The sequence below is a fragment of the Opisthocomus hoazin genome, chromosome 2 (assembly GCF_030867145.1).
Source record: "Opisthocomus hoazin isolate bOpiHoa1 chromosome 2, bOpiHoa1.hap1, whole genome shotgun sequence".
NCBI classification, from domain to species: domain Eukaryota; kingdom Metazoa; phylum Chordata; class Aves; order Opisthocomiformes; family Opisthocomidae; genus Opisthocomus; species Opisthocomus hoazin.
The window spans coordinates 21,590,649-21,734,827 of record NC_134415.1 but is presented as its reverse complement, the minus strand read 5'-3'; the positions used below and the strand labels follow the sequence as shown (position 1 = coordinate 21,734,827).

Below are 144,179 nucleotides of genomic sequence, written 5' to 3'. Positions count from 1 at the left end.
GTATTCCCCAGAAATCAACCTGGGAATAAGTCTTTTGCACCCATAACAGCTCTTGATTTGAGCACCATTTTGGTGATAAATGCCAGTTCAGATCACAGACACATGATGTGTTAGCATTATGCTTGAGTTTTCAGAAAGCAGAGATGAGGTCAAAGGTTTCAAATCAATACCTACCAGAACAATGAGATACAACAGCTCCTAGTATATGACCTGCAGGTTCTATGCCAGCAGTTGTAACAGGAGATAAAAAAGAAAATCGAAGGGAAGAGATTTTGAAGCAGAGTCACAGCTATTTCACACTCAGTATCTGAAGGAAGTTGAAATAGAAAAGAAATGATGCTCAGATGGAAATACTTATCAAAGACAAAGGAACCTGTGCCAGCTTTTACGAATAGGTGATGGTTTCTCAATTAGCTCAGATAAGCTTATTGCTATGAACAATGTCAGAGGCCTTTCAGTCTTTATCTGTATAGTCTGATATTTTCCAAAAAGGGGAAAAAGCAATGTGACTAGGCCATTGGATTTACCTGTAGGTAACCCATTAGGACAATGTATGGAAAAACATGTCTTAAATGAACATTTGCCAAAGCTGATTAGAGAGCTTTCGCTGCCAAACAATCTGGAAGACTTGGAACATCTTTGAAGCATGAAGATCACAGGAGATTATATACAGCTGGCAAGAATGTCGTGGCATTCAGAAACAAATGAAAAAAAAAAAGATAACTAAATGTAAAAAGTGTTTGAGGAGGAAATGGAGAAGGTATGCCGATAGTCAGCCCACAAATCAGTAAGCAAGGATGGGAAAAGGAAGGCTGGGCAGGACACAGAAGGAAGTATCACACCCGGCTCAGTTGTCAAATGCTTCTGCATTTTGCTAATGTCTCCTTGCTTCAGAAAATACTCTTCAGAAATCCTCTTAGCCAGTTTGAAATTAGATTGGGGAATATGCCAATAGTGCCAACATATTCACAGCCAAAGCCAAAACACTCTTTCTTGGGAAGCTCAAGTGGACAAGGTAGGTTATTAAAGTATGATGAGTTCTGCCCTGAGGAAGGAAGGTTAAAAGTTCAGAAGAAAAAGATATTAAAACTGAAAAATTGTATTCAGACTGCTGAGAATAATTCACTTAATGGATGACTTCAGTGTTTTTACCTACCTCCTAAGGACAGTTAGCTCACCGAAGTGATCATCTGACATGGGCTGTTCAAATCCTTACACCCTCAGGTCCTCATTCCCCCTTGCCTAACAGAGCATCCAAACTCTAACTGCTGTTGCCACGGGCCTATTACGTATTTTGTGTATTTTGTCCAAAATAGAGCCACAAGAGCTGCCTCCCTCTTTGACAATGCTAGTATCTACTAATCCAGTGATTAGACTGCTCACTGGGAGACATGTGGAGATCTAAATTCATATCTCCACTCCAAATCAGATGAAGGATTCAAACAAATCCAAATTCTACATTTCAGTTTTCTGAAAACTGTCACAGCTTGAAGCCATTCTCTCTAGCAAATGTGAATCCTAAGGGGAGAACAAAAAGCGACCTCTGAAGAAACACAAGACAAAGTCTATTCCTCCCCTTAGCATTTCCAGACGGCTATCTTGAAGTCTCAGGTTACTGATCAGCAGCTTTTAAATTCCATTGATTTACTGTTGAATGCTATAGTTCCAAAGCCTCTCTCCGGGTTTTGTTCTTCATGTACCTCCCTCAAAAATTTAGGGGGCAGGTTCCTAAAACTATCGGGGAACCTAATAACATCTCCATGATCATGTGAAGGTTTAGTCTGTATAATTTTTCAAGAGCAAATAACCGTCTTAGGTGTCTGTCTCTCATTAGCTAAAAAAATACAGGTGCCAAAGTCATTAATCAGGTATTTGCACCAGTGCAACTAAAGATGACAAAAAACATGGATCCTATAGAGCTAATGGGCAAGATTAAGAAGAAGTACTTAGTGTTTAAAAGATGAAGATCTGACAAAAATCTCTCAGAATTCAGTTGATTTTTGTGGGTTGTTAGGGTTGACCTTAGGTCGTCCATGGTGAAGAGAAAATCTGTGGAGGTCTAGACAATAAAACCAGAACAACTGAGTCTATTCTGTTTTTCAACCACATGATCATCTAATGAGATCCACAACTGAGCTGACACTTAGTTCAGTTTTTAAGAAGATAAAAAAAACCCAAACTGTGTGTTTTGGTTTCGGCTGCCGCCGGCAACAAAAGCGCCACGCGGCCGCCCCTCCCCCCGCCGGCGTGCGGAGGAGAATGGAAAGAAAGAGGCAGAAACTGGTGGGTCGGGATAAGGGCAGTTTAACAGAACAGCAAACAGAGGGAAAACAGGAACAAGAACGATACAAATAAGGAGAAAACACAACCACGAACCGTACAACAGCCGCTCTCCCGAAACCGGACCGGCGCTGCGCCCGCCCAAGCCGCGAGTGCCTTCCCGCCGCGCCGCTCCCCCCCCACCGGAACCCAGCGTGACGTCACATGGTATGGAATACCGGGCTCTGTTTGGCCAGGTGGGGTCAGCCCCCACCCCCCGGCTGTGCCCCTTCCTGGAGTCCGGTGAAAATTAACCCTGTTCTGGCCAAACCCAGGACACTGTGTAACTACTGTATTTAGCAGCCCTATGTAATTTACTGTCAGTCAAAAATGTAACACATGGTGGAGAAGCAAATAAGATTTATTTTTAAATTTTTGAGAATGATTCAGTTGTAGTAGGTCATTCCCCCCACAAAAGGCTACATTCTTCTTTCTCCACAGTGAATTCTGTAGAAATTTCTTTGAAATGTTTTCATGCAATTTATCAGATTATTTTCAGTTAGTGAAGGTTATTCAGCATTTTCTTGCTCTTCCCATACAGTATTGGATGACTTTCATATACATACACTTCAAGAAATTTTATCTAGGCTTTCTTTTATCATTGCTCATGACATTTTCATATGAATAGTTCTTAGCGCCATTGTTAAAAATGGGAGATATCTGCAGTCCCTTGTTTTTCTTTGTCACACAAAGTCAATTGAAATTATCTCTTTCCAGTTGAAATTTTCATTGCCTGGACTCAATCCACCAGTGAAACTCTTCAACATCCTAAAAAGTATTGCCATTGTTTTTTGAATAGTGAGGTATTTGTCGACAAAGACTGATACACTCTACTTTGAAGAGAAGGAATCAGCAGGTCAAAGTCTGATCCAGTGACCACTGCAGTAGAGAAAGGTTACCATCAAAAGCAGTGTATTTCGGCAGAGATTCACTTCAGTCCTAATTTTGTCCATATTACACAAGCTCTGTCCTACTAGTTCAGCTGATGTCTACAAGGATGCCATCAGTTCTGGTAAGATTTCATATTCTTATTCTGGCATAGCTCTAATGTAGGTGACAGATCGATGAGACATTCCCTGGAAACACCATTTTCCATCTGAGTCCTGGAAACAGACTCTTTGTCCAGCTTGGGACAGCAGTCACCTGCACTGAGCATCTAGCACCTGCTGTGTACATTGTGCAAACCGTCATCCAAACTGAGTGGGTAGCAGCAACCCCACATGATTGTTTCTGTCTGCTGTTCTGGACACCTCCCACACACAGGCTTTTCTAGCACCTGCTTCTTGTAGTAAAGTGACTGTATAAATGACCTCTTCCTTTTAATTTCATTGGATTCTTTTAAGGCTGGCCTATGGCCTCCACCGATGGACAAAAGGGTTGGCCTATTTTGTCTTGCAATTTTTCCTCCACCTTTTCTTTCATTCCCCAATATGCCAGATGCTTTAATTTATACTTCCTTAGGTTTCTTCCTCAATAGTGATTATTTCAGTGCATGCATGGCAGGCTCTGCATTTAGATGTTTCAGTGACGTAATGTGACAGGAGGTACACTTTCAGAATCATCAAGGGAATGTTCCAAAAATGTCTTCCACTGTGCAATTCTCTGAACAACTCCACTGTCATTGGGGCCTAACCAGCTTTACAGACTCAAGGCCTTTCAGTACCATGCTTTTTGCTAGCACACTTTCATTGCACAGAAACCCAAGTTTTTGTATTTTTATCTTTCCATACTCCAAGTATATAGAATAGATATGTTCTGTATCCTGTGAGTCTTGCTGATACCGGTAATGTTAATGTTTTAGAATGGACCATGCTTCCTTACATGCTATCTCACTTTATTTGTGCCTTGCTATGGTACTTCTGCATCCGTTAAAAGAATTCCACATAATTTGTCACTATTTGGTAAAAATATGACAGTATCACTGTTGCTGAGATTCTGTCCCTTGAACTGTTCTCCAGTTACACACAATCTATATCTTATGGTTTTCTGCATACTTGTGAGGTGTATTTGTGAAAGAGTGAAAACCATTTTGCACTCCATATGTTTTCCATATTTTCTCATGTGCATGACATTCCTGTTGCTGTGCATGAGGCAACTCACATCTACTGTAAGCCTTCTGTCTCTATGCCCTTATGTGATTCTTATCTTATAATGATGGATATGGCTGGCACCTACCAATTCTTTCCTTACCCCTTCCCTCGTGATGAGTCTGACTGCTGGCTATATTCACATTTCTATTACATGTGTATTGTGATAGTGCTACAGAGTACTTTCATCTGCTCTTCTGAAATCGCTTTGACACTATTTTTGTTCCTCTTTTAATAGTTTTTTCTGTATATCCTTTGGACACCCATGAAGTTATCGAACAACAACTACATCTGCCAAAGTCCAAGCTTTTATAGCTTTCCCCATGGAAAACAACAGGCTTTGACAAGTTTGAGCACCCTCAGTTCTTTATGTCTGCTTCTGTGTGCTCGCCAGTGTAGACTCACACTCTTCCAAGATTTCTTTTTGCCCAACGTCTATTACGAAAGAAGATTGACTGCCTGTCAGATATCTTCCTTCCTCAGTTCCTGTTAAGGTCAGTTCTCATGATTACTTCCTCTTTGTTCAATTCTCCAAGTCTGTTTCGCTTCACATTCTGCAAAAGGGAGCGCAGCTCATCTTTTCTTCTTTTGGCAATCTCTGTTCTCTTGAATAAAACTGTTCATAAGAAATGGAGATTCTAAGATGGGGCAGATTAACCAGATATTTCAAAAGTACATTTATGCTTAGTTGTTCGGTTCAGAGGGAGGAAAGAAACAGCACGAAGGAATCAATACCTTAGAAACACTTTGTGAAACTCACTTAAAAACATTCACAATGTATCTAACTGTGACAACACTTCAGTGCTTGCTGCAGGTCTGTTATTTTAATCTGGTTAAGACTCAAACTTCTTCCCATTTTCCCTTCTGTCTCCTTCTCCTCTCATCAGGGATGACAGCATCATCTTCCTACTCACTAAGCATAAGCAGGGCACCATCTTTCCTCATTCCCCCTCCCAGATTGCCTTATATCTTGGCTCTGTTTAAATCTTACCACTCCTTCCTCCACAGCTTTGCAAAGACCATCATGTTTTGCCTGAGAGACTGCCAGAATGTTTGTCGATGGGCTGATTATCTTGTTGCTTGACTACTGTCACCTCCACTTTTCCAGTGCTGTTGCCTCCAGTCATTTTGCCACTCACGTCTATGCCAAACACTACTGCTATTTTCTACTCAGCCTTTTGCTTATGTCTCCAGCTCCACCTTGCTTTCTTTTTACCATCTTACTACTTTAAACATAAGCTTCTTTCTTGAGGCTTTAAAGACTGTTACCAGGTAGCATCACTATAATTAGATCTCCTTTGATACAAAAATGACAACGCCAGTCCATGTTATTCTGCTAACAAACACCTCTGTGAATAACTGTCCTGATCTCTCATGATTGATATGTGACATTATATGAAAATCCCTATCAGAACCCAGGAAAACTTCACCAGCACATTCTTCAGTTTCCTTCTTAAGTCTTCTCTTCTCCAAGTCTTCCAGTTAATCATGAGTATTTTGGGGGGTGAACTAAGACCACTCTGTAGCACGCAGAATCACATGCATGAAACTGCATCTTCTCCACCACAGAAGCCAGGAAACAGGAGGCAGGCAGCAGAGAAAATAGGAAAGGTGGCTTAGTAATCACAGCTTTAAATCAGGTCTCAGGTAAACTGCACCCTGACCTGGCTCTACTTCAGACTGCATATATCAAGGAAACTCAACGTCATCCAATTTTCCAGGCTGGTGAGACAAAGGGCTCCAGAACCACGCGGAGACAACGCTTGTGCAGCAGCAGGCAGTGAGAGCAGCACAATGGCCAGCGAGGTCAGCACGGCCGCTCCCTGCGCCTGGCGCTGGGCTTGGACACGGGGTGCTGAGTTGACCTCAGACAGGCTTCATGGAGTCCTCTGCAGGGAGAATGAGGGTCTTGAGAGTCAAAGTCAAAGTTTATGATTCCAGCATTAGTTTCTCTGATTTTGTATCTTACTTCTCAATAGCAAAAGCAATACTGTCTAGTTTCACAATTGCTTAGTCTTTTTCATGTAGACTTTGAATTATAACAGAATTTAATACCTGTGACAGGGAAAGTTCACTTTTCCTGTTTGATATTTTTTTAATGAAATCTCTTGTCCTGGTTTCCTGCACTTATGTGCTTCAGACAACATCCATCAACTTACCTCAACTGACATCACTTTGAAAGGACACGGAATTATGCAACTTTACACATGATGATGAAAGTACCTGACAGTCCTTTCTTTAAAACTTTGTACGCAGCTCTAACTAGACACCTCCAGTTATACTCAATATGAAATTGTTCTCTTCCGAAAACAACAAGAAAGGCTTTCAAGGTTTAGCCATGAGGAGACAGGGCCTGGAGGACAGAAGAAGGTCCAAAACAAAAGAGTCTGTGTGATATAACAGGACTTAGAAGTGAGATAAGCTTCAAAAAACTAGGTGGAAGAGAAACAGTCTAGTTTTCTCTAGCTTTTTTTCTGGTTATAAGCACAAATGATCGTCAATTGGAGAAAAGGAAGGTAAGCATGCCATAGTCATCCTGCCAGATGTTTGTACCATCACTCAGAGCTCAGTCCCACATTGCTGATTTGGCATTTGGCACAGATGAAAGGGGAAGACATTTTAAGCAAGGGAAGGGACAAGAGCCTCTTAAATTGATAATGAAGCTTGTGAAAATGATAGTCAATAAACTGAATAAAATTGACAAGCTCTGCTCCACACAGCTTAGATATGCTAAAATACTCAGAAAAATGCAAAAAACACAATGTAAGAATGTAAAACACATGGTAACTCCAGCTAAAAAATGCTGTAGCATTAATAAGCTAAAATTTTCTTATATTGAGAGAGTAGATGTACTAATGACTCTGGTTTCTGTACGGCTGGTTCCTGCTGTACCAGTACTGTAAAGTGATGGCCTTGAGTTAAATCTGTGCCCTGACAAATTTGACTTTTATCTCATTCTCAATTTCATTCACTGTGTCCTCTCTGCCTTTTTCATTCTGATGTCAGGAATCCGGGTCTTCAGTTTAGTTATCCTTCTCTTATCCTTGTCAATAACAGAATGGATAAAAGACAAAGCAGCAGAGAAACAAGCAGAAGCTCCTCTGTCACTCCTCAGCATAGCTTCCTCCTGACAAGCAGTGACCCCCTTTTCCCTCTAGCCCAGCAGAGCTGGAAGAAGCTTCCTCTTGCCCACCTTACAGTCTTCAGCTCCGAGATTTGACTAAAGGAAGAAAATTCCTTCTCCCTTCCTCACCCGAAACTGTCACTCTTTCCAGATGCCTACTGGATCATCAGTGTCCTCCAACAGGCAACTGCACTACACAAAAATCTTCTGTATTTTCCTTTCCAGCTAACTTGCTGTGTGATACCTTGAAGATAGTGCCATACCCTCTGCAAGGAGGAGAGGCCCACAGCCCATTCTCTCCTACACTCCCTGTGGAGTGTTTTCATACAGCCACTCATCTTTCCAGAATTCCTCACTGCAACTGCCTGCCTGGAGTGTGTAGCCCCAAATTTCTTTGGTTGGAGGGGAATATATGCAAGGCACAGCTGAGTTCAAAACCTATACTACAGAGGTCACATTTTTTCCTGAGGCAAAGGTCACATTTTTTCCTGAGGCAAGGGAATACTCATTCAGTCAGTTCAAAAATACCCTGTGACTGAATAGATTCTGAAGAAACTGAAGAGGAGATTAGAGGGCCAAATCCCAGGCAAGGGAAAACAAGCAGTTGTGATGGTTAATAGACACAAGGACAGCTCATAGAAAAAGAATAATGAGACATGGAGCATGATGTAACAGAAACAGGCCAGATGGCAGTACAGCCGTGGGGAAACTCGGCAGTACAGCTGTGGAGAAACTCCACTAGCTCTGAAATGTGTCTTCAGTTATTCAGACTGCTGACTGCAGATCCAAGCCACTGACTGCAAAAAAAGCTCTGGTTGTCTCAAGCAAGTGGCAGTGTGTTAACAATGACCCAATTGAAAGCAAAGCGGAGCAGGTGATACCAAGAAATCTATTATGGCATGTTTGATGAAGAGCCACACAAGAGTGTTTACAGCCTCTCTTCCTTCCAGTGGCACAGATGTAGACATACTTTAGAAAGCAGAGTTATAACTTAAACCTTAAGTAACACAACAGCTAATAACTTTACTTTGTATCAGATTATCCAGTGGACATCTGTTCCAGGAAGTCTTTTGAGGTCATGCCTACCTCCGTAGAGGACTCAGCATGAAAACAGGCAAATTAATCCATGAAGTACTGTTGTGAAATAGTTTGAATATGTAGTAATATGGAATTTCTGTGATATCGTGTATTTCATGAACGCTTGTAGTCTACCAGTGACAAAAACCACAAAGGAAAAACTTAACGCTAGTCTAATTCACTTCTCATGTGAATCATAATTATTCTTCAGGGACACTAGTGCTCCCATGTTAGACTCCTAGCTTTCATGCTAGATTTTAAAGTAGCTACTAGCTACCTAATATACAGCATGATGCTATTCTTACAGTAGTTAAATGGAGCAGCATTAGTGCAGTGTGCTGAATGTAAAACACAGACGTCTCTTCTGGGTGACTGGGCTATGAACCAGGAAACAGTCTTCAAAGGAGTGAAAAAGGAGTAGCAGCAATGACCTCAAGTGACTTCACTTACAAGTTCCTAGAAACTCTATTTTATTTAATTCATCGACTGGGATTTAAAGAAAAGTTCAGTAGCTGTTATAAAAATATCCAGAATATTGCTGTTCCTGTCTATGCCACTAGAGCAGAAAAATAGCTTCAAGGACAAGAAAGGCAGAGTTCAGTGCCAGAATATTCAGGTATTCAAAGACATTTTAGTGTACGCCATCAAACACTAGCTGAAGGGTTTCCCTAACTAAGTAATGCCATCAGTCTGCAATTCACTGGCACTCTCCCATGCAGGTCTAGATTTTCAGCAGATCATGACAAGTGTCATTGCCAAGTGCTTGCCCTTGAAATATTCACAGCTGGATCAGGCGTGAATCTTACCAGATTCAGATGGGAGATCAACTGTCCACCACTGTATGAGCAGTGCCAGGGAAGGCAGAAAGAATACACTGGATTTCCCCACCTAATTAAATCCTGCTCTGTATATCATCTGGTTTTGCTCTGTTTTTCCTACAGCCTATTGAAACATTACAGGACATCTATGTGCCCCAAGACCAGATTGCTTTGTTTTTGTACTGCTTCATCGTCACACTTCTTATCTACACAGGAAAGGAACTGCTGTTCTTTTTCATTGAGAGGCATCAGCTCTTTGTTATTGTACTGACTCTGCTATACCAAATTAAAAATCTCTGGAATCATTTGCTTGCTATCAGTTCTTCCTCTCCAATATTTGAGAGCCGTGGATGTTGTCTGACTTCAGCAAGGCTTTCGACACAGTCTCCCATAATATCCTCCTAGGGAAGCTCAGGAAGTGTGGGCTGGATGAGTGGTCAGTGAAGTGGATAGAGAACTGGCTGAATGGCAGAACTCAGAGGGTTGTCATCAGCGGCGCTGAGTCTAGTTGGAGGCTGGTAACTAGTGGTGTTCCTCAAGGGTCAGTACTGGGCCCAGTCTTGTTTAACTTCTTCATCAACGACCGGGATGAAGAGTTGGAATGTACCCTCAGCAAGTTTGCTGATGACACCAAACTGGGAGGTGTGGTAGATACACCAGAAGGCTGTGCTGCCATTCAGCGTGACCTGGATAGGCTGGAAAGCTGGGCAGAGAGGAACCTGATGAGGTTCAACAAAGGCAAATGCAGGGTCCTGCACCTGGGGAGGAACAACCCCATGCATCAGTACAGGCTTGGGGTGGACCTGCTGGAGAGCCGCTCTGCGGAGAGGGACCTGGGCGTCCTGGTGGACGACAGGTTAACCATGAGCCAGCAGTGTGCCCTGGCTTCCAAGAAAGCCAATGGGATTCTGGGGTGCATCAAGAAGAGTGTGGCCAGCAGGTCGAGGGAGGTTCTCCTTCCCCTCTACACTGCCCTAGTGAGGCCTCATCTGGAGTACTGTGTCCAGTTCCGGGTTCCCCAGTTCAAGAAAGATGAAGAACTACTGGAGAGAGTCCAGCGGAGGGCTACAAGGATGGTGAGGGGACTGGAACATCTCTCCTACGAGGAGAGGCTGAGGGATCTGGGCTTGTTCAGCCTGAAGAAGAGAAGGTTGCGAGGGGACCTAATATATACTTACAAATATCTAAAGGGTGGGTGTGAGGAGGATGGGGCCAAGCTCTTTTCAGTAGTGCCCAGTGACAGGACAAGGGGCAAAGGGCACAAACTGAAGCACAGGAAGTTCCGTCTGAAGATGAGGAAGAATTTCTTCCCTCTGAGGGTGACGGAGCACTGGAACAGGCTGCCCAGGGAGGTTGTGGAGTCTCCTTCTCTGGAGATATTCAAGACCCACCTGGACAAGGTCCTCTACAGCCTGCTGTAGGTGACCCTGCTTTGGCAGGAGGGTTGGACTAGATGACCCACAGAGGTCCCTTCCAACCCCTACCATTCTGTGATTCTGTGATTCTGTGATTCTGTAATATCAGCCTACACGGAAATTCCTGACCATAATCTACAATATATTGAGATACAAGGATGAAAGGCATCTTATGAGACGGATTAGCCATGTTATATGAGCCATTGTTGTTTTTTTCTGGTACTTCACTTTTGGAGAACTCATCCTGTCTTCCTGATGCCCTATCAGCCCTGTAAACTATTTCACTGATAATAAACTGTTTCCTTTACAAAAAAAAAATTGTTTAACCAATTTAGTATGGTATAAGAATGGATGAAGCAAATATGTACTACAACATTTTGTCAGCTTCTTGGGAGCTAATAAACTGTCCTCTCCAATTCTATGTGCAATGCGATCTTAGATCTCCCAAGCAAGAAGGATTTGAATTTACCATGGGAGGTTATTCTAGAGTATAACAGCTATTGCCAAGAACATCTGACATTATACACTTCTCTCTCCATACTTCCACGTTTTCTTTTCCCGGTATTAGTCTTAAAGGAAACCACCACCAAGCAAAAAGAAGACCATCACTTTTAACAAATAATGGCATTATCTTGTGTTGTTCTCACTTCAGACAGCACTGACCAGTTAGAATCTACATTAAAGAGATTTCTGTCAGACTCCTTGACTTCTAGATGATTGCTAAGCCAAAAAAACCCAAAAAGGCAATGACTAAGCAAAACAAGCAGAGAAGGATAAATTAACAGAATATCAGGGGAGCAAAGAATAGATCAGGGAAGAAAATACTAGGAAAGATCTGTTTAAAAGGAAGGCTGAAGTTCCCAGGTAAAGCCCTAATGCACTGCTGAGATCAATAGAGCATAACAAGGTTATTCTGGGAGCCAAACCAGTTCACTGAGACACTCTTCAATTTTTTATAGTGATTAGAGCCAACTGAAGGGTATAAAAGGGATTACATTGCATGGCTGCCTACAATACCCACGAACAAAACTAAGGAAGTCAATTCTAGCCTCATCTTTCTAATTCAGCCTGCATTAGACAAAAGCCTCACTGTGGGCCTAGAAAGCAAATATTCACACCTCTCTTCAGTCATAAATCATACTGCTCATTTTTAAAAGTTCTCTATAAGCCTCAGCTTGGCACAGCTGTAAACATATTTAGACTATGCAAGTTTAGACTTTGGCTCAAAATGAGCAAGAAAAAAAGAAGAAACATGTATCAAAACCTAAATCCTCACTCCCAAACTCAATTTGGTAAATAGATCCAGCCATAAATCCTGAAAACGTTCTTGACTGGTTCTTTTTCATTAAGATTTATCACCCATGCAACTCTGGGTTATCAGCTAGACACACACACACTAATAAAGAAGAAGAACTCTTACAGCAGCTAGAACGTGAATAAGGAATGTTATGCTTGATTTAGAGTTTGATGCAGAAGAAACAGATTTTACATCTGTATTACTGGCTGGATTCTTTTGCTTTGCAGCTAGGTTGAGATTCTTCACTTCAGGAAGAAGAAAGTTACTGCCATGCTGCAGCTCCACTCCACTAATTTGCTATTGCAAGGCGAAACCTCCACTAGGTACCTAAGTTCAAGTGTATCATCCCTTTGCACCTTCAACTGTTTCTGTCACTCCTCTTGTGGGAGTCTTTGTGGCTTATAAGATCTCTACAATCTTTGTCTCTGTCCACCCCATCCATGACTTTCTGGTCCATCCAGGTGTTCACTGTCTACTAAAATCTCTCTTTCCTAAGGATAAGTGAATATAAACATAAATATTTCATAATCTGCAAATCTCTTAAAATCCTGGAAGAGGAATGGTAGGCATGATTTCCTTGACAGACTCTGGTCTCCCCACACAGGTTGGCTTGGTCTTTTGTAAAAAACAAACCAAATCAAACCCAAACAGATTATTTGCTTTATTGAGAGAATAACCTCGATTTCAACAGAAGGCCATAAAGAAGATTCCTAATTCTGTGGAAGATCTAGGTCCTGAAAGGATTTCTTACCAGGTGAAAGAAGTAACTCTAGCTGATCTAAAGGACCGTGGACAGCAGTGGGAGAGCTAAAGAGTGAAGAGATACGCTGCCAGATGTTGGTATGGCCTGTGGCCTTATCTGCATCTTAGTCCTTTTCAAGAATGTGTTGTCACATAGACTTCTCATAGAACAATGCCACTGGTGATGGTTTGACTTACCATCTCACTGAAAAAAGTATGTTCTTACACAGAAACTGTGATCAGCCCTCCTGCGGAAGTTTCATACTTGCATATGTTTCTCAGGGCAGAAAATGACCACACTATTATCTACAATTATAAACAGCTACTGGGTTTTTTTGCAGTCCAGTCCTATGACTTCTAAGTTGTAGCTGAAACACAGCTTATGGTAGAATAAAGGATAGACATCTTGCACTGAGCAATATGCAGCAGCAAGGATTCTTAGCTATTTTCAAGATTACAAATTTTTGGGGACACTGTAAAGACACTGACAAAAGCCTAAACATTTTGCCATAATAGAAAGCCAAATTTGCTTCTGGACAAACAGCTGCCTGTTACAAAACAAGTGCCTTGGCTATTAGTAGAACCTTTTATATGGCAAGATCTACAGAGTCTACTTCCTTTCTCTTTACAGGGCAAAACACTGAGAAGACCTGACTGGACTTCAACCAACAGATCTCTGTAAGCACCCTGGCAGCTCAGAGGCAAGAAGAAGGTTAACTGTTTGAAAGCAAAATTCAGAACATGTCATATGATTGCCACTGCAGAAAACCAGAAACTAACCAATTTAGTCTCTCCAAACAGGTCTTCCTGGAGTCCCTTGTTATCATGCCCTAAAGCACTGGTGAACTGTGACAGTTTTCTAATTCTTTTCCAAACATAGAACATTGTCCAGCCATTTAGACTAAGCTCTGAGATGATTATTTGCACAATATCTATCCATTAAAGTCTAAACTTAGATGCTGCAATAAACAGCAGAAGCAGGACCAGGGTTAGGCACAAGTCGATCTACGCCTTCCTATATTTTTCAGATCCTGGGAGCAGAAAGGATGCAGTCTGGTCTCTGGTATGATTCAGAGCAGCTTTCTATCTCCTTAAAAATAGCGCCTGCTTCACTGAGTCAGTGGCCTTTGTGGAACTGCCTCCTTTCCTACTTCCTTTCTCTAAGGGATGTCACCTTTGTGGGTGAGTAAGAGTTGATTATCTCCCCTCAGTAAAGCACTTTTTTTTTTGTAATGGAACCGTGTTAATTATCCAACTTTTGTAGCTGCAGAGTGATGGCAGCTGAAGCAAATCCAAGAGTGAGGTCCTACACATGTTATTAAGGATTCCTTTCAGGACAGGAAACCAGCCTGCTACTCCTCCACTCTTAATTCACTTTCCTGAGAGATGAAATGAGCTACATGGCAGGTGCTGGCATGTGTAGTGGAAGTGTGTGTAGTAACAGGAAAAGTGGATGAAAGCTGCTACAGTAAAGGAGACAAGAAATTAAAAGAAGGAGTAGTGCCATGAGGACAGGAAGGAATTACACAGCAGATTTAGTGTGACAGGCATGACGATGCTATAAGAAAAGAGGAAACACTATACTGTTCCACATACGTAAATTATGCATAGCCATAAAATGAGGATTGAAACAGCCTTCATTAGAATGCCTGAGAGGTGAAGCAATCCCTATGGGATATAAGGATAACAAAGCAGGAAAGGTAACTGGCAATCATTTTAAAATACTTTTCACCATTTCAAGTCAAATGATTTCGTATTTTCCAGATGCCACCTCTTTGGGAGCTTACTGGGTATAAGGAGAGACAGATATCTGTGTATAAAACCCATGTAACAACTAGTTACTAAATGCATCTGACACAAAATCCATTTCGGAGCCTGTATTAGGCAACGTGAGGAAAGGGCTTTACTCTGCTCGAAACGCGTCCCTGCACCGAGCGGAGTACAGGCCGCGATGGGTGAAACCCAGCTGTCCTGATGTGACAGCTCTGTGCCTTTCCTAAGGATCCCCAGATCCTTAGATATACTTAGATATCAGTAAGCAGCGTCTTTCCAGCCACGACTCCAGTGTCCCGGTGAAACGCGAAGACCCGTTTTCCCTCACCCCGGGGCCGGGGGATCGTTGGAGGGAGCAGCCAAGCCCCGGCTGGGGAGGCACGGCCGGGACGCCTCAGACGCCGACGGGGAAGACGGCAGGCGGCGGCGGCCGGAGCGGGGTCCGGGGGGGTGCGGCCAGCGGCACGCAGAGCCCGATGCAGCGGCGCAGGCTGCTGCGCCCGCAGCCCCGCCCGGCCGCCCCCGAGGCGCCGCCGGGGCCGAGGGGGTGCGGGCGCCGCAGGGAGGCCCGGCCCGGCCGACGTGACCTGCGCGGCGCGACGGGCGGACCCGCTACGTGCGCCGGCGGCCGCCGCTTCCTGGGGCCGCCGCGCCGCCCCCCGGCCTACGTGAGCGCCGGCAGCCGCCCGGGCCCGGCCGCCGCGGGGCAGCTGTCGGCCCGCCGCCCCGCCCGGGGCCTCCGCCTCGCTGGCCGGGGCTGCGGGAGGGAGCGAGCGTCCAGGCAGGCGGCGGGGCCGGCCCGGGGGCGCGCTGGAGGCGCGGGCACAGGCGGCGGGGCCCCGCGGGCGCAGTGTGGGCGCGGTGCGGCGGCGGGATGCGTTGGCCGCCCGCAGGGAGAGGGGCACGGCGCGGGAGGTAGCGGCCTGCGGGGACCGAGATAGCAGCAACGGGGGGAGTACGAGTCCGGACGTTCAGGGATGGATAATCACGGTTGCTGCTGTAACCTGGGGCACCGCTGGTTTGGAAGTGGGGGAGCAGGAGGGACCCAGGCTGCGAGCTGCCGCTGGGGCCGCTGCGCTCCGAGGTGTTTCCAGTGTGAAATGCCGAGCAGAAGTGCGTTCAGGGGACGCAGCCGAGACGCTGCGTGCAGTTCTGGTTCAGTGTGGTCGCTCACATTCAAACACAGGTGAACTGGGACTAGCTTACCTGCTGAGAAGGCTTAAAAGGGAGAGAATGGACAACCTGTGAACCTTTGCAAAACAAGGACTGAGAGCAGATACGATCACTTTGCATAAATACCTTGGGTGACCTAAGCCTGAGAGGGGACAAGAACGAAGTAAGCTAAAGGTGAAGTGTTTGCACAGAAGCAATCAGGGTACAAATCAGTTGCAAATGTGTTTGGGTTGGAAATCTGTTTTGTTTTGTTTTCTTTAGAGAGTGATAGCCTGCAACAGCCTTTCTATGGAAGTAGGTGGGGGAAGAATACTGAATACTTAGCTAGCTAGAGCTCTGTCAGGTCACGAGAGAAATTCTGTATATATCTGCAGTAGCAGGGCAACTGCACTTGGCGCGGGGTGGCCCTTCCAATCTTCTTAAATGGGCCAGGAGCACCTAGATACCGCAGCGATAAACCATGCAAATAAGTAAATACATAAATAGTAATGACATTTCTGATGTACTTATCCAGGGATCTCCGACAGCTATGCAAACATGAATGCCAGATACATATCTATCACTCAGGAAAAAGCTAGGCAGGTATTACCAGCTTCATGTCGAGCTGGGAAGAGAGGCTGCATATCTGGCCTGAGTCTATGGCAAATGTTTTCTTTTCAGTGATCGCAAAGCTCCATTGGGGCTGAACAAGTGGCAGAAAAGAAGGTGTGGAGTGCAAACACCCATGTAGAAAGCTTTCCTAGAGCAAGAGGTCTATACCTGCCTGCCTTAAGAACCATGCGCTGCTTAAGACTGGATGAGGGCCCAGTCAGCGTTTCTTGGGAGTGGGTTGTACTGTAATACAGTATTCTTTATATCCTGGGGATAATAGAAAATAATCAGAAGCAGCTATGTCAATTACAGCAGCCTTGAAGTGGCTCTATATTTCGCTTGAGGACATCACAATAATGGAAAAGTTCTCCCCCTGAGTTGAAAGAACAGTATGGCTGAAAAATAGGCCATGTGAATAAGTGGCAGAACTGAAAGAAAGCCACAGTAACCCTAAATTCTCTTCTAACCACAGTGAATGCATGTCTTCATTTACATTCAACCAGCAGCAAAAATGAAAAAGCCTATTACTTTGCATCAGCCCTCATTCACTGGCCTATACTTTCCAGGTATTTGTCTGTGCTCTCAGCCCTAGCCTGTAAATATAGGCAATCTTGTGAAAAAAGCAGACATTTTCCTTTGGTAAACTTGGCCCAGAAAAAAAAAAAAAAAACTGGAAAAGCTCAGTAACAGGCTTTTAACAATTTATCAAAGGAGAAGTGTTGGTCTACCTCTGTAGGCACATACCTCATAACAAAGGTCAGCTCTCTGAGTGCTCATCTGCAGTAAGGAAAAAGATGAAGTCCGTCCCTGCTTTCACACGATCCTTTCTCTTCCACACCCCAACCCTGTGGTCTCATGCAAAGCTAAGACACTTAAAAATCATCTCACCAAGGAACCATCACTCTCCCGTTGTATCTGAGTTCTGGGTTGAAAACATTTGTATACAGCAAATAATACATCTGTCTATAATGGGTTCTCTGTTGTCTTCACTCTTCCCCTGCACGTTATTTTTGTGTTCCCTAAATACTCATCTTCTTCTCTTAAACATGAGAAGAGCCCAGCAGAGCCCTGCACCTTAAGTTTGTAGCACTTCCGATACCTGCAACACTGCACTTAGTGGTAAGCTGAACCAGACCTTCTTCTATGATGCTGGGTAAACCTTGGGAGTTTATCCCTGTTCTTTCACTGATTTGCTGCCAGGTTTGTACAAATGAGTTCCTTTGTGTCAGTTTTCCTTGCTGGAAAAATACTAGTTCAGTTTAGTCTCATGATGTAGGAGTGCCTCTTGAGTCACAAAAGGCTGTCAATCTACTGGAGAGAAAAGAATTCCCATGGAATGGCATCTGTTTACATGCAGTTTTGTTACAGGTGAGTTACTGGACAGCTTCACCTCAGAATTTTTGATACTATCTATTTGTGTTTCTGCAAACAAATCTCCACACTTAATCCTTTACCTGGAAAATGAAATGGAAGAAATGAAAAAAATGGCTTTAAGCAACCTGCTTTCTACAGCAGAGATCAACATGGCTTTTCTTTGTTATCATTTTTCCTTTCTGTGAAGCATTCATCATGTTGACACAGTACATACGGCAGAAAAAAATTCTGGGCTGGACTCTGGCCGGACTCTCATCGTCACTGAGGTTGGGCCATTTACACCGTTGCTAGCAACCACCAAGTGAAATGGTTGTGTAAATCTCCTACCTCGACCTTTATAAATGACGACAAATGCAAAGCACTAGAGCATCGTATATTGTGTACTTTCTCACATATTCTAGGCTTCACATTTTGGCACATACAGTATAATTTCCCCATATTTCTAGGCAGTGGTCATGTTTGTATTTAGGTCTGCATCAAACAATTCCATAAGCTCATGTGAGGCCAAAGCTTGTCTTAAATAACTAAGAATGACAGGTAGGAAAATTCATTTTTTTGAATTTATGAATGCTGGATAAGGTTATAAAATTACTGTATCATGGAAAGTTTAAGGTTATAGTGAACCAGCAATTTGCTGCCACAGCTGGTGTCATATAACTCCTTGAAAAGGAAAAAAAAAATCTCAGTGAGTCACTGACATTAATAGTCTTCCATTTAAATAGGACTGTCTTAGAAGAAATGTATGGCTGCCCTTGCACTCAGTGGTCTGTAAGAGCTGTGAGTGTGTCATGGAAAAATCCCAGCAAAAATGAAGGAACAAAGAGCAGGAAGTAGCTTTTGAAAACACGGATGTTAAGAGTTCAGGGGACTCAAAGGAGGACACTTTGACTGAGGGAAGTCTTTTGACCATTGTATTGGGAAAAGGAAAATGTGACTTGTTCTGGGAGAACGAGATGGGTTTCGGAGCATGCACAGACAGTCTGTGGCAGACTCCCTCTTGGGAGGGAAAGGAGCGGGAGAGAAAAACGTGAAGCTAAGCAGATTCTCCATGTCACAAAGGAAGCAGGAGTGTGAAAAAGATGGGGCGCAGGAATATGGCTCTTACAGGGAGATGCAAGAACTCTGAATGTCTGCAATGAAATTTTTCCACAGAAACTAAAAGGCATGTGTCTCCCTTGTCAGCAGAATTATTTTTTTACCCAAGAAATCTGAAAGGTTGTGGATCTTTGTTTTGTTGTTTGAATTTCAAGAGCTTGCTTTCTTCTGCCTTCCAGTTTCGTGTATATTCAGTCTCACTGTATTAGGATGACTGTTCTAAATTACCCAGTCTTGGCCAACAACCCCACTTGCAAAGTACTCTCCAAGCAGCATAAGCTACAGTCATCATGAGTCTGTGAATAACTACGTATTCTGGCTGCATTTCTCTACAGAAAGCAGAATAAGTGCTGGGCTGTGACAGGAACCCAGACAGCAACGTAAAATGGTAATAGGGAAAGGAGCATCTTTACATTCATGTCTTTCAGCTGGTGATTTCTTGGTGTGATGAGCGTGCACCGAAGCAAAACAGGATAGTTTAGGAGACTGTCTCTTCAGTGTTGCCGTGGGGCTGGAATGAGCATAGGTACACCCTTTAGCAGTGCAACCTTCAGTTTTATCTTCACGTTGTGAGGAAAACTGAGCCCCAGTGCAACCAGTACCAGTGACTGCTGAATGCAACTTTTGCTTGCAGAGAGCAAGCAGAAGGGGCAGAGAGCCCTGCTCTGGCTCCGCTGCGCAACCCTCAGCCCCAGTGAAGACTTGCCAAGCATCGTCTCAGGTGTTCAGTGCTGACACGCCGGGGACTGGCAGTTCAGTGCGCTGTTCTCTGACAAGTGGCAACAGTCAAGGAGAGGCACTATCTTATGGAGTGGTCAGCTACTCAGTTTTTATGGACTGGCAGGACTGTACCGTCTGTCAGTGGTGAGAGGGATAAAAGCAGCTCAAAGCTTTGGGGAAAGATGATATCAGAGACTTATACAAATGTCCTGGATGGGGGTGGGGAACCCAAACCAACAAAAACAACAAAAAAGTGGTGCAGCTGCACTTGGTGTTTCGTTATCTCCAGACTAGGAATTAGATTTTAAGAGAACCCACGGGAACTGAGCCACCAAATCAAATTGCTCATAAATGCAAATTAAAGTACATTTAATCACAGGTACAAAATGTGCTTTTTAACTGTTCAGAGACTACAGTTTATGTTGATGTCCAAGCATTTCTTGTGTAAGAGCAATAAGGTCCCTCGGTGTTTTAATAAATAAGGCATATTTGCCAATGACAGGCACAAAAATTGAAGCAACAGGTTCTAAATGATCACATAATGTTTTCAGACATGAGGGTCGTGTTAAACCGTGATGTAAAATAGGCAATAGCTAATTTTTAAGGGCCTGGTCTCTTGGTGACATTAGTCAGTCCTGAGCCATTGACTCACTCAGACTCTCTATCTAAACAGGGAGAAGCTCAGGTGCTTTCTCTTTTCAGCTATGAGATGTAAATATTTTTATGATGGCAGAAATTGTGCTTAACATGCTACAGGCTTGAAAATACCTTAAAGGTCTCATGACTTAGCTGAAGGTAGCTGACAGGAAGCACAGGAAAGCAGGAACTCCTCAAAAGGCATTAAGTACCTATCTCTACACCAAAGGTATGTTTCTCTGTACAGGTTATTTAGCCACGAGGTCTCAGAAGACAAAGCCAAGTAATGCCTCTTCACAAATCAGCAGGAAGCCCATGGTCTAGTAACAGGGACCTCATCTGAAAAATGAGAAAACAGCCTGATTTAGAGAAGGGACAAGTTGTGTCTTCCATCTCTTAGTGAGGCAATTGGTGATTCTAGGTGGGAGTTTCTCCTTCTAGAGCCACTTCTGCTTTGAATCAAAAAGTAAATACGGCATTGAGAAAGGCAGCAAGAGCCTGGCCTTACAGCTAGTTGATGAGAGTGGTCTTTCAGAGTGTCTGAGACTCACGTTTGAACCTCTGGCCTTCTGGACTCAGGATGTAATCTTGCACAAGACTCACTTGTAAGCCAGGTGACTACTTTAGCTACCATGCTTAGACTCACCAGATGCATCTGGCACATACTTGTTCTATCACATTAATATTGCAATGGAGAACTTGGTTCATCTGCACCTGCATCATCTTTAATGGTCTGTTTTCCTTCTGACCTAGTTATGTGACCTAAAACTTTGATTGTCTAGGTCAGACTCAGGTGTCTGGAAAATCTAAGCATGCTGATCTGAAAACAAAAATCTTTGCTTTCTGGAAAGTCCATGATTTCATCTGATATGAAATGGAGAAATACCTTGAATCTTCAGAAATTTTAATGGCACAGGAAAATTATTTCTTTACAGTTGTAGTGCTGTTGTAGAGAATAGAAATGCTAAGAGTGGTATGAATGGGAATTGTCTGGGTGTGGAAGTACTGGAAGGGACACAAGGTAGGAAAAGGACTATAGGAATGGCATGTGTTGATGGCACCTAGATTAGCAAGTCATCAGGGCCCTGCCACACATACATGTGCAACTTCTCAGAACACCCATGCTGAGAGACAAAGGACAGTAAATCCTGATTTCTTACAGAGGTGGGATGGGATGGACAGACTGATCACTGTCAACTCCAAAAGAATACAAAAAGACATATGCAAAACCAGCACATGGTCACCAACCTGCAAAGGACACAGGTGTGAGGAGGATTCATTAGCTGATGTCCTTGTTCTCTGCATCATTGCAAGGAATCCTGGCCAGACTGCCTGAATACATGGGTTTTGGTGCCTGTGCGCTGGACAGGCTGCTTGAACACTTGCACACACACCCCCAGTGCCTGACTGCTCAGCAGGTTGCTTGGATGCATCACATGCTGATGCTGCTTGTACATGGCTGTCAGAGCGCATATGTGAATGAAAGACATCTGTTTTGTTTCAGGTTTTGATTTTACAATAAAATCATCTTCCTCTCCTATGGGGTCTGGCATTGACATTTGCTACGCTGTTAATCACAGAATCACAGAATCACAGAATGGTAGGGGTTGGAAGGGACCTCTGTGGGTCATCTAGTCCAACCCTCCTGCCAAAGCAGGGTCACCTACAGCAGGCTGTAGAGGACCTTGTCCAGGCAGGTCTTGAATATCTCCAGAGAAGGAGACTCCACAACCTCCCTGGGCAGCCTGTTCCAGTGCTCCGTCACCCTCAGAGGGAAGAAATTCTTCCTCATCTTCAGACAGAACTTCCTGTGCTTCAGTTTGTGCCCATTGCCCCTTGTCCTGTTGCTGGGCACTACTGAAAAGAGCTTGGCCCCATCCTCCTGACACCCACCCTTCAGATATTTGTAAGTATATATTAGGTCCCCTCGCAGCCTTCTCTTCTTCAGGCTGAACAAGCCCAGCTCCCTCAGCCTCTCCTCGTAGGGGAGATGTTCCAGTCCCCTCACCATCCTTGTAGCCCTCCGCTGGACTCTCTCCAGTAGTTCTTCATCTTTCTTGAACTGGGGAACCCGGAACTGGACACAGTACTCCAGATGAGGCCTCACTAGGGCAGTGTAGAGGGGAAGGAGAACCTCCCTCGACCTGCTGGCCACACTCTTCTTGATGCACCCCAGGATCCCATTGGCTTTCTTGGCAGCCAGGGCACACTGCTGGCTCATGGTTAACCTGTCGTCCACCAGGACACCCAGGTCCCTCTCTGCGGAGCAGCTCTCCAGCAGGTCCACCCCAAGCCTGTACTGATGCATGGGGTTGTTCCTCCCCAGGTGCAGGACCCTGCATTTGCCTTTGTTGAACCTCATCAGATTCCTCTCTGCCCAACTTGCAGTGTTGCAAAGTCTCCTACACTGAGTATGTTTGAAAATTTAGACCATGTGGCATTATGGTCTTAAGTGACCTCCAGAATTTAATTCTATGTGTTGTTTGAGTTCACAAAGTGACTTATATTTAAATAGTTTAAAAGGGAAAGTTAGTTTCATTTACAGGCACTGGTTTAGACAACTGTTAAGCAATCCCCGTGAGTGATGCCAAACACTGCAGCTATCCAATCGGACAATAAGAACGAACGCAAAATGAGTCATTGAGCCTATGTGGTTTTAATAATGCAGAGAAAGATCTGTGGCCACCAGGATGTTGCAGATTACAGTTTGCCGAGCAAACAGAGAGACTTGTTGACTATAAAATAAAATGGAGTGGTGCTGCGTGCATCATTGTAGCTTAAAGTAATGACAGAGACTCTATTACTCAAACATGGACCATCAGTGTGGGTTTTTCATTGTGGACATTGGAGTGAGTGTTGAAGGCAGTGCCTACCAAATGAAAAAACAGATTTGTGATTTTCATTAGCATTGCATAGGAGATCTGTATGTTAGCAGGAAAACAAAGAGCCTGATCTCATACTTGGATAAAAAGGGATGAAGCTTTATATATATATATGTTTGTGTGTATATATATACACACCTATATGTATAGGCATCAACAAATAACTGCTTTTACTCATTAGAGTTACAAAGATGCCAGTAAGCATAATCATGACTCAGCACATACCTCTCAGTCTCTATTTGAAAGGATATTAGCAGGGCAATGAATAACTGATGAATCTGAACAATCTAGAATCTATGGTCTTTTTAATACTTCATAAAATATGGTTGGTTATTACACTATAGCCTACTTCTGACCTTAAAATGTGGTTTAAAAAGAGAACTCGCATGCGTCATCTCAACCTTTCTATCTACTCATAACTGCTGGATGTCAGATCTGTTAAACTGAGTAGTACGCAGGCCTCAGAATTACAGCGCTGGAGCTTGGATTTCGCTTATTCCACTGGCTGCTTTAGTTGTCCACAGACAAGTCATCTAAGCCAAAGTTTCAAAATCGTCAGCCTAACACTGGTATTGCACTGTCATTGGTGCTTAGATACCCTTTTGAGACTTTCGATCCAAAATCACAAGCTCAGATTCAGCCTTTGCCCAAGCAGAGCTCATTCTTGTGCTGCGGGAGATCTTGGTGGCATTATTCAATGGCATGCTCTCATGTCAGAGAGTATATGTATAAGGCAGAGAACACCTATCAGGATAAAGATCAGAAAATCTAAAATTAGTCATCACCATGAAAGTAATTATTTTGCTGAGACTCTTTTATTAGATGCCACTGTTAATGGCACCCCTACCTGTATGGCAAGACATAACACCTTCCCAGGAGAAACATATACTCTTCCAGGCAACTTCAAAAGTCTGGGGGCTAATCTGTGCCTCAGATGCTGCTGTCCTGCATCACTGCTCTTACAACCAGACCAAAATGACTCAGCACCTCCTGTTGCTTTAGAACAGCAAACCCAAACCTTGTGTGGAGTCCAGAGGTGATAGTTTTTCTGCAGTCGCCTCACAGCAGCAGCCGCCAATGGTGAAGACTGTCTGCAGTGTAACAAAGCTAAGAGGCAGGGCTCTGAGGCTTCACTCCTTGAAGTACCACAGGCTCCTTCTATAAACTCTCATCAAGTCATTTAAATGCAGTGTCCAAATCTGTTCATTTCTAAAACAGATCCTGATTCAAAGCTAACTTAGCTCAAAACACAGTAAAATATCAGTATGTTTTGGATTCACTACAATTTTTTTAAACAAAAGATAAAGTCACTTTAACTATTAACTTTGTGCTTATGTGTGTCTGTGAAATGTGTACATGGGCTAAAAAATTTGAGCTCTTATGCAAAATTTAAAATGTTCTTTCAGCAATGTTTCTTCACTTTTATCATAACTTTCAGGCTTTCAGGAAACCTTTTTTCCCTATTTCCATTTCAAAAAGAAAATATATAAAAAAAAAGTGAAAAATAACTGGCATTTTTCAACTAGCTTATCTAAGAATGCTGCGTATTTCACTTGGGTATTTCCTGCCTTGAAATCTGTTCCGACATGAGCACACAGAGAGAAGTAATCTGCTGAGAGCACCCTCTGGTCTAAGGGCCCCTGTGGGCTAAGAAGTACTGGTTTAGGAACTGCACGTTGGCTTTTCTCCCAGCTCCAGCATACAGAGGAGATCAGGAGCACAGCTGGTAGGCGCTACGCCCTGGGTAGTCTCTGCTTCGCAGGACCTTAATGGCACAGTGCAATTACACTAGCCCTGGGGAGGTTCCGGCTCACGGTAAGAGCTGTTGCGGCCCCTGCAGGACTCCGGAGCATGAATCCAAAGGTAACTTCAGATAATTCTGCTTCCCTGCCTGCAAGCGTTCCCCTCCTGACTGAAGTGCCGGAACTGAGTAACTGAGCATGCGATCTGTTAGGTTTCTCTTCAGCACCAGGCTATAGAAGCCCAATTTTTTAATTTTTTTTTTTTTTTCACTGTGAAAGCTGGATATACAAATCAAAACTAGATCTGCTGGCCTTTAAAGATTTTATTGTAAATTATACAATAAACACTTTCAGGTTTCCAGCTCTCATAATTATGAAAACTCCAGAACAAGACTTGAAGCCCAGAAATAAGATGACAATTTAAAGCGCTTTAAGGCTCTTATTTGCTTAAAAAGAAAATTCTCGTGAGTTTTAAGGCAATCATGATTTTGAAATATGAGTCATGACTTCTGAATATTTGGATTTAGCAAATGTGAGGAAACTACGATTATGTAGCACTAAAAATGTCGTGGGTGCAGACCTGAACACAGTTTTGGTGCATACACTGTTCTTCAAGAAGCATCCTGCGTACAGACAAGGAAGAAGAAACAAATATAGTGCAGTGATTTTGATGGCAGATGCCATTTTTTTAATTGAATTTTGTGGAACATGTTACAACAATACCAGTTCTGCAACTGTCTCAGGAAGGCACTAGGTCTGAAATGCTGTCTTTGTACCAGTTTGTCAACGTCTGTTATTTTCTTTCATTTTAACAGATACTCTTTACAGCTCAGGTTTTTTTTGGCTCCCTTCTTCTGTCCTACTACTTCTGCAGCACTGCAGAACCTCAGGATCATAACAGAGAGGAGATCACTTCCGTATGAAATAAGGTGGTTCAATAAATCTGGAGTCATAGTTGACCAAAAGTATCCATTTTCCCTTCTGTGGGTACATTCACCAACTGCACTCTCAGCACATAACTTCTAAAACTTACGTTCTTTACCTCAACTTGCCTCAAGCTTCAGGGTAAGGGACATCTCTTGACATGCCAAAAGTGCTCATTAGGCTGTGGCTTTTGACAAAGGTGAAACTGGAGAAATTCCATAAATGTTGCCAAACAGACTGTTGCTACAAAAGAGACACACTGGGGTTAAACCCACTGTTTTCTTTCTAGTTCTGTTATATTTTGAAACAGGTTTGGTGACAATGCTGGATCAGAGGACTGGATAGTTTGGGACAATTTCAGCAGATGCTAAAGAGCCAAATAGTCAAATATTGCAGTTAAGACATACTTTTCGAGTGAAACCCTAGAAAAAAAGCCTGAAAGAGTGAGCGCTCCATATGCTTTCACGGTTCTCTGTAACTATCATAAAAATGCTGTGCTGCAGAGACCATTTACACATGGAATATCTGGTGTTGATAATTTTCTTTTTTGTCAGGCAACTGGATCAAATAATCAGTTAATAATAAGCAGAAGTAAATCTCACATGAGTATCTAACCAGAAATTTCTGAAAACTAGAAGTATAGTCTAAGAGATCAGTCGCTTCATGTGTTTATGGCCTTCCAGCTTACGTATAGACATTCACTGGATATATCATCAGCTAGTATTCCCAAGAAACAGAGACACTCTTGGAATTGACACAGTAACAGACTGTCTTTGATTTTCCTGTAATTTTTTTTCTGGCATATACCTTTCAAATGTAGAGTTACCTGCTACAATTTGCAAGGACAGAAATTTGGCTACTTTGTTGCTCTCAGTTGCTGCCAGCCACTAATGTAAGAATTAGATGAGGACAAGCATCTTCTAATACAAAAACCCTCTCCTTTCTGACAAGAATGGCATTTTCTCACAAATATGCTTTGTTTTGGATCCTTTTAAACATTTCCAGTATTCCAAAACAAAAAATCCTTGAACTGCAAAAAGAACCAATGAAAGTTTCCAAGAGAACCATTGAAAGAAATATGCACTTTTCTTTTCAAGGAAGTATTTCCACCTCAGTCTAAGAATAATTGCAACAGCTTTTGAAATTCCATGATCACCTTCTTCCTGTCATGACAAAGCATGGAGCAGGGAGTACGTGGGACACCATCTCCCACATAGTTAATATTTCTTTTCCAGTGACTAAAGAATGGAGGGCTGAAGCCTCCTATGATGCCTAAAAAAAGGAGCTGGTAATTACTTTGAGCACTGCCTGACTGAGGAACTCCTGTTCCTTAACAAAGAGCACTTACATAATCCTCTTGGTACTATCTCAGTTCTTTGTGGGCCCTGTGTCCTTGACCTTTGGTCATCTCTTCAGGAACTTAAGCTCTGTTCTCCTCGTCGCTGGTTGACTCCAGCCAAGTTCATCTGTGAGGCCTATAAAGCACGGAGTTCATGCAATGAATGCATCTGTCAGCACCAGTTTTGGGTGCTGAGCCTTGGCAGCCACAAGCAACTTCAAGTCAGTGTAGTGGCTCTGTCTCTGTTAACATTCACTCTGTTGGCCTACTTAGCATAGAAGGCAAAGCTTGGTTTGGCCATTTACACTCAAACAGAGCAGCAGCATCTTACACAGTACCTCTGCACTTCCAGGGACAGTAGGAGATACAAGTTGGTGGCTTATTTATGTAATACAATGTGCACAGTACATACAGGAAGTGACACTGCTGAAGTTATCAATACAGGAGCATTGTTCTGATGCCATCACCATCATATATATATTTATAAATGAGAAACGTAGATGCTTTATCATGTACTGATATTTCTTTCTGGTCAAGCTTGACAATTGTATTAGGATCAGAGCCTAGGAATTTCTGTGTTTCCATCAGGGAGAAAATCTGCTCACATACAAGGGAAGCCACCTACCTTTTGTGACATTCAAGTGCAAACTCCAGTTTGTAAGTTGTATAGTTGAAGTTTCGCGAGTTGCTAACACAGCCTTGATGTGTTGCTCTGTGATATTTACCTTGCTCATCATGTTTTTTCAAGTCAGAATGGGAACAGTGCAAAATACTGCAGCAAAAGGAAATAACGTGAGGAAAAGTGCCTGGGTTTTTGAAGGAACCAAATGCGGTATTAGAGAAACATTGGGAGGATAATGACTCTTCTGTCCTTTGGTGTGATTAAGCACATAAATACTCTGGGTTTAAAGGCACATTGGTAACTCAGATGTTCTGGTATTTGAAGCTGTAGGATATATATGTCAGTTTAAATCTAGATAGCCAGGGATTAGTATCAAGGCTTATTTTAATACAGAAGCCACACAGGATTAAAGGAACTACTCGCTTTTCTTCTCATACAGAGAGGGTGAAAATAACTCCTGGAGAGCTCAAGATTTATGCATCATTTAAGTCCTGTTCTGATGCTGCCAAGTAGAGCATTGTGATATCTCTCTGCATAAAGGTGAGCTTAACCCAGCAGGAGTACCCCAAGGTGTTTATCTGGCCCCTGTCAAGACATGTAAGAGAACTGAAAGTGTTTCTAAGGGCAGATTTAAAGCACCAGCAAGAATCTGATTAAAGTCTCCAAGATTTCTCAAAGTTTTTGTTTTTTGGCAAAACCCTGAATGCAAGGATTTTATTTAAACATTTCTTGAACTCCGGAACTGTGTTTTGTAAAAGGTATTTGTATTGTTCATATGTCTTCCACATGACTACCTATAAGTCTTGATTCTAATCTAACCCTTTTAATCAAGTTCTCTGTATTTTAAATTAAACCTCTCCATTGGGATTACACAGTTTATTGCTGATTTATATCCTAAATCACTGGCCTTCTACAGTCTTCCAGAATATGACCCAGACTGCAAGAGACTGGCATGGTGGAGACTTTGCAGGAGTCTGCACACCAGCAGATGTACAGCAATCTTCACTGGATCCATGCAGGTTAAACTCCCATAAAGTTAATAGCACTGTTCCCCGATTTTTATTAGTGAAGAAAAATGTCTGTCTCAAAGGGTTTAAATTCATCTATATCAATTATACCATCATAGAATCATTAAGGTTGGAAAACACCTCTAAGATCATCAAGTCCAACCGTCATATATGATCCTCTAGCCTGACTTCTTCCAAAGGACTGACCAAATAAAGTAACCCAGAAATTCCTACTTAAGCCCATAGCTCTCCTTTGAAAGGTAGTCAAATTTTAGGAAGACATCCTCTTTTGTCGTAGAGACTATGAACAACAGGGAGTTCAGCACACCCAATACCCAACTACTCTTCACTGTTAAAAACAGGCAGCTACAGCCTGAATTGTAGCCAGACTTTCAGATACCCAAAACAGGCTAGATCTCTCACTTTTAATTTTCTTGAGTCTTCTTCCCTGCCTTACCGTGGGGTTTATTGCCAGTCTATTGCCTACAGAAAGGCAGACTCCTCTTACTTTTTTTAGCCCTTAGGGAAATTTTATTTTGACCAGCAATCATGACACTGAATAAAAGCACAGAATCTGAGAGCTCTGGATGTCTGTGTCTCCTTGGACAATGTGGGAACAGAAAGAGTACATTCACGGCTAAGAATGGCAATGCCTGGCATTCCAGCTACCTTTCCAGTAACCACTGCCCTCTACTTCTCTGGGTCCAGAAAACCCAGGGTCCATAGGGAACCAAGCAGGAAGGAAGACACCATGCTTGCTCAATCCCCAACCTTTTGTATCAGCACAGAAAACAGTCATAGATTAGTTCCTAACAGAGACAAGGAAGCAGGATCAGTGCAGTACTATGGGTCTGAGGGACAGATACATGCCACACCTAAATATTCATTAGGGAGTTTTAATAATTTAGCTAAAAATATGGAATCATACTGCTTTAGTTCAACCAGTGCAGTTGTGTGTGTCTGCGCATACTCTGTACTAGTCTGGGGGAAACTTCACCAGGATAAGCAAGGTTTAAAGGGACACACAGTTAAACTGGTGCAACTTCGTCCTTCTAATGAAACTGATACATTTCCTCTGTGTAATGAAATGGTTTTGAGACCCCACTGCCTTGTCTGCATCATCATTTACACCTACAAGAAAAGGGTACCTTACCAAATCAGCAGAGAGGATACTTCTGATCAGATCGAAAGTTCCCAGGGCAACTCTGCAAAATCAAGGCTAATCTAATAATGCCTTAATGCCTTTGCTGGTAGGTTTCTTATTTTGAAAGCAATGAAGGAAATGGCAGGGACATTGACAATGGTCAGTATGATTGATCTCCATAAGCCTCTGAGTATGGGGGCAATTGCTTATTTGACATGTTTCTGTTTCCATCCAGGTTTCTTAGCTAAGCAAATTCCTCTGGGTAAATAATATCATCAAATGACACAGGGCCAAATACTGTCCATCCTGTACTCTGCATGCAAGATGCCAGCAGTTCTAGGACACTGTATCTGGATCCCAGTGAAATAAAATCCTGTCCACATGACTACTACCATCTGACTAAGCACAGTGGAGGTCCTTGCAGCTGCCTCCAGTGTAACAGCACTGGAGTGACTCTGCGAGGCTGCAGTACCCTAGTGTCCTACCCTAACAGAACAGTTGACCGCTACCCAGCTCAGTAAGCTACAGCCGTCAAAGGCTGTCAGCCTGAAAGAGAGAGAGAGCACTCAGAGGACACAGTATTTCAAAGATTCAGCCATGAAAAATGGCAGGGATCAGGCTCCAGCTGTGACACACGCGTATAATGTGCAGGCTCTGCAATTGTTCCGCGAGTCACTGTTACGGGAAGTGTCAAGCTAAGGAAAACAGAAGGCAAGAGGGGGTGAAAATGGATTGAAGATCTATTTCATTCCTTCTGCCAGATCCCCTGCCATACTATGCCAGAAAGGTCTAACTCCTGTTCTTTACCCCTTCAGGATCTGCCATCTGTGGCACAGGCTGCATGGAAGAGTATATGCTCCACAGATAGATAGATAGCTGTGAATAAGCAGAGATTGTATTTATCTAAGCACTTCCCTTACTGAGTAGCCCCAATGGCTGTCCACAATGGACTGCAAATTCTTGCCTTGCTGTCTCTCTTTATCCTCAGGAACAGGGAGCTCAGCGCACCTGTATGTTTTGAGGTAAACAGAGGCCACAATGCCACTCATAGACACATAAGAGGTGCTAGGATCTGTCACAGTCTCTCTGGTTGTCAACTACAGTCTGATACCTAAGGGAAACATTATCCCCTGCTTTGTAAGAACAAGCTTATTTGCTAAAGCTTTTTATATGAGGGATGACTCTAATGCTGTCTGCTTTAGTTATTCTGCAAGGCAGGAAATCTGCAGTCTCTCACTGAAATTATAGCAAGTCCCATATTTGCTGTGTATATGTTATGTAAGAGTTACTATTCTGGGCCGTGCTAAATTTAAAAGAGAAATCTATCAGGGACTCCTACCAGCAACTTGGGCATTGAAATGTTCAGAAGGATCTCCTGCTTTGATTAGGCAGATTGTGAGCAGAAAAGCAGAGTTTCGAAGCTTAATTTAATTCCTGGTTCAAGTCAAAAGACAAAATTGTAAAGCCCTAGACAAACTGTCAATGATACTGTCATTTAATCTACTCCCAGAATAAGATCTCAGTTACATACATAACATTTGTAAGGGGGCATATCCTGAGGCTCTTCTCCAATAAATTAAGTTCGTCACCTAGACTGGCAGGGGGAGGGGGTGTGTCTGGTGTGTGTTATAAAACCATGGACGGTCTACAATCAAGCCACATAGGCTTACTGGAAACTTGTAAAAATAACCCTTTACTCCTGAATGTTCATGGCTTAGGTGGGGCTCACAAAGAGACCTTTTACTGCTTTACCTCATGAAAGTGATTTTTAACTAGTTTTAAGTGATTAAGTGTCAAGTGAATACAACAGAATATTTGTTAGGTTGTTTGATGCTTTCACCCTAACAGCATTTTACTAAATAACAACAATAATTTGATAACTACTCAATTTAACAGTACGAAGAAAATTAAGGAAAAAAAATGAGCTAAACACTAAGAGCTAGACTTTCAAATGTTTGCAGGCACGTAAATGTACGGCAGTAACCTGTAGAAACCTAGATGTTTTGATCAATGTTCGTAACACTGTGAGTACAGACTGTCTCTGGAAATTTTTCATTCAATGATATAGGACAGCGGATTGCAAAAATGCCTGAATAACACTTTTTAGAAAGCTTTAGAGAGAAGGCGGATAAAGCGAGACTCCCCAAGGGATGATGCTGTGACAAAACAGGTCAATACCTGAAACCATGACTGATCCCACTTTGCTACCACCTACCCTACTCCAGGCCCATCTCATTCAGTTCAAACCCAGCTCCAAACTCTATGTAAGCCGTCGGAAGGTGCGGGAGCTTTCTCTCCAGTTACCTGAGCTGCTCGGTGCCTGCTGTCTGCCCGCCTGGCCCAGCAGAGGGGGAGGCCCATGCAAAGCAGGGGGTCGCCCAGCTTTCTCCACCAGCCTGCGGGTCACACCACCAGCCACCACCGTGTGAGGAACGATGGCGCTGGCGAACAGAGCATTTTCCCAAACACTCACTTGCAGTTCAATGTTTTACCAGAAAACAGGCTCTAGGAGAAAAAAGATGCCTGTGAATTTTAAATCTCGGTGAAATTCTGGGAGCTGTATTTTCAGCCACGTGCACTTAAAAGGAGTTAGGTGTAGGCTCACCCTGGACAGGAAAAATGCGTATTTATCACCATGGAATTTTAACTGTTCGGCAACTGGTGTGTCGTAGTGTGAGAAGCAGTCCTTTGCTGCTGACGTGGTTTCCACTGCGAAGGTGCCTTCCGATATGCCGGGAAGGAGCTGGGGCAAGTTGACACACCACTGCTGCAGCCCTCCACCCAGGCACACACCCAGCACAGGGAGGCGTCGCAGAGGGGCTCCTGGCCCCTCGCTTGCTGCACCGAGAAGCAGGCGGCCCTGCAAGACTTTAAAACGCATTTATTTCTCTCCATAACAAGAACGGCAACGGCTTCACCAGCTGGGCCCCCTCCAGCGGCCGGCGCCGCCGCGCCCCTCCCGCCTTTGCCACAAGATGGCGCCGTGGCGGGCACCCGGCTCCCAAGATGGCCGCCGAGCAGAGGGCGCATGGCGGGCGGCGGGAGTTGGGCGAACCGCCGCGACGTTGCGGAGCTTGCTCATTCTTCTACGGGCAGGCTTCCCCTCCGCCTCGGAAAGGCCTCCTGGCCGAAAGTGCCGGCTGAAAGTGCCGGCTGAAAGCATCTTGGAGTCTCGGATGCGAAAGCCTGGGCCTTTGGCGGAGCTGGGCTGGGACAGGCAGCGCCGTGGCCGTGGCCGTGGCGAGGGCTGCGTGGGCCCCGCTGCAGGGGCTGCTCCCCGGGCACTCAGCGGCACGCATGTTTAGTGGTTGCAGCTGCTTCCCAGGTCTCTAGGAAAAATGGAGGCCGGACGCGGCCTCCCACCTGCCCTTGCGCTTGGTGCCTCTCCGGCAGCACTTGTCAGTTGTGTACCCAACACAGAAAATGGCAAGAAACGAGCTGGTTTTCTGCCCTGGAAACCTAGGAAGGGGGAAAGGACCAAGGAAACAAAACTAAAATACTCCAGGGATCTCCTGCAGCTCTGCAGAGCCTGAACCCCAGGAGGGGGTCTCGAGTGCCATGGGGGAGAGGCACTACGCTTGCTGGGGATGCAGGCTCAGTCACCTGAGCGCCCACCGAAAGACTAGAAGACCCTTGCTTATGGTCAAGCAACAATACCGAACACACACACTCATACCCACAAAGCTCTTCTTGTCCCGAAATGTTCATTTTCTTTGATTTAAGAAGCTAATCATACGAAGGTCTTCAGTAAAGTCATGTAACAGGTCAGCAACAAAGTCAGGGGACCTAATACATACTTACAAATATCTGAAGGGTGGGTGTCAGGAGGATGGGGCCAAGCTCTTTTCAGTGGTGCCCAGTGACAGGACAAGGGGCAATGGGCACAAACTGAGGCACAGGAAGTTCTGTCTGAACATGAGGAAGAACTTCTTCCCTCTGAGGGTGATGGAGCACTGGAACAGGCTGCCCAGGGAGGTTGTGGATTCTCCTTCTCTGGAGATATTCAAGACCTGCCTGGATAAGGTCCTCTACAGCCTGCTGTAGGTGACCCTGCTTTGGCAGGAGGGTTGGACTAGATGACCCACAGAGGTCCTTTCCAACCCCTACCATTCTGTGATTCTGTGAAAGCAAGGCACAAGCAGCAGGCCACTGAGCTGCTGGCTCTGCTGGGGAACGCTCACGCTTCAGCTGGGACAATCAAAATAATGGTTGCTCTATCTAGTCAGAGCTTTACAAGCAAAGGCCGTCCTGGAGCTGCAACCCAAATGTGACTGACATGCTGTCTGTCAAAAGCAGAGAAATCCCCTCCTGTTCTGATATGTTGTCAGCATTAACGAGGGTAACTGGGATCATACTGCTTCAAAGCATTACCACTGCAATTGGTAGATTAGGATAATTGTGCCACATTTCAATCCAAAGAGAAGATAAGCAACATCAAGCAAAAGAAAAGAAGGTTTAGAGAAGTGTAGTTGTACAGAAGCTTCTTAATTTTTATTTTTTGAACAACACTGAAGCTGTATTGAAAAGTTTCAGGTCTGTAGTCTCCAAATAGCTGCAAATTGCAGATGTATTCGTGAGAAAACTAAAAAATGCAAAAATCTCTGCACTTTTAGAACACTTTCCATCTGGATAACTCAGGAAGTAATTGCTATTGTCATTTCACGCAAGGCATAACATGACATGGGGGTCAATGCCAAAGCTGGAATTTTAATATAGAACTTTTAACTCTCAGCCAGCCTCAGCTTTGGTCCCTGTGTAACAGTGCTGTGATAGAAAATTATCCCCATGGGGTGAATTGCACCTTTTGAAATTCCCAAGGTGGGGTTCCCCTTCACGCTGAAGTGGTGTTTGGCTATTGAGAGCATCATCCTGGGTATTCCTCCCAGAACCGTTCTGGGACTTGCAGGATCCAAAATGTACGTAAAAAGAAGTGGATTGTCTTAGAAGGACACTCAGTAGCCCTGGAAAATCTCCGGAAAATTCAATACTATTCCAAGCTGTTTCATCCTCCTGCGAAATCACTATACCAGAGCATCCAGAGTGGCTTCTGGGGCAGTGGCAGGGCAGAGACAACCTCCTCATTGCTGCAGCATCCTCCCACAGATCCCTGGAGGACATCTGAGCTTGCAGCAGCCCCCCTGTCCGCAGTGTAATCCTGTGAAGGATCATGGAGGCCCTCCTTCCCCCTACTGCCCATCCTGCAGATATTTGCTTGGGAAGGGATGATCTAAGCCCATGTGAATTGTGATTCAGTATTTTACCCTAATAACAACTGCAGTACGCTTCCCAAGTGGGAAAAAAGGGTTTTGCTCCACTGCCACTGTTGAGCAGCTGCTTAATAGCCCATACAAAGTATATCTCTGTGTCCAAATTCAGGCTTCTCCTTTAAGTGACTTACAAACTCGCCTTCCGTAAATGCCTTGTGCTTATTTAAGTGCGAGCAGTGCCCTCATCGCTGGGGGAGGAGGGAAGAAAGCCGAAATATGAGGTCATGTTCTAGTCACGTGACTGCTGCAGCATCTGTCAACTGTGATACAATTACTAAGCCATAACTGTACATTTATGACATTCAAACCCGCTCAGCAAAGCCTCTCCTCCGCCTCTGGTGCCTTCGCCCTCTCTGTACTTAGGGATCATCTTAAAAGTTGTCTAAGCAAACCCGTACCATGAATCACAACACATGCATTTTGGCAGTTGTCTGTTACACCGAATATTGCAATGTACCATGAAACTAACGTTCTAATTAAACCCTTTCCCTGCAGAAAGCTTCAGGGCAGTCTTTGGGGTGGGACTGTTTGGAGCAGCAAATTTAACCTCTGTGTTTCAGGAGAGCTCTGAGCCTGCCTCGCTGAGCAGGAGTGAACAGAGTCTCCTGCCCGGAGGAGCTGGGGTTTGAGACTCTTGTTCCAAACTGTCTGACTGCACAATTCTCTCCTCAGCAGCAGTGTAGCTGCATAGGATATGCAATCACCGGATAAAGTAGTATTTTTTGTGTGTGTGACTGTTTTATTAAGAGTACAAGAATAGCCAGATCTGTTGCAACTTATGTCAGGAGGTGCGGCAGCACACCAGTCGTCTCTGTCTCTCTGTAGCCTGCCTTCTGTGTTGCAGACTCAGAAGCATTGCAAGCACAGTGTGGACAGATTCCCATTGTTTACTAGTTTCCACTTTTATTTCGTGGGCCATGGCAGAGAAGAATGGGTACTACTGTATACTGATAAACCCCCAGTTGTTAGAACCATGTATCTATTTCATTGCATCGTGTCCAGCAATATCCTATCGGTTGCAAGTAGTAAATTCACCAGAACTGTAGAAGTCCTTCTAGATGAGCCCCTATATGATACAGATTAATCATTATACAAAACATATTAGCCGAGTGCAGAATTTTTAGGAAAAATGTAAGAACATTCATGCCATACCAAAGCTCAGCTAGCTCAGCATCTTATCATCAAGAGGGGCTGAGGTTGATGCTCAGGGAATGTTTCACAGAATCACAGAATCACAGAATGGTAGGGGTTGGAAGGGACCTCTGTGGGTCATCTAGTCCAACCCTCCTGCCGAAGCAGGGTCACCTACAGCAGGCTGCACAGGACCTCATCCAGGCGGGTCTTGAATATCTCCAGAGAAGGAGACTCCACAACCCCACTGGGCAGCCTGTTCCAGTGCTCCGTCACCCTCAGAGTTAAGAAGTTCTTCCTCATGTTCAGACGGAACTTCCTGTGCCTCAGTTTGTGCCCATTGCCCCTTGTCCTGTCACTGGGCACCACTGAAAAGAGCTTGGCCCCATCCTCCTGACACCCACCCTTCAGATATTTATAAGCATTTATTAGGTCCCCTCGCAGCCTTCTCTTCTTCAGGCTGAACAAGCCCAGCTCCCTCAGCCTCAGCCTCTCCTCGTAGGGGAGATGTTCCAGTCCCCTCGCCATCCTTGTAGCCCTCCGCTGTTTCTCTCTGAAGAGTGTTTCTTCTCCTAGAACATTGTGGCACCTTTTGGCAAAGTTGAGCAGTTTCCTGAGTCAGAGGTTGTATTTGGATCATCATATTTAATAGCCAAGGATGGAATCACCCTCCACAAATCTTTCCAGTCTTTTCAAAGCCCATTTGTCCGTTTTTGCTGCCACAACAACTGATGGCTACAAGTCCCACAACAGTATTAAGCATCATGTTAATGCAATTGTTTTCTGTTTGTTTAAAACCTGCTGCCTGGTAGTTTCTTTACATTTCAGTTCACATCAGTTCACATTTATCTCGTATATTAAGCACCATAAACCTATTAGTCACATTTGATGAGTTATAAGCTGATGCATATACACAACTCTCTCCCCAGTCAGCAGAGAGTCAGAGAGAAAAGTAAGCAAGCTATTGAACTGGTGGGAAGAAGGACTAGGATCTTTGCTGGCAGCATTTGGGCTGTCTCTGACGCTGGTACTGGTGATGTGGAAGGTGAGCTGTACTCTGTAGCTACCCCACAATATCAATCACATACCCACAAAGGACAGAAGAAATCTGGTAAAGGGGGAGTGACAGAAAAAATATGTTAAAGGAAGAATGCAGAACCTCTAAGGCTCTTGTAGCTGTCGATTGGAAAAGGTAAGCAAAGGAGATAAAAAGACTACCAACAATTTCTCTCAAAGCTTTGAGTCCCTTTGCTTCTGTGGGTCTGCTGGAGAGAAACTAAAGATACTCAGCTTTAAGCTCCTTCCCATATTCTCTAGCTTGAAGGAGGATGCTTACCCAGGTGGCAGTGAGCTGAAGGTTGGGGCAGGCTAAAGATCACAAGCAGATAAACATACCAAAGTGTTCGGAGGATGTGTTGGCCAATAATGCTTCAAGATGGAAATTGCAATTGCTGGGAAATTTGTGATGCCTGAATAATTTTTACAGAGCCTACAAAAATTGGCAGAGGCTAATTGATTAAGATAATATATAAAGTGAGAGATTTATGTGAATGCTGGCGAGGGAGAAGCTGAACAGACCTTGCATACAATTTGCTAGCAAAATCTTTAGTGATTAACACAGCTCTGATACAAGTATCAATAACAGCAAGTATGAGACCATCCTTTACATAGCCAAATTTGAATCAGCCTCATTCAATGCTTTAGTGTTTTAATGAGACGTGTGGTATGAATGTGATGTTTGCAACCAAGAGGGGACAGGAATTGTGTCACATCCCTTGGCAAAAAATGGAATTGTATGTGTGTAGGCCCTTGATACATGAGAAAATTCAAGAAAAAAGAACAGCAGAAAACAAGGAAGAGCTTCATCTTCACGCCTAGGTATAGCTGTCTACTGGGTGGCATGTAAAATGTTGCATGAAAGCTGAAGTCACCCCTGCAGTACTTAACGGATTAAGAAGTGGTGTCAGGTCCATTTTCTTCTCGCTGTGGACTGTTAAAGGCAATTCAGGCTGCAGACTGCGAGTTCCGATTGCGTCAGCTCTAACAATTTGGTGTGCGCTCTTCTGTCCTCTGCTTTACTCCTTGTTGCTGCTGACTCTTCCCTTGCGTTCTGCATCCCTGCAGCAGCTGGGTTTTTCTCATACTGAAATCTGCTTGAAGAAGGCAACATCTTACTGCAGGCCACAACACCACAGAGCCTTCAACTGCAGCGAGATCTGCAGGAGCTGGGGCAACAGGCACAAACTGAAGCACAGGAAGTTCCGTCTGAACATGAGGAAGAACTTCTTAACTCTGAGGGTGACGGAGCACTGGCACAGGCTGACCAGGGAGGCTGTGGAGTCTCCTTCTCTGGAGATATTCAAGACCCGCCTGGACAAGGTCCTGTGCAGCCTGCTGTAGGTGACCCTGCTTTGGCAGGGGGGTTGGACTAGATGACCCACAGAGGTCCCTTCTAACCCCGAACATTCTGTGATTCTGTGTGATTCTGTGAATGCCTTCGTTTGTATATGCCTTCTTTTGCATTTGGGAAGTGAGCTGTGCAATGAGAGATATTTCCCGACATAAGAAATTCTGAGAGCTTCCTTAATAGAAAAAGCATTTGATACTTGAAAGAGCATAGTAGCAAGTTGGCACTGCACCTAAGCCTTTTATCACAGTTTAATTCACACCCTCTTTCCAAATATAAATTAATCCAGATTGGGAGATGTTGGAAATCTGAAGCAATGTATGTAATCTGGTACTAGTCTAGGGGTGGGGAATGAAGAATAAAAGAGAACATCCTGCTGAAACCCTTATATGAGCATTTAGCCAAATTTTTTAAGCCTTCTAGTCTTGAGGCTAATAGTGCTGCTAACCTCAACAATCAGAAACTGACAGTCAGACCCCAAACTTTCTTTCCCAGTCTTGCTGACAATTCCTCTAATGTTTGAAACTTTGCAGTTCACCTTTCCACCTTTTCTTCACAATCAGGAGGGCAAATATCTTAATGAAACCATACTAAGTTAGGAATTATGAAATTATGACTCCAGAACATGGATTTTGAGTAAAAATAAACCTCTCCAGTTCTTAATAAGAAAAATACGGTAGAAAAATGCAATTCTTCAAAAAAGAGCTTGCTATGCATGTGTAGGAAAAACACACACATACAGGCTGAGTCATGTTTGGAAATGCTTTGTTCTGTTTGCACGGATGTTCTGTAACATGGTTGAGTTTTTTTTTAAACAAAAAATTTCCCCCTCTAATGATGGCTCTTTAAAAACCAGGCCACTTCCCATTGCAATGTTCCTAGGCGTACCCGGCAGAGCACAAATGCTGGCATCCTGCCGTCTGTCAGACAGGTGGCAGGGCACTTGCATAAAAGCTGCCATTAGCACAAGCACTCCTCTTCTGGTTCTGCTAGTGCTTTTTGCACTTAACTCTTTTCCATTCTCTTGAAAGGATGGGTGGATCAGGCCCCTAGCCTGGGAGATGCCTGGAGGTGAGTCCAGCTTTGTATAGGTGATGGAAATGAGATTGAAGGTGTTTTGGTTACTGCAGATTGCCATTTGAGAAATGCACGAAGTAGCAAACAGGACTGATTCACCGTGGCTGTGAGAGAAATAAATTAATGAAGATAGCAACAATTTTGCAATGCTTGTGTTAATGCGGCACCATTGCACGCAAACACACAAAACTGACTTCCACGTTACTGTACTACATCCAGCTCTACTGCCAGGAAAGGACTTGAGTTTTTTAACTCGGTCAAAGTTGTCTACGATTTCGGAGTAAGGTCGTTCATAATTATGCAGTGTTACTATCTTAGGGGGAAGGTGGCCTATATTACTTTCCTCTGATGTCTTACTATATGCACTGTTAATTCTGCAAATGCCTATGTCCCTAAGTTCCTGTCTGTCTCTTGGGGTTTCTTGTCGTCAGTAAGATACTAGAGATCCACACACAGGAAGCAGCAACTTCTTTATCTTTTCCAGCTAGAGGACAACGTAAAGAATGCAGTTCCCTGTCTGAAAATATTAAGCAGAATTTTCTACTGGCTTTTCAGATAACCTGAAGCAGCATGACGAGTAAGGGAACTGGGATTTGTCTAAGCCAACAGACAAATCTGGAACAACTGATCAAACTTGAAATTAAAAAGATTTACAACCATTACTCCCAGCATTTTGGCAGTCATTCTAGTGAATGAATGATCATATTACTTATTTCTGGGAGAGGAAGGGGGCACAAACTGGAACATGTGAGAAGATACCCAGTTTCGTTTAAGAATTTGTGAATTCAAAACCAAGCCCATTTTGACTTGGGAGGAAACAGCTCTCTGCAAATCTTTTGCCTCATTCCAATCGCAATTAATCACTAGTCGCCACGGAAATCTTCCTCAGGGGGAGTGCTGGAGTTGTCTGTGCCTGAAATCCTTTTGTTACTCTCTTGCACTGCTCAACAGCACAAAGGCCATGTAAAATTTATTTCTAAAGCAAGATCTGCTTTGTTTGGATTTGTCCACGGACCAAATTCAGACATCACAGAAGCCGATGCAACGGCTGACTCATGCCACCACTGAATTCTTTTCAAAGTCTATTACTCTAAGGTAAAGTCTACCTCAGCTTTCTCTCCTTGAGCTCTTGTTATTGCCCAGCATCAACTGTCACTTTCTGATGATGGTTTAATGGGTGGAAGGAGCAGTGAATCTGGTAGCAATACACTTATGCATATTCATGAATATGTGAACTGCTGAGGTGTTTTGTCATTCCTAAGTTGGCACTATGATACCAGTTTTCTGATGGAAAATGTTTCTTCATGTTTTTAAAAATTTCATTTTAAATGCTTGCATTGATCTTTAAAACATTTTTTTCTTTGCCCTCATCACCACAGCTTTTTCCAGCCTTCCTGGGAGGAGATTTTCAGGTTATGGAAATGGAAGATCAAGAAGATTGCAGACACCTTTAGGAGACAGCTGTGGTATATAGTTTACCTCAGAAGGTGGAGAGGATGAGAGGTGTGCATCCCCTGTTTCCACAGACACCACTGATCCTTCACCCCTATTACCCTGTCAACATTACTGATGTGCCACAGCATTTCCATTCTATTTCAGAGATGCAGAAGTGAAAAAATAAGTGATGAGTTCATGGCTGAGTTTTGACACACCTTGGACTAAATGGTTACATTACCTGTAGTCCTAAGTCAAAACTTCAGCTTCACTCTTTCATCTTTCATCCATAGGCAGCTGGCATCAGAGTTTTAAAAGGTGGTCATGTACCACACAAAGAGCCCACTCAGGGACTTCTGAAAATCCAGCTGTAAAATGTGACTGTGAGATCCACTGAGTATTTTGGCATAACTATCCTTTTTTCTTTTTCTTTATTTTTTTTTTCTAGAGAGATAGGAGCTGAGCTCTGTTGAAAAGTGGTGCAGTGTTTGTGGCTTCAAACAGTTATACATACATTTTTAAAAGCTAGTTTCTCTATATATACTTGCTAAAGAAGCCTGCTCATCCTTAGCTCAGTGTTTTCTGGCTTCCATTAAAAACAGAACCCATGAAAGAAATAAAGAAAACAGCAGAACGGCGGTGAACCCCACTGGTATAAAAGAGCCAGTCAGCAGGAAAATGTTCAAAACCAAACCACCACCCCCCACACAGCAAAAAAACCTCCCCAAAACCAGCCTACCATTCCCTCATGCACATGGTCCTCACTAGAAACTTCAGCATTCCAGTAGCTTCAAGTCTGTTTTTCTCGTCCTGAATCACAGACCAACACACTGCAAAGATGCTCTCTCAAGCCATATTTTGCAGATCAAACAAAGAGTGAATTTCATGTCCTTAAAGCATCTTTCCTTCTTACAGACTGACAAAACCCCTTAATTAATGCATAGTTAGGATTTCCTGGCGGTAGCTGGAACGCTTATAAAATATCAGCTTCAGCAAAATTCAGACTTTTGGAAGCCAGGAAATACATAGTTTAGGTCAACATTCAGGCAACCTTTATTTTTCCCTCCTGGGAGCTGGCAATAGGAACAGGGACTGGCAGTATTTCCTGAGATGAGTATTGCTGTGTCTAATGGTAGCAGACTTAGTAATCTATGCTGGTAGGAAAGATGGGAGGCCATACCTCTCAGGTGGGGCCTCAGCCCCACAGTGCTCCTCACTTCTGTGGATGGGATCCAAAGAACAACGTGTGTATATACCCTGAGATTGCTGCATGACTCTCTTCATGACTGAATCAGCGCTGGGAGACAGAGACGTTTTAGCCACTGGCATTTGTGTAAAGTAAAGTAGGAAAAATATTCTGTGGGCTTAATAATATATATGTGACTAAATATTATTATCTGGCGAGTAGTAGGAAAGATAAAATTTAATTATTATGGAATTGTTTCTAGGAAATTGGGTCAGAGTATGCATGTAAAGGAAGCGTCACTGTAAATACAGCCCACTTTTCCAAAGAGAAGGTGTGCCTGTGTTACTGTAGTTACATAGCACGTTCTCTGAAAGACACTTACTGAAAAGGTGAATTATTTCCACTACAGATATGTATTGAGTCATTGCTATAAAGGTTGGAGTTAATACTGTTTTATTATCCTCTGTATTTCCTGGGTTCTCAGAGGTTTGAATTATGCTGAGCTCAATTTTATGGAAGTCAGTGAGCAATCTTAACCATACGTTAGCAAATCTTTTCAGCAAAAAGTAATGTTTTTAATAGGGACATATTTTTTGTAAGTCTTCGAGGTTCTTTAGTTGCTTGTAGTTACTACTGCAACAACAGCACTACTGAAATGAAGGGAGCCCTGGGACTCTGAAGCCCTGTTCCCTCCATTGTTGTACGGAAGGTCACCGCTCATTGAAACATTTGGAAAGTGAAGTGTGATGAGAGAATCCTCAGAAATTATGGTTCTATGTTAATTACAATAAACACCTAAGAAGAAAATGATGGGTCTCTCCTCTTCTCCCTCCCCTCCATTTCCCAACAGGATATGCATAACCCTGCCTGAGAAAATTTCCAGCACGCTCTTCTCTTCCAGCCCTATTAAGCCATTAGCTTTTTAGAAGCTATTAGCACTTAAGGAGTTTCTCTTTGCTCTGATACTCTGCTGCTGCAGGCATGCTTCACAGTGAGCTGCTTGCAGTCCCATGCTCCGCTGTATGTGCTAGATTCCCCAAGTCTGGACTTCCATCCTCAGGTCTGTTTTTGAATCCCCTCCAGCGTTCTCCACATGCCAAATTACATGACAAGTTGTTGAAGAGGACAGCCAAGGAAGGATTTATCCTTTCCCTCCTAGTGCAGCGTGGGTTCAGGTCCTAGAGCAGGACTGAGTGGGGGTACTGCGGGGATCCCCACCTTCCCATGCACTTCTCCGGTTCTTTGCCACCCACCCCCATTTCCCAGCATCCCGTCCATCACCGTTCTTTACCTCCACACTACACTTCACTAGGAAGATGCTAACTGGCATGGGTTAAAATATGGCTACATTTTTCTGCGTGAAACATTCTCAAATCAAGAAAAATGTTTTTTTCAGCATTTGGCTTTACAATTGAATCTTGCTGGTGTACAGAAGATTGACTAGTTTAGGGGCTTGCTTCTGTCTATCAAGCAGATCAAGAATCAACTTCAAAGAAACTGATGAAAGAAGTCCAGACTTCATGAATATTCAAACCCAAATCCAGACTTCACCAAAGGGTGGGGAAAATCCAGAGGTCAGCTTTAGGCACAGATTCATTTGTAGTAAGTGGAATTAAAAAAATGTTTTTTTTCACGTATATATGTTTAGAGCTGGAGGATTTGTTGGTTGGTTAGTTGTTTTTTTGCACAGAGGGAAATATTTCCAGATTTACCAGAATTAATCAATAATAAATACTGGTAAGAACCAAGAGAAATAATTTGTATTGGAATCAGTACAGGTCAGTAGAAATGACATTCGGAACGCATAGGCCTTGAAATGATGACATCTAGCCTAGTAAATTAAACAGAGCCAGGGTATATTCTTGAATGCTGAGACTCAGTTGTCAGCACTGCAACATTCCTAGACCATTTTTGGGGGTAGTTTTGGGTGGAGCAACACCAGGACTCTCCCAGGGAACTTGCCAACGCCACCCAGGAGTCAGCTTTGACCAGGCACCATTCCCAACAGGGTACGAGGCATTGGTGTCCTGGACATGCCCAGATTGTGCCTGCTGGTCCCAGGGCCATGGAATATGCTCAGGCACAATTTAGTTTAGTTGAAGGGTTATAGCTGTGGCCTTTTTGTCTCCTCAAAGATTGTTTTCATTTAGCTAAAATGAAAGAGTGCTAATGCTTTAATTTTGCTCTCCGAGAGCCACATCTGCGATAATCATAGTCACAAGCAGCAAACTGAGACGCAACGTGGCAGTGATCCTGGTGCCCTCTGGAAGTCCAGTGTACAGCGAGGCACAAAGCAGGAAACCTGTTATCTCGTGGATTCACCATGCCATGCCCTTAACTTCCTGCAAGGCCAGTAGAACTGGAGGATGATTTGTAACGTACAAAAGATGCTCAGTTTTAACTTTCCGGAACTAGATGTTTCAGGGGATTAGTTTTGTTCCAAAATACATTGTGTCAGGAAGGAGTCAGTATTCCCTGTGCAAATCCTGCCCCTTTCCTGTAACAAGAATATCTCTTCTGGTCTGTGGTCTTGAGCCAAGGCTCAAGATCTTATTTCATTCTCCTCTTTGATACTCCATGGTATGTAGTAGCCATGCCACACCATACAGTCATCAGCACTGGAATGAGCCAGAGGTGTATGTTTCGTAGCAACCATGAAAAGGGTATTCTGACACCTGTATTCTGATGTATGGATGTATTCTGATATCCCTGTATTCTGAAGTATGGAGTCATATAGGTAGCCCCAACAGAGGATGTTAAGTGCTTAGAGGACACATTTGCTTGCTTAGTCCTCTCTTCTGTGCCTGGAGATGGCGGTGACTCGAGCTCTACAAAAAGCCCCACCATGATACAGATTTTATTTCCAACAAAATGTCTGGTGAACTGCAAGTAATTGCCACCAGGTTGGCTGGAGGAAGAGAATTGCTTCTTTTTGACACTTAGCCCAGTGCTAAATAGCTGAGTAGTGATTTATTCTGTTCAGGCTCCTTCACTGAATAAGGAACAGCACCAAAAGAGCTCTAGCATCATTTGTTTCATAGTTTAATACTGTATCTTGAAATCCTAGATTTTTCAAGAAACCTGTGTGAGGTAGGTGTCCTAATCTCACCAAGTTTCCAAGGGATTTATTCTCTCCAGTGCTTGAAATGGTTGTGTAGAAGACTGCAATTTAGGTTGGCCTGAATGAAACACAAGCTTAATTTTAGACATGGGCCTGGGGCTGTGGACTTCTCATATTTGAAATGAAGTACCCTCTCAGAGCTTTACTGAGTCAGACACTTTTGTTCCTTTTTTGGTTGGCTGTTTCTTTTTTCTTTTCAAAATATTTCTTCTACCCCTACTTCCCTGTCCATCATTTTCTCATTCTTCCATCTCCCTCCATTTTCTGCATCATCCTTCACCCTGCTTTGGCTTTCCCTCTCTTTTTTCCTTCCTTTCTCTTCAGGAATGATCTTTTTCAACTGAAGTAAAGTAGTATTATATTTAATTTCTTCCTTAATTTCCTAAGAGGTGCTGGTAAATAGCACACTAGTGCATTTGGCAGCAAATGCTAATTTGGGAGGTGTTACAGGGGTCAGCACAGATAAATAACGCTAGAGAAATCAAGAAAAAGATTGAGTAAGTTCTTAAGAAACTCATTTGGGGGAAACCAATCCAATTCACGGCTATTTCTTAGGACAGAGAAACCTGGAAGGCTGGGTATGTGCCCACGGTTTGTAACAGCTTGATCCTGGCAGTTTTAACCCTGACTTCACTCACTCACTCACTCACTCACTCACTCACTCACTCACTCACTCACTCACTCTCCTTTTTATGTGTTGTGCGCTGGTTGAATTTCTTCAGGGATTAGACCATAAACTCCACAGAAGAGATACTGTTTTCCACTCTATGTATGAGCAGTTCCTATTAAAATCAAACACTTGCCTTAACTAAGGATACAAGACTCTATTGTGATACAGTAGAATAATTACTAATAGTGTGGTGATACAGAATTGCTGCAAAATCAGATATATTCCTGCAGTGTGTATCTAAAAGAATTGCAGCTCAGACATGGACAGCACTTTTTGGGTGCTTCCACCTGGAAGATGATTTTGAAAACTGGGCACTTCATCACTGAAAACACTGACAAACAAAGAGATTTCAAGAAAAGAAGGTATTATGAGTTAGAAGGGAACATGCTACCTTACTGTAGTTTGGCATGCCATGAGCATGATGGAGTGCATAAGCGATGCAAAGGATGAAAATTAATTTTTATGAACATTTTTGAGATTTGTCTTTGTTCTAATTAGGAATGCAACCTGAAAATTTTGGAATCCTTTAAAAAAAAGCTTCTAGAAGAAAAATGAGGATGACTGAAATGTTTAATGATGTCACCTTTTCATTTATGTTACACTGTATTCTAACATGATGCTAACTGAAATTGAAACCATAGTGATTTAGAAATGAAAATGTTTTGCTCTAAAAATATAAAAACAGGATGCTTTGAAGCTGACAGAATGTTTTTCTGTCTTTCTTAAAACATTCTTATGGAATTCTCATGGTTTCAAAAAGTATTCACCTTAAAGGAGCTGCCTTTTCAGAGAAAAGGGTTCCACAGATGCATTTTCCTCGACCGCGTTTGAAGCGCTCCTACACTACAGTTATTAAGAAAAAGCACGTAGAGTAGTGGTTGTGACACTTTCCAGTGGATAGTGCCAAATTTATTTTTAAAACATTGTATCTCATTCTCAGCAATGGGCTTTAGCTTTGGTCCTGGTACCCCCGTTTTGCTACTGGCAAGCCCTGTGTAACATCAGCTGAAGACTGTCACCTCAGTTACATCCATGCAAAAAGGAAGGCGATTATTTGGGGTATTTAATGAAGTATCACCAGCTGTAATAGCGTAACAGAAGAAGATGAGGCAAATGAAGAGACCTGTGCGGGAGCTCTCCATCCAGGGGACCACACTAGGTTGCTCCCTGAAGAGAACAAGCGATGTTTCCCCTGCTTGTGACACTCGGCCCCATTCTGAGAAGAGGACCGCTACAGGTACAGTAAAGAGCCAGTGTGTTCCAGCAATCAGATGACTAAAGCAGATGACCTAAAATGTGTCATCTTGTTTATTCTGATCTTATGTACTGTGTGCCTTTGCTTGGAGACATCACCGTCTTTATGAAACGTTCTTTGAGGGAAGCAAGCACACAGTCAGGACCCTTTAAATTGAGAGGAAATTAGTATCAGTGCTCTTGTAAAGGACTAAAAAAATATTTGGCATAGAGCACAGGCTGACATTCAGAAGGAATTGGATCTGCAGCTACTGAATCACCTGTCCGTTTTTGGCACATTAGAAATATGTGATGTTTCCTCTCTATTAGCTGGGATATAGAAACATTCTCTGCATTGCATCATCTTGGGTAGAGAAGCAAAACTGTAAAGATTGGATTAATAAATTGTAAAAATGGCATTTTCACCATTTATGACCACAATAAATCATTCTGACCGAAAGCCAGGCTTGTGTTATGTCCACTCGGGTGTTACCTTCTGCTGCTTAGGGACAGCTCTGCTCGAAAATGAGAGATTGATTGGTCTGAAAGACAATATGCTGCAAGCAGGGCATGCAGATGACATTGCCCTTTTCACTGACTTCCCTGAAGACTTAACACGCCTTGTAAGTCTCAAAGCTTTTTCAAAGAATCTTCAGCCATGGCTCCAACCTTCCACAGAGAGGGATGCCTAAAAACATGAATCTTCTGATGGACTTTTGTGGGACTAATGTGGGTGTTTTTCACGCATCACTTTGAGCTTGGCTGGCGCTTGGCATTTTTAGGGGTGTTTCCTCAAATACTGGCTCCTCCCATGAAGTCGTTTCACCCAAGGTGGGAAGATGTCCACCTCTGTAGTGAGACGCACGGCCACTCTCTAGCCGTGCGCATCAGCCCGGTGACAAAGCGAGGCACCGCGGCTCATCTGGCAGGGTGAGCAAGAGGGCTTGGACAGAGAAATGCCAGAGTGTACTCACAACGCAGAGTGGCAGCGCAACTGCTGGACATAACCACGTTGTGTTAATTTTGAGGTTAAATTTAGAGACATGTTAATAATTGAGATGGACAGATTTATCTTTTCAAAATGTGTTGAGTTTAGGCGAATAACAACACTTGCTCCCCGCTTCCGGAGACCAAACAGATCTTTTGCTGCTTACTAAGGCCTGGCTCCACAACTTTCTCTTCTGTTTTTCCTGCTGCTGGTAATTTCACACGAAGGAATTTGTGGTTCTACTTCACGGTCCTACTTCATGTTTTCACTTGCAGAAGTCCGTGTACCCTAGAAATGGCTTCCAGGAAATGTTCATCTTCTGTCATCTAGCTGCACGGTCATCTGTCGGGTTTCACTGGGCTCGTGCCCTCATAGGCTGCTCATCATTTATTAGACCTTCTCCTCGACACACTTTCCTCCCTTACTGACGTGAATTATTTGGAGCAGGCCTCATTCCTAAGGGCCATCTAGCTGTGTTTCCTCCTCCCAGTGAATGCTCAGCCTCACATGCATAGAGAGGTCTTACAGAAGTCCTACAAAGCAAAATTTTAATTCCTAAAATGAAAAAAATGGACTGTTTAGCACTCCTATGTGATGCTGAAGTAACTGTTCAGTGCAGAAGCTAGAACTAGTCACCAACTGTCCTTAAAAACAAATTATTTGTGAAAAATTAGATTTCTCTGAACTGTTTTTCAGTTCGTAACAACATTATAGTGAACAATGAGTGACAAAAGTACATTTTAAATATCACTAAGATGGTAAGAGTTTTCTTTTAACATTTCATACCGGTTTATTTTACTACCTTATGAGGGAAGTTAGGGAAAATTGGTTAGGTTTAGTGTCTTTAATAAATGTATTTAAAATAACATTTGTCAGAGGCAGCTCATTATTGTAACACATTTTTTACATTTGTACTGCTGAAAAATGGAAACGTATTACACAGATCAGATTGTTAATCTGTCTGAAAGAAGGATGCGATTCCTGGCAAGGTATTCATCGTGCCACGACAGAGCCGAGTGGAATTCCTCTGCGGAGCCACGCCAGCTGACAGCAGCAGAGGCTCTAACGCATTCTTAGGGAGCTGCTGAAATTCAGAAAAGTTTAAGAGAAGGAACCCATTTCCAGGAACTCTCGGTGAGTACATTCTCCTTGTTGTTGCACCCTCCTTATTTCCATGCTGCGGGTGCTTGCTGGAAAATGACATCTGTGGAGGGTGGAAAACAAGCACAATAAACATGCTGTGGAGGAAACCACACGAGTGCTCACAGCCCTGTGTCCCTGCGGCTGATTCCACAGAGCCATATCGGCTGTGGGGCTCGTGAGGGGTTTCGTGAGGTCCCACTCTGGCAGCTACACGACTCTCCATGGCTGTGTGACCAGCCAGGCTGGTGTGGAGAGCCGAGGCCAGCCTTTCAGTTTACCAGCTCCGTATCTTCATTTTCTCTAAATATTTATTGCAGGCTAATTGGCCATCCATTGTCTGAGAGAGATGGGGGACTGGATGAGAATCATTTGGCTGAGATTGTGCAAGCTCCAAATGATGATTACGGGATTTGAGAAGCAACACTAGCAATTAAGCACGCAGCAGACCGGAGGAAGGACGCTTCCCGCTGACGGTGCAGGCGGCAGCCTGGGGTGCTGTTGCCCAGGGATGCAGGTGCTGGGTGCTCTTGGACATAGACGTTGGCAGGTACAGGAAAAAACGAAGTGGATGGCACCTGGGCCACTGAGTATTTGCGTGCTTTCAGCTCCCTCATGGGTACCTGGGAACATCTATGTGTCAGATGACTGTAAAGCAATTTTCCTGGGGGACCCAGTCCCAAAACCCACCCTGGAACAGCCACTCGTGTGGGACGTACCTGCTCATTAGGCAAAGTAGCTCTCGGGGAGTCCTGTGCTGGCTGCCGGCTGGCCTCTCGGTACATCCAGCTTTCTTTTACAGCTGGCATTTTCCGCAGGGCTGAGGAAACAACTCCCCGAGCAGCCTCTGTCTGCTCGCGGGCTTGGGCTGATGCTCGCTGGATGAATCGGGAGGAGATGGCAGCAGAGCCGTCTTGGATGTCTGGCCTTCCCCCCCCCCCCCCCCCCCCCGGTCTGAAGGCATGGGAGTTTGGCCAGCTAAGCTGAAAAACTTGCAAAGTAATAACTTTTCTATTTTTTCCTGATTTGAAAACATGTTTTCTCTAACGTTCAGATAAGCTTTGTGCAATGAGGGATTTGCATTTATTTTCTCCATCAAGCGTGTCGGATCAAAGAGGAACACAAACTATGCGACGCAGAGGTCCCCTCGTGGTCTGCACCGCCGCGTGCCGTGTTTTGTTGTAACTGGGTAGGACTCGCAGCGTCAATCTGCGAACAAACGCGGGCTAGAAAAGGCAGTGGGTTTCCGTCTGACCGTGAGCGTGTTTCACACCATCTGAAAATGTGTGGCTGGATACGGCTTGCCAGGGCGCACGCCTGGCGTCGCCGACCGGTGGGAGTTTCGCCACCGACACGAGTGGGAGCGGGGTTCCACTCACTTTTCAGGCGGCGTCTGCTCTCCTGGGCTCCCGCCCCCCGGTCCTTCAGCCGTTCAAACGGGACCTCACGGCGGGTCAGACCACCGGCGCCCACCTTCCCCAGCGGCCGCCCGCTCCCCAGCTTCAGACCCAACGGCGGTAAATAAACTCGGCGCAGGACAAAAGTCCTTTCTCGCCCCGCTGATTATTTTCACGCGTGCCAGAGGATGCCACCCAGGCGGCAGGGAGCTGGGGGGGGGACCGGCGGGGGAGAACCGCCGAGCCCCCGCTGCGTCCCCCCACTCCCCGGGCAGGGCCGGCCGTCGCTGTGCGGGCGGCTGCGGGGCCGCTGCCTTCGCCCGGCCCTGGCCCCGCCGCCGGCCCACGCGCGGGGCGCGCCTCCCCGCCTCCGCCCGCCCGCCGGGCGCTTCCCCTGCGCGGCGCGGCCGCGGCCGGGGGAAGGCGGCTCCCGCCGGGCCCAGCGCGGCGGCGGATGGCGGGGGGGCCGCGGCCGGCGCGGGGGGCGGGCGGGGGCGCCCGCTGAGCGGCGGCGGCGATGATGCCGGGGGGCCCGGCGCGGCGGGGCGCGCCGGCGGGGCCATGAGGGCGGGCGGGCGCCGGCCATGGCCCATGGCAGCGCGGCGGTCATGCTGAAGTGCGTGGTGGTGGGGGACGGCGCCGTGGGCAAGACGTGCCTGCTGATGAGCTACGCCAACGACGCCTTCCCCGAGGAGTACGTGCCCACCGTCTTCGACCACTACGCAGGTGAGCGGGCGGGGGGCCCCGCCGCACCCCCCATCCCCCCCCGTTACCCTGCCCGCCTTCACCCGCTGTGTTTCTCCCCCTCGCAGTCAGCGTTACCGTCGGGGGCAAACAGTACCTGCTGGGGCTGTACGACACCGCCGGGCAGGTGAGTGCCGGGCGCTGCCCGCGGGGCTGCGGGCCGGGCCGGGGGGTTCTGCGGCGGCGGGGGGGGGGGTGGTAAAAACCGGCTTTGAAAGCGAGCGATCGACCCAGCCCCGCATTCCCGGAGACGGCCGAAGCTGCAGCGGTGCGCGGCCGGCTGCGGGGGAGCGGGGCGGCGGGGGGGGGCGGGGGCCGGGGCTCCCATCTCCCGGCCCCGGCTGCGGGGCAGCGGCCGGTCCCCCCGCACCCCGCGGCTCGGGCCGGGCCGAGAGCCCGGCGGCCGTCGCTTGCCTGGAGAGCCCTTGGACAGCTCGGAAGAGTTGTCCAGCTTCGGGGTGGGAAATAATAAAATCTAAGGCTCAGGCAGCGCTCTGGAGACAGCCTGGGCTTCTGCTGCTGTCCCAGACAACTCCAGTGATACATTTGGTTAAGATTATTACAGATTTTGCGTTGTGAAAGATGCCATGTCAGCACCTATCTGAAGTAACTTTAACGACGGATAAAACGCTTGCTGTTCGGAGGGGTCACTCGGCTCTGTGACTCCAGTCACTTCTCCCCGGCCAGCTGGACTCGCCCGGCACCAGCGGCGGGGCTGACACACGCCCGGCTCTCCGGGGACGCCTGGTCGGAAAGGAGCCACTGTGGGAAGGGCCGGAGCCCGGCAGCCGCGCAGCGGGCGCGGAAATGCTGCGTGGCTTTCCGTGGAGTCGTTGTGTGTTCCTTACGCAAAAACTTCTGCTTGCAGTGCGAGCATGTGTTTTGGTCTCACATGACCTCAGGCGTGCTTCCTCGTCGTAAAGAGCAACCAGTAAGATAATCTCACTGGGCTCCCGCAGGCTGAAGCCGTATTTTTTAACCGTGTTATTCCTACACTCCATTGAACAGCGGCTGCCTAAATTAGTCTGCCCTTTTAGCTCTGCATGCAGCCTCACGGATGGGAAGCAGCATTTAACCGGTCTTTTATGCCTTTGTTAGGCCTGAAATCGGTAATAAGATTAATTCCAGAACTGTGGGAAACAGCCCCATTTCCAGAGAGCTGATACCCGAAGGGTGAGACTCTTCCCAAAAAGAGTGTCTTCATGACTGTCATCTCATGATGTAAACACCAACTAGTCAAATTTATGCCAACTAAGTGACTTTCTTATTACTACTATAGCCCTGTTTTTCAGTAGTAATTGGTTCAAAAGACAGCTTGTAAAATACTGCTTCAGTAGGCTGCGAAATGAGGATCTAGTGCTCAGGCATTTGGTTAATATGCAACTATTTTTCTCTTTTTTATAATGAGCATTGGAGAATGTGAAAGTGACCCTAGCACTGCTGTACACACGCAGAGCTTATTTGTCGATGCCGTCTCAAACTGCTTGTGCCGGCTTGTTGCTATTAATGGGAGCGTGTGTTGTTAGCTCTGTGTAACCTGAACTAAGGTGGTTTTGCGGTGTCCCACTCTGCCTGAGTGTGCCGAGTACAAAACCGAGTGACCTTTGGCCTCCCCAAAAGCTAGCAGGGTAAACTGGCTGGTTCACAGCAAACAGCAAGCGAAGCTATTCCTGTTACTAAGAAAAACTTTTCACTGTGAAATTGTATATTCAGTTGTGCAAAAAGTTGAGGAAAGCTTCCCCCCCAAATTCTGAGAAGCTGAAATCTGAAGTTTGAATTACAGAGCAGTTTCTGATGTACCCAGGACCAGATCTTGCTGGTGTAATTCGGAGGAGCCTCAGCTCATGGAGGGTGTTTTAATGAGGCTACCTTTACAAATATATCTGGTCTTGGCAAAATTCCCCGCTTAGTCAGACCTGTGGTGCTAAGAAAATCTTTACCATCATCCCCATCCCACTTCAGCATGTTTGAGGAACTGGTGGACATCTGGGGCTTCCCACAGGAGCCCCATCCCAACATCCAGCACAACTAAGGAGATGCTCGAGGGAGGTCTATGTGAAGATGCCAGTCCAGCAATTTAATTCTTTTAGCTGCTTTGTCAGAGAGTGTGTTGACAAGCCTGTCTTCCCAGAGCTATGTGATAACAGAAAGCTTACTTTAAAGCTTAAATATATATAGCAAAGAGCAGAAAAGACAAAAGTTTATGGTGCCTTCTCCGTGTTGAGGAAACAGCGTGCTGCATCTGGTACATGCCTGCTGCTTGCACAGACTTCTGTCTGGCTTGGATTCTTTGCTGCTCAAAGTCGGGATCTCTGTGCCAGTATACATCAGTGCTTTTGTTTCTAATTTAGTCACCCCCAAATAGTTCTACCGTAAAATACTGGCATGATAGTATCGTTTTATCAAAACTTGGCAGTGTGTGATCAGTGATGCTATGGTATCTAAGCAGTTCACAGTCTGCAGCGTGTTTATACTCCCAGCTCTGGACAGAGCATGTAGGTACAATCTATAGATCTCATTTTGGGGGGAAGAGGAGTGAGGGGGTAAATGGAGGCTCAGTGACCTACTCCAGATCCATGCAGGAAGCCCATAGCAGAGCAGGGATTAAGGACCTTTTGATTTCTAGCTGGTGCACAGCAGGCTCAGCACCCTGCAATACCGACCGAACAGCCTATGGGTCTCTTTAACTTGCGTGGTTATGTATTCAGCCACTTGTGACAGACTTCTCTGGCAGAGGAGTCGCATGCTTTTGAGTTCATGGCATCCAGGACTCATTTCTAGCTCGCTTCTTCACAACACACAGAGGGTCACGTGTCATAACTATAGCGATGATGTAATGCCTCATATCTTTGTGAGTTTAAAGTAGGTTGAGAATAAATCTATTAAAATCCCATTTTTCCCCAGGTTATATATAGCAGGGAAAAACGCCACTGGTGGTTCACGAACTTCAGTTTACACGCAGACAGACCTTCCCCCCTTTGGGGGTGTGTGAGTTCAGGCAGGCTTTTCTCTGGCTGAGAATACCGAGGCCCTGGCTCAGCAGCAAGCAGGCGGTACAGCTGCTGGGCCGCGGAGGCTCTCGGAGCCCAGCTGGGTTTGCAGCTGTGGAGGCAGGGAAGCGGGTGGGAATTTGGTGCCGGTGGTGGCCGAGAGGACGTTCCTCCAGCAATTCCTCTCCGAGGTGGAGCCGGCAGCTCCTTTCAGCTCTGCTGCCGCACATAGCCATGCACCGAGGCTGGGTGGGCTTGGAGTGCATCCTGGTTCCCCCAGGAAGGTGAGAACTGTGGAACCTACCCACCTCGCCTGGAGCTGGGAGCATCAGTGCACCGAAGTTTAAACATGAGGTGCTTGCGATACTGATGCCTGGATGCCTTTGGCTTTGCAGTAGCCTCTCTTGCTCCGGGAGACTAACTGCATGCTGGTACTGCTCTTCGCTGAGCAGGGGGACGTGGCAAAATCACCCTGGGAAGCAAACCGTGGCTTCATCAGGGTCTGTTAACTTCATGCATTAGAGTGCTTTTGAACTAGTGACAAGTGATTATCATTTCGATCTTCCATAATACCAAAAATAATACTGCCAGCTCTTGTGATACTAAAACTTTTGGAGAAATATCTGTCAGCACTAAGGAAGAGGTGTGCTGCATGTCCGCTTGCCACGTACCAAATGATTGGGATAAGCAGGAGGACACATGGGAGTTACCTCTTGGGGATTCACTACGTATTGGGGGCTGCTGCTTAAAATGGCAGTTGGGGTCCACCCTCCTCTCAGTCCCTTCTGCTGTGGGGTTTTCATTCATGGTGACCCTTTCCTCGGGTGTGTTCTGACCACACAGAGGTGGAGGCCTTGCTCTGCTCCTGTGCCTTTGCTGTGAAGGAGTGTCGAGACCTGGAGGGGGGATGGGGGGGATACAGGAGCAGAGCCTGTGCAGAGAGTTGCTGGGGCATAGCGTGGCTCTCTGGTGCTGGTTTGGCACCAAGCTGGCATCTGGGCAGTGCAGAGCGGGGTACGGAAGGAGCAGAGTGAATCTTAACTGTGGTGCAGTGCCCAGTAATGACATTTATATCCCTTAGCATCACTTACTGTTGTGATACTAGCGTGGCCTGGCCAGACAACGCTGAGGTAGCCTGTGTTCCTTGGCTTTCATTTTTATTTCTCTGACTTAAAGGCCCTAATACATGTAGGACAAGCTGTAGGTCTGATAGAGTAAAGCTCTCTGAGCCTCCTCAACTGTCACCAAAACAGTAGCCACAGAACAAGCTAAGCACCAGAGCAGACCAAGCCACTTCATGGTTCCTCTCAGCTCACGTACCAATGGCTACTCTGGTTGCAGCTGCAGCCATCTTAATTCAGATACACTGATCTTTTGCTTGTGACGGAGGCCCTGAACTTAAAAGCAATTTTAAATTAAAGCTGGCCGGGCTGCTGAAGTGTGTAGAGCTAACTCAAATATTAGCAAGATCAGTGCGTGCTTTAAGGCCAGGTGTAAAAAGAGATGGTTATGACTGTGAATGTGCCTGTGGGAAGGAGAGGGTTGGAGGTGTGGTTAGTAAAATGCACGGTCACCAAACTTGCGGTGGTTGTTATAAATGAAACAAGAAATAGCAGTAATCTTTGTACTCCTTGGTGGCTGTTTGTCTCGGCTTTGGTAGGTAGCCCTGGTCCAGCATCCTGCTGAAAGGAGAGGCAGCTGCTGATCATTTTGGCCGGTCCTTTGTGAAGCAGCAACGTCCCTCCTCACACCACGTTACTCCTCCGAGCTGCACCTACCAGGCGGCCGCAGCGCCAGGTGCGAGCCTGGGACCTGCACGCACGGTCTCACACAGCGCAAAGCCGGCCACCCGTTACCGTAGAGTTGTGAACACCGAAACGTGATCTCGGCAGATCCAAAAATGAAATGTTAGCGATTAACATCGTGTCCCCTTTCTGTTGCCCCCTGCGCCGCCCTCCTCCCACATGCGTTTTCCCTCGCTCTTTGTTCGTTGTCCCAGCCAAGCTAGCAGCTGGTGCTGGGACGCTGCGAGCCCACGGGCTCGCTCCCGGCCGGTGTGCTGGCCTGCGAATAGCTCGGCCTCCGCTGAAGCCACTCTGTGCTTCAGGGTGCTGCCAGCCACCTAGATTTAATGGCTCTGCAGCAACAACTGGCTGCATGCAGATAAAATAAAAACGTGCCTAGATTCTCCCTTTGAAATTTAAGTTTTTCAACGCAGAAGGAGGTGAAGTGCCTGAGCTTACAATCTCTGTGTCGAGAGTTCTCTAGACAAGTGTTTAAGGAAAGACAGGCTTTCCCTTTAAAAGGAAGGGGACTCTTACCTTCAGATGCGCTGTTAGAAGTGGCCTTCCAACAACAATAATCCCAGTGCAAAGCTCACATTCAAACGCCTTGTTGTGAGCTGTGATTCAGGCTTTCAAAGTGTCGTGGTGTTCCTAGAAAGATAGGTAAGTATTGTTACTGCCGGACGGGGAATCTTGGGATGGGAGGCAGATACTGCTCTGAGCTCCCAAAAGCATCTGCTAAATATATGTCGGAAACTCAAGACAGTTATGTTTCATTTTCAGAGTGTCGAAAGCCCCACAGCACTTCTGAATAGCGGCACTGAGTTATGTTAAAATCCAATGTAAGGGATGTGTTTGAAAATGGAGATCAAGAATGTCTTTACCAGATTAACAGTAAATGAATGGCAGACCAAAGTAAAGAACCCCGAGCAAACCAAGTGTGAGAGGTTCTGTGAAACTTCAATTTTTGATATGTCAAAAGCAATTTTTATGAAGACTACTGACCTAAAGAGACTCTTGCTAAACATTGATTATGTGGTCAAGTAAAAATCCCTTTTTCCTGGGTTCAGAGTCAGTAGACATCTTTTAGTTTGTGACCGAGTTCTCTCCGAATTTTGCTCATTTATAATTTCTTTGAGATACAGTGACATCTTTCAATGCAATCCAGACATCACCAGCTAAAAAGGCAACACCGAATACGAGCAATAATTATTGCTCTTACAGCACAATGTTATTGTGTATCCTCTCACTTCCCAACTTTGTTTTAAGATGGGGTGTGCACCTGCGCTCAGCGGAGTATCACATACCCTGCAGCTGTACTGTGGGAGGCAAGCGTGAGGGAATGGGCCAGCGGGGTACGGTGACATGAGCTGGCAGAGTTTTTCTGATAGACAGCATAGGAGACCCTGGGAATTTTTGGCAGGGCCATAGCCAGACTTCTTGATTGAAATCTGTTTGCTTTGCAAAGAGCTCTTTATGTTTTGGTAAATCTGGAAAGTATAAAAAGTGCGCTATTTTTCATTTATATCCTAACTTCTAATGTATCCTCCATACTACATCTTAAAACAAACTGAATACAGTTTAGACTGGAGTTCTGCCTCCGTAGCGCAGACCCGCAATGCAGAAGGGCTTGTAACGTGTGTTCGGGTCTGAGCCAGAGCTCTCTGTTAGCGGGCACCCTCTTGCTGAGTTCAGTAGCTTTGTTCCAGCTCCTTTATTGAGAACACATGGACAAAGTGGACGTAAAACTTACTTCAGCCATACCGAGGTTTTGTCAGCCCCAGGCATTCAAAATGAGGAGTCAGCTGTTCCTGTCCGCAGACGCCACTACCTGAAAAATCCAGGGAATCAAAATGGTTTGGGACTTTTTCTTTTGCCCTTTGCTGGATGTGGGTTTTCTTTAAGCCTTTGGGCTTCATGTATTCAAGTTTTCTCTATGTCTGTGGGGGAGTAGAAATTAATCTTTCATTTGAAGGTGAAAAGGATGTGATTTTTCTTTATATAATCATGAGACTCCTGGAACCTGGGTTTTGAGGAATAATGTAAAGCACACTGATTCCAAATGCTGCAGTTTTGTTACAAATTATAAAAACTAACATTACTAAAATGTATGCTTTGGGATAGAGCTTCAGGACTTTATTTTAAACCTCCAAAATAGCAGTTACATTTCTAACAAAACCGCCCCTCCTCTAATTAGAAAAAGTGCAAAATGAGGGCAGAGAGGAGGGACACTGTATCTTTTAACCACTCTGTTCTGTGGTCTGTTGGTTTGGATTGGTGGGTGGATGATTTGTTAAAAAAAACGTGTCCGAACGCTACATGACACTTCCCACAGTTCTGAAGAGGTTGTGTCATTTGACACGATAGCGGCTGCTGTGCTCAGTCTGGTTTAATCCTGCTCTGTGCTGCATCCATGTTGTGGCATGTGCAGGAACTCTTTGCAGTGGGCAGCATCACCGCTCTGTGTATAAAAATGCAGGTGGCAGCATTATTCTCTAGAGCAAAGGAACATCCGTCAGCATCCTAGGTGAGCTTATTGCAGACTGAAAGTGCCTCAGGCAGCTTGCACTCTAAATGACGTGTAGCTGTGAATGCCAGAAGATCATCTGTAGGACTTCATGCTAGTTCCTTGTTGGTCTGATTTCCAGTTGGGATGCAGCGGCGGAGTCAATAAGGGATGGATGCCAGGCGTGACTTGGGCTGCATCTTTAGTTACGACCAACAGATAGCCCAGCCACGGGCAGCGAGATGGTTTACATAGTCCTCACTCAAGAATGAAAAACTGTAGGCAGTTTTTCAGCTGCCTTAACATCTGCTACAGTGAAATTGTTGAGTGTTTTACCATGTTCTTCAATGGAAGCTGTTAGCTCCAACAGATCAGGACTTGACATAAAATGAGGTGCAGAAGACTCTTAGGAACTCCTTTAATTCCAGAAACTCTTTCATCATGGTGTGTTTGTTCAATGTTCACATGATGGCACCGGTACTCTGGCACTTTGTCTTTTGAGAAGTTGCATGCTGGGAATTAATCTTGAGGAGCCAGCGTGAAGGCTTAGTCTTCTATCTTACGAAGCTGTTGCTCAACACTGGACTGACGAACGTGCTTTTGGGGTTTATTTGTAAAACGTGACAGGGAATGGGACACTTAACTGCTTGGTCTTTCTTGCCCAGGCAGGATTTATATAGTTAGTCAATGAAAAGACGTGTCTGATACGATATGGATTACTATATTAAACCATCTCTATTCCATAGTCTGTTTTCCATATGAGAACAGGTTTACTGATGGTCATATTCTTCTGTAAAAATTAATTGAAAGAACTCCTCTTTCCTAAGAGCAGGTTCTGCAGAGGATCTGACCAGATCCCCCGTGCCAGGGTGAATTTTACTTTTTTTCCTTTGATTGCCTGTATCTGAAAGAGTGGAAAATCCTGATTGTTCATGGCTGCAGTCACCGAAAATGGGGTAGATTCCTTTCCTGGAGAAAGTGGAAGTCCTGTGCGGGAAGAGTGCTGTTCATAAGGTCACTGACAGTGAGAAAGGAACTGGCACAGGAATGCGCCACAGCCTCGTGATTTCTCGTGGGTAAGGAGTGAAAGGGCTTGCCCATGGCAGTTACCCTGCCACTTCTTAGGAGGTCCACAGTGGATGAGCAACTGGTGTAAGGCGTTTAAGTGAAGCTGTGCTCGCCGATGCTGCTTACAGTCAGTTGAATCCATGTTCTGTTGTTACAGATGCTAAAATAATGTTTTATATAGAAAATTCAGGGACTTCTAGTTTTAGAAAACCATGAAGCAGCCAGCAAGTTGAGGTTCCTGGGGTGATGGAGAGGAGAGAGGGAGTGTTCTGTTGAGACTGTCTAGGAAAATAGTTTAGCATCACCACATGGCAAGACGTAGGATTTGGACAATATTTAAACCCGCATTAAAACTGGGATGAATTCTGATCACTTAAAGGCAATTTTATGTATAAATAAAGGAATATTCTGTCCTTGTCTCTAATGCTCTAAAATCCATCTTACTAGGCTCCATCTTCCAGCTGGTTATTTCTCTCTATACCAAAAAGCTTTTCAGACATGTAAGCAGCTGCATGGTCCTCAAAAAGAAAGTTTTGCCGAAAAAAAATCATAATTCACAAACCCTGGGCTTTTTCAATGTATAATTCATACCTCCTTGGAACAGTCCTCCTCACAGGAATTTAGAGATGGATTTAGATCAGCTTACTTCATTTTTAGAATACAATGGAAGAGCACTTACCCTGCATTCTCACAGCCTTTTCTAGAAATTAAAAATAGATGCTGGGCCCAAATCAGCAGCTTTTTGCACTCCCTGGGAAACCTGTGCGAGCAACCCACAGCAGGACAATTCTGCTTTCTTTAGCAAGGCAAGCTGCATCCCCAGAAGCCTGCGGAGAGACAGAGGGGTCTGCAGCGCACTTTTCCCCTGGAGCCAGGGAACAATCACCGCATCGCGTTTTGCGTGTTCAGAAGCTACAGGCCACAGGTGTAGGCGACTGAAAAATCAAAGGTAGCGATCAGCGTAACAGGGCTCGGATTGCAGAATCGGACAAGGAGCTGTTTTATGGCAGTGCTGTGTCAGTCCAAATTGCCGCTTGCCAAACGCTCCTGCATTAGTGGTGCCTTGCGAGCGGCAGTGCCAGGAAGCCGGCGTCCTGGGGACGCTCCCCCCTCCTTCCCTGCAAAGGGTTATGACATTATACGGCCCAGGCTGAAAAATTCAGAGAGTTTTTTTAGCCAGGGAAGCAATTTGTGCTTGGAAGGGGGCAGTTCGTGCCACTTCCCTCCCTCTCCTCCCCGACCTGAGCGCCGCGTGGGATCAGAAGCCGCAGGGTGGTTCAGAGGGCTGAGCTCCGTTTCCTGAGGGGCTGCTGAAGGAGGCAGGGGCTCTCGGGGGCACTGCCTGGGGCTTACGGCAAAGCTGCAGATCGGCCTTTAATTCCAGATAGTCTGGGGGAGACAGTAGGATGCGCCCACTGGGGTAATGGTGAGCTGTTACGAAGTCCGTGGGGCACATGTTAGACACAACAGTCGTTACGGTTCTCTCGTTAACCTTTCCCGAAACATTGCAGGGGGCCTTCTGAAACGGAAATTTATTTTCAGGGTAGAAAACTATGAAAAATGCAGTCTTGAAGGATAGTTTTGAAATGCACCTCAAAAATTAAAGCATGGCAATTCATATTGAGAGAGGGCTTTCAACGGTCATTACCAAGCCCTACTATGAAATAGGTTAGAACTTGGACTTTTAGCTGGGATTTTGTTCCGCAGAAACCAGCTAGTTACACGTGTGCCTCACTGAGACCCTTTGAGCAGCGGCAGCGATGACCCTTCACTGCATGAAGGCTGGATTCCTCTAGCAACTCTGACTGATGTCTATTTTTGGCTTCCCCTCTGGAAACAGATGGCTGGGAGTGAGAACCTCCTCTTACGACTGCTGTTGTAAGCTGTGAAAGCAACAGATGGTTGCTAACACAGACATCACAAACCTAGAGTTGTTGAGCTCCATCTTTTTTTCCAGTGGTGTGAGCTTTATTTTGTTCCCTCTCATCCACTTTATAGCTTCTCAGAATAGATAAGAAATAGGCTTATCCTTTTGTTTATAAGAGTATGTCAGTGTGATGTAACTGGAGATGTATCCTTAAAATTTTGTTCCTCAGCTGCAAAACACATAACATAATGAACTACTTCGGTTCCATCAAACTACTGGGCCTGGATTAAAACATAAGCATGACACACCTTGCTCAGGGCGCCTGCCACAATGTTAATGACATACCACAATTTGGTTTCTCCTGTTTGCCTAAAGACGCTAGCCCTCATATCTGCAAGGGAAAAAAAATGAAGCAAACAGATCTAGGTTAACATCTTCTTTGTTAGCTGTTAACAGCAGATGTGAGAGGTATGAATTTCCTCAAAGGTCTTGGTCAAGACGTGGGAAGGTATGGAGTGCAAAGGTGACTCCTCTAATTGCCTTTCCTCTCTCCGAATTGGATAGAGAGACCCTAATACCAGTCCGGAGGAGAAGGAGGCCTGTGGTCTCACATTGCCCAGAGAGGGGTAAGGACCTCTGTCCTCATCCCTTTAACACGGGCAGGGAGGAGCGCGATACCGTAAAACAGGGGAGCTACAGGGGCTATGGGAACTCAGTATGCCTGCACCTCTTAGTTCAGTTTTCTAATAAATACAAGGAGATAATGCTTTTTGTGGGTCAAGAAGGTTGTCCCGAAATTATTAGACTTCACTTTGTCTTAGTTTATTTTTTAAAAAATATCCCACTGCACATAAGCTATGTACATCAACGGCTTTTGGAGTGCTTTGCAAAGACTAATGCATTATTAAGCTAGCAAACCCCTGCAGATGGGAAGATGCAAGTAGAGAGGATAATAATTTGCTTAGGGCTACATATTGTGTCAGTGGCAGAGTTAGGAATACAATTTGTGTGTTTTTAACTAGCTGAAATCCATGGAACTGGGCAAAAGTATTAGGTCAAAATCAATTGTACAACTTGAAATATGGCACTGGATGCTGCTTTTAGTCTGAGCAAACCCTGGAAATGAAGGAGAATATAATGCTGCAGCATGGCAATACGAGCAGGTAAATGTCAGGAAAAGAAGTAGCTCAATTTTGGACACGTTAAAACAAATCCACCTGAACATCCAAAATACAGTGAAAATCAGTGATTCAGTATTCAAGTACAAGGCAGCAGAAAGTCAGCAGAGGGCCAGATTACTTGGTACTGTAACATGGAAAAAGAGACCCAAAGGAGAGATTTTAAGGAGCCAAGATGAAGGCAATGCTACCTACCTGCAGACTGTCAAAACTAGGGCGTGATAAGAATTTGAAAGTCTGAATTTCCAATCTCCCCTCTTAAAAACAAAAAAAAAACCCCAAACAGTCCTTTCCAGTTTTTAGCTGAGAAGACAAGTCATTAGTTCCCCCGTCTCATCTCCTTTCCCATGTCTGTTCTGTGTTGGCCCTGTCCTGGGTTACCAGAGATAGTAGGTAAATGATGGACAGTCCTGCTGTAAGGTAGTATCTTTTATAGGGATCACAGCTCCATATAACATTAATTAAGCCAACATACTTGCATCCAATTTGTTTAAAGTTATTACAACTCTCGTATTTTCATGATGTTTTTCTATTTGTATTCATCGCTTCAGCAAACATCAAACAATTTTGGTTTAAAGTCCAGAGTATGTTGGGAGACCGAGCCATTTCACTATTTCAGCCTGGAGTTTTTGAGACTGGTACTGTGTATTTTGATCCTTAGTAGCCTTCTTGCCCACCTTATTCACATTCTTAAAATATTCCAGTTAAATTCTTGAAATATTTTTAATGCCTAAATACACATGCAGTGCCTCCCCCAGTTAGATTGGAAGTCTAATTGCTGTACGGTGTGGTGTGCACATGCACTCAAATTGGAATTTATGTTGACTGGCTAGTATGATTAGATTTTGCCATTGCATTTAATTTTAGAATAAACTACATTTATTTCCCTTAGCCTAGATTCAGGAAATAAATTATACTTGAAGCAATCGGATTTTTCCAGGCTTCTCTAATATTCAGTCTAAATTCATTTGGTATTTCAGATTCTTCCACCAAGCGCAGCAGTTACTTAGGCCCAACACATCAGAGAAAGTTTTCAGGTTTGAGTGTGATTTCTGAGGGGCTGCTGGGGAGCAGAAGCTGTCTTTAAGCGCAGATGCTCTACTCGATGGTGGTAACATTTAAGCCAAGGCCTCTCTTAGGAGGACCCAGGACCAGCATAATCATGAGTCTTAGAATTACCTGCTATTCTTAGTATCAATACAAACCTAATTTTCGTAGCACAGACAAGGTTCAAAGGAGAGCCTGACAGCACCGACTTGTTTCAAACAAACAGCAGCATTGGTGGGTATAGTCGAAGTCTGTTAATTTAAGTGAGCAGAAATGCAGTGAAGTCACTGTAGGGAATACCACGTACATCTTTGGCCGTGGTACATGATGTATCCAATCACACTGTACTTGCCTTCAGTTTAACTTCTTAATTACACAGGATGGACCCACAGCTTGCCAGTGCAGATGGGACAGGGTATAAATCAAAAGGCTTATAAATAGATGCAGGGACAGGAAAAGAGTTCAGCAACACACACGCCTTAAAAAGCGGCGACGTTGCTCACTGCCAGATGACTGCTGGTGAATACTTGGGAAGTAAGGTGCAGTACCACGATGTGGCTAAACGTACAAGGACTTGTAGCCAAGGAGATTTGAAAAGATACACTAAATATGAAAGTTTCGAAGTCAACCATGCAAATGTAACTCAGCTTTGAGATCAGAAAATGATTAGTATTTGCTATGAATAAAAGGTCCGTCTGTGATTTGAAATGGGTTAACTAAGAGGTATTTTAAGGTCAACGGACTAACAGTAATTTATGGTGACAATTCAATGTTTTCTCCATTCCAATATTTAATGCAGACAATGCTCTTAATAATTGTAACCCAGGTGTGAGACTTTTAGAAAATGTTGAGTGTAGTGACAGTAGGAGTAAATGATGACTTTACACTAGATTTTTTTTTTTTTTTTTTAAAGAGAACTTTTTCAGTAATACCCTGAGTACGATCTGGTAGAGCTGAATTTGAGAGCAACTGATGGATCTGCCTGAATGTTCTTGCATGCAGATTTTGTACTCCAGGGACCAGTGTAATTTGCAGTTGGGAAGCTTCTTTTAGGATTTTGATCTCCACCCTAGAAAACAGAGTGGCAACCCTGAGCAGGATCTAACTACATTGAGTAGCAGAAGTGAACACAAAATACATGCTTAAAAAAAGAACTGAATGCTAAATAGTTTCAGGTTGCTGTCGTGATTTTTTGGAAGTTATTTCTGCCTTCTATGAGGAATGTCCACAGATGTGGAAAAGACACAGTTACTAGTTTTTTTCTTTTGAAACAGGCTAGGAGCCTGACACTAGCAGGGAGACAACGGATCTTCAGAGACACCTGTCAAATGTTGTAGTTTCACAGCAGTGTCAGTTACTGTGGTTGTGAAATTGGGAGCCTGTGTTTACAGCTAGGCATGCTCTAGCTTATTGACAAAACTGTTGACTATACAAGACTGGCAGTAGAGCATATAATCAAAATGGCACATGAGAATAGGGATTACAAATAAGAATATTGTGTAAATAGACACTGAAGAGTATTGGCCACTTGGCCTCCTTGCTGGTGCAGAATTTCCTGCAGTGCTTGTTCTCGTAAGTCTTTTCTCCATTTTACAATGAGGATAACAGCCCTCTTCGCATAGCTGTTGACTTCCGAATGAAAAGATGGATCTAGCAGACACTGTTCTGAGGAAATTCTCACAAGTTTTCTGAAATTCTAGTGACACCGTCTTTAAAACTTAACAATTAATCAATGAAGGGTTTTTTTGAGGGTGCCACTATAGGTTAATAATCAGTTGCCAAGGAAACAAAGATTTAATTTTCTGGCTCGTTTCAAACATGGAGTTGAATTACATTTCTGTCTCTACATTTAATGAACAAATCGTTCCAATATTTGTGAGATTAATTAAGATGGGGAGCTTGCATGGGGAAGAGGGAGGCTGCTGCAGCAGCCATAATAAACTGGTGTTTATTGTGGAAGAGAAGGCATAAAACCAGCAGTCCTTGCTGTCTCTTCAGTGCCTGGGCTCAGTCTTAGTTAACTATGTTTAAAAAAAAAAAAAAGGTAGGAATGGTAGAGCATTGGTTCACTGCCATAGACCACAGGAAGCCTTGCAGAGACAAGCTGGGGTGTGCTCCCTCCTGCTCTTAGCTATAAAATATGGCAAAATCCACTTTCTCTCTTGGTACAGGGACTCTGTTTTACAGTAGGGACAATGCTCCTAGGTACCTCTGTTGCCAGGGTATCATATGCCCTGGCAGCAGGACTGGTGGCTTTAAATGCTATGGCTCTAAGTAACAATCTTTTCACACTACCCCCTTCCTCCAAAAATAAAAAAAAAAGGTATTACTGTTCCTCTGATAGCATTATTGGTCTTTAATTTTTGTTCCTTCCCCACTCTGTGCTGGGCTTGCTTACAGAAAGCAAAATCTGGACAAAAGAGGTCCCTTCTGATCCTTACTTCATCTGCCCTGATCATTGCAACAGGACAGTAAGGTTACTAAGAGACAGAAACAAAATTCTGAGGGACTTAAATATCACCTCTACGTATGATCCAAAACAGCAAATTTAAGTGCGTTAAATAGCCTTAATTTCGCCTAGATTTGTATAACATGGATGGACCTACAGCACTGACATCTGCGTATTTCTCTTTGGTCAGACAAACGCTAACCTTTGATCTGCATGTACGTTTGAATCATAAGCCTTTCTTTTTCTTCTTTAAGTGAAAACTTTTTAAAGGGTAGTCTCCTGTATACTCTTGTACAGAAGTAAGTTTCTATCAGTATTAACACACAGGATTTTTTATATTTACATTCACATATAATTACCCTCATATGCAGATTTTGCTCTGACAGTCACACTTACCTGGAATAGATGTAAACATTCAGAAAGTTTGCTTCAGCGAAATTACTGAAATATGCATACAGTTTCTGAATATAAATGTTAAAATTAACAAAATACAAGCAACAATTTAATATTGCAGATAACATAATTTTTCTTTCTCAGGAAGACTATGATCGTCTGAGACCTTTATCTTATCCTATGACCGATGTCTTCCTTATCTGCTTCTCAGTGGTAAACCCTGCTTCATTTCAAAATGTGAAGGAAGAGTGGGTACCGGAGTTGAAGGAATATGCACCTAACGTTCCCTTTTTACTAGTAGGAACACAGGTATATCTGGTTCTGTTCTCCTTTATTTATACAATTAAGGTCATTGTATGGTGGCTTTTCTTTGGGCTGGAAGTTCAGGCCCGACAGGACCTGAGCAGCACCTCCCTCTGGCTTTGGAGGAACCACCCTAACAAGTGGCAGAAGAATGTAGGTCTGTGGTGTTCTCTAACGAGCTACCTCCATTTTGTTAAAATGTATGCATTGACAACAAGGCGGCAAGATTGGCTGCATCCCTCTATTCAACTTTCTAAAAGTCATGGGACTTACAGAATAAAACTGTCTCTTCATACCCATGTTACTGAAATTACTTGGGTCTGCAATTATTAGTCATATCCGGTATTTGCTGAAGCAAAGGAGCAAGGGGAGAAGTGAGACAATTTCCTCTTGCCTCTTGTGGGCAGTGGACTGGGCTTCAGTTACAAAGTGGCCCACATGTTGGTATTATGTTTGGGTTAATCTTTCTGCCAGTGGTGAATATACTTTCTGGTATTCTGAGATGATCACATCTAATTGAAAAGCTGAATTACAAGATAAACGTTTGTTCCTTCTGTATTAAAGGTAGTAGTTCACAGCTTAAATTTCCAGGACTTTTGGATCAGGAAGGGTCCGCAATCTGAATCATGACGACTGATTTTTATACATGTAATACTCCATTAAATAAGCAATTCTGCTTTAAAAAGAGGGCATCATAGAGCCTGCTGACTTTTGTTAGTATTCCAACATGACTGCAATCTTTCTTGCTAGATTGATCTTCGTGATGACCCAAAAACTCTGGCAAGACTGAATGATATGAAAGAGAAGCCCATATCTATGGAGCAAGGACAGAAGTTAGCGAAAGAGGTAAACTGGATAATCGTAAATGAAGCCAACTAGCAAAGAAGCAAAATACCCCATTTCCCATTGACTTTTTTCTTCCTTTACCACTTTGCCCAATTCTTCTACCAGTCAACGTATGAAACCTTATGACTGGTTACCAGTTAACAACATTTACTTACATCGTTGAGTACAGCTAACAAGCAGAACTGTGTAACAGCACTTCCCTGTTAGTAATAGTTCTAACTTTCTGCGTAGACACTCGTAAAAACTACATAAGCATTAGTCAGAGAAAATTAAAATCACAGAGTGGTTGAGGTTGGAAGGGGCCTCTCCTGCTCAAGCAAAATGTTGGAAGCATCTTTAAGAAATTATTTGAGAATGTTATACTACCATTTTATCACACTGTGTGGATAATGCTGATCAGGACGCTTATTTATAGAGTCTTATTTTTGAAACATAAACTGGTCATGTAATTCTGTAATTCTTTTTTGCTGTTCAGTTATCAAAAATACCTTAGGATACCACTGCCAATCGAAGAGCTTATTTAACATGCTTCCTTTATAAACCAAATCAACTTAAATACATTTCAGATCTTTGGCCAAACGATAAATCTTCTTTTCTCCTACAGGGGCAAGCACATTCAGGTAACTTTTCTAGATCACAAACACACACTGTGGTGTCACTACAGAAAAAAAAACAGCGGAACTGCACAGATAGAACTGAATAGCTGGAATATTGCTATTGAATTACCTTATTTTCTTGACAGATAGGAGCCTACTGCTATGTGGAGTGTTCAGCTTTAACACAGAAAGGACTGAAGACCGTTTTTGATGAAGCTATTATAGCCATTCTAACTCCAAAGAAACACACAGTGAAGAAGAGAATAGGCTCAAGATGCATAAACTGCTGCTTGATCACGTGAGATACATTTGACAATGGCCAGGCTTACTGTGAAATTCTACTGAATTAAAATGCAATGCATTAAGTACACAGCAAACTTGCTACAGGTTTGAAAGCTAAAACTACGATTCTGCCTTCTACAACCAGTGAAATCCAGAGGAATAAAATCAGCATCGACGAACTTGTAATAAGAAGCCACCACATCTGTTACAAATATTTTATTCAGACTGGAAGGTACAATCTCTCAGGGTTACATAGTCTAGAGGAAGCAAAAACTGCACCGTGTTGAAACGGCATCTATGTGATTTTATTGAGTGGAGATGCTTGGCCTGAAATACTCTAAATGAATTTGGATAGTCTTCTGCTTTGACTACGCGTATATATATCTTTTAAAAACCCCAACTTTTGCACAGTCTGTATGGAATCTGCACAAAGAAATACCTTGTCTCTCTTTGCTCCAGTTATCTGCTTTTGTATGTAAGCTGCTTCCGGTTCCAGTGTATCCACAGAGGTGCAATAATCAGACCAGCCACGTAGCCAAAGGTAGCTCCGAGGGAACAGGAGATGGGCCATACCTGAGGGAGGAACGCAAGGTAAAAGCAGACGATGAGGAAAATGTCTGTGGTTTTTTGTACTACGTGAGCACAAATTCTCAGTGTAATCTAGGTACTGAAAGACAGTACAGTCTCATTCTACTTTAGAGCTTAATGTGCTTTCCTAAAAAAGCCAAAAGTGTAACAATCATCTTCTTGAACACTAAATGCTGTTGTACAGTTTTTAATTCATATGCATTAAAATGTAACCAGGCTTCTGGCTGTTGCAGACTTTAGTTTGATATTCCCAAAGCTATGTGAAAAAATTAGAAGTATTTACATCCCCCGATGTGTTCAGCTAACCTGCCTTCCTGTTCTGCTGCGTACGTTTGGAAACCAACAGGTTTCTTGGCAATTTCTCCTTCCAGTCTCTCATGGCATTCTGAAACTTTTAGAGGTGTGTATAAATGAACTAATATTCAAATAAGGCCAGAGACTGAGACGGATACAAGGTTTTTCTTTCTTTTGGTCTTGACAAGGAGGCAAAGGGATGAATTTCCCTCTGTAGCAGTAGGAAGGGAACATAGATAACATCTTGCACCCAGTTCAGCAAAACACGTAGTAAGCCAGTTATATTAGAGAGCTTTGATTATAAGCTCTATTTCCTAGTATAAGAGCAGGGAACTGACTCAATACAGCTGACTCACTTTCACAAACCATCTAGTGCTGAGGCAAAGAAGTAATGGGATTCTTCACCCCTCACCCCCTGTTTTTTTTTTTAATTGGTATTGATTTGTAGGGAGGAAAGGCCGAAACAAAACTTAATCAGTCTGTCCTGAGACTTAGCTTATATTACCAGTCAGCGACGTACTGCGTTTGATGAAAGTCTCAAAGTTGGTGATTAAAAATATTTATTATAGAATAAACTAATTCCCATCCCTCTTAAAAATTCTCCTTTGTTTTTTTTGGCAAGGGCAATTTTGCACTTCCTGCTGTACAGTGCATGTTCCTGAAGCAGGTACAGACCACATTCTCCTATTTTTTTAATTTTTAAATTAAGGGGGTTATTTCCTCCTTCTGTAGTACTTGAGACTGAGAAATGCACTAGACATTAAAGAAAATATCCACGTCTCAGTGTCCAGCCTTCTTTCCTACTGCACTTTGACTTGCAATTCATTAATATCAAATTAACTTACTCTTAATGGTACTGGTTCCTCTAAGTCTGATTCTTCTCTTTATTTCATTATCGCTTATATCACAATATATTTATTCACATCCTTTGATCATGGGAATTTTAACTAGGAATAAGAGTAATGTATTTTGTCCTTTGCTGTTTCATCTTCACAGTCTCCTCAGCTGTTTCATCTTCACATTCCTTAGCATTTGCAGTTTTATATATTATTTGGAGGTCTTAAGGAGTGTAGCAAAGATGACTATAAACAAGGTGCCTTAGGTACTCTTTATTGACCTTGTTTCATTCTTCCATTACTGGACATTCTGTCTCTGCTAATTGTTTTTGTTGGCTGTTGCCTCTCAAACCAAAGACTTGCTTGTCTGCATTCATTTAACAATGGTATTGTAGATCTTCTATAAAAAGCCTTGAGATGCTTTGGCATGGTAAGATATTGTGTATAATTAAAACTCACATGAGTTTGTGGCCTTGGCTAAACTTATGCTTCAGGTGGATCTTTTCAACTTTTAAATGAAATGTAATCAAATTATTTCTAGCATTTTGCAGGCTATTACACATGTCTAAAGGACAAAACAATAAAAAGTCCCTGCAACCTCAGCTGCTGACTCAGTAACATGCAGTTGGAACAGAAGTCATACTTTCTTATCCACTGATGAAGTCAAATACCACTCTAATATCCGCAAAATATGGACAGAGGCTTCTTAACGCAGTGGTCTTTTTACATCAAATTCTCTGAGTGATCAATGATCCTGCATTAAATTTTACCTACATTAGGTGAATCTGTAGTTGCTTATTTGGTTTTCAGAAGTATAGGTAGATGCTGGGCTCTGAATTTTTCATGTTCCCTTAACTACAGAGTCAGTATCCCTAATGACCCATTGAACCTGTATCTTTTTGGTATTTTGTGTATAGTGGGTGAGTGTTGGTACAATTAAAAGGATCTCTGATGACTGTTGTATCGTCTTTCACCTGACTGAACTGCAACTTGGAACATGGTTTTTCAATAGTTATGTAACTTATAACATTAATTATGCCTCTCTCTGTCTTCCAAAACATTCAATTTTTTCTTTGCTTTTTAAAAATTAGTGTTACCTCACAGAAGTTTCAGGCTGTCTCACTTAACACATGAGTCTCTGACCTCTGAAATACAACCCTCACCAATGGCAGCTGGCAAAGACGGGGGGCAAAGGGATGAAACTGTGCAACACTCCGTCTCACTGACTATGAATGAGACATAACAGAAACCCCACCTCACCCCTTCTGTGGCACAGAACAGAAGGGTACTAGGCCAGGTACTCATTCTTACTATGCTGGTCAGATGGCCCAAAGCAGTTCTGAAGGCAGTTCGATTGGCCTTTTGAACAACTCCCTAAGTGCAGGAGTTAAAAGCGTGGACTCAAGAGCCTTGCCATCCATATGCTATTTTCTCTAACCCTCAAGGCAGGGCAAAAAACCCCCTAACAAACAGGTAATGATGCTAGTTCTGCCCCTTTTATTCTTGACTGCTGGCCTTCAGGCTACACATAGTCAGATGCAGCCGTGGGTGTATCTAAAGCAATGAGTTATCAAAGACAGATTAAGATGTGGCTCTTAAGCACATCAGCTGCACTAAAATAACAGCCCTTGCATATGCTTTTTGTCCATCTAAAGTGGGTTGCTTTAATTTGTATTAGCTGCTGACCTTGTTTTTCTGAGCCCCCATCACTTTCTGCTGGACCTTTTTACATGAATTTCACTTGCTTGATTGGTCTGCTTTTGCCCTGTCTTTCATGTTATCTCTTAAACTTAGTTTAGCTTCCCTGACTTGGTACAAACTGCCTCTAAGTGAAAAATTTAAGCAGCTAATATCCATCAGCCTATTCTAAGAGATTCCATTCCGCTTGTTTAAAGTATGCAACTTGTAATACGCCCCTCTCATCCCCTGAGAGCTATTCAGCTCAGTTTCTTCCACTACACGCTCCCTTCTGCTGTGAGGAAGCTGCCATGTCCTACCCCAGTACTGATGTCATGTCTAGGCTGGATCAGCAGCAGGGGAATAAGATGTTAGGTAACACTGCCCAGCTGCACTTTTGAGGGAGAAGAAGGTTGATCTGGAGAGAAGAGTGTGGGGAGCACAGGAGAGGGGCAGAACATTCTTCAGGGAACTGTCATGAAATGCCTTGTCTGTCCCAGCAGCTGGGAAGCATCAGCTACCATCCTCACAGCCTGATACAAGAAGAGTCAATTTACGTATCAAATCCATGTGGAAAACGGAGTTGTAACAACCTGTGTATGATTACCAGGGATCTCAACAGCAGCCTGGCAAAAACAAAGCTCCACCTACATGCTTAACAAGCACAAAAATTGCATTTTAAGGGACAGAGCATGAGCCAGTGGTTAATGCAAAACAATCCTGACTTCTACTATTTGTTTAAATTTTCTTTTTGCATTTTCTTTTCATCTGGCAGCAGTGATAGGACTTAACAGAGATTTCTTTAGGCTAGCTCAATAGACACTACAGAACTGCAAGGTTTCTAGTACATATTACAACTCATTTTAAGAATAAGGAATCAAAACAGGAATTTCCAGCCTTTCAGGATACAAATAAGCTAGATTCCTCAGCATTCTTTAGAATACCCATGAACTGATGTAAGAACGCTTAGCATATTGCATGGAAAGCAGAGCATCGTGCAGCATCCCAGCAAGGCACCTTGCTCTGCTGTACTGTGCACGTAGCCAGTTAAACCGGAATTCTGACTGCATGAGTTTTGTCATCTATGACAAGTCTGTCATTTGCATCCCGTGCAACGGGAATTACATAGACATTGATAAGGACATAAAGGCCAGACTCTTACAGGCCAGAGCACCAACACCCTAAATAAAATTTTTGAAGATATTATAGAGTAAGCCACTGACTGCTGGAACTTTAATTATATAAATACAAACACAGTGGGGCGATCTACTGTACTTAGGGTTTGGTTGGTTTTTTTTTTTTCAGTAAACTGGTCCCATTCTTTATGAGTGTTGTTCTCCTATTCCTAAACTCGATTTTTTTGTATGCTTACTATTTCAAAAAAATCCATTTCTGACTGTCAATGAGAAAGCTATGTGATAATTTCTGTTTAACTTTAAAACTGAATAAATGAGCACAATTACTCTAACTCCCTGTTTCTAACATGCCTTAAATTCCTAATTGTTTAGTCTGTGCTGTATTAAAAATTTCAGTACATGCCTTTAATCTATTTTGGTTGCATGCACATGTTAACTAAAAGTGTCTTATCACATTGCACAGAATGTGTGTGTTGACAAGCACATGCCGAAGAGAAGCAAGTGTGAGGATTTTTTTTGAAGCTGGCATTTGTAACTAGAAGTTGGTTTTGTGGATTTGTGTTCTAAAGTTATAGCAAGCATAACTGCCTTTGATCTCACCATAAAGGTTTACATTAAGAAAACATATTAAATAAACAATAACATCCCCACTAAAGTGGAACAAGCTTCTACCTCTGTTTAAAAAAACCCTCAAACACTGATATTATCCCTTTTACTCTCATAAAGCAACTTCTTTTACAACAAAACTTTCACAGTAGGTGGTAGATCCAAAAGCAAATAGAAGAATGAAACTGAGCTGTGTTAAGAGTAACAAAGTAGTGTGAAAGTTCATAGTCCTATTTCATCTTACTCGAGTAACTGTACCCAAGATTCTCCAGATTATTTTTCAGGTTACAAATGTCTGAGAGGTATCTAGGCCAATATTTATGGTCATATTGGTTAAATTACATGGCAGTCAATCAACTCATTTGAGTTATATCAGCACTACCTATTATGTTTGCATCTGATATAAAGTGGGAATACATCTATTTCACTTTTACCTAATGATATGAAAACACTGTGGGCAGAATATTGTTTCAAAGTCACTTTTTATCGTTAGTAATTTTGCTACAAAAAAATCCAGACAGATGGGTGGCAGGCACACAGTAAACTCAGGAACATGTTTTAAAGGTCTGGTATCAAAACATGCAATAAACCCAGGCACTTCACAATTTCCAAAATTCAGTTGTTGTCAATGATGATGAGGCATCTGGAATACTAGTTCCACCACACGTAAAAGGTGCTGATGAGGTTTCAGTCTTTATATCATGTTGTTTTGCAGCTGAATTACCTCAGGCTGAGCAAAGAAAGGATTGTCACACTGTGTCTAGTAACACCTAAACAATCCTGCTCTGTTTCTGTGGTGGTGTGCTTTAAGGTGCCACTTCTCAGATGACACAGGAAGCTAGGATCCTAATCACAGGCAATCATTAAAAGTACACCATCAACTTGAAACGGGCAATCTGAAAAAAATGAGCAACTGTAACAAAGAAATTTATTTTTTATTTCTTTGCTAGAACAGTCCTAACCATAACCCTTACATAGCCACCATGCATCTGAGGGCTAGAACCAACTAGAGATGGATGTACAACTCTTTACACCTTTTGAACATCATCTAGGATAGCCTTATTTAAATGATCGTAATTGTGTTGCACACTATTTTTTAAATCATTTAGGAATTAGATAGTAATCTCAAAACATTGGCAAAATTATTTTCCCAGTCTGACACTTGTAATAAACTGAAACATGTCTTGCAGAGTAAGTCTTGGAAAGTTTTTTGGTTTTGTTTTTTTAAGTACAGCAATGTAACTACTGTAGGGACTAACTTGCATTCTGGTAAAGCAACTACCTTTACCTTTATCTGAGATAGGCTTAATCCTGCAGACCTTTAACCAGGAACAACCATAGAGTAGGCCTTCCTGATGAACTGTTTTGCACAAAACCCCAAATTTTTCTGAAAACTAGCAGAGAGGCAATAGGCATGGCCAAATTACAGTAAGAAGTTATTTTAAGAACAAAAGAATAATGAAAAACAATCATCAGGATACCAAGTGACTTTCAGCAATATATTTTATACTTATAACAGAAATGCTTTATATACTTTTCATTTTCATTCTGAAACGTTATTCAGACAATGAATGTCATTTTATTTCCAAAACAATATTCTGTTCCTATTAAGTAGTATTTACTTAGCATAAAAGTTGTTGTATGCTAAAAAAAATGCAGTTTACATTATTATTTTTTAAATGTAGACAGGCCCACTAATCTGAATGTCCCCTGTATGCAACATTTTTCAAACAAACATGGAAAATAAAGTGAAGATTTTCTGAGTCATCTGCATTTATCTTGGTTTTGTTGCATGTCACAAGAGCCAATATGTTTTCTTTGGTTTGTTAATAACTCAGGATGAAGTAGTATTTCGGTTTTAGCCATTAGCATGTGAATTGGAACTCCTGATGATGAGTTTCTTACCAAGTTTACTCCACAGAAGTCTGAAGTACGTTGAAGTAAAAACAAATTCTAGTGACAGATATACCAGACATATTGACATCTGATTTTCTGATCAGGTAAGATACAGGTAATGGTATTACATATGTCTCAGCTTCTACTAATGCATCTCAACCATGATGTAAAAAGATGACTACCATATATTTTTTCAGTTCTTCTATTAAGATTGCAGGAAAAGATGCCAGTCCCGTATACAGACAGCTAAGGACTGGAAAATAGATTAGCAAGAAACGAACCTAGGGTTGCCCTCAATTGCTTTTTCTTTTAAGGCCACAAAGTAGCAACAAAGTGACATCAGAAGAACTGCCATATGTATCAGTGTGGCCAACAGGTGCCTTACAGAAAAGTGTAGGCAGCTTTATTCAAAGCTCTACTGGCATTCCAGCATCCTCAGTACTCTTTTGTTCCTTCAACCTCTAGTTTGCTTCAGGTTAGTAACTGCAGGCCACTTTCATTTGAAGCCATTTCTGTGAACAAAACTGACTTCACAGAAGTGGCTTTACGTACTCCACTCTGAACTGGGCTACAGTCAGTTTAGAGGCAGACTGTAGACACTCTGAAATGATCTACAGTTTAAAGTGTCGACACCAGATTTGGTAAAGTGCTAAATCCTGATCAACTGAAAAAATACACCAATTAAGACACAGTGCTTAACTTTTTGTGTGAACCTCAGGTTATATTAAATTGTTCTAACAGAGCTAAATGAGTAGCAATAGCACTTTTCATTCCAAACTCAAAATGCATTCCTGGACCTGCTGAACGTCAGATGTTTTTGCCAACATTTAACATTTTGGGGCTACAAACAGAGCACAGGGGCAGCAGGAGGAATCCCTCAGTTTGCTTTATCACATGGTATTTCTCAACTATTGTTGACCCATCCAATTTTTGTAGTACCAATTTTGCCTTGTCTACAACACTCCTTAAATAACTAATTGTCTGAAGCTAAAGGTACAAATACAGCTGTATTTCCGTAACACGTTGTTACATCACCAACACTAACCATAACCAATAAAGAAATCAGAACCAGATTTTGCAACAGGTAGGCTTAAAGGCCTTAACACTGCTCTCTAAAATGGTAATACCACTTTAGTCTCACCCATATAGTAAGATTTTAACCACATTTTCTCTTCTAGAGCAGAATAATTTCCACTACAGATCGAAAAAAGAAAAAATCGTTTACTTAAAAATTGTTTACAACAAAGTCTAAAATACAAGAAGGAAAACAATCACTAATGAAACCTGTTCTTATCTCAAAAGCTGGTGTTGACTCCAAAGACTACATTATTCAATTTGAGTCCCTTTTTGGATCTGAGAAAGGTAAATCCAAAATTGTAATCCTCAAGCTCTCTACTTGTAGGCTAACACAAGAAACTGCTGATGTCAAAAGCATGATAGCTTAATACTTTATTCATGCAGATGCCTAGAAGTAATTTGGTTTTGACTGGGCTCTGATTACTTTTAAGCCTACATTAAGATCCACACGATTTTTTTCAGACCTTGCTTGGGACTTAATCTGTAGGTGTCCCTGTAAGCATACCAGCTAGATTAGGTTCTATACAAGACAGTCCATGTCTTCTGGGAGTCGGTGTTGTGGGTTTTTTTTTTTTTTTTTTAAATAAAGAACGTCTTCCTGCAACTGCATTATGTACAGGCATTTTTACGTTCAGTAAGTTAGTGGTTAGATCAGTCACTCACTTAGGTGATAGGCAATCTGCACTAAAGCTTTCCTTCCCAAACTAAGCAGATCTGTAACAGCCGCATAACCCTTTATGAGGGCCTTTCTTCTTTCCCCTACCTGAGGCTGAAGACAACACAGAAAGCACCTCTCCTCTTTTCACTGCTACAGTGAAAGAGTCTACTCTGATTTTCTGTAATCACCTGACATCAGGTAGCAAAAGGAATACTCTTGCAAAAAGGGGTTTCGTTGCTAGTGCCCAGTGAACTTCTGAAGACCAACAGAAATGTCTTTTGGCTCTGAAGATTTCTGAGAGAGCAGTGCAGAGCTACTATGTGCAACTCAGCACCTGTGTTGAAGAATCCATACTACTCAGTGGTGATAGAAAGACAAGACTTACGCCAACTGTTGCATGAAGTTCAGTGTCTCCAGAGAACCTGATTGACATGTATCTCAGCTTGGCTGAACTGAAAGCTGGGCTTCCTGGGCAACTATTGAAAGTGCCTGGCCAGGATGCTTTTTTGTCTTTTCTTCTATGCCTTGGTGACCAATATTTAAGAGACAACCTTCACAAAAATATTAAATTACTGATAGGTGATTGCAAACTTCTGAGAGGTGTGAACAGGATCGCTGACAAACTACTTTAAAGAGGTTCATTTCTGCCTTGAAGATTTGTAGCCCTTTTGGTGCTTCACTGTGTTGCTTTGCTGAGAAAATTTGACTTTAAAAACTACGTTACGCTTTAAAAAGAGCTTCTTTCATTTCCCCTTATACAGCAGATCTTAAAAAATTAGCACTTAAAACTGCAGTTTTCAAAGACCGTTGAAGTGGCAGCCTGCAGGACTGATAAGCAAACTTCTCTACGGCTGCTCTTGAATTCCTCACATGAGGATTAAAATCATGATCAAGCAGCTCAGATCCAAAATGGAAAGCAAGATTTCTTTCCCATCCCACGATTTTGAACACTACAAGGTAAAAGGTGAAAAAGTGGGGATGGAGAAATATGAGGGAAACTTAAGTGAAAGAACACAGCACCAAAAGCTCTGGATCTAGGCACGTGAAAATTGCTTTGATGCAGGAACTGATAGTCAGAAACTCTCCACTGCCAACTTTGGTGTCAGGAGTATGTCAGAAATGAGGGTAGGGATGGTGAAGCAAAAGGGAAATGCAGACATTCAGTTTCTGCTGCTGCCTGAATTCTCTGGGGAGCATTCATGTTCGGAAACAGCTCATGACAAGTTACGGTATTTGAGGTTTCTGCAGGTGCTTTGCTGTTCAGAGGAGTCAGATAATATCTTTTTGGATGTCTACATACAGATTCTAGAGCTTAACTTTCGTCAGTCATGTTTGGCTTTTATTGACTTGGAAGAGGTTTTAAACAGAAAAAGCTGCCAGACCATTACCAAACTTGTGTCTCCTACTATGGGAAGATGGAGGAATGGACAAATAAAGTGAAAAATTAACTTCAAGTAGCTGTCTTAATAGATTAGTGTCTTTGTTTTGTTAATCAAAGCCTACTGACTTAATAATTAAGTTTTCCTTATATCATTGGTGCATAAAAGGTGAAATTTTTATACATAGCATATTAGCAAAGTCTTAGGTTTTGTGCATGTGTGCGCACACATTCATGTATCTGCATCTGCCTAAAAGAGACAGTCACATGTGTGGGTGGGATTCATTTGTCTAAATGTGGGAGTTCAGTGCCATTTTAGGTATCCTACTATTCTGTCTCGCCTCCCACTACTGCTCTGAAAGGCAACGGGTCTCCTTTAGGTCCTGTGCCATAGCCAGCAGCCCCACATGAGCTTGCTGGATGCATCAGATGGCACTCAATATTACATTTAGGTTACTGAATATCCAAAATACATGTACATGTACTTCTTCTAATCCTAAATGCTGACCATTGTTTTCTTCCATTATTATTTGTGGACACAACTGTTTTCATCCCAGAGGACAAAGTTCTATACTAGGAAATGCAACCCTTAAGAGTGCCTCACAGTAAGCAAAGAGGAGACAGAAAGCACTTTGGATTTTTTTGACAAAAGTGAACAAAGCATGTAAATGGACAACATGCCACTATATACTATATAAATGCAAGTTTTCATTAACACTTCTGGACTGAGTGAAAGCACAAATGACACAGTGAAGACACTGACAAATCTTGACTGCAAGAATGGGAATAAAATAAAACCTGCCAGATGTGACATGCCATTTTAAAATCCTAGCTGAGCAAGAATGAAGTGTTTGCCTCTCACTGGAACAGGAAGGTGGGTAAGACTTCACAAGATAAGAGGTTGCATTTCAATGAATTTGATTTTGGGGCGACATTCATGTCCATCAACAATTAACTACTGTGAACACATACCTACGTCAGATTGATGGTGAAACATCTTGCAGGAAACCCAAGTGTTTTTAGGGAAGAAAACCGTTGGGTTGTTTTTCTTTTTTTAAGTATTAACCTACTACTCTACCATGATTTTTGAAATAGGAATTGTAATATCTCATTACACTGGTGTAATGAAAGGCTGGTGGCATAAAAGCAAGCTCTTAGCTACCTACAGAAGACAAATTTCCACTGCAGCTGTAAGCCACAATGTCTCTACTACACCAAAGAGAAAAGCGTATCGCCTGTTATACCGATTTCTGAAAGAAACCTTTGAAACCATCTGCTTAAGAACAGGCCTGGTAGGTACTGCTCAGCTGAGACTAACCTGAGGAAAGAAAACATCCACTGAGGACATTCAGGAAAAAGTGTTACCAATGTCATCATTTTATGGCAATTGCAGACGTCAGTTACATTTAATGGAATAATTTCTTCATGCCAACAAAAACATTAAGAAAACAGCACAGACATTTGAATTTGTAAAGACAGAATCTGCAATGCCATCTTCACATTTTTTACTGTGCAACTACAATGCTAATGCTTGCCTTTCTTTGAAATCAGAAGGTAAGATTTTAGCACAGTGCTTCGGCCACACCATTTCCACAAATCAATCCAAATCCATTTAAAATGCATTCTGTTAAGTGCTTTTATGGAAGACAGAGAGGAACTAAAACACTAGGAAAGCATCTTTCCTTCCGTATGCATAAACAATAAAAGATACCAGACTGAAGGCAGACAAACTTGGAGTCATCTTCATCATTTCACATTTCTCCTCCTCCTTGTCTAGCCTTTTCATATCAAAATCCTTACAGCTCTATTTCATGAAAAAATTTGCATGCAACAGACACTCATAAATCTATAACAAAGAACTTATTAAAAAGGGAGGTAATAATTCTGCATTTTACATCCTTACACTGTAAGCACAGAATGCTTCCAATGACTTTTTAAATGCTTGGCATAACCCTGTAGGAACAGCTAACAAGTAAGTCCAATACACCTGTGCAGTTTCAGAGCAATTTTGTGCTTATTCAGAAAATTATTATTTTTATATTTATGATAAAGGTGCAGATACTAACCTGCCAAGGCCGATCCCAATCAAGAGGAATAGGAAATGCTCCAAACCAAGCTCCTAGTATACTGCACATGGTAGTAATCTGTAGGCTGCTTTCCCAGATGGAGGTAGCTCTGTAGAAACAGTGTGTTACAAGATTTCAACAGCAGTAGAAGTTACCATGTCAGAACGTTAGATCTGATTTCTTCCAAGACTTTTGAGACTACAAATGGATATAAAAATCAAAATATTGGATAAATAGCATGCAGGTTTCTCCTAACAGATACAAACTATATGTAAAATGCAAGTTGCACATTTTAGCTATAATCATAGTCTTTCTATACTGCACATTCAGGAGATTTCCCCCCCCCCCCGCTCCCCCCAAGATGTTTACTGCAAAAGCTAATGTATTTTACCTGGAAATACTCCTTTGGGCTTGAAACACTGTTTGATTAAGCACATTAAAATATCACAATGATACTGTATGCATTGCAGGAAAAAGCAGATATAAAAGAGTAGGATGGGATTGTATAGGAAAGTGCAAGCACAGTCAAAGTACTCTACGGTGGACCATGTTGTTATTATTTGATGACTATGACAATTTGATATTTAAAACAGAAGTCCACTATGTGAGTATTCTAAAGCTACTTTCCATCAGCTGAAAAGAAACACTGCAAATAAACCTAACCTGCATGTTGCAGCCCTTCGGCAACATTGCATCCAAGTTCAAGTACACTGGCTAGAGGATAAATTTATTGCATGCAAAAGAATACTTGCATTGCTAATCATAACATATATATCATAGCAGATATTAATGACTCCAGTTCTCAGTTTATAGCTTTCTACCACTATTGAGTTCAGAAGTTTTGGAAAAGTTGGGTTTCCATTTAATAAATAAGCACTTTGCTGTCCATCATCAGTTTACCAGTGATTGCTTTGCTTTTCTCAAGCCAAGAACATTTGAGTACTTGGTACCAATTAAGAACAGAAGTTCGGAACATAATAGGGCACAGTTCTGAGACAGGAGAACCGGGTTCAAATCCCTGCTCCAAATCAGTCAGGTATGAGGATCTGAATCTTAACGTTTGCTGTATCTCAGATTATAAACACAAACCTAGCTTTAGCCAACAGAAAAGATGGGCATTTTTATGGCTAGGAGACTAGCTGGAGAGTAAACTCCAAACTTCACCCGTGCTGTTTAGGTTGCAAACATGAATGCTTTAACCCTAGACCTTGTTTTGAAGGGCCTAAATTTTCCAACTTCACTTCTGCATACACCTAACTCACTGCTGCATTTGATGTTGACCAAACGGCTCACAAGTGGAAGGCAAACATTTTTTGTTGTTTGCAAAATAAAGGTCATACGGATTATAATATTTACAGTGCAACATTGACATTTTGAGCAGAAACAGGAACTGTTTCTTCTACAGCCTTAAAGCAGTGAAAGAGCCAGCAGAGAATGTATTGACTGAGGTACATTTATACCCCACAAGACATCTCATCTGGTAAATCCACACACATAATGTTGCACCATACGGAGAAATCAGACCGAGCCCAAAAGCAAAACAACAGAATTAACAAGGCACAGTGCCCAACTGAAGAACAGCCATTGGCAGTCTGGCAACCATTTGGGCTGCTAATTCAACCACTCTGCAGCATGGACACTGGCTACTCAAATACAACCTTGTCCTCCAAAATTATCCCACAAGAACAATGCTTTGGTTATTTTATTTTTTGCATGGAATGTCATCTATCAGGATTTTTGCAGGTATTTTTTGACCCATTAACCCATCACATTATTTCTACGAGGCTAACAACTGCAGCAACATTTCTAAACTTGGAGTTTATAGGTTTATTTTTTAACTATGAAAAAACTACAACTAAAAACAATTTTGCAGGCAAAACTAGCAATACAAGATGATAAATGATCACCAGTGGCACAAAGGCCTTTTAAAGCCTTAAGTAAATATTTAACACCTTTAAATACAACACATTAAGTGCTGTTTTAAATAATGTGTGAATTGAAGAGGTTAGTTAACATAAAAGAATTTACTAAGGCAGCTCCTGGACAGACAAGATCTGGAGTTCTGTGCAGTGGCAGGACTGAAATACAAAGCAGCACACCACTTTGACGATGCCCACCTTCAGAAACGACATTTCCAAGTCTATAAGAGTACGCAGTTCACAAACAAGTGACGAAATAGATGAAATCAAAACTGGGAGGAGCCCTAAAGTTATGGTTTTATACTTGAGGCCTACAGGAAGGATAGAGAGGGACTTTTCACAAGGGTGTGTAGTGATAGGACAAGGGGGAATGACTTTAAACTATAAAAGGGCAGATTTAGATTAGATATTAGGAAGAAATTCTTCACCATGAGGGTGGTGAACCACTGGAACAGGTTGCCCAGAGAAGCTATGGATGCCCCCTCCCTGGCAGTGTTCAAGGCCAGGCTGGATGGAGCTCTGAGCAACCTGGTCTAGAGGAAGATGTCCCTGCTCATGGCAGGGGGGTTGGAACCAGATGATCTTCAAGGTCCCTTCCAACCCTTACCATCCTATGATTCCCCCCCCTCCCCAAGTCCAAATAAAGTCTATTTCCTACCCAGGTGACATCTTATAATTGCTATTATACCAGAAATTTCAACACAATTACTCTGACTAGTGATTTGAAATAAACAGTCTCCAAAAGGAGCAATAAAAATCAGCAATTGAAAGCTAATTTCTTAAAGGCTTTTATGCAGGAGGCTATTTCAGCAAACAATTACCGAAAAGCCATTTAAAGAATAGCCACCTGTTTCCAACAGTGCCAGTAACCCTTTCTACAGCTTTTATTTCCCTCTGTCTGCTTACAGCAGCATATGATCAGTGTCACGACACTGGTCACAACAGTAGATGTCAGAATACAGAGTTCACAGACAGCTTGCACAGGCCTACCCCTTCCCAAACGTAGAATTACTGGAGACACCCCTATTTACAGTCTACTTACTTCAAATTGAACTTTTTATGATGTAGAATACAGAAGCTTACTTTTCTCACACACTCTGTGTGTACATGGACTATAGATATGTGGGTAAGAACAAACTGTTCAAATTTCTTAAAATAAAAGTAATTTTAAAATTGTATTGACATTTCCAATTCAAAAGTGTACTCAGTTTGAAAATGTGGAGCATGTGCAATTTTCTGAGCTACAATTGTGTTTCATACAATTGTTTCTTGTGTTAAAAAAACCAAACAACACCTCCCCTCCACCCTGGCAACAACCCACACTTTATAATACAAAAAAATAAACCTGCAGTATCACAGATTACATGTTACAATGAGTTGGCACATACAATCCACCTCCTAGAGGCATGGGCAACTTCTAATAAAGTTACTGCAAGACTGATCTTGCAGTAACTTTATTAGAAGTTATTTTACTAGAGGTGACTGCTTCCAAGTGCTGCAAATGGAAATAGAGAAAGCTAAGCATCTCTGCAGAAGAAATAACCCCAAAATATCTATGTTGGACTGACTTAATTGTACCACAAGTATTATGATGCAGTAGATTACACACAAGTTACTTGAATGTAGCTTTATGAATAGTCCTGTGACAAGATACTATGCGCATCAGTATTTTCACACTGGCCCATGTAAAAAAACAGCAGAAAGCTATCCAGAGCAATAGCTAGGTACTTAATATCTGTTAGTTGTTTACACTTGGCGTATCAAGACAAACTTCCTTTCAGGAGATGTCTTTTTCTGTCCTTCTGAAAAGACAACAGCACAAACGCATTTTGATCTTATAAATATTGCACAGGCAAATAAGAGTAACAAAAATAAATGCCAGTTGTTACTTAAGTCTAAATTGTGTTCAGATATTTTTAAAACAAATTCCTTTTTCATACTAAGCTACATTCTTAATCAGACTTCCCAGCTTGCTGTCCCACTGCAATTCAATTCACTAAACTCTTCTTTCAAGGCAAACAGTTGTGTTGATCTTACCTAACTGTCCTTTTCCTCCATTCAACCAGTCCCACCTCATTCCACATGGTTAAGTTAGAGACAACCTTTCAATATGTCACGTCTACACTCAACTCCCACCCAAGCGCAAGATCTTCCAACTCATTTATGAGGGCAAATGAAAAAAAACACAATTATTTTCAAAAGAGCAGCTTGCTACAATCCATTAAAAAAAATATTTGCTACAGTGTTTCTTTGCAGTCTAAATAAACATCATTATTAAACAGACATTTTATTGAGATAACGTCACATGGCTCACTAGTAAGAAGTATGTACAAGTTGTCACAGGGAAAGTGTCAAAACAAGACAACCCTGTTTGCTGTGCAGCAATTGTGCTGAAGTAACAGTAAGATCTAGACTAGGAAAGACAGAAACTGACAGGCATTCAAAATCTACCTGGCACAAGGACAGACTGATGTCAAACATCTGTTATTTCAATTCAACTGTTATTTCCAGTTTCAGAACCTCCAAAGATGACTAAGTGAATGAGCAATGATTTGTTTTGCTAAACAACTCCATGCTTTTATTAAAGTCTTGCAAGGTGTCATTTCTATTACCCTATTCACCCTTTCCACTGAAAATAAAAAAAACCCAAGCATAACTGACTTGAATAAGGATTCAAGATATTTTTCAGTAAGCTGAGAATCGAGATAAACCAAAAGTCAATACCTGAAACTACTATAAAGAGTCTGCTTTTGTCCTCCTCTACAGAACTCTAAACAAAAAGTAACTCCATAGGTCAGCAGCATTATAAAACTTTTCACTTTCTTTTGAGATGAGACTTCACCCTTACAAACTATTAAAAGGGAACAAATACTAACATCTTATTATTAAACCTCAAGCATATGTGGGGCTTCTTTGTGTTTCAGTGTCCCAGTCTTTCAACAGTCCTGTTACTTAGCGAGTGAAAAAAGGCAGAAGAGATAGAATACTTCTGAAAAATACATTATTCTTGATACATGCTAATGTCATGGCTGTCACTGAGGTGAAAATGAGATAAAAAGGTTCATTTTACTTTCCACATACTCTTGAAAAAAGTACTTGAAAACTGACATTGAAAACAGTTTTATCTGAAATTTGAAAAAAAGCATGGTAAAGATTACATACTTAAAACCACAGTAAATTATATGTTATTTTCACCATTATATTCAAGTTAAAAATACTGTTACAATAGTGTTTGTTTTGGCTTGTTATTCCTACTTTAAAAGCTGTGTTTACAAAGGTACTATCGGATCATGTGCAAGATTTTGCCTTTACAGCTCAGTCTCAGGTCTCCTCTTTATTTGGCAACCATCATACTGGACTGCACAATGGTTTTACACCAGCAAAATTCACGTTTGAAATTTTATCTCCTTCAAACACATATAAAGTCAGATTTAGTGTCTGTGTCTGGACACCCCCAAAAAAACTGCCAGTATTCTGAACCAACGTCTTCAAAACAAATAATAATTTTGTCAAAAAAGCTTTCATAAGTGGGGCGTTTCATCAGGATTCACAACAATAAGCTTGTAATTACAAATATAATAAACACCCATATTCATGAAGTTCTCCTTCCTTTACAAAAAATTCCATGATATATTTTTTACATCAGTTTTGTCCATTTCTATTCTGGGTAAAATCAGAAACTTTAGAATAGAACTTACCCATTTTTACTAAATACCCGTATCCATGCTTGTACATTTGGTCCCAGCATACACAAGCATTGTAACGTAGTAAAGGTAGACAGGAGAACTGCAAACAAAAATGTCTCAGTCACAGATCTACAAAGAAGGAATATTACAAAATTAAGTGAGGTAGGTACTAATTTTCTCAGGATTAACGGTTTAGTGAAAAAAAAAAATCCAAACTAAGTCAACTTGTGAAAGCATGCATACCTTCTTAAACCTCATGTAGAAGAATAAAGTATTTTCTTCTTACCAGAATTCTTTCCATCTTTCTTTACTATTCTACAGAGTATCTGTTATCTCAAAGACTGAAACACAGTAATTATTTTAGATGCCCAATACCTGTAACATTTTAAAAACCACAGGTGTACCTCATATAGAACATTAGTTCTGACTTGAAGCACACTTAGATATTTACTTCATTATTCCATTTATTGTTTTAGTTTGATGTTGTGGAAGCAAGCATGAAACTAAACTACATGATACCACAATTAGTAAATTAGCACCTCTCTCAGAAATCAGGCTGCTTCATGCCTTTCCTCTTTTTTTTTTTTTTTCTGTTTTAATCACTCCTAAAAACTAAAACACTGATACCAAAAGGATGAAAGATACACAAGATGCGTGTTTTACACTCTTATGGGGAAAATGACTAAATGAAACTTGGAAAATGTTTGTACGCACATGTTTAACATACACATTACAGTAAAATGAGTTGTTTGTAACTGTCTTGAAAAAACACATCTCCAAATATACAGAAACTGTAAGAGTCAGCTTCTAAAGAAAACCCAAAACCACCAAACCAAAAAAACCATAAGACAAGAAAACCCCAAAACTCCCCAAAGAACCAAACCAGCCACCCTTCTTCCCCCAGACAGGAGTTTATCCTTTAACTTCCAATGTGCCAGGAGATATACAAGTACTTATACCAGTATCTGCAAGGAGTACTGCCCCTTAAAACGTTTAGAGAAGGATATGGTCTTCTGACTTACTCTATGAGAGGCGCTCCATAAAGAACAATAATCACATGAAATAGTACGCAAGACATGAAAAAGTATATACAGCATTTTAGAAATCTGGATATCTAAAAAAAGAGCAATAAAATATCAGAATAATGTTTTAAAAGAAAAGAGAACATAAGTAACATACATAGTCTATATCTTATCAATAGCATTGTACTCTACCTATTTCTTTAATTTCAGCTACAGGACGGTATGATAATAGCATGGCATATTTTAAAACAGTTTACCCTATATTTAATACTTAAATTAATTAAAAATTATCACAATCCATCTAAATTTTTTTCACGTAGCCTGTAATAATAAGGCAAACATACAAAAAATATAACTGGAAATGACAAGACAAACAGAGATAATTTTATTGGCTATTTTTCCATTTCTGTTTTACATCTGAGTGTTATGTCCAATCATTAAAGGGCACCTTTCACAGAAAGTGAAAAAATATTTAAAGTCAAGAAAATATATAATACGAAAAAAGACATTCAGAAGTAAATGTAATACTTAAAATTATGTGAAATAAAACAACTACATTTTGAACTTGACATCTTAAATTCTAAATCCATCTGAGAAATGTCCATGAGTGTCTATAAATCTGGAGAACACATACAGTTTTTTATGAATTTAAACAACAGTCTCTGGGTATTCACTATAACATACAGAAGCATAGCCCCTTGATAGACAATTCTGGTTAGGTCTGTTCTGATCAGGTCACCAATGGAAATCCACAATTTTGTTTGAACACTTTTTTTTTTAATATTTATTCCTTATGCTGGCTGGGATGAAATCTCACGTAGAACACGAAGCCCACTTCATTTCTAAACTACAGATGCTTAAAAAACTTGTTTTCCACAATGATTTTGTGTGTTTCACATCCCCCTCAGTCACCAAAACTAGACAAATGCTTTGCATACAAAGACACTGTTTTCAGGGATGTTTGCTTAAATGTTTAGGAATCACCACATCAGAGCACTGAATCTTTTCTGACTCAGCAAGCTGGGAGTGCAAGACGAGCCAGCTGGCTTCAGAATGCCGGTGTTTTGCCCCAGTCCTGAACAAGTTGTGTCTGCTCCAAATTTGCTCTGTTGAAACCTATTTCATCAGGATTCATACCTTTAGTGCTCCTGTTACAAACTGTAACTACAAGAATTTCTCCCAGATTTACACTCCTCTGTGTGCAAACTTTGTCATTCAAAGAGATGTAGCCATTTTAATACTTTTCCACATAATTGTTAAAAATTTATCCACTTTGCTTAAATTGTAGCGAGCTATTCTCTCTTCTAGTTCTCAAATTCTAAAAACTATTTCCGTTCCTTTAAGTTTATTAGAAACTTATGACTATGCAAAAGAAAAGTTTCTCTTTGTAACACTGAGAGCCAGGCTTGGGCTATGAAATTCCCTCTGTGCCCACTCAACTTTTCCAATTTTTGCCACCATGTAAATTGTTGGAAGATCCAAGGGCTGGGACTATGAACAACAATGTATCAACAAGAAAAAGGAAAGACACCAAATCGCTCACCTGTACAGGTTATTTACAGGTAGAGAAAGTTTAATGTCACGAAAATGTTGCACGACTTCTTTCAAAAGTTGTTACCCTCAGCTCACTCATGGAAAACAAGAGTTCACCACCAGAACCGGTCGCTTTTTCTTGCTTTCTCACTTGATCATTCCAGCGAAAGAATTCGCTTCCCCTCGGAACTGCCTGGTAGCCATTTAAGAACGCAAAACTTACCTTGTGAGCACAAGAACTTTTCTTAGGAGACTGATTTGGATTAAGGACTAAGTGCAAGACAACGCGCAGGGCGCCGACGCCAGCGGAACAAACGCACAGCCACGCCAGGTGGGTCCCCAGAACCGTGAACCCCTCCCAGAAGAAAGCCGGGACGACCGCTGTCAGGGCAACGGCGAACACGCTGAGGAGGTTGGCGGCCAAGAGCCTCCTCGCTTCCGCTCCCTTCATCGCGTCCCCTACCAGCCGGCCACCTGCAAGACAGCGACCGGCACCCCGTCACCGACGCGCCGCGGGGCAGGGTCCTGCCTCGCCGCCACACGCACGGCAGAGCCCTGAGCTCGGTTCGGGGGTGAGGTGGGGCGATCTCGGGACAGGAGCGCGCCATTCCCTCGGGAACCATCCCAGAGCCCAGGGACGGAGCCGGGTCCCCGCCCCGACAGAGGGAACCGCCTCAGCCCCTGCCGTGCCCGGGCCCTGGCCCTGGCCCGGGCCGCTCCCTCCACCGCCCAGGATACGGGCGGCGCGGAGGCCTCCCGCCAGGCCGCGCCCAGTGGCCCCCGCCCCGAGCCGTAAGGGGGGCCGAGGGGCCACCCCCCCTCTTACCGCCGCGGTGCGCCCGCGGGGCCGCCCGGCGACGGAAACCGGCGGCCCCTGCGCGTCACTTCCGGGGCGGGGCCGGAAGCGGCTGGTTGTTGTGGCGGGGGCCGCCATGGTGTGTGAGAAGTGTGAGTGGGGGCGGCCCGGGGAAGCGGGCGTTCTCTGCCCTCGGGGGTCCCGGGCGTCCCTTGAGCCGAGCCGCTGCGGGTCGCGGGCTGTGTCGGGCGGGCTGTCGGTGGCGGTTGCGAGGCTGTCTGCGTGTGAGCTGTCGTTCTCCTGCAGGCCGCGCTCTCTTGCGAGTATTGACGCCGCGTAGTTCTCATTTGTTTCCTTTGTGACGTTTCCTTACGTAGGCGAGAAGAAGCTCGGTAGGGTAATCACTCCCGACACGTGGAAAGATGGCGCAAGAAACACGACAGGTAATATTTGGGGGGTTTAACGCTTGTTTCTCAGGTGTCTTAAAGCTAGCTGGGCGCCTGAGCCATCTGATAATCTTAAATCTAAAATCTGAAATAGTTAATCAGGCTAACTTTTAACTCCTGTAGTTTCTCTCTCCTGCTAATTTAATGCACTGGGAATTTATGTACCTTGAGCTCTTCAGTATTGAACTTGCCTGTTTTTTTTCTCCTTATATGGAATGACAACGTGCAAACAGAACACGGTATAAAGTATCCTGTTGTCCTGTGCTTTAACGCTGTGCTATATGTTTTCGTCGCTCTTTGTAACTTTATTTGCCTATGTGTAAACGCTGTAAATGAAGCTTTTTTAGGTATGCTTGGAACTGGGTAATTTATCAGTTTATGGTTTTCTTCTTTTTGTAGAAAGCGGTGGCCGCAAGTTAAATGAAAACAAGGCATTGACCTCGAAGAAGGCAAGGTTAGTATTTAATACTGGTTTTGGCTAAAAAATTCAGTTTGCTATAACTGAGTCCTGTTTCATGCATATCTGGACAACTACTCGGAACTTGTCCAAAACACACTTAAAAAAAAAAGCTTTGTAGAGATTATGAAATGTGATTAGTTGGTAAAAGTATGCCCGTACATATTTCACGGGTGCTTTCTGGTGAGTCATAGAGCACGGGCAAATATTTTACTGCAGTTTGCACCAAAATGGCTAGATAGGTTTGATGCTTTTGTTAGGAGAGGAGCTGGGAAGGCTTATTTTCTGTGTTAAGATTGCTGGTACAATCTTTTGAGCATTTCCTGATGTCTTGGTGACATTTTGTGATGAAAGGGGGCAAGGCACTGCTGGAAGGTGTTTAAGTTCAAAATAGTCTAATACCTTAATAAAAGGACACATTTTTAGTTCTGCTTTTGTTAAGTTTTTGTCTGTAATGCAACGAGTCTCTCTTAATGGGGAAAGTGGGAGCTTTTCTGTAGACTTTGTGCAGCCTATTAGAAATAATCCTTGTACGTCGCTTTTCTAGATTATAGTTTTTGCTGGAGTTTTTGTGCCCTCTGGCTTAGACTTTCTAAGGTGAGGCAGAGGAAATACTTGAAGATGCATAAATAAAATACTTTTCCTTTTTCCCAGGTTTGATCCTTATGGAAAGAACAAATTTGCAATATGTCGGATTTGTAAGAGCTCTGTCCATCAGCCAGGGTCTCACTATTGTCAAGGATGTGCCTACAAAAAAGGTGAGTTTCACCAAACGTCAAATTACTACTGTTTGCTTTGAAATTAGAGAGCAAGTGGAACCCTTGAATTTGTTTCGCCTTGCAAAGATAAGGCTAAGAAGAGATTTAATTGCTGTCTTCAGCTGTTAGTAGGAAGGCGTAGAAAATGGAGTCAGACTCTTCTGATGTGCACAGTAATGCAGCGAGAGACAATGTACGCAGGTTACAATGTAGAAAATTCTAACTGTATACAAAGAAAGTAATTTTCACTGTGAGGGTGGTTAAGTATTGTTATAACAGGGACCCACAGAGGTTGTGGAATCTCTGTGGCAGGTATTCAGGGCTTGGCTTGAAAAGCCCTGAGACAGCCTCATCCAAGTTGGCTGTGTTTTGAGTGGGATGGGCAGGACTAGATACTGCTGGAGGTCCTTTCCAATCTGAGTCATTCTATGATTCTGCTTGTTTTAGAATGTTTCTGGTATCTAAAGCAGTAGAATTGGAAGCTTAATCTTGGCAATTGCACAGAAAACTGTTATCTAGCAAGTTTGATTTTTCTTAGTTTAAAGAAAAATAGATTTTGTAAAACTCAGTTGCTTGTTGCAGTCCTGTTTCTGCTCCCCTCTCTGCTTTTTATAGTAGCTAAATCTAAAACTCTAAATAGTGGTTTAAAAAAACCCCAAAACCCACACTCAAAAAACAAACAAAAAAAACCCCAAACCAAAACCCAAACACCCCAGACACATCCACCCCCCAAAAATCACCACACAAACCAAACAAAAATCCAGCTTCTGATCTTGGTAAAGCAATAGGCTAGCCTAACAAAAATGGAATACCTGGGGAACAGAATCATAGAACAATTTGGGTTGGAAGGGACCTTAAAGATCACCTAGTTCTAACCCCCCTGCCATGAGCAAGGACACCTTCCACTAGACCAGGTTGCTCAAAGCCCCATCCAACCTGGCCTTGAACACTACCAGGGAGGGGCCATCCACAACTTCTCTGGGCAACCTGTTCCAGTGCCTCACCACCCTCACGGTAAATAATTTAATCCTTATGTCCAATCTAAATCTACCCTCTTTTAGTTTAAAGCCATTACCCCTTGTCCTATCAGTACATGCCCTTGTAAAAGTCCCTCTCCAGCTTTCTTTGTAGGCCCCCTTCATGTACTAGAAGGCTGCTAGAAGATCTCCCCAGAGCCTTCTCTTCTCCAGGCTGAACAACCCCACCTCTCTGAGCCTTTCCTCAGAGGAGGGGTATTCCTTCGCTCTGATCATTTTTGTGGCCTCCTCTGGACTGCTCCAAGAGGTCCATGTCCTTCTTGTGCTGAGGGCTTCAGAGCTGGACGCAGGACTCCAGTTGGGGTCTCACCAGAGCTGAGCAGAGGGGCAGAATCCCCTCCCTCGCCCTGCTGGCCACGCTGCTTTTGATGCAGCTTTTCATTCACTAGTACCCCAAGTCCTCCTCCTCAGGGCTGCTCTCGATCCCTTCATCCCCCAGCCTGTATTGATACTGGGGGTTGCCCTGACCCCGGTGTAGGACCTTGCCCTTGGCCTTGTTGAACCTCATGAGGTTCACACAGGCCCACTTCTTGACCTTGTCCAGGTTCCTCTGGATGGCATTCCGTCCTTCTGGCGTGTCAACTGCACTGCTCTGCTTGGTGTCATCTGCAAACTTGCTGCGGGTGCACTCCATCTCACTGTCTTAAGTCACTGATGAAAATGTTAAACGGCATCAGTCCCAGTACAGACCTCTGGGGGACACCACTTGTCACCGATCTCCATCTGGACATTGAGCCGTTGACTACTACCCTCTGGCTGCGACCTTGCAACCAATTACTTATCCACCAGACAGTCCAGTCCACCCATCAAATCCATATCTCTCAAATTTAAAGAGAAGGTTGTTGTGAGGGACTGTGTCGAAGGCTTTGCAGAAGTCCAGATAGATCACATCCATTGCTCTTCCCTTGTCCCTTATTGGAATAAAAGGCAAATAGAAAAAAAGTAAGTTCAGTTGTACAATCAATTAAGAAAGTGTGTCTGAACGCAAGTCGTGCTCTTAGTTGTCTTTGTGCCTCTGTGTATTCTTAGGCATTCAGTGGCTTAACATAATCCATTGAAAGGTTCATTTCTCGAAAAGGAGGCCCTGGTCCAGTTGTGAGCATGCTTGATGCATTGTAAGTCAGCCTTGGCTTAAGGTGAAACTGAAAAATGAAAAAGAATATAATCATCCCTAGAAAGCAAGATATTGCACTATGCAATACAGAATATATGAAATCTTTCCGTAATTGAGAGTTATGTGTGAATGATTGCACTGAAATTCTGCTTATACCTGGAAGCTTTCTATGTCCCATATTCATAATAAGTCTTCAGTATTGTTAAAAGCTGTTCAAAAATTCCGGGGGGGGGGGGGGGGAATCAATTTCAAGCAAATTTGATGGAGAGCCTTAAGGATATAGAACTTCTACTAGTCTTGTGATTTTGAGTAGGTAAGCAAAAGGGCTCAAACTTTTAATTCCCAGATGGGGGATAAAAAGCAACGTGAACTCAGTTACGTTGTTAATACTGAGGAATCCACATAGCACACAGACATGCGGTGAACTAATTGTTAGCTGTAGAGCTACAGCTAACCAGTAGTAAGTTTTGTTTGTGAAATTACCTTAATTATTTTGTAAATGTGTAGTGTGTCACTGAGTCAGTGGTTTAGCAGCGTGCTGTAGGAGGGTTGCCTTTTCTAGTTGGTGGATGCTCACCAGATGGCTGCCTGAATCCCATATGGTAGAACCTCGTTCTCTTTCTTAAACTTATGGCTGGTTTGGGTGGGCTTCGGGATTTCGTCTTAGTCTGCTTGTGTATCCTTCCAGGTTGAATCTGTTGTTTTTTTTTTTTTTTTCATAAAATCCATAACTAAATGCTTTAGGTTCTAGTTCTGACCATCAAAGATGTGGTTGTGGCATGTTTTTTGAAGCAAATGCAGTCATGTGGCTTAGTGCTTCAACTGTTGCATATCTCTGAAGTTGAGAGGCAGTCTAAAGTTAATTACTTCTCAATTTAGGCCTCAGGTGAACAGTTCATGGGCCAGATTTTGCTCTCCAGAGTCAATCATGTGGCATGTTCCCTGCTGTTCTCTTTCCTAATGGACTTGTAGATATGTGTGCAGTTACATGATGTCAGTAGATGAAAGCACACGATTTGGAGAGAATTAACAGGAATAGCTGCCACTTCACGTTTTTTTTTGTCTGCTGATGAGTGGTCTTGTAAAACGAGATGTGACCCTACCAGACAAAAGATTTATCACCTTTGTGCTTTAGAAGAAAAGGGAAGCATTGAGACAACCTGCCCCTCTGCCAGACTTGTGTACTTTTTGCTGCTCTAGTCTTCTGATTTGCCGCTCTCTGGGTATAGGACAAAGTGCTCTGGGACATCAGTGGTCAACTCCCAAGTGTTCTTGGTGTCCATTGTTTCTTAATTCTACTGCTCTATAAATAGCTTAATTCTCAGAAACTGTATTCTTCTGAACTTACTGAATTATCTGAAGCTCCCCACCTGTTAATCTTCCATTTAGTGATTAGTTTGTTGGTGACTCTATTTTCTTAGTCTAGGTACTTTCTGTCCATCTCAGGCCTTGGTTTGGCTACAGGACTTAAAAAGTTTGGTAATACACCATTTTAACCTGTTTGCCAGATGGGAGCCTTTGCTGGCTCTCTTTCAATGTGCCAGCAAATTACAGAGGCTTTGAGTAGTGTTGTGAATCATAATGCTCTCAAAATAGAGCTTTTTTTTTTTTTTTTAGTGGCAGTATTACACATATGCTGCAAATACTAATTTGTATTAGAAGTTGTATTAGTACTTTTGAATTTGCAGTATGTGGTGAGAAAATGCACATATAGATTGTCAGTGAAAGCGCACTGAAGCAGTTTTTTGAAAATGATTTTTACAAAAACATAGCAACTATGTTCTTGAAGAAAAACTTTAATGATTTTAAAATAATTTACACACCTGTTGTGTACTTACAGGCATCTGCTCAATGTGTGGCAAGAAGGTCTTGGATACAAAGAACTACAAGCAAACTTCTGTCTAATTGTATTGACTGGTCTTTTTATGAACTTTAGCTTCTGTGTCTTTGTACAGTAACTTTTCTCTTAAATCATATTTGAATATTACTTTCTGGAAGATAATAAATTTACTTGGAATGAGATGAGACGTAAAGACAGCCTGACTGTTTGCCTAGAAAATGTACATAATATTTGATTTTTGTTGTTTTAGCACTAATGTTAACTGATATTTAAAGGTAATGGTTTGCAGAACTGATAAAGTTCAAAGGGAATAAGAGGATCCTAGTGGATAGGTTGAAACTATGTTACCATCATAACACAGATCTTTGAGATCAACGCTTGTATTCTTTTGCTGTATCTTGAGTCTTCTACTTGTCTGATAGTAATATTTTGTAGATGTATAAAATATGAGCTTGTATCACCTCATTAAAGTAGTATCTTCATTTACTTCTGTGCTTATAGGTATTTATAATTACTCTCACCCCAAACTATCACGTTCTCCCCTGTAAGTATTGCTGTTCAGATTTTAATGTAATTGTCCTGCTGAATTTTGTTTCTGCCTGCAGTAGGGTTGGTTAAATCACAAACTGTTAAACTACTGAAATCTAGTGTGTTACTCTGCCAGTTTTTACTTTGGCAATAAGACTGATCAGCTATTCCCTTGTTAGCCTCTAACAAGGCTTTACATAGGGCATCTGGTGGCCCAAGGCAATAAAATAATGAGCATCAATTTCCAATGCCAGGTTTCAGTCTCATAATTTCCTAAGTTAGGCTGCTTTTAAATACTTAGTTTGAAACTCACTCTCGAATTCTATGGCGTAATTGCTTATACACAAGTCAAATTTGAAGATCAAAACAGATTGCCTTCTTTTCAACGTTGGTTTGATATAAGACTTGGAGTGAGCCTTTCTGAATATGAGGGGCTGAGTGTGGCTCTGCATTCCTTTTGTCCTTTGGTTAGTTTCTACATAAGAAAGCAATTTCTGTTATGGGGAGTAGTAAGTGTTCACTGTGTATGCATTTTAAGGGACAGAATGGTACTCTTAATTCATGGTGGGGTTTTAACTAGACCTATTTAAGTGTTTACTCCTCCGGACAATCTCCTCTTGGCAATCTCTCATGCTTTTGCAACGTTCTTAAGACTGTAACAAAAACTATCAATGGGAATTTCCCTATGAATAGATACTCTGTTTTAGGTTTCCTTTTGTTCTCATATCTACTACTGAGGCAACTGCATGACTAATGGAGTCTGAAAAATCACTGTTGTTACTATGTGTTAGTGGGAGAAAATAAATAATACTGGGGATGTAGATATTCTCTTTGCTTTTAGCTCCTGCTGTGCTGTGGGTGTGCTGCAAGTACCCCTCTGAAGGCAGTTGCCTGACATTTCCTGTCACCCTTAACTATCCATTATTGGGCATTTCTCACAAGTTTCTTGTTCCAAATGTGTTGACATCCTGCAGTTGCGAAAATGTTAATTCTTTTCAGCATTTTGTATTTACTAAGAAGCTTTGTCAGGGTAGTGGAATGAGCTGGGTCCCCCAAAAGAAGAGAGGAATGCTGCTGCTTTTGATTTTAAAAGCTTCACCTACCTGAACAATTGAATGGAGGTACACAGATTAGCTAGTTGGTGATAGCTGGCAGCCTGCAAAGTTATTTCCGCATGGTGGTGGCCACTTGTTCCCAAATACATCATGGAATCCTTAGTATGGATTGAAGAAAATGTCTGTCACGGGCTTCAAGTTTTGCAGCAAGTACTTGTCAGCAGAGTATATGGTGATTTCAGGTGGCATCCTTTATGGGGGTGTTCAACAAGACTGATTTTTGCTATTCTGTGAATAAAACTTCTTGTCTCCCTAAAACTTGCCAGTATCTCTATTTCAAAAGCATGACTTTGTAATTCTTGAATACATGGTATGAATTGAATGTTTATTGCACTCTAAATATTGGCACTGAATGAACTCTTACCTCATCTTGTAACTGAGTTAAGAACAATAGGGATTTAAATAGTATGATCCTTTATTCATAATTATTTTGTGAACAGAGCTTTCATGCACATGTATCCTATTATCGGGCAGGTGGTTTTGCATGTTAGAATGTATTTTTGTTGGAAAAGGAGGACAGGTTTTGTTTTAATAGTGGATACAAATAGTGGTTTGTTTTTCTAGTGGGTTGTACATGCTTTGGATCTTCCATTTGTAACTCTTGACACCTTCTTAGCATCGTGAGAGGTTCAGTTCCTGAGTTCGGTAAAATTTGCTGATGTAACAGTCAACTTTCAAAAAAGCCCATTTTCCAAGCCTTGCTTTGGAGACCCATTGCTTCAAATTTAGATCACAAGCCCTCTCCTGCACCTCTAAGATGCACCGCAGTTCAAGGCAATCTTGGCAAAGCAGCACTTAAATTTAGCTTTTAAAGTTGGTATAGTTGAATTCAACTTCAGTATAGTTAAATTGTCATATAAAAGTATTTTTGTTGATACTAAAAATATCTTGTTAGCATGGAATGCCTTGCCTGAGACATTACGCATTAAAAAACAAAAGAAAATCTATCATGGAAAGTTGCCATTTTTGTTTAATGTACTGAGAAGAACACATTAATGTTCCCAGATGATCAAACTGTCCTCTAAATCCCAGGTTACATAAGAGATATGTACTGCCAAGTTTAGTAGGATTAATTTTCCTCAGTACTGCTGAATTCCTATGCTGTCCTTCCCGTCTCTGTGTGTTCATTGGCCAGAGCTATTATTGAACTAAGTATAAGCAACGTTTTGATGCAGATTATCGAGAGGAAAGAACAGATTAGTGATAAAAAAGTTACTGTGCCTGTAGCAGCCAGTCAGATGAAAATGGAGCAGGAATGATTGAAGGGTCCTTGTTGTGTCAGGGTGTTCTCACATTCTTCCCCATGTTTTGTTTTGGTTTGGTTTTAACCCTGTTCTTTCTGCTGCAGAAGGTGGAGGAAGGACCATCCAGGGTAGTCATTTGGCAATACTTACTGTTCCAAGGCATTAGGGCTATTTTAATTGTTTACTTGCAGAAATGTGGTGGGGTTTTTGCCTCTTAGGTTTATGCTGTTCCTTATTTATCAGAAGGACAGCAAGAAAGACTTTGTCTTATATACAGGGATGTCACCGACCACTTTGTGTTCAGTTTTTCTTGAGAGTGGCCCAGACTTGCACCAAAATCTTTTATTTAGCAAAATAAGAGAGGTACAGGTTTCAGATGGTAAGTCTGTTGCACCCACATGCTTGTTCTAGTATCACTCCTATCATCAGCCCATCTCTCTGCAGTGCCTCAGATTGTACAAATACTCCAGTTCTCTACTAGCTGAGCATTGGTCTACCCAGAGGCACTTAGACCAGGACCCGCTGCCAGTCTCATCCTCATAAATTCTGGGGAAGAATTAGTGGTGCCTTTGTATTATCAGTAGACATGGGAGGCATGTGCAAAAATTAAAAACAATAGATTGAATTAAGCAGCTGTTCGAAGCAGTGCAATGAACCTTGTTGATGTATTTTCCTAATACAAAGCTGTAAGTTTCTCAGATGCAGAAAGAATCCCCAGCGTGAGAGGGGTTATTCATTGAAAGACAGTAAGGCAAGAGCAGGACCTGTGGCTCTTTACATCTGATATGGCAAAACTTAGTTTGTGATAGGGCCTCTACGCTGAGAGTGAGATTCTGGAGCTAATAAAGTCTTTAAAAACCTCCCTCAGACAAGTCATTGTTTTTCCTGGGCTGAAACTGGACTTCCTGGTCTCCTGTGAGTATATATGGCCTAAAGATGGGCCCCTTTCCATCATTTGTTTGGATGTTGGTGAATCCAAGACTAGTTTTGGCGATGTTGCTGCCAGTCACTGACTCACTGGTTGCTTAATAGAACTATCTGCTGAGAGAGCACTGGTTCAGCATGGGATCATGCAGGTATCTCTTTTGCATACAGTATCTTACCAGATCACCTGTTCAGGAAAAAAAAAAAAGTGGGATGGTGGAAAACGGAATACTGGTGACAGGAAAACTCACTGTCAATATCCTGAGAGAATGAACACATTGCTGTGTCACAGCTCAGTTTTGTTATTAAGCAAAAATATTTTTTCTCTCCCAATCAGCAGAACTGGTTGGACAATCTGGTAAGGCATGGTGGGAGCCCTTACAAATAACAGAGCCAAATGTGTCTGTTAGTGGGGATTATAAATGTGCCTTGTGAAGACCAGCTGGTTTTGAACTGCTTGTCTTCCTCCCAGGCTTGTGCTTCTATGGAAGAAGTTATCATCTGAAATTCATCAGAACCTGATTCTTCATCAGCATTTGTAGGTGGGGGCTGTAGTTCACTCTGCAAAACTTGCATGAGGGATACATGTGTTCATCATGTCTGGCTAATGCCTGCAGAAAACAGGAGTTCTCTGCTGATAAGGGGTGTTTGCTTCACCCACTTAAGTGCAACAGGAGCAGATGTGTTGAAAAGACCTGGAAGAATTTGTTTGAAATCTTGTTGAGAAACTGAAGGAAGAGCTGAGTGAAGTACTCTCTGCGTGGATATGGCTGGTGAAGACTGCTTTCTTTCATGGCTCATGAAATAATTTCTGACACTTTTTTTTGCCTTGCTGCTGTTCATTTGCAATAAATAGCAAGTAGATTTTTCAGGCACCACTGAATTTATGGCCAAGTTACTACCTGATTATGCAGACATTTCCAGATTGGCTTTCTAATAGAAAGCCTCTAGAAACTACTTCTTTTCTGTCTCTGTCTTTGCACTGAAAGATACAGACGGAACTTAGCAATGTTAGCGATTCCTTAAGCATAAACACTTCCAGCAAATGCACTTGCTGTACACTTGTCTGCCAAGTGGTACTGGGAAAAAAAATGTTGAAGTTTTTTTTTTTCCTCTGCCTCATCACAGTTATGGTGATTAAATATCAGTATTGTTAACTGTTTCAGGTCACATGCAAACACACAGAATTCACAGTTGCCATTTTCTGCCAGCTCATGGGTCTCATCACAGGCATCTTAAATATATCATTATCGGTCTGGTCTTCAGCAAATCATTCCGTGCTGTTAATTTCCTGTTACTCCTTTTGCTGCCATAGAAGGTAAAGATTTGAAGTTTATAGAGCTCCCAGATTGTGTTGTGGACGCTTACTGTTCTGATATGTTTACTACTGTTCAGTAACACATCAGTGCAACTGCGACTATGTGTGATGAAAGGCATGGTTCTTAGGGAGCTGGCATCTAGGCCAGTCCAATTGTCATCTTTTACTGATTAAAATATTTAAACGCTAATTGGACTTCACCATCTTAAATATCTGTCTTTCTATGGAAGGCTTTTGAAAAAGTGATGACGTGACATTTCAGTGATTAATAGCTTCCTTTTATGGCTTCCAAAATAATTGTTTCCTAAAGGATGGGAAGTAAGCAAAAGTGATATAAAGGAAGAGTTATTCTACTGATTTTCAGATTTATTTGTTTGTTTTCTTTTCAGGTAGTCCCTACTTATTAGGGTTTCACAGAAATCTTTAAACAGTCAGGCATATTTTGTGCATGCAGTGGTGCCAGCCTGAATTTGAAGAGAGCCTGAAGCAGGGACTGAGAGATTAGTTGCTCTAAGCTTAAATAGATCCCTGTCTGGATAATGAGATATTAGTAACATTAATTGCTGCTGTTCTCATCAGAACATGTAATATCTAAATTCAGAAACTCACCAAACTGGCATATTTCCCAGCCTAGGTTAGGAATAGTGGACAGGGAAGTAGATCAATATGGATTTACATAGATTTGGTAGGGCTGCAGTGAAGAGGAAGAAGAGGGCACCACGCACTCGCTCCGTGTGGCATCCTGCAGTGCTGTTGTGGAGGCTATGGGCAGAGAGGCTCCACGTGCCCATCCTGGTGGTAGCTAAGAAAAAAAAAGTATCTGCTAGCAAGGGCAGCAGAATTCAGGCTTTAGGAGTCGAAAGTGTTCAAATTTAATGTCTGTTGCAGACTCTAAAACATTGTAAATAGTGAATTGTGTGAGTGAATCTTTGAAGCTTAACAGCAAATGCAATTGATCTCTTAAGATTATGCTGTTAATAGTCGGCCTTATTTTGTTCTGTTTTATCCAGATGTCCTATTATAACTACCTCTCTGCACCTGGCTATCACACAAGCATACATTATTGCTGAACTTGAGTAAGTCCAGCATTGATAGTTGCACTGAGGAAAAAAGACAACCAGGTATTATGGTACATGAACAAAAAACCCCCAGTTTTTAAAGGCTGTCTCATATATTCATTATAAAAGAGAAAACTTTAAAAATTATTTATCTTGGCTAAATTAAAAACAAATGATCATGCAGATGTTAAGGATATCAACTAGCTTGCAATCTCCATGCCTTTGTATTCTGTAAAAGATTTATGAAGCTTGGGGGAGGGGGGGTATTTCAGAAACAGCTGGGTGCCAGGGGCAATTTTTTTAAAGATTAAGTTTATTTAAGCAAATAATTAAAAGTTTCAAATAATTTCCAGTATAAGACTATATATGGCAAGGTCATGAAGATTGTTTGGAGGTGAATATATAGGTTAGCCAGGTTTTGACAAGTGCGCCTGTAACATGGTAGCTGTGAAATGCAATTTCATAAAGACTGCTCTACCATAAAGTGCCATATGCTCTGGCTTTACTGCTGCCTTTATATTTGTAATGAAAAATCAATGCTTAGATTGAGGGAGGAAATTGTAGTACTAGCAATGGTAAAAGTGTGTGGAGCACAAGCGCATGCTTCTGTCATTGAGCACTTGGTAAGTGTTAGTTTTCCCTCACAACGTCACACAAGACAGACAAACAAGAACCATTCAGCTGATTTGTCCAACGCTACTGAGGAAGCTGGTGTCAGGCTGGGGTTAGAACTCATTTAAAAAACCCATGGTGTACGTAGATTGCCAGGAGATGGCTTGTCTCTGTGTGTCTTTTGTGTGTGTAATACTTTTGATACCTGTATGACCAGGGCAGATTAAGACAAGAGTTTGACACAAGAACCCATTTAATGAAGGAATTTAATTTAATTTAAACAAGACAAATAGAGCATAGTTTTCGTATGGGATTTTTTTTCCCCCTCAAGGTCCATTCAGACAGTTTTCCATAACATTTTATGTGTGTGTAGGTAAGTATCACCACCAGTACTGAATACTTTGGGCTACAGAGCTGCTTTATTTACGTAAACACTTTCTCTGTGTAATTGTTCAACTGTCAGCATTGATTAAAGTTAGGCAGGAAATGTGATATTTATTGAACATTTCATTCATCAAACTATCAGTGTAACTTGTTCTTATTTGGATGTCAGTGGGTTGTGATATATTATCCCAATTCTGCCAAAGATTAAGGCATATCTAAGTTGTTGTGGGACAATGTTTCCTCAAGAAGATGAGGTCAACAGGATTACACTGCATTGAGGAACACACAACTGTATCTCAATGTACATTTGCATGTGAAAAATGTTACATTAATAAAATTGGTAAAACTAAGAATGCTGAAGAAAGAGTAGTTATTAAAACAAATTGATAATCTGATAGGAAAAATCTCAAGCATCTATAGAAGATAAACTTTTGATTCAAATTCAGGTGAACAGTGATAGGCAAATTACCTTCACAGGAGGAATGGGGCAGTCTGTTAACTGATGATTGAGCATTTTTCATATATCAAAACAGGCTGATAGTGCAGTACTGACTTACTATAATATATAAATTGCATGGAATATCATTGCATGATACAGCACATCATTCAACCCTTTTCCAATCTGTCCTAGGAAATTGCTTTAGGTTAAGGAAAAGGATTAAAAATATTTTTTGAGGCCCCGTAACATTTCTGTGTATTTGAGAGTCCTAATTTCAGGGTGTAGAAACATTCATGCGGAGGAGGGGAGCGGTTCTGGAGGAGAATTGTTCTCTGCAGCCACTTACCCATATTTCATTGTAGTCCACTCAACTAAAGTTCTGGTAGTGACTTTTAGGAATGGGCACATAATTGCCTCGCTGTTTTTCCAGAGGGCTATGACTTCCAAAGGGCAGCTTACCGGGCAGCAGTTTCTGAAGCACTGTGGGCACGTGTGCCATGCTAGATGGGAATTTTAGCTTGCACCCTAAATCTGCCAGCCAGAAAGGGTAGAGGAAAGTGTAGAAGCAGATTACATCAATCTTATATCTTCTGGCTGTTCATAGGGGGAGTGCCAGCTGGGGAGACCTGTTTTTTTTGATCGAAACATCTTTTGGACAGTAACCCATAGAATCCTTTGAAATGGGACAGAATCCTTGGGAGCAAGGATTAGGGGTCTGGATCCTCGAAGGTGTGTGGTCATCCAGCTCTTACTGAAATCTGGGTAATGTCTGAGTGTCCTCAGGGATATGTAGTGAAGTTTGTCGTCTGTAGGCTTTGTTAGTAGCTGGGATGAGGTGGTTTGGTTTTGATTTCTTGTGTGTGGATGAGTAGGTCATTTTAAATTCCAGCTAGTAAAATGTTAGTGGCATTATGCTGCAAACAGTGAGAGAACACCTTGTCTGTTTTTTGTTGGGTAGCTATGAATTAAATACTTTTATGCTTTAGCAAGAGTTTTAGGAGACTGCAAGGTGCTAACAAGAAGTGAGAACAAAGCTGTGAAATAGCTGTTTGTCTCGTGCAGATTCTCCAAACATAACACAAACATTCTGCATACAGTAATTGGTGTCTGGCAACTGTTTTTACTGTTAGTGCCATCAAACTGTGATTCGAAATCTGTTTCCATGTAATTCTTGATCGGCATGAGAAAATTCTTCCTTGGATTTTTGTTCTGGTTCAGCTGCAGCCGGCAACAAAAGTGCCACACGGCCGCCCCTCCCCCCGCCACAGTGCGGAGGAGAATGGAAAGAAACAGGCAGAAACTGGTGGGTCGGGATATGGGCAGTTTAACAGAACAGCAAACAGAGGGAACAGGAACAACAACGGTACAGAAAAGGAGAAAACAAAACATGAACCGCACAACCCGGAGAGTCGCCTTCCACGACCGCCACCGCCAACTCCCGAACTGCGAGAGAGTTCCCGCCGCGCCGCCTCGCCCCCCCGGAACCCAGCATGACGGCACATGGTATGGAATACCCGGCTCTGTTTGGCCAGGTTGGGGCTGGGTCAGCCCGCCCGGCTGTGCCCCTTCCTGGATTCTGGTGAAAATTAACCCTGTCCTGGCCGAACCCAGGACAATTTTGGACCTTCTTGCAAGACTGCAGGAATGATGCTGGTGACTGTCCTGCTGTTTGTCAACACTGAGCAATACCATACATATGTGTCCACAAAGCGCTTTGTTAAATGTTCAACCTTAGTTTAATATTCTAAAATATTGTAAGTCTGGATAAAAGTTCACAGGAGTATCATTCTTAATTTCTGAGAACAGCTCTGAAATGAACTGCTGTTTTTCAGTAGTCAATATTTAAACATGCTTCAGTTAATCAGAAAACCCATATATCACCCACTGTGTGCTTGTCTTTCCTGTAAGAATGATCTGCCTTTTATCTCTACAATGGAGTTCATGGTGAAAGTCTGACTGAAGACATGTTCCTCTTCTTCATCTTGGCAATTTGATACCTACCAACCTTTAAGCGTTAAGACCTTAACACAGTTTAGGCAGCTTCTCACTTAAATTGTTGCTTTTGAGGATCTCATCCTTCAGCCCCCAACAACACACAGGCTTTTGTGCAGGAAAGCTGCAGTGCCCATCTCAAGGCTGAAGATCCCATTGCACGTGAGTTGGCCTAACAAGGAAGCACTGGAACACCGATGTCGCTTTTGTGGAGCTAGCTGCAAATGGCTTCACCAAGGTCGTGGTATGTGGGTCATTAGCAAAATCAGCTTTGGGAGCTGGCCCAAAATCTTCCCTAAAATCTCCTGAAGACAGTGACATGCTGGGTCTGTGTAGCTGTTCCTGACTTTCTAATACTAGGCACTATGTAGACACCAGGAATTATTTTACTTCTACAACTGTAGGCACAGCAGCAGGTTTCAGAGCTTCAGTGACTGTAAAAGCAATCTAATGAGGAGTACTGGGCTGGGAGCTCTAAAGCTCCAAGTATTTCAAAAGATGTTATCCTGACTATTCGTGAATATAAATGATTGTACACCACCATATATAATCTGATTAAAAATCAGTTAGACATCTAGACCTATCTATAATATCTTATATACGAGTTACAATTACTATGTTGTTCTTTGTAGAATTCTCTCCCAAAATATTTTGGGTTTGTTTTTTTTTTATTACTCAGCTGCTATTGCAGTGTAGATTATGTGACTGTTACGGCAGTTCTGGGGTGCATTTGGAGAAGACATTAGGACTCTTAGTCCTGTTAGCATAAGACAGTGTAGTGCATGCCTCACATTCTGTGGTTCAACTATGGGTGAACCCATTTACTTCACCCATCCAGTCCAGTCTTTGTCAGGCTGGAGTTACAGCAGCAGCCACTTATCTTAATCCATGTAGTTTATAAAAGTAGTTACAGTCTTCTAAGGTCAGTATATGAAAGCTTCTGCTTTTTCCTGTGAGATGTCTGTCAGCCAAAACAAAGAGATCATATTTTACCCGTGTGATCTATTTCCAGTGTGTTAGCAGCCTTGCTATCACAATTATAAAGCAACCTCCAGTATCACAAGGCATTCATTCCAGTAGGAATATAGTAGGGTCAGGCAAAGATTACTTTAGGCTCTTTGGTATGTGGGCCCTTTTTTTCAAATGTAGGCAGTATGCTCATTATTTGATAGCCTCAGCCCCTTCAATAGAAAGGAGAGCTCCTCACTTGTGAGAAATCTTTTTTTCTGTCCAGAAAGAGGCTCCAGTCTGAAAGTTACAGGTATCTCTGATTTGTTTACAAAACTGATCTGGCAAATCTAGCAGATGGCCAGCAGGGCCATCAGCAGCTGCCAGTAAAATATGTATGCTTGGTGGTTAGGTCTTAACTAAACAGATCACAGAATCTACCCTTCATACAGACCTTAGCTTCCTGCCAAGTCCCTCCCCGCCTGAGAAGTCTCGGCAATAGGAAAATATTTGCAGCATGCCCATGAGGCTATTTCAGTTCAGAGTGAGATGCCAACTCCTCAGATAAGTACCTCTCACAGAGGACACCTTCCTGCCAATCTTTTTCTGCTTGTAGATGATGGCAAGTGTTTTGTGTGCAAGCTTTCAAGAAGTCTGATTGGGAAACACTGGCAGAGAAATAGCATTTCTGTGGCATGAAACAGTCCTGCCATGAAAAATCTGCAAATAACTATATAAACTATAATAAAATCATGTTATGTAAGCCCTAATTTCCTACTTAAAAAAAATACTGTTTTGAGATCACTGTCATGATCTTTGTTACTGGTATAAGCAAGCCGCAGACAATCAATCATTGGCACTGTTCCTGTTGTCTGTAGAAGACCCTTGCCTCCGATGAGAAGGGGATGGTATTCCCAGAACTTGGAGATGGAGTTTAACCTGTGTACCTTGCAGCAGCTCCCCTTCTTCAGGCTGGGAGACACTGCAGAGCTATCTGCCAGCTTTTTCATGGCTCAAGCAAGGCACAGCATTACTGCCATATGAAGACTTCGGTCCTAGCTGTGAATCTGTCCCTTTGAGTGGTTCACCACCATGCAGTCTGAGTTCTGAAAATGAGACTTGCCTCTTGCACCTTAACTACAGTATTCCATAGATTTGGTTGTCTATATACATTCACTTACCTTGCAAGCTTGCGTAGTGCAGCCACTTTCTTCATAAGTATCTGATGCATATCTGTAGAAAGAGAGGGCATGAAGTGTTGAATGACTAGCAGGAATGATCCTAGAAGGAAAGGTGAAGTCTAAATAAACTAAGGACTGAAGAGGATTTCTGTTCCAAGCCTATGGGGCTGCCCGTGCTCACAGCAGTATAGATGCAAATCAGAAACTCTAAACACTGAGCTTCTTCAGCTGTGGTCCTCAAGCCTGCATATCTTCTTGTCAATACCAATAGGAAATTCAGTACTCTATCTGAAATTCTGAGAAGGTCGTCAGTAAGTCAGCACACAAAGCATGGTAGTTGTAGAGGTAAACAGTGCACATGCCGAGGCGCTTTACAGCAGAGATGCTAAGACGTTGAGAAACTCAGTTGCCGCCAGTTTGAGAATAAAATTAACCTTTAAAATTGCGAAGAATGGAATGCCCAGAAACAATCATTCCAGTCATGAAGCTAATGTGACATTCTAAATGAAATTTTGTTTTGACATGCCTTTTTATTCCTATAGCTAGGAATTTAACCTGATTTTGTTCAGCTAATAAAACACTACATTAATATTCCGAATGTTTTTATTATATTTGAATTTCAATTTGCACCTAAACATAGGTTAACACTAATCAGAAATCAAACAGAAATCAACTCTAAGAAATATCAGCTACCTTTTTCTAGCATCATAAAATATAAACATTAGAAATCTGAATAACTATATGTAATGTTAAATAAATGCTTGTGTATGTAGAGAACATGTCTTGCTGATTAGCAAAAAGAAGACCCAATTTAATGTAGAGGCTACATTCTGCTGCAAACGAGCACTAGATTACTAATCAGTGAGAATCCAGCCTTTTTTTGGGAAGTAACAAAAACATAGGAATGGAAAATGATAAACTATTCAAGTCAGGAATTTGCATTTGCCAAATTAAATCAAATCAAAACAGTGATTCAAATTATTAATCAGTCTACTTCGAGGCACAGTTTATGCATGTCTGGATCACAAATAGGATTTTTGGTAAGAGGAAAGCGGGCAGGTATATTTTTGCACATTCCAGATGATTCAAGCTACTGAGGACTCGCACGGAGTAAGTACTGGGGCCATAAACAGAGACAATTTTAGCTGAGTAGCGTGTGTATAGACAAAGTGTATGGCTGAAGGAAAAAAAAAAGGAAGTTCTATTGGAGAGAAGAAAATAATCTGGTTTGTTTAAATGTCATTCCAACAAATAAATGCAGTAGGAGTTTCAGTTATGGAAGGATCTCACGATTAAGCTAGTGAATGTAAAATTTGCATAAAGTTTATCTGACTTTGGGTAGAGATACTTCCTTGGTGTAGCTTGCGTAGTCTTTACATGAGCAATAGTCGTTCACTATAGTCATTCTCTTCAGTGGGAATTATGAATGCCTGGAGGAGAGCAGCAGCTTTACTGCTTACTAGGCCATCAGCTTTCAGCTGTCTAGCTACAGAAATAAATGTAACTCTGTCACTTTTGGTGGATATCTAGAGTGACCAGCTCTGGACTGCTTTATGCCACAGATTCAACTACTTTCACGTTTCATGCTCCTCGAACTACCTTCTTAAGAAGCTACTGTTGTACATAACCCTTTTAGATGAGTACTTGCTATTCTGGTTTACCTCGCTGGGCATTAAGAACTCACAGCATTTTTTTCTCTTTTGTTCTGTTTTCTGTTATCTCCCATTTTATTTCCTTTTATTCAACACAACATCCAAGACTCTGAGAAACAGATCTTTTCCATAAAACAGCTGGAGAAAAACGAACTTGCAATAGAAGGGTAGTAAGTGATGCTTATAAATGGAGAACCTGTCAATATCCTTGGTGGTCGTCATCTCATCATGACCTTCATCAAGACAGCATCACTAAATGTACTTAAAAGGACAGAGACTTACTGGAAAGGAAATATTTGACTTCAGAGCAGAAAACTCTGGTCTTAAGGGGTTTAAGGTTGTAATGCAACAAATGAGCCATACAGCCCAAAGGGCCAAATAGAAATTTGCCGTCTGGGAAATGTAGGTGTACATTCCAATCATTGAAAATGGCTTTAATGAAGAAGTCTGCAGTTACTCTACTGAAGACTCAGTAGTTCTAAGAGGAAGTGGGAGTTTGCATCCAGACCTGCCCCTTCTTTTTTCCATCCATTCAAGAAAGTGAAGATTCTGCTCTGGGTTCAGATCTGTGACTCAGGCACATTTCCAGTCTTGAACTGTTCAACCGGATCTGAATATTGCTGAGATTTCACCGAGTTTGAGTCCTGAACAATTTCAGTCCCGGTCACAATGTGTGACAAATTTCTAGGATTAAGCTTGATTTGTTTAACTCCTTGTTTTACTGATTGCAACGCAGAAGGACACAGTGACAAGCCCTTCTAAATGTGAAGTCTTGTAATACTCATAAGGTCATTTTTCAATATTTTGACAAATGACATGGATTTTTTATACAGAAAAAAAATCAAATAAACTCTGAAGAGTCAAGCTAGAATACAAAGCTTACAAGTAGTGAGTGTGCTGAGATGAGGGGATGAGAAAATAGGTCTCCATCACACAACACAGCAGTAGAGGAACCTCTTCCCAAACATATGAATTACGATCAGATAAAAATCAAGTTGACACACAGGAGCCCTGATCCTTGAATAAAATGAGAGTCACAGCAAAAGCACCGGATAAATCATTATTTTCAGTTTCACAAATAAAAGGCTGCAGCCTAGAAAGCGGTGATAAAAAAGAATGACCTTTTATTTGAAAGGAAGGAAATTTTCCAGTATTAGAGAAACTGAGCAGAAGATGCAATTTATTGAAGGAGATTTTTTGAGTAAAGCAGTTTTCACATTTTCCATAATGTACCTTTCTTTCGTACGTACTTCCTCCCTGCAGCTAATCTCCCATTTTCTTCATTCAAATACTTCCCTTAAGTCATCGCTGCAGTGCTGCCTAAAAAATGCCTTTACCAATAATTAACAACGTCACAGTATTATCATAGCCTTAAACTGGCCAAAGAACTGAGCAGCTTGCCAGGGGAAAACCAGAGGTAAATGCCAAACGACCTTAGTAAAAGAAAAGGAAAGCACAGTCAGACTAAATGCAAAGGATAAGCTCTGCAAATCTCTCATCACACACTAAACGTTCATTTTCTTAAACTGCTCCTAGATTTTTTTTTTGGTCTGAAGACCACTGTCCGTGAGTACTTTCTGACCTGGTTCAGTGAACACTTTGGCACCAGCATCACATTTATCATGTTAGCCCAGGCAAATTCAATGTGAACAGAGATAATACATACATGTAAACACTTTCAAGATCTGGCCTTTGTTTTTAGTCTCAAAGTATACATGATTGAAGCAGAAGCATCTTAAAAGGTAGCTCTGGAATAGATTCTTAGAATGGAGGATAAACAAAATTAAGTATGTTGGTGTTTGTTCTTATTTTCATTTCATTAATGACAAATATGTTTGTAACTACTTGCTGATTTTTCTCTTTTTATGGAGATAGCTTTTTTAGTTGGTCTTTAAATACTGACTCATAAAGAACCCCTACTGAAAGGTTTATCCTTGACATACTTTCAACAAAAGAAATAATAGAAGGACTTTCTAACCTACTGCTATGTGAATATCCAGAATTAAAAAATGAACAATAGCAGTGGTAGAACTTAATGTGTGCAATGGATTTCCAAAGGGAAATGAAGATTTTAAAGCACACAAATGTAATCTATGGGAGTAAATTTCAGATTATTTATCATCCATGTTATTAAAAATCAAGGAAAGAAAATTAAAACCCTGGGCAGTTTTGGAAGCAGGACTTTTTAAAAAAGAAACAATTTTTTTCCATTAAAAATATTCTTCATGCGTCTGATGTGGCAGACGCATGAGTTAAAACACGCAATTACAGCAAGAGGATATCTCGTTCAGTAAAAATGATTTCTCAAGAAGTAGGAATACGGTGCTGTTCAGAAAAGAGGAAACCAGCCAGCCCCTGGCTGCACCCTTTGTGTCAGGAATGGTGGGTTTCCCTGGCCTTGGGAGGCATGTGCTAAAATCTCACAGCTCAGACCTGTAGGGCAGATTTCACGTACTGCGGGAGACAATGGGTGGAGAAGGTCCTGTAGAGGTTCATAGCTAGGAAGTGACTATTACCGCCCAGGGACCCTCCTGCCCGATCGCAGGATGGGGATGTAACTGGTCTAAATGTCCTGCTGAGTCCTAGAACGTTCCCAAGACATTGGCACCTGCAGCCCCAGATGGCTCACTCCTTTTTTGCATCTGACATTAAAACCAACGCAAGAGGAGGCTCTGAGAGCCCTCTTCCACAGCCCTGCTAGAATAAGACGTCCTTAGGTTTAGGACCTTCTGACAGGGAAAAGGACCTCTGTTTACAGCCGCTTGACTAGGAAGGGAGCTGGTAGAAAAGAATCCTGTTTTCACAACTTTCTCCTAGTTGACTGGTATTGAAATTTATCTCTTTTGGGGAAAGTCTAAGTCTGTCTTTACACAACTCTCTTTAAATTTTCCATCAGAAAGTGAAGTGAAACCTGGCTCTGTTTATTTGCAGCAATTTGAGCCAGGAAAATCCAAACACCCTTGATCTCAACAACTGATTTCCTAGTACAGATAACATGTCCTTCCAAAACTGTCTAAGATGGAGAAATTAGGAAGAGGGAAAACTAGAGGAGAAATACTCAATCACCAGTGGGAGAGCAAAAAGCATTGGAGGTAAGAGCAGTGTGGTGCCAGCCAGATGGTCTTGCCTGCAGCTGACATAGGGCCATGCTGCTCCATAGGTGCTTTGCCTGAAGCACAGCTTGCCATTCCTGGGACACCTCTGCCTCCTCCAGTCATCCCCCAGCCTGCTAGTGAGACTGCAAGGGCTGTCAGCCCAGTATAGCCCAGCACAAGCCAGCATGGCATGACCTGTCACAGCTGTGTATGGCCTGTCCTGGTACAGGACGTGCCAGCACAGCATGGCACGGCACAGTCTGGTATGGCATGAGCTGGGCCATTATGGGCCAGCACAGCCTGGCTGAGGATGGCGTGGCACAGCTGCCTGTCCCTCAGCTCAGCTGCACGCTGCCTGGCACCCACAGACTCCATGCTTCCCTGGTCCAGACCTGGTCCAGCTCCCTCTCCCTGCATCCCATATCCAGCTGAAGCTGCCTTTGGGAGATGCTAAACAGCCTGTTTTCATGTATCTTGCTTGCCACTCCAGCCACCCAGGCTTTCCCTAATGACAGATTTGCACTTTAACCCAAATTGTTATGAAACCAATCTTGTGCTTTGCTTGCAAAATGTTCATTACAAAGAAAATTGTAAAGCTAGCAGAACTGGTGTGGGGCTCCCAGTACCAGCGTGAGCTGTGCGCACAGCATAAGCACAAGGCAGGCTTGCCCCGCTTGGTGTGCAGAGGGAACCTGTGAGGCTCTGTACTGGCCAAATCGGAACAAGGTAAATGTCCATATCTATTAATTGGAGACAGCATCTTTATGCATATCAGGGGCTGTTCTGGATCAAACAGCAGATAATCTGCAATTGCTCTCTGATTTTGCCATTCACCTGAAGTATGACATTATTGATTTTCCTTTTACTCAAGCAATTAGCTGAAATTAATGTCTGAATCATTGCCAGTCATCTCATAGATACCTACAAGATCTGGGAAAGAGAAATGGTATGCATCCAGCTCCAAAGAGAACTCAGAAATGATAGACTCATCAGCCTAACTCCATGCCCTGGAGAATTTTGTCATAAAACACCAAAGAATGAGTATGTGAGAGCCAAGATAAGGCATGGATAAGTGTCTGCCCACAACCTCCCCCCACCCCCCCAATCTGTCATTAGACAAACAAGTCTAATTTTCTTCTTTAAGAGGATAACTAGTCTAGCAAGGAAGGGATAAACTGTAGATGTGCATATAGAAATTAACCACCTATGTAGCAGTACAGTGGAAAAGTATGTGGGAACAAAAGTATTTCACACTACAGATGAGTCGACTAAATTGTGTCATTCTGGGATGAATGAACAGGGCTGTCATACTTTAAATAAGGGAAGTAATTATTCTGCTCTACTTGATCCTTTTAAAGACAGTGGAAAACTTTGTCCTGATGGCAGATTTTAGAAAACACAAAGCAAAGCTTAAGGAATGAGTTTATTCACTTAAAAAGGAGAAGGTTACAGGCAGAAAGTCGTTAAAATTTTCCAGTGCATGAATGGATGTTATAAAAATGTAGTGCTCAGCTGTTCTTCATCCTTACAACAGTAACATATTTCATATGTTACAGATATATCCTCCTTGCTGCAAATTAGGCTGATTTATTGTCATCATTTGATTATATAAAATGCTAAAATAGGTTGTATAGGGATGCTGTATAATTGCCTTCACTGCAGCTTTTGAAGAAAATGGACAAATACCTTTGTGGTTGGTCTAACACTAGCTGGCTTTAATGTGTGGAGTTGGACTATACTATCTCCTGAAGTCCTTTCTGGCTCTGCAGTCTTATGTTTCAATAATTCTGTTCTAGTACATCTTTCAGACAGAGAGCTCTTTGAGGCAGGGTGTGTCATCACTGTGTTTGTGCCGTGTCTGAAACAATCATGTTCTATATAGTACATCTGTCTGCATAATTATCTAGAGAGTAGTCAAGAATTAATGCTGCAGATCACAAAACCTAATGTCATGACAAGTAATACACTGGAAAAGATACGGTAAATATACCTAGGATGGTTATCTAAGTAAGATACGTATTTATGTTTATTTTTTTATATTTTCTGGTATGGATGCATAAAGATACAGATCTTCTCTATATTACAATATCTTAATCTGTATACTTTGTGGGTTTTTTTTGGCATGTGATGCTTTATCATCATTTAGCTAACATAATGCTATTAAGAATGTTTTTGCAAAGGTCTAGTTTTAATTGGTTGGCATGCTGTGGAAAACAAAATTGTTCTAATTCTCCCAGAGTTTCCCTACAACCTTTGATCTACCCACATGCGATTAAAGCAGGGTACAGAAAATTTTCCTGTCTCATAAAACTTACAAAGCAAGAATAGTTTTATTCCACAGTGAGGAATTTCCAGCAGCTTTCACAGTTCTCCATAAAAAGCAAGCCCCTAACCAACTAACCATGAGCATCCTTAGTCCTACAGGAAGGTCCTCCAATAGGAGGACCCCTTCCCAACACCCAAAGAGATTCCTGCTTGCTGCACTCACATGGGTTGAAGGGTGCTTGGGTAGGGATGCCTGGTTTACTTTCATCAGATCAGCACATTGAAGCTCCCTGTACTGTATTTTAAGAGAGCCGGGTTGCCATCTCCAGCTGGGCTTCACCTTATGAGTAAGAATGTATGAAAGTGCTTAGAACAGAGCAGTTGGAAAGACAGATGGGGAGAACCCACCAGCCCACAAGAAGAGCAATTCATCAAGAACTCATGTCTAGCTGTTAAAGTAAACATGGCCTACTAGGCTCACTAACCTTGGGGATTTTGGCCTTATGAATCTCCATTACCAGATACTGGTTTGGTTTAGAAAAGTTTCCTTGCTTACCTACTACTATTTCTGCTAAATCCCTGTTTTGGTGCAGTCTTGGGTCACGGACTTAAGCAGAGGCATGGGTGTTTCCAAACTCGGAAATGAGAGTTGCAAAAGTCACACAAAGAGCTAGATTCAATGGATATTTGCAGAGGCTGTGTTGACACAGACCCTGCCACTATGACAGGCATATGAAGCCTGGTAGACTGAGCAGGGAGAAGCCTCATTCACGAGGTGGAAGCTGCTCTGAAGGGCAAATCTCCACCTCTAGGCAGAAACCCAGCTAAGACCAGAGCCTGTGCTCAGCCACAGACTGACAAGTCAGTTGGAGAAGAAGTTCCACCTGTTTAGAAAGGTGGGATGCATCTGAGTAAATCTAGATGTCAACATCTAAGTGTCAAAATCTAGATGTCAACAGGGGTATCTGTCAACATGAGCTATCTAACCTAGTCTTCCTATACATTCACTAGACTGCTGGACTGCTGTCTTCTTCCCTTTTCCTTTGTGGTGATTGTGATGGGCTGACCCTGGCTGGACACCAGGTGCCCACCAAAGCTGTTCTGTCACTGCCCCCCTCAGCAGGACAGGGGAGAGAAAATACAATGAAAGGCTCGTGGGTTGAGATAAGGACAGGGAGAGATCACTCACCAATTACTGTGATGGGCAAACCAGACTGAACTCGGGGAAATTAGTTTAATTTATTACCAATCAAATCAGAGTAAGGTAATGAGAAATAAAAACTAAATCTTAAAAACACCTTCCCCCCCCCCCCTCCCTTCTTCCCAGGCTTAACTTCACTCCCAAATTCTCTACCTCCTCCCCCTTCAGCAGCGCAGAGGGATGGGGAATGCGGATTATGGTCAGTTCATCACATGTTGTCTCTGCTGCTCCTTCCTCCTCACTCTCTTCCCCTGCTCCAGCATGGGGTCCCTCCCATGGCAGACAGTCCTCCACAAACTTCTCCAACATGGCTCCTTCCCACGGCCTCCAGCTCTTCACAAACTGCTCCAGCGTGGATCCCTCCAATGGGCTGCAGCCCTTCAGGAACGGACTGCTCTAGCGTGGGTCCCCCACGGGGTCACAAGTCCTGCCAGGAGCCTGCTCCAGCGTGGGCTTCTGATGGGGTCACAACCTCCTTCAGACATCCACCTGCTCCAGCGTGGGGTCCCTTCCACAGGCTGCAGGTGGATATCTGCTCCACCGTGGACCCACATGGGCTGCAGAGGCACAGCCTCACCATGGCCTTCTCCATGGGCCGCAGGAGAATCTCTGCTCCAGTGCCTGGACCACCTCCTCCCTTTCCTCCTTCACTGACCTTGGTGTCTGCAGAGTTGCTTTTCTCACATCGTCTGACTCTTCTGTCCCCCTGAAGTTTTTCCCCCCCTTCTTAACTATGTTATCCCAGAGGTGCTACCACCGTTGCTGATGGGCTCAGCCTTGGGCAGCAGCGGGTCTATCTTGGAGCTGGCTGGCATCGGCTGTACTGGACACGGGGAAACTTCTGGCAGCTTCTGACAGAAGCCATCCCTTGTAGCTCCCGGCTACTAAAACATTGGCACACAAACCCAGTACGGTGATTCACCACATATCACCTGGAGGTTTGATGTCCAGTCTGAGCTAATCACCTTGCGTTCTCCTTACCATCAGTGGAGAGAAATATCTATTTCCAGACTGTGATTCATGCCATCTTAGATGTGCATCTCACACATCTTCCCCTGGCATGGCTTCTGCAGGCTGGAAATGCACAGTGTGAGTGCCCTTGTCACTGGCTCAGGAGATGGCTTTGTGCGTGGACTGTGGTTGAAATGCAGACACTCACTGCAGACTGAAAGGAGGATCTCGGGGATTTCAGGGCAACATTCAAACTGAGCTTCTACACCCTCCAGGAATTTAGCCCATGTTCCCTTCTCATTCCCAGCCTGGCTTGAGAAACAAAACCAGATGCCTTTTAGGCTGTAGATGGTAGGGAGATACATACTGAAAATGAAGGTAAGTCGTGGATGGTTATTTAGATAGTACTGCCATACTTCGTGCATGTATCAGTTGTCCCAGTGAAATCAACTGGTAAGTGGGCTGTAGGTAATACATTGACCATTACCTCTGCTGAACTTCGGAGCTGAAAATACTAATGAAAATCTCTTAATCATAAAACAGGCTAGGTGCCATAAACAAGAGTTCCTTTTCCTACTAGTGTTGTATCAAGTTTTTCCATCAAAGATGAGCCTAAAATGTTGTATTATGCCTTGCAGACTTAGCTGTTAATCATACAGATAAAGAATAATACATAACACTCGGGAAGTTCCTTGAAATTTTATCCATGGTCCCCTGATTTGGTGGGAGAGTCTGCATGCCCCTTCTGGATCGGAATGCACTGGAAATTCACTGGTGATACCACAAGTTCGTTCCTGTGATAACAGCAAGCAATTTTCTTATGAATAGCAGAGTAGCATAAGATAACTAGGTATGCAGAGCTAATAAAGTACTTAGACATTTTATAAGCAGCATATTATGTAGTTGCTCTTGCAATAGTTTCTATGTGGAAGAACTTTGGGTACAGCGGATGAGCCGCAGATCGTATACAGAATTAGACAGGGCTGTCAGTAATCATTTTTGTAACAGTGACAGAGCCTTGGAATTTCAAATAGGTATTCATATATGCATAAGCATTTGCCTATGTAAATGTTTGCCAAGGCTATACTATATTCTGTATATGACACAGGTTTACCTCTAGAGAAAAATAACCTGATGCATTCTTAGATATTTTTGCAGAAGGTCTTCTAACATCTCTTCCAGTTTGATTTTAGACAAGGATTGAGGCAAACTATAATGTTGTAGTTTAAACAGCATTTTGTTAATCCATTTGCATATTAGGTTGTGGTAAAATTAATTTCACTGACATGCTACATGACTTTTCCCCTTTTTAAATTTTGAATTTTTGGACAGCCTCTGGCATGATGGGAGTGCTGACTCTGTTGAGAGTTTCTGGGAAATGTCATGGCACAGAGAATAATTATCCAGCACAGTGAGACAGAGGCATTAACAACACTAAGCATTTCAAAGTGAATCAGACCTCCAAAATATGGAGCTGATTGATTGAAAAATTATAGCATTTTACCACAAATCATTTTGGGAGGAGGGACTTGGCCTTCTTATTTTTGAGCTCTTAGGATTTATGGTTTTCCACCTTTCTCTGTAGTCTTAAAATCAGTTTACTTTTTTCCTTTTGTTCTTTTGCTTTTTTAAGATGATAGCTAAGAGTTTCACAGGACTATGGAAACTTAAATCAAGGGATTGCATTTCATGAAATTCATGCAACTGTGAACAGTACTGGGATCCTACCTTCTCTCCACCTCCATAAAGACCCAGAAAGGGCAAAACCATCTGTTTTTTGCATTAAGTTTTTACTTTCTGGAATAAATCCTGGAATAAATGTAGTTCTGATGTTCAGTTCTAGCTCAGCTTCCACGGCAGTAAATGAAACGGCTTCTGCTGATTTCAGTGAGAGCTGGGGCAGACCCTCATGAGCAATGCTTTTTTTTTTCACATCTCTGCATTCAGAAAACAGTTCAGTACTTTGTGACAGTTCCTAATTCACTTTAAGTATGGGGAACCTAATGGAAGAAAAGAACTTCAATGTCAGATCAAACCAAGCACACGAAAGTGCATCAGTCAGCTTCCTTTGAGGTCAGTGGGAGCTTTCCATTGACTTCAATGGGCATTAAACAAGCAGATAAATCAAAGCCTAGCCATAAATTTAAAATCTGAATGGAATCTCAATAAAACTGATAGCCTCAAGAGAGGTCCTAGATAATAAGCTTCATGCATTGCCAAGCCAAAATTCAGAGGGCATGTGCACAGCAGTACAAAAATTTAGGCAGAGTGCATCAGAGTGTTTGGGGGAATAGCTTTGTTGCTGAAAGCATGAGTAGATTTAAATATAGCAGCAAATCAAACTTAAATTATCAAACATATTTTTAGGCAACATAATGTGTAAAATATACTAGATGCATCTTTTGACCAGGTTATTGCTGCAAGAAACATTTTTCCACAAGTCCTGTGGCAGTAATGTCTGCAGCTCTTGCTGCAGTCTGTGTCAGCACATTCAATCAGAAATGACTGAAAGCAGCACTTGTGTAATGTCAGTAACAGATGTGCCAAATCAGGGCCTGGGAATACTCTGCACAAATGACATTTATTAAGACTGGATTCTGTTAATGACACTGCATAGGACTGCATTTGGCAAGCAGTACAGATAATTGTGCACTGGCAGTTGGTCTGCTTTGTCCTGCTGTCACTCAGATATGCCCACAGCTTTCCCCGTTTCAGTCCTCACACGCTTTCATGTTTCTGGTGTCCTTACTTTTGAACAGAGGTACTGGTGATGATTACACAGTAATACCATATGGTTCCAGTGCAGATGAGGTCTGAGTGACCCTAATCCACAAAAGAAGAGCAAATGGAAACTGCTGCCACCACAAGCTGAGATACTACTGCGTGTGGGGATAGAGGCCAGCATTGCTACTGTCATTTTGCTGAAATGTCTAAGTACCAATGAAACGTCTACATGTGACCAGAGAAGATGGAAATGGCATCACTAATTCTGGGGGATTCTTTACAGAAGCAATGAATAATGTTTAAATTTTGAGCCTCTGGCTTTTCTCACATTTCACTTTCTTCAAAGCTTTGTTTTGGACCAGGCTGTTTCTGCTAATACTTCATTGTTCTGTGGGAGAGCTGGGAGTTTCAGTTAGTATTGTAAATGTTTATTCGGGTCTACAAGTGTTAATGAAGGTTTTGCAGTGACTCATGAGAGCTCAGACCGTGATTCATCTAACTTCTGCTGAAAATTCTTTCCAGAGCCAGGTCTCTCAGACTGAGAATGCTTTGTCCTACACTCTCACGCGCTGTATGCCAGGCTTTGAGATCCGATTCATTCCCTCAGCAGAATCCTCGAGTCTTTTAACCTGAAGGACTTTCAAAGTGATAAGATGCAATTTAGCTTTTAAAGTAGTTCTTTGTGCAGTATTGCTATCACTTTAGTGTATTCCTACTTATTTCTTCCTGCAATTTATCCTCCAGATTACTATTCCCCTTTCCCTCTTGCCTAGCCATGTATTACACTCAGAATATAATGTTCTCTGTGACTCATATTCCAGGCAAAATGCCATTCATCCTAATAGAGTGAAACAGTGTATTTTCCTCCTATTAATTTACCCAAATCTGGTTTTTGTTCAGATCATTTTCTGTACTTTCAGATAAATCATATCTGTTCCTAACATCTTTGTCTGAGAATCTCATCACACTTTAAAGTTTAATAGATTAGACCTTATAACTTCACTATAAAGCATGTAAATACCAAGATTTGTGGGTTTTTTTCCAAATGAAAAATTCAGTTATGGGTAACTTATAAAGTTTGTTAATGGTTATAAACTGGTAAATGAGCTGTGATCTGATTCAATATGTCATTATTCTTTAGCCTGAGCTCTGCTTCTACTTACTTGGTACATAAGCAGAGTTTCCTACGTGAACATGTGTGTGAAACTCGCACTTACAGAGGTGAAAATTCTGGCACGATCTGTATCACGTAACAAGTTGGGAAAGAAAGTTAGGAAACACAGTTCTGACACCCATGGCCATTTTAATGCTCTGTAAGATTTCCGTATTGTCAGTTGAAAATACTGATGTGGTCTGTATCACCCAATGGCTTTATTTTTGTATGCTGCTTGCCAAGTCTAGAGACTGAGCATCCTCTTTACAGACTGCTCATAGATGCACCCACCAGTTCATCCCTTTTGAGCCTGAACATCAAACTGTGAGCAGTGGCTGCCTGTCTCAGCCATTCCTGATAGCTTTTGGAGGAGAATTATGATGGCTCTTTTTCCAGCCTCATATTGGGAGTGATGTGGTTGACCTTTGCATGATGTACTATTCAGACGTATCTAGTGGAAATGTTATTTTTCCTTTTTTCTTTTCTCCAGTAAAAAAGGGTTAAATTAAACGTAATTTATTTGATGTTTTTCTCACTAGTGGGGGAGTTTTGCTTATTGAGCATTGCAGCAGTATCATTTAGTTTCCAGATTCCTGGCTTTGGGCTGGAGTTGATGCTGCGTAGGTGGTTTTGTAAGGCCATCTAGAAAGTGAAGTTAGCCTTTTGAAGCTAATCAGCCTTTGGCAGATGATCTACAATTACAGTGTTATGAAATGAGACTCTGTCTATGAAGGCGTACTTAAGGCATGACTCCTCAATGCCTGGGTAACAAGGCTGCGTTTGGCCCCCATATGCAGTGCTACTTTCCAGCTTGTGCTCACCCCCAGATCATGTGAATTGTAGTCCTGTGTCAGCAGTAATTGCCTATGTACTCAGGACTTGCCTGGGTTTCGAGGAGTGATGCCACAGCAATTAGCTGCTCAGACAGGCATGACTTGAACCTTGATGTGGCTGATTCTCAGAACAGGGTTTGTAAACAAAGTCCTTATTTTCATTAGATCATTAATGTCACTGGCCCTCTCTTTCTTTAAGAATATTTAACATAACTTAGCAAAACCTGGTCTAGTGGAAGATGTCCCTGCTCATGGCAGGGGCATTGGAACCAGATGATCTTTAAGGTCCCTTCCAACCCTTACCATTCTATGATTCTATGATTCTATGAAAATATAATTGTGTCAAAATGAGATTGAAAATGACCCCATCCTAGGGACCTGATCTACCCATGTACTGTAAGAGTCACACAGTGCACCCAGTGGGCATGTGTAGTAATGCTAATCTGCAGAGGAACTGTGCAGGACGTTATGGACTTACGTTTGTTTCATAAACAAAGCAAAGCAAATTCCTGAAATATTTCACTACAAAATGTTTTGCAATTTTTTGTGGCAATTGTGAGTCTTCTCTAAACCTTCTCAGTGTCTCAACACTGAATTTATTGGAGATCAATCACACAAGTTGTGCCTCTTCACTTTTGATTTATAAGTACATTTATGGATTGCATTAGTGCTCTTGGCTACAGATCAGAATTAGATCAGAAGTTGAATGCTCAGCAGATGATCTGCGTTACTCAATGCCAAATCATTTTGAACGTCACGTCTTCACAGGAAAGATCTTCCAGCTTTCACCTGTTGTCTGAATATGATCTGCATGCTTTCTTCCTAGATCTGTAACTTTATGTTTGATTGTATCTTCTGCTTGTGTCCTCTTGACCATGCCACTCAGATTATTCTGTATTATTGACCTGTCTTCATTCTTCACAACTCCTGTAATCTTTGTTGTATCTCTAAACAGCATCATCAGTTAGGCCTAAGTATTCTGGTTTTTTTTTCTCAGTATGTTTGTCTGTCTGTGAACCCTTCCACCACAGCTTCTGTACACAAGTTTGCTGAGGCAGCATGGTTCTGGTAAATACAAGATGTACAAGCAACAGAGACACAGTGCCTTCTGTTTGCTCAGTCTGCTTTGTGGTGGGCTACATCACATCATTTCTGTTGCCTGTTGCCTGGGCCTCACTCTGTAAGCCCGTAAGCCTGCTGGTAAGACATACCTGTAGTCTTGCAGACCAGTCATCTAAAAGTAACTTGATTTATTTACATACACGATGCTGCCACAAAAGACACAGCACTGCGTAGGCATCACAGCCCAGTTTCCAGGGAACAGTTTTACATCAAGAGTGGATCCAAGGGTCCTTCTCAAAGACTTGGGTCAGAAGGATTTAGGAAATGATACTTACTTCTCCATTGAGAAAATAGACTCTCTGTCCAGCTACACTGACATCTATGAGAAGTTCCTTGTGATAATTCTTCTGATTGCAGGACCAGAATCTAGCATCTGTACTGACAAATAACTACATGAAGTGAGCCCTTCCCCCAGGACTCAGATAACTGCACCTTCTTGCATATCCCTGGCAGATAGAAATTTCTCTTCCTACAGAACTCCAACTGTGTACGAACAGGAAAATCTGGACTGGGAAAAGACAACAGCATCAATAACTTGGAACAACAGAGTATCGGAATAGAAATGCTAACGAGGTGTCTATTCCTTCTCTTTCTGTCCTTTCTTTCTAGTAATTTAATAACAGTCTTCCTCCAAACTATCAATATCATTGTCTCACAGATAATAGTCTCATACAAACTGCCTCAGGAAAGTATGATACTGGCTTCCGGAAGGGCTGCAGATTTTTTCCCCAAAATACTGCTGTTAAGCAGTATGCAGTGGATATTATGCATTTCTGATTGAAAGTTATGGCAATTTGTTTCTCGTTCCCTAGAGTTTGGTCAGATAGTGATACCAGTAAGGCTATCAGATGAGAAAATATGAAATTTTCTATTCAAGAAAGCACAAAATCTAGAAAAAGTTAAAGATTTTTATCATCTTTATTATTATGTAGGCACAAACACAATTTGCAGCCGTTGGTATTTTTTAATCTTGCAATCAGTGTCCATAGTTAAGTTATAAAATAGGTCTGCTGGTTTTTTTTCATATTCAGCAAAACCAACCAATTTTTTAATTAGAAATACCTTTATGCAAAGTTTGGCTTCATATGCTAGAGCTTAAGCCAACCTCTCAGTGTTAGGTACCAGGCTAAGACTCTGACTATCTGCTTGCCACAGGGCTTTTGTAGGTTTCTTTGAAGCACTTTGTACCAGTCACTGTCCGAGAAAAGGTTTTGGACTAGATTAATCTGGACCTGCCCATGCTGGTAACATCGCTGTATTGAAACTTCATTTCTGAATTGCTGTCCTCTCTGTAGCCTCCAGCGCTAAATTACCTGTGAGTTTACTTAGGTTACTATCATCTTGTACAGAATTTTCTTCTGTTGCTTCTTAGGTAATGAGGCATTTTAACAGTAGGTTTTGAACTAATTCGCAGAACTACACAGAGAACAAACTACACCAGTATTGCCATGAAGTGAAACATTTTTGTTTCTTTAAAAATCAGCTTTTCTTTCTGTGTGGACCCTTGGCACCATCTAGTGTTTGAAAATGTAGATCGGCTCTAGACCACTGAGCACAGAATGCCACTACAAAGAGGTTTTGGCCATCATAAAAGCTAGTGGTGCTCTGAACCATCACCTAATTAATTTCACACAATTATGTTTTTCCAGTTACAAAATACAAACATACCAGACCAGGATATGAAAAAGACTTTCCATGCTCGGGGTTTCCAATCCCTTGTCTCTCCCATGATGTTACACTGGAACTAATAAATCAGTTCAGTGTCAGAAATGGACATCTGTGTGTCCACTACTGGCAAATGTACAATACTTTTACGTGGAAATAAGTATGGTGTTAGACAAATCTTCAAGCACAGCTTGGATGCAGACAATTATTTTCTGCTCCTGTTCTAGATTAGTGGCAGCTTCTGACCCAACCATAGCAGTAGCCCTCTGCACCCCAAATTGAGGTGCTGATTATCCCTCTTTCTGGGGAATTATGCTGACCTTCCAGTTCTTGTATGAAGTTCTGCAGAAACAGAACCAAAATTACGTATATATGTATGGTATGATTACATGTGCTACTCTGCAAAAATCTACCGGCAAAGCTTGTCTGTCAACAGCTTGCATTTCATGAGTGTGCTACCAAAACATTTGTTTGAATAATACCAGTAAAGCATGTATAGTTTTAGCATTGAATTCTATGGCTTCTAACAAAGCTGAGACAGTGTAGTCTCTGATTTCTGGTACCTCAGGACCATCACTTGCAGCAGCTGAGTGAAAAGATCTGTGTGGAAAGTACAGTGTGATTAGTCAAGAGTGAAAGGGAAAAATTGCTGTGATAGCAAATTACGCTTCCTTCTACGTGCTATGAGAAATGTGGTCAGGCAAAAAAAAAAAGGCACCCCTTTGTCAGCTTATGCCAGGCCAAATGAAAGCCGGGGAGAGGAGATATCATTCTTAACTGATAGCTTTGTCTTATTCTTATGACTTCATGAATGTGACCCAGCTGCTGGTTATTGAGGTATTGCCAGGAATGTCTGGGAAAAGACAATCTGCTATAGATAGCTAGAGCTAGAGGCAGAGGATGTGTGGAAGACAGAGAACAGAGAGGACATTCAGCATTTAATTTAAATTTTGAGGATTCTCATCTCTACACTGAATCTGGCTATCTGTGGAACAGATTATGAGTGCTTTCCTGGAAAAGTAATCAGCTGGACTAGAGACCCTGGCCCATCGTTAAGGAAATAATTGTGATTGCCTTTCTATGGCTGTCGAAGAATTGGACACCTGGCCTAAGGCTGTCCTCGTCTCTCCCTTGCTGGTCAACGGAGAGCAGCAGCACATTCAGGAGGTGATTTGTGCCTTGTCTCTAAGACGTTTATTTTGGAGTGGGGTGAATCCAGAGCTCGGAGTGTAGTTCTTCCTTCCCCAAACTGCAGAGGAGATCAAAACGGGCTTAGACATGACACCAGTTTTATATCAGTTAGGTGGGATGAATCCTCTACTAGCTTGGAGGTAAAAGCAAGGCAAGAAGACGAGACCTGAAGAAGAGCACACCATTAGTGGTGTGAACTCCCTTCTCTGTTCTTTCCCTATAAGTATATAAACTGATCTGCATGCACTTGACATCGCTGTTCTCCACTGCCCTCTCTGCCCGTGGACTCCATTTACATTTGTTTCACTCTGTTTTTGTTGTATTAAACAATCTGATGAATGCAAGGATCTCCTCATAAAACCAGTGGCGGGATCAAGCCTTTCTCGGGGACTGATTGCATCCAGGTCTCTGCGCAAACTAATTGACAGCACTTTACTTGAGCTGTGTCTAGTCTGGTTGAGCCTGGTGGATACAGGCCCTGAGGCTCTCTTTCCTCACAGCTGTCACAACACGACTTGGTCTACCCTCATCTGGCCCTCAGTCAGCTCAAGACCCTTAAGCAGGGCTCGCCGCAGTCCTCTGCAGAGAAGAACCCAGGGCTACATGGGTCAAAAGCTAAGCGTGCGTCGGTTATGTGGCAGAATTGCAGAGCAGGCAAATGATGTTCTGGGAAGTGTTAATAATGGGGCCATACATAAGCCAAAGAAGATAATTTTGGGGATCTGTTTGGCACTGGATTTTTCTTCCGCAGCTGGAATAGAGAGTCCCGTTTTGGGCACTGTGTTTTTAAAGAGTGAAAAACTAGAGAGAGCTGAGAGAAAAGCAGTGGAGATGACAGGCAGTTCAGAAATCCTGAGCTCTGAGAAAGGACAGAAGGAAGTCAGGCTGAAGAAAAAGATGAAACTGAGGGAAGGGGAAATATAGCAAGCAGTCTGCTCAGTATGTTTTCAGTTGTCATGAAGTTGATTTAACTGTTGGCTATGTCCAGAGCAGGTACAAAGTTAAGGAGTAATTACCTTAAGTTGTAACAAGAGAGATTTTGATTAGCAATTAAAAAAAAATTTCTAGTTAGAAGGGCAATTAAGTAGCAGGAAGGGATGCTGTTTGCAGTCATTGTGGAATCACCTTCATTGGAAGTTGTTAAAAAATAAGCATCTGTCAGGAATAGCTTGATATACGTCATTCTGTGCTGGTGGTGGAGAATGGAGTAAATGATAGCAGGAAATCCCTTCCAGCTATAGATCTCTAAGTCTTGTTAATGCTGTCAAAATTCAGGAAAACCTGTATTTACTATGCTTAGATGGAGTGACAGATATATGTGACCTTTCCCATCAATTTAATGATATGCCTACCTTTTTTTTTTGTCACTAGAGCTTGCATTCCTTGGCTGCCTCTGGATGTGCAAATTGCAGCGGAGGCAGGAACACCCTCGTGCCTGACTACCAACCTGTGAGTACCTGTCTTGGACAAGGGCCATGCTGGCTTCCTCCATGCATTTCTCACTTCCATCCTGGATCACTGCACTCATTCTCCTCAGAAGAAAGATAATCTGAGCTAATTCAGAAGTGTGCACCTGGACTCTGTATTGTGTCATACACAGATAATGGCATGGCATGAGGGTTAATCCATGTAATGCCTTGTCTCAGTAAAGACCCAGTAAAAACTAAATGCAGCAAACCTAATTAAATGTTCGTATCACATATATTATGAAAGTACAGGCCAATACAGAATGTAAGATCCTGTGAAAGACCCATTCCTCACTGAATTGTGTCATGTAGGGACCACAGAGGCAGGAGTTTACACCTTACAGTAAAGTGTTTAAGAAGTTCTCCAGCTGCACAGATATCTGAAAGACATGAATTAGCTTTTTCTCTCTGATGCAGAAACAGAAGAGGTGGGGAAAAGTTACTAACGGTGACTATCCTCTGGTAAGAGGAATACGCAATGAAGCCTTAAGAATGAAACATTTTGTATGCTCCCATTTATTTGCTTACACAGCTCCTGCTAGAGAGACCATGCCTCCAACACAGAATACAGATACCAGAATCCAGTATTGAAAGGGATCTCGTACCTCACTTCCTAAAGCGTTTATAATTGTCAGTCATGCTGCAGATTTTACAGCTGACACTAAAAAGAGAACAGTTTACTGCCATATTGTCCCCTGAAGGTTATATGTGCCTACACTCTTTAAATAACGACCTTGACAGATGAGAGCTGAACAAAGGAGGATAAGATGGTAGTCTAATGTGTAGTTCTTCCAGTCCTGCTCTATGGTATTTTAAATAGTAAGTACTAATATTTAATAAACCAAATAAACAGGCTTCCAAATTGGCAGGAGAGATAAATAGTGGAAGAGGTAGAAGTACATCTGGTAGGATACTTTCTTCTCTTTCTGTCATCTGCAAGGAATGTTCTCAAGACAACAAACTCGGAATTCAGTTGGGAAAATGGTAATTGTTTTCTTTTCCTGTCATCAGGAAACTGAAGTCAGAGCAAAGAACTTCACTACTGTTATCACAACAGCAGATTTCTGTAGCATACCCCCCCCGCCTCATACCCCCAAACTGTTTGGTAAGTGTTTGCATTCAGTGAATTTAGCACTTTAGAATAGGTATGTGGACGGTACAGGCAATCTGAATGTTCACGAGTGAAAAAAATGAATACAGAAGTATTACAAAGGGTTGACTGTAGTTGCATGTTGCCTTCTATGCACTTATTTCAACTTGTCCACTCAACAGGATTATAGCTGGCAAAAATTAATTAGGAGTGACAGGTATGTATTCAAAGCTCAGGAGTAACTTTCCAGCTTTAACAGATCACATTCTGGCCAATTCCATCCATTATTTAAAGGAAAAACAGACTCCTTCCTGAGCATCCACTGCTGAACCACTGAGGTACTGGTGTGTTTTCCAGTTCCTGTGGATAAGAGCTACTCAAGCTGGAAATGCAAAGCTACTGCTTGGTTTCTCCAAGGATGAAACTTTTGTTCTGCTAAGTCAAAAGCAGTTTTGATACTGTTTTGAACAAAGACAGGAATTCTCAGCAGGGAGTGACAAGGGTAGGAGGCAGCGTTTCCCCCAGCAGTCCCAGAGGAGGGACAGAGCCTGCCTTGCTGAGAAGCAGGGACTACAAGGACTCCTCTTCCATCCTGGATCTGGATGGAGGCTCTCATAACTCTCAGCTTGGTCTCAAAGACAAGAAGTGGAGAGGCTGCAGGTCATCCCCCACGTAACCTTCTCAGTTCTTTTACCCTGAGTATTAGGTTTGAGGAAGGTCTTTAAGAAGTTCAAGCTGCTTCTCCAGGGGTAAAGGGGTTCCTCTATAGAGGATTCTTTAGCTCTTATCCTATAACATCCTGCCATGGTATCCTTGCTGGGAAAAGAAGCCTTCTTCAGTGGCATGTGGTAGCTTGCTGCAGGAGGAGGCTTCCAAAGACTGGCTGAGCAGCTACTTCCCTTTCATCTTCATGACCATGCTAAGCACCAGGCCCACTGGCATGGGACATCACAGGGAAGAAATGAGAATCTTATCTAAGGACTTACTACTCCTGCATCGCTGCTGTAATCCTGTTCAGCTACATACCAGTTCTGGTGCCTGCTCAGCAGTATAGTACGTAGGCTATTTCAGTCTCTGGCTCCTGTTTGTGCCTTCTATCATCTTTGCAAGATTTATTGAACAATTAATGGGAAAAAATGTAAAGGACAGAGAGGCAACTGATCAACAATGGCTCCTGAACAAGGCACAGTCCCTGAAATGCTAGTGTGAAAAATCAACACCTTTTCTAAAAACAAATGCTTGCATACACAGACGCAGGAGTTGGTGGCCATCACAGCGTACAGATTTTGTCAACTATCCTGTTTAGGTGCAGCTTTGAATCTTAGACACTAGGGGATTCAGTTGCCTAGTCAGCAGCATGTAGAGTCTTCTTAGATCCAGATCAGCCTCCAGCTGCTGCTGCAAAAGGGCTTAGATCTCCTGTAAGTGCTTATGCTAGCCCAATGCAGATGTCTTAGACAACCGATGTCATCTAAAACGGCATAGATCCCTAGCTCTGATATGTGCTGATCACTCCCAAGATATCAATGTACCTGGGAAAACGGGATACATTTGAAGTTTGAAGCTTGTATTTTCTGTATAGAATAAAAGGATTTCTTTTGTCTTAGTTAAATGGATCATTAGGAGAACTCTAAGCCCTGCATGTTTCTGTGCATACAAGGAAACTCAGAAAGTCATGAGCTGTCACATGCAATGAGAAGTTGTAAGTATATAGTGTGTTTATAATCTCTATGTAAATCACAGTGAAAAGTGCCAGTTTTGATGCCACCTGACTGTTTTCATGCAATCAAAGGCCTTTGATTAAGAATTTATGAGATTTCAGTGGCACAGAAGACTGACTATTTAAATGTGAGGAGACTCTTTTGAGAAGTCAAGCCATTGTGTGATAAGAAGAACGTACTAGTTTTATGACTTGCATGCTTCATTGCAGTTCCCTGCATTTACAGGTTTCTTTCCAGAAATAATTTAAATATGCTTCATGCCATGTGACTCAAGCAGTTTCATGAAAGAAGTGAAATGAAATAAAATAACCTAAAATCTTAATCATTGCTCTAGAAGCACATAATTTTGTTATGTATCTTACAATAGTAGCACGATGTGGAGTTCTTCCATCTAAGTCCTGGAGTCATGTTATGTCACGTGTAACGGCAAAGAAAAATGATTAATTCTAAATCTCTAAAAATGTTTACAAAAAACTTCAACTTATGATTTTGGGGGGATGCCTCATGGATTTTGAATGCTTGTCATTAGCAATACTGAAATAAGATATTGGGCTTTAACTTGTCATGGTCTTCAAGTGGTTACAGCTGTTCAAGCACAGCACACCCTGTGTCTTGCTCCACTGACCTACACTGGAAACCTCAGTTTTTCCAGTAGCTTCAGGCTGAAGTTCAGCAGTAGTGAACCTGGTGCACCAGCAATCCCACACACCTCTCTTACTTTGTACTCCGTAACTTCTGTGAGCTCTACAGGAATCTACCACACCCGGAGTGGATCTGTAAAGGCTAGTCATTGGAAGATTTGCTCACCCAAGCATCCAGACTGCAGGAAAAGCAGCTGCAGGGAAAGGATTGTGAATTAGCAAAGGGTGACTGCAATGCCACGCTCACGTGGGCATGCCCCATGAGCAGCTTGTGGCATTTGGCAAACGCAACTAGACTTCAACAATCTTTGACAGCCTTGTTTGATTCTGTTAGAGGAGCAATCACCCCGCAGTCTTTCGCTGACAGTCCTTGCTTTCCCTTTGGAGTCACTCCCCTACATACCCTAGTCATCTCTGCTGATGTCATCTGGGCATGTGACATCATGGGCTAGCCCTGGAGAGATCATCTGCTGGCTGATGACCAGAATTCTGCTCCGTGAATCCAGTGCCCATCCAGGGGTGTCTCTTTCCTTGTGGGATCTCCCTCAGAGGGACCTTTCCTTCATGCCACAAGAATCAACCAAAACACATGCCCTGCTGGAGGGCTTCAGCATGGCTAATGCACATATAAGTCAAGAGTTCTCTGCAGCCGACTAAGGAAGTAAGTGACAGCTGTGCCGAATGCCAACCTTTTGCCCTCAGCAACATCCTGGATGTTTCTTTTCTGCCTGGCTTAGGGCTACAGCTCAATCAACTGTTCTGGCCATTTTGGCCAAAGCCATACTGGCTGCTGACAAGGCAATCTAATTCGCTGGAGTTTTCAGTGGTAGTGCCACTACTGTGACTAGCCTAGAAGTTGATCTGTGACACACAGCCACTTGGGCTCTGCATGTTCACAGGAAAATCAGTTCGCACAGTAACTCTGGCATAGCCTTGACTGGCCAGAGCTACTGCACATGCAGCAGCCAATTGCCAGAGTGTACGCTTTTCGCATCTTTTTGTGTGGTGGTTTTTTTTTTAAACTGGCCAGCTAGCAAGCCTATCTTAGTTCTCTACTGTATGGACTAGAAAAAATGGACACAGGGAGGCACCAATTAGCCAAAGGCTTAGCCAGTTCTTTTGCAACCTCTTCTGTGCTTTCCATCAAGGCTCATGTGTCCTGTGGGACACAGGGCATCTGCTGTGCTTGGTGGGTTTTGTTACACGTGACAGATCCTGTCTTAGGAACACCTAGTTTTGGTACTCCCTTGTTCTTGCTCTAGCACCTCCCCCCTGGGGTCCTGATCTGTCCTGGTTTCCTTCCTCCAGCCTGTGTGGACTGAGACCTTTCCACCTCAGCTGGCCTTGGAGGAGTAAAAACCAAAGGATTAGGTGAGAGAGCATGCCTTGTAAGTTAATCAGACATTCTTTAAACTATGGTACACTATGGCAAGCCTTGTCCTAGAAGAAGATGTAACTCTGCAAGGAAAAAAAAAATACTGGCTTATTACATGTAAGAACTGAAAAATGTTACCCAGAACCGACCCTCAGGATAGGAACTGAAAGAACAGATGTACCACCTTGCAGTATTTAGTAACACTCTGATGAACATTGTGATGGGCTGTGGACTCACAGATGAGACGAGAGCAGAGGAACCAGGCTGTTTCTCACTCTCTGCCTTTCAGAAGAGGCATTAGACCTGCCTAGATATACTGTTGTCTAAGTCTGGTTGCACATGCCTGGAACGGTATTATCAGGGAAGGCCGAGGGTGTAGCTAGATTGATGCATGTGACATGCACACTTCTGGTATGCGGTTTCATGAGTTCTGGGTAAAACCCCACTTCTCAGCACAAAGCAAGTCAGCTGGGCTGTGCCAGACCGGAGTCTGAGTGCACAGTGGCTTCTGGACAGCTTGGGGACAAAAAACTCTGACCTCAAAAGTGGGTTTGAGAGCAAGCTTTGAAGCCTTGGATGTATCCAGGAAGAGCTAATTCTGCAACCTTCGCTTCTCTGGAAACTTACTCTGTAAGAGACTGAACTGACTTTCACATCCTTATTCACCAATTCACACAGGAACGTATAGAGCAAAGAGGACAGAAGCAGCTAGTCTGGGATTTGTTTACTTCTGCCTCAAGTCACGCATGCTACACCAAACTAGAGAGATTCTCCTCTAACTTGGATTTTGAATCTGCAGTGAAATGTTGTGTATAAATAAGGTGTTGAATGGCTTCCTTGTGACCAGGCTTGTCTTTCTTTAACACATGTATGTATTTTTTCTCTTTCAAAAAGCCCTTTCTCTCCTGCAGGGAAAGAGGTAAACAGGCCTGGAGAAAGAAGGACCTGTGCAAAATTGCAGGGTCTACTGAAGGAAGAGAGGGGGAGCAGGAGGAGTGAGGGGACAACAGGTCATGCAGGGCAGGACAGTAGGGAAGAGATTGGGAGACAGGCAGAACTGTTTACTTCAGAAGCATGCAGATTTCTGCAACTCAGAGCTTTGTTTTGGTCCCTTTTCAATCAGTGACTGATTCAAAGACTGACCTTGTTGGAATCTGTGGAGTAAAGTTCAAGGAGATGAGAGCTAGGCTTCTAGTCTCCTTTTTTCTGGGGCCTTCCGAAGTTATTCAGAGCTTTGCTCTAGATCCTTAGCTCTCCGAGGTGGAATTTGCTCTAGATTACCACAAAGGCCAGCGAGCGCAGACATGCCTGCTCATGCCCAAACTGCCTCAGCGGTCCCTGTTACTGCATGACTAAGAGCCAGACCTGCAGTTTATCACATGGACAGGCAAGGAGAGGAGCGATGGAGCGCGCACTGAATCCGCACGTTGCACAAACGGATTGAAGAACACATGGGAGGCGAGCTTCGGGCGTGAGCAACAACGGTGCACTTGAAATGTTGCCACTAAGTCATTCTCATGGATCTGTACATCTAAAAAGAACTACTAAATTTATATGCCAGTTAATCAGACATCGTTAGTTCATATAATGTTTTGGATTGTTTTAAATGAAAGGGAAATGATTAAGAACAGACACGGTAAACAATTATCTAAGCAATGAGCTTTATTGCAAAAATAAATGTTGAGCTGAGAGACAGTTTCATATGATGCCATTCTAAATCCTAAAAATCATGTTAGAACACTGAAAAGCTGACTGGCATTTAGCTGTAATGGAGCTGCAACACTAAGACAAATTTATTTGAAGAAATATTTAAAGTGCCAGGATAATTAATGTACTTATAATGCTCTCTACTCTCTTGCAAAGCCCCATATTCTTCCCTGCTGATTTTTCCTCTAAAGCAAAATAAATGTTAGCAATAGTAGTGGCTCATAGCACCTTACAAAGCTGTAAAATCATGTATCACAAGAAATGGGAATTCTTTGCCAATGAAAACAGAAAAAAGATTTTTGCATTCTCACATGTCTTAGCTTTTGGCATTTGGAGTAAAACCAACTCTTTCTAAAAAATAAAGCATTATTTTATGGAAAACTTATGTTCCTTAAGAGCCTAGAAGCTATAAAAAGAGGTTTCTTGAAATCACGATTTTTAAAAACAATAATGCAACTCATATGTTTTCCAAAACAAATTTAGTTTTAGTAAATATCTCACAAAAAGAGTAAACCTTTCTAACAAGACAACATAGAATACCAGAATCTGCTGTTGTTTTTCAGTGTCTCTCTATTGTAGCATATCCATGAGATTAGTCCATAAGAGTTGAAAAAAATTTCAGAGGTGGAAAAATGTGTTGCGACGGAGTGAGTGACACATGGGAATGCCGCAGCCACAGTGTCAGTGCTGTTACGGTGCTGTGTCACTACTACTCTGTCAGGAGCAGAAGACAATTACTACACAAAAGTAGTAAGTCTTTTCAGATTTCCTAAATGTAGCAATAGAGGTGTCAGATGTGTTCAAATTACTGATGAGTTCTATGGAAAACCTTTACCTTAAAAAAATGAGAAAGCAAAGTTTGCATATCTTGGGAAATAATAATCTGAAGGTCATTTAAGCCTCTCTAACTGCTTCTTGTGTATGTGAACATATTCCTCATTTGTGAGAGGACTCCCCAAGAACACAGGCTCTTTCTCTATACCTCTTCATCTCTTCACTTATTCATAAGCCCTGCAGCCAGAAAGAGACATTGCAGATCATCTTGGCTCACTCCGACATAGTAGAGGCAGTTGGATTTCACAAATCAAGCCCACCACTTCCAGTAGAAAGGTACCCAGCCTGGCTTCTGAAATGGCAAATGCCAAGGGGTCAACAAGCCAGCCTTCTCCAATTTCCCTGCAGCCCTCAAGGTAAGCCCAAGAGCTCTTCCCCCCCCAAAAGGACAGAGCTCTACCTATGTGGAGTGAGTGACTTGCAGAAGCATAGGATAGCAGGAAGGATCCCCTCGGAGTCCGTCCTGCTGAAGGAAAGCTCCATTTGCTGGGGCAAAATTTCCTTAAGTTGCATGCAGAAGCCCAGAATGAAATCTAGAGTGTTGGATAAGGGTAGGCTGTTGAAAATTTGAGGAGAGTGAAAAGTCCTTTTCAAACATCTTAATTTTGACAATATTTACTGCAGATCACAGAAGAGACATCAGCAAAATGAGTATTTTTTTCCTGCCAGAGAATCTTAAATCACACAACTGTGCTAAATGAATAGAAAAATAGTAATTTCTAAGTCCTCTTCTTGGCTCACTTCATCATAAAACACATTCCAGTCATATTACAGAAAGCTCTCTGAGCAGAGTATGAATCTGCCAAATTTTGGGCCCAAAGAAGGGAAAAAATGTTAAGAGAGCTCTACAGATAATCCCTCAGATCGGAGAGCTATATTGCTGCACCAGTAGGTATCAACCTGCTGCAACAGCACCATAATTCTACACTGCGTGAAAGAAAGCCAAGAAAGTCAAAAGAGTTTTCCAATGCATTCAAATGTGAAGGGAAAGTGAAAAAATCAGTTGTCTTTATTCATAGTGTAATGAATTTCTGCAGTACTTTGTAAAACGCCCGTAATTATCGAAGTAAGTTCAGAGCACGCTGAAAAAAGATATGACCGTCTCTGTAGCCATTCTGAAAATATAGTTTAAGCACTAATAGGAATGAGCATCTTCCAGACAATGAGAGAACTGCACTGCTGGCTACACATTAAAGCAGAAATTTTGGTCTCGTTTGAACTAAGATACCTCAACCACAACTCCACAGCTGTCAGCAGAGATCTCTGGATTTGCTCCTGTGAAAAAGAGGACAGAGCCTGGTCCTGCATGAGCTTAGTGCTTTCCGTTCTGCATGCACAGAAATCATAAAGAGAAGAAGGATTTAGCTGATTTTAATTGAGCACTTTGGTAAAGAGCCAAGTCTGTTCTAACACACTTATTATGTTTGTAGGGATAAAATGGAAAAGAATAATAGAATGAAACCAATCTTACAGAAAGACAAGTAAAGTTATATGGAAGTCCACATTATTGCTACTAAGTAAAAAAAATTTTAGAATTACTGAGACATGAAACTACATAATCATGAGGGGAGGGGGGTGTGTGCGGAAAGGCTACCAGGAAGGAGTCACAGAGATTTGGGAACACAGCTGTGAAAGTTCATGTCTAAACTTGCTATCTTGATAGTGTCCATCACAAGTATACTGCAAGCATTAGGAGGACTAAAAAGAACTTCACTATAAGCATGATTTCTGGTTGTTGAAAAAAATGTGAAATCTCTGCTGTGACACAACCTGTTAACTTTTAGCATTTGGTACCTCTAAATCAGAATGAGAAGTTCATGCAATCCGCTCAGAAACTCAGCTAAAAATCTTCCAGCAACTCACCATCAAAATAAAAAAAAAATAATTTGAAGGCAGAGTTAAACTGAAACACTGACAAAACTAAATGAGTTCCCAGTAATATGAAAAAAGAGAGCCAGAGTGGTATTCCAGATGGAGATTATTTGGAGTTACAGCAGCGAACTGTGTAAAGCTAAAGGAATGATAATAAAGAATGAAAATGAATTGGACTGTTAAGCGGAGGGGATAGGAAACAGTGCCACCGAGAGATGGGTGTGTGAGTCAGCAAGGCGAAATGGGATACTCTTTGCAGGAGGCTGGCTCCAGAGCTGACAATCTCGCAACTCATCAATTCTTTTCAAAGCAAAACCAGCAACTCTTATTAAATATCAGATCATCCATAGTGAGTTGTGAAAGCTGACTTACCCATGCACTACTACTTAACAACAGCGAAGAGAGAAGGGGTGAAATAACTGTCTCCATCCTTCCCCTGCTCCGCAGGATGGCCAGCAGCGCTGCTTTGCAGTGCTGGCTCCGGGAGCCTTCTGCTGTCGTAGTGAAAGCTGGCAGAGGATCCCATGCCTCAGGGAGAAGGGTGCTGCAGCCCCTTTGCACTGGAGCTCTGTCCCTGAAGCTTAGTGACAGTATCCAGTGAGCATCCAACAATTTCCTCTTCACTCTTAAAGGCGAGGGGATAAGGGATAAAGAAGGTGTCTGGGGTGAGAGAGAGGGTTTGAAAGGGGCTCCCTGGTGCCACCAAAACTAGCCATAGTCAAGGTCTCACTGCTTAGGAGGGTTTCTGAACTTCTGTGCCTCAGCTGGCCAGACAGCGCAGGTCAGACAGCCCTCCTCCCACTGGGGAGCAGCAGCAGCAGCTGGGAAGAGGATCCCGGGCGCTGAGCTGCCATGCCGTGGGGCATCGAGGCATCTAAATCGTTCTTACAGCCAGAAGAGTTCATTATAAATGTATTTCATTTCGATGCGATGTTAGGCTACAGATGACATTCACACTTACAGGCTTCTGCACAGCTCAGTTTCTAGTTTGCTCTCAGCTCTCTTTATCAGAGGCCACCTCCACCCCGCTCTGCTCCAGCTGGATCCTCCACTGCACTCACAGACAGCCTGAGGCCATATTAAATATTTAACCTGGGGAGTGGCAAAATCTTTTCCCTGCTAAGGACTGAAAGCCGTCTGAACACCTTTAACAGGTCACAACTTGACACGCGTCTTAATATTATCCAATAGTAACCAGGAAAATAAATAAACTGTGTGTTGGCAAGCAGCCTGAAATACAATCAGAAGTCACACTGAAGCTGGACTATTTCCCTCTCCCTCGTTGTTCCTTTCTCTCTCCCTCAACAGTTTAAAATCTTATTCCTCCTCAAAGCAGCCATTTAAGGCTGAGATCAAGCAGTAACAGCCACAGCCTTCAAACACCTTCCTTTCTCCCACTGTCTAAAGAGATGCACAGCAGCAGCCAGGAAGGGCCTCATCCTCCTGGACACAACCATGCCTTGAACTCCACAATCTGGGTGTCTGCACCAGCCTCCATTTGTCTGGCCCATTGCTGTTGCTTGCTGCTTCTCCTTGACTTTATTCACCCACTCTTCACCCTGCCTGCCCATCCTGGTTTTCACTCTCACCCTCCTCTCTCCAGCCTCACTTGCCACATTCCTACACAGTTACTCCTTCCCTTCTTCGCCTCCTTAAACCTCAGTGCCTCCCCGAATCCCCCTCTAGCATCGAACACCGGTATCTCCTGTAGCAGTATGTTTTGACCTCTCACTTCATGCACATGTTCACACACCCCTTATGTGACTCGTACATATAAAAAGACAGGCTTCATACAGAAGACAATGGTTAGTTATCTTCATTCATCAGGTTGAGTAGAGAGAGATGATTTATTCACACCAGTACCTGCTATTTGGAAGGGACTCACATGGGAGCTCCCTGCTTTGTTGCTTGATACCATGTTCAGGATCATCTGGGAAGGAAGGGACAGGATTAAGCTGGTTCTGTCCCAAGGCTAAAAGCAACGAAGAGAAAAAAACAATAAACAAACCACACAAAAGAAAGCAGACGAGACCAAAGTCCTTCTGACTGAAATCAGGCCAGGTCAAAGGTTTAGCAGGAGGAACAATATCACAGAGAACTTTATATGCCAAATATCATATCATATGTGGTAAAAATGTGAAGCCAGATGTCACTGAATCTTCAGAAGTCAGGTGTGTTGACATCCTCTGTACAACTCCTAGGGGAAGGAAATATTTATATTTAAAGCCTCCTGTTTCCATATTGTTTCCTAAGTTATATTTATTGCTTGGCAGTGAAAAAATGATCTACACCTGTTATATCTAAATCTCTTAGCCAGTTTGAAGTACAACAGAGCAGAACATCTATTTGACATTTAAAAGAATGAGGCAGTTGTGTATCGTCTTTAGCTATGACACTGTCAATCAGCTCGTTTTTATGTTTAATTCGTTGTGCTCACAAAATGTGTGACATGCTTTCTAGATACAATGGGAATGTAATCCTGACCTTAAAAAAGAGTAAAATCTGGATAGTTCACTTGCACATTTGGTATATTTTACTGCTAAGACATATTTAGCACAGTCCTAAAATTGAGACTCTTATCAGAGCTAACGTAGAGTGGAAAGTAAAATTCAGTAAGAATGTCCCTAAATTAAACTGTATCAGTCTTTCCCACAGTTCCTGTGATGTGTTCCAAACAGATGGCAGTCAGATGGCCATTATAAATCATTGCTTTCAGTTCTCTAACTTGAGCACTATCCAAGATAGACAGTGAACACCTCTGAAATAGCTTATACAGTCACCTCGCAGACTTCAAGATGATGTTAGGTTTGCTGTCGTTCTGTAGGACTTACATGGCAAAATCTGAAAAGTGTCTTCTCACATCAGGTTTTTCACTCCTTTGCAGTTGGAGAAGCCGTTGGGCAGCAGCCGAGACTCTGGAATTATCTTCTGCAGACTCAGGAAGATGGTACTATACTGTGGCATTCTCAAGTCACATTTGAACTGTTTTTTGGGAGCAGCACTAGAAACTTTTTTAAAAAATGAAAGTTACTGGCATTCATGAGGGGACATCCTTACTCCTGCTGAGTGGATTTTAGACACTTTGTATTGAATCAAATCCTTCTATCTGTCACTAACTCTGAGAGTTCTATTAATATTGTTCGAAGGATCACGTATTGCACTCTTGATCTGTAAAAAGTATAGACTAGGTAGGCTTCATACTTGCAGTTTCCTCTTGCACAGTTTCCAGGATCCTGTGAAATTTGCTAGCAAATTTAGGCTGGAGTAATAATAGAACAGCCACAGAAAGTCTTGGATACACAAAAACCGAACAGTGGGCAGCAGGGGCCCTCTCAAAATGAAGGTTAAGAACACATAAATGTATTCCAAACAAAAGTCCGGATCCGGGTGATATTTGTGCAGATGCTTAACATTTTACTTTGTGAGTAGCTCCATTTAAATCAACGAGGCTCTTCACAGCATGTAAAACTTGACACACACACGAGCCTTTGCAGGATGAAGGCCAAAAATTTTTTGTGAAGAGTGTGACTTGCCTGGAGACATTCCAGAGGAAAAAAAATATGTGGAGCTTTCTTCAAAATTGTTGGCACCATTCTGCTTATTAAACAGACATGAATTCACTCAAATAAGAGGTCTAGACATTTATATCAAGTATGTGGAAGTTTGTGCCTATTCCTAAGTTTAGAAAAAAAAACACAATAAGAGTTGTACATTGGGTTAAATTCTTGATATATATTTATTTAGAGTTTTATAATATTACCTCTCTTGCCTATTTTGTTATCTTACCTATAGTTTTGCTACGAGCCAAAATCTGCTCTGTTAGCTAATAAATTGCTCTAACTTTCAAGAAGAGTGCATAGAAAACAGTTTCTATTATTTACTTTATGACCTTAGATGTGGTAAAAAGTAAACCTTCCTATCTTCCCTCAAGCTAATTCAACACTAAGTATATATGACAAGAATTTATGGTTCAGTTTGCAGCTTGCGCATTGAAGAGCAATATATTCATTTCAGGAACAGAGTCTAATTTTAGATCGGTATTGAAGGTGCGATGAAAATGCGAATGCTGGGAGTGTTGGTAGGACTTTTCAAGAGCAAGCCCAGTATAGTTATTGAACTACAATGACTGTGGGATGAAAGAAATCGTAGAATAGACCTTACTGGTCTAAGTGGAACCTGTTATATACCTGAAAGTATTCACCCCCCAGCTGCTATCACGGGCATAGCCTCCAACTACTTCAGATAAATGCTTTGACATTATAGCCCTTCAAGAAAGCAGAAATAGTCGCCTGGCCCACTGGGTGCTGGACTGCTTGGTGGTAGATGCTGCCAGCACTTTAAATAAGCGGCCTTGGGAGACACGTGGAACATCTGGCTACAGGAGCTACTTCTAATCACACAGGCCACAGGTCACATTGTACCACCGCACACAAAATCAGTGTCACATTTAGCCAAGCACGTTTACTTGACCACAAGGTGTCTTGAGGTCAGATTTAAAAGCTTCTGTAGATGTAGACAGGAACCCAGAAGGATTTTCACAGGCCCCTAAATGCTTATTTCCCATTGGTTTCTCACTAGGACCATTTTTTTAGTATTACCAGTAGTAATACTTTAAAAATAGTTGAGACATATGGCATTAGGTGTCTCAAGGCACACTGCCTTGCTTCACGCTCCAGAAAGCCAGAAGCTGCTGGCTGGGTAACTGGTTTTCAACTACAGTTACTTTTAGGGCAGCTGTTCCATGCTTGTACCAAAATCCTGTAGGGCCCCTACTCTGGGAACGCAGCAGACTGGGGTGAGTTAACAGGGCCAATTGCTACACAAACCAGGTACATTTTAGGTAACAGAATTGCACAGAAAGTCTTGGAAATCTTTTTCATCTCCTGGGGTCTGGTAATCCCTGTGGATTTCTCAACAGAGATAGAACACTATATATACAGGGAAAAGAATAGCTTCTTCCCCATTTGGGCTGAGCTTGGTGCTTCAAAATCATATTTGCAAGCAAGGATACCTCCATGCTCCTTGCTGGTGCTCTCCAGCCCCACACCCAGACTGGCCATGTTGGAAGGGGTCAGGCCCCTTCTCTAGGCATGCTTTCCTGAGCAACTTCTGCATTCTTATTTTTAAAAGTTGCACATTTTGCAGATATGAGAACACATGCTCTTGGCAAGATAATCTCCAGTTCCTTCCCCATTCCACACAGTCACGCTGCTTAGAGCCAATTTTAATGCATAGCATTGCTGGAATCTCTGTTATAGAAATGTATATAATCTATATTATGACTTGCCTGAGAAAAGGGGAAGGGGGGTGGGGGGGGTGGGGAATGTTCCAGAGGAAATTAATTGTACTTTCAAGATTTCAGAGTGTTTAGAGCTAGAAGTAATGAATCCAGAGGAATGTCCTTGGAAAGGCTATACAGCGAATGCAAGGATCCGCAGAGCAGCACTAGATGGCACTACAATAATTTTCACTCAAAAAGCATAAGCCAAGCCCAGGGAAAGATGGGCCCAGCTGTGAATGGGCAGCACACATTTGCCATCTAAATTTTACCTGAGTGTCATGGCACCATTCTGAGGAATAGAAGACATAGGAGCCTTTCAGAGGATTATAGTATAAAGCCTTGAATAGGTTGATATGTGATATATGTGGTGGAGAAGAGCGTGGAAAACTACCTGAATGCTTTCATTTTACAAAGCGAGACCACAAGGTACCTAAAAATCTGTTATGTTCTGTTGAACCCAAGGTAAGGATATCCAGATTCAGCACATCTGAAACCATCTCACTCAAAAGCACACCAAAAATGTCCTGTATCATCTAGGCAACTGGATAGTTCAACGTCTATCTGCAGATATAAACTGGCTGTTTATAACTACAGTGTTTTGTGCCTAAAACAGAAAATTTTACTTAGTGGGTCAAAATCAGCTGGATTTTGGGACTATCCTCATAGCTTGCATTTCCTATCGTACAGATGCCAGCTTCTTTTAATGTTTCCCGCAGGTGGCAGCTAACGTCAAAGCTTGATACATATCTTGTTCCTAGTAACAGACAATATACCTTGTTTCTCTAACAGGTACTGCAATAAGCTGATTTGAGAGCCTGCTTTTAGAACTTCACAAAAGAGTAGTCTTCTATAGGAACAACTGAGTGATTCTGTAGCTTATATTCTGAAATACCTATAGGAGAAAATAGAGCCTGTCAAAAAATCATACTCATTCTTGTAAGTTGAACTGATTTAAACTAAATTCAGGTGGTAGTTGCAATTTAAATGACATGGTCTATCTCAGATTTTAATTCTAAAATGTTGTAGAACCAGATTTATAAATCTTGTAAATCCCCTTAAAGGAAACATCTAAGTGCAGAACATTCACTACAAAAGCACTACAAGTTACTTTTATACTATCCTAATTATTTTTCTATTATGCATTTCTGTGAGTTACATTTTGCCTTCTGTTACGCTTCAGGTTCAGATCCTCAAAGGGTAATTAGTATCTATTTCACTGGAATCAGTGGGAGTTAGTTATTTTAGAGATAGGGAACTCTGACATTTAAGTTTTAAGGAGAGATCAGTATGGAAGTTTAAGTTTCATCGAGTAAATCTTATTCTAGTTACATAGCTACATACACTTTAGGGATATTGCCAGCTAAAAGGCCATCTACTTGCCAGTTACAAATAAAAAGATCTAATAGTACATTCCTTTACTACAAGAATGGTCTTTATCAATGGAAATAGCCTGACTGAGGACAATAGGATTGCTAGAAAAATAAGCACTGGAACCAGTAGTATTATTTGACCATAGGTTGTGCTCCCACCCAGCCAATATGTTTATATATATATATATATATATATATTAACCCAAATGGGCTTTCAGCACAAGAAGGGTAGAGAAGAGGGGTCGTAAGAGTCAGAAGATAAAAATCTAGCGTTGCAACATTGCTTCAAACTGCCAACATTTAAATAGCATTGCTTAATAAGAAATTAAATGCCCCTTGTGCTGGAATTGGACTGTTTGTCCATGCAAGGCTAAACCTGTAGTAAAGATGAGAGACATATGATGTCCAAAAACACTTTAAACTGTCTCTTTTAGTCATAAGCCACTGCTCTTTGAAATGATTCCTGTGTGGTTCTGAGCACATCCTGAGAAAATGTTCTAGTTGTCCTACTTCTTCTAATGTGTACTCTAATAAGGGCTCCTTTAATCTGTGCTTTAAATCTCCTTTAATCTGGTCACTGTTTTACACTTTGAGATGAACGCCTGAGGCCTCCTCTTGCCTCAGAAGAGTCTTGAAAACAACCATAACTTGCTGCTTGCTTTCCCAGACATGTCTATATCTACATTCTTAGAGCCGATGTCGGTCCTGATAGACATGTCCTAGAAGCAGACTCCATCCTAGATGCAACCGTGGTCTGTGTCGTTGGCAATGAAGCATGCACTCACGGGAGTACTTGCTGGTGAAGTGGCGGTCTGGTGAGACATGCAATTTGTTGTTCAGCCCATTTTGCAACTGGAGTGACTTAACCAAAGTCGATCCCAACAACCCATTTGAAGTCCAGAAGAGCAACTGGAAAAGTTACCCGAACAGTGTGGTATGCCTGTGGGAAAAAACGACAATGCCCCAAAGCTCACTGTTTTCACTGTCACTCCGACAGTACAGGGTGACGCAGAAGCAGATGAAGCAGTGCCTTGCCTTAGCTTGACTTGAGCAAGCACAGCCACAGTGGTGGTGTGTCACTGCCCAGCCGCGCAGGCTTGGGAAGAGGTAAGTGCTTGACAAATGTGCTTAGTTCAGTGCTAATTACATAGCCAAAGCACTGTGTTTGCGTGCATGTGTATGTGGGTGTGTGAGGTAGGAGGCCGGGGAGTTGTCTTACCTAGCTCTATGACCTGAGCACCAGGTACCTTGCCTAAACTAGTCACCTATGCTCCCTTTGTGTCAATGGCAGGGTAGGTAGGGCAATGCATCCTGTTCTAACCTAGGAGATAAAGCTTAGAAAACTAATTTAGAAAATAAATAGCTACTATTTAGTTAGCTGAACATGTGATAAAAGCCTCCCC

General features: G+C 42.5%; 3 protein-coding genes across 3 annotated transcripts; 2 read left to right on the top strand and 1 right to left on the bottom strand.

Annotated features, from left to right (window-relative positions):
• The first annotated feature begins 51,489 nt into the window (after window positions 1-51,489).
• RHOQ (ras homolog family member Q) lies at window positions 51,490-75,908 on the top strand. Its single transcript, XM_075412854.1, has 5 exons — window positions 51,490-51,677; window positions 51,764-51,822; window positions 67,122-67,286; window positions 68,031-68,126; window positions 68,869-75,908. Exons 1-5 carry the CDS (start codon window positions 51,536-51,538, stop codon window positions 69,022-69,024), a joined length of 618 nt encoding a protein of 205 aa, XP_075268969.1. The 5' UTR covers window positions 51,490-51,535; the 3' UTR covers window positions 69,025-75,908.
• PIGF (phosphatidylinositol glycan anchor biosynthesis class F) lies at window positions 69,206-90,338 on the bottom strand. Its single transcript, XM_075412853.1, has 6 exons — window positions 90,203-90,338; window positions 89,600-89,850; window positions 87,844-87,935; window positions 86,834-86,950; window positions 81,217-81,325; window positions 69,206-69,577 (listed from the first exon to the last, which is right to left on the bottom strand). The coding sequence occupies exons 2-6, from the start codon at window positions 89,825-89,827 to the stop codon at window positions 69,464-69,466; spliced, it is 660 nt and encodes a 219-aa protein (XP_075268968.1). The 5' UTR covers window positions 89,828-89,850; window positions 90,203-90,338; the 3' UTR covers window positions 69,206-69,463.
• On the top strand, window positions 90,224-96,600 carry CRIPT (CXXC repeat containing interactor of PDZ3 domain). Its single transcript, XM_075412855.1, has 5 exons — window positions 90,224-90,324; window positions 90,550-90,615; window positions 91,018-91,072; window positions 91,730-91,833; window positions 95,825-96,600. Exons 1-5 carry the CDS (start codon window positions 90,309-90,311, stop codon window positions 95,887-95,889), a joined length of 306 nt encoding a protein of 101 aa, XP_075268970.1. The 5' UTR covers window positions 90,224-90,308; the 3' UTR covers window positions 95,890-96,600.
• Window positions 96,601-144,179: the final 47,579 nt, after the last annotated feature.

Bases quoted from the DNA above. Each gene is read 5' to 3' on its own strand.
- RHOQ (XM_075412854.1), top strand. From the start codon at position 51,536: ATGGCCCATGGCAGCGCGGCGGTCATGCTGAAGTGCGTGGTGGTGGGG. The intron at 51,823-67,121 runs GTGAGTGCCGGG...TTTCTTTCTCAG, and splicing joins TGTACGACACCGCCGGGCAG to GAAGACTATGATCGTCTGAG. The intron at 68,127-68,868 runs GTAAACTGGATA...TTTTCTTGACAG, and splicing joins GACAGAAGTTAGCGAAAGAG to ATAGGAGCCTACTGCTATGT.
- PIGF (XM_075412853.1), bottom strand. From the start codon at position 89,827: ATGAAGGGAGCGGAAGCGAGGAGGCTCTTGGCCGCCAACCTCCTCAGC. The intron at 87,936-89,599 runs GTAAGTTTTGCG...CTCTTTTTTTAG, and splicing joins AAAGTTCTTGTGCTCACAAG to ATATCCAGATTTCTAAAATG. The intron at 69,578-81,216 runs GTTAGTATCTGC...TTCCTCCCTCAG, and splicing joins ATTGGGATCGGCCTTGGCAG to GTATGGCCCATCTCCTGTTC.
- CRIPT (XM_075412855.1), top strand. The intron at 90,616-91,017 runs GTAATATTTGGG...TTCTTTTTGTAG, and splicing joins TGGCGCAAGAAACACGACAG to AAAGCGGTGGCCGCAAGTTA. The intron at 91,834-95,824 runs GTGAGTTTCACC...GTGTACTTACAG, and splicing joins AGGATGTGCCTACAAAAAAG to GCATCTGCTCAATGTGTGGC.